Source organism: Cnephaeus nilssonii, assembly GCF_951640355.1.
Source record: "Cnephaeus nilssonii genome assembly, chromosome: 3".
Taxonomy (NCBI): domain Eukaryota; kingdom Metazoa; phylum Chordata; class Mammalia; order Chiroptera; family Vespertilionidae; genus Cnephaeus; species Cnephaeus nilssonii.
The window spans coordinates 51,805,284-51,933,815 of NC_137074.1; the positions used below are offsets into that span (position 1 = coordinate 51,805,284).

General features: G+C 41.0%; 3 protein-coding genes and 1 pseudogene across 4 annotated transcripts in view; 1 reads left to right on the forward strand and 3 right to left on the reverse strand.

The window, feature by feature from the left end:
• Nucleotides 1-9,226, reverse strand: part of LOC307096691 (large ribosomal subunit protein eL19-like) — a 12,043-nt pseudogene extending 2,817 nt beyond the window's left edge. The window contains exon 1 of the transcript in view: nt 9,180-9,226. The product of the transcript in view is annotated as a large ribosomal subunit protein eL19-like (transcript). The remainder of the gene's footprint in view (nt 1-9,179) is intronic.
• A 22,170-nt stretch (nt 9,227-31,396) lies between these two features.
• On the forward strand, nt 31,397-32,483 carry LOC307094364 (calmodulin-like). The gene has a single exon (XM_079763120.1). It carries the CDS (start codon nt 31,544-31,546, stop codon nt 31,883-31,885), a length of 342 nt encoding a protein of 113 aa, XP_079619246.1. The 5' UTR covers nt 31,397-31,543; the 3' UTR covers nt 31,886-32,483.
• A 5,320-nt stretch (nt 32,484-37,803) lies between these two features.
• PPP1R2 (protein phosphatase 1 regulatory inhibitor subunit 2) lies at nt 37,804-73,230 on the reverse strand. Its single transcript, XM_079766487.1, has 6 exons — nt 72,787-73,230; nt 54,783-54,890; nt 52,204-52,281; nt 51,580-51,674; nt 47,345-47,512; nt 37,804-43,938 (listed from the first exon to the last, which is right to left on the reverse strand). The coding sequence occupies exons 1-6, from the start codon at nt 72,909-72,911 to the stop codon at nt 43,892-43,894; spliced, it is 621 nt and encodes a 206-aa protein (XP_079622613.1). The 5' UTR covers nt 72,912-73,230; the 3' UTR covers nt 37,804-43,891.
• Nucleotides 73,231-94,843: 21,613 nt separating this feature from the next.
• On the reverse strand, nt 94,844-118,836 carry APOD (apolipoprotein D; the record flags this gene model as incomplete). Its single annotated transcript, XM_079763191.1, has 6 exons — nt 118,823-118,836; nt 110,401-110,576; nt 106,755-106,903; nt 101,821-101,942; nt 98,200-98,288; nt 94,844-95,079 (listed from the first exon to the last, which is right to left on the reverse strand). Exons 3-6 carry the CDS (start codon nt 106,875-106,877, stop codon nt 94,844-94,846), a joined length of 570 nt encoding a protein of 189 aa, XP_079619317.1. The 5' UTR covers nt 106,878-106,903; nt 110,401-110,576; nt 118,823-118,836.
• Between the last annotated feature and the right edge of the window lie 9,696 nt (nt 118,837-128,532).

Below are 128,532 nucleotides of genomic sequence, written 5' to 3' on the forward strand. Positions count from 1 at the left end.
TGTTTCAGGTTTGGGTGACTGGTGGGAGGTGGGAGGCGGTACCATTCAAATAGAGAAAACATTGATCTCTGTGTCTCAAAGTATGTCACTTTGGGAAGTCCTTAAATGTCCCTGCCCTAAACCAGAATGTTCTTGTCTCACCCAGAACATTCATGCGCAAGCTCAACCTTGAATGTTTCCTGCTGTCTCACTCCCACACATTCACTTCATATCTCCAAACCCCCAGGACTCTTTTTATCTTGTTGGTATCTGCCTGTCTTGCCTTCCTCCACCACTTCAACAGCACTCTTTACAATGCCTCCATACCTCTCCCTAGGTCCGTTCCCTGGCAATGTCAACCCGAATGTTCCCCACTCCTAGTCGCTGAGCAATACCAGAGACAGTTTATATCTGAAAGCAGTTGGAGTCACTGGAAAATTTTCAGCAGAGGAGTGTGATGTGATCTGATTTATATTTTAAAGGGAGCTGGATAGGCAAGAGGCTTTTGCGGCTGAGACTATGTATCACTGCATTCAGTGATACAAGACCTGGGTGCTACATACTTAGGCTTTTCAGCTGTCTTTGTATTAATTATCTGTGGCCAGATCTCTAGTGCACTAGAACAATAGCTATTTGCTACACAGTCTGTGCCCCTCCCCTCTCATGATTTGTAGCTAATTTTGACTCTTCACTAGGAAAATAGGAGTCAATAGGTAGGAACACTCTTCCTACCCCCACTCACATACTCATCTATATTCTCCCTTACCCACCCATCTCAGAGGAAAGTTCATTTCACCCTTGTTCTCTGGACCTCACCTTCCATTCTCTGAGAATGGCTCTATCAATTATCCACTCTGCATCCTCAACTTGTATCTCAACTGACCTTTTGGTTCTCTTTGAAGAAAAGAGAAAGAAATAACAGCAAAAAGTTTAAGAGAAACTATTTGAGTAAGGCAAAATAGGGGGAATGAGGTGGGTTTATGATAAGACTAGAGGCCTGGTGCATGAAATTGGTGAAAAGGGGGGGTTCCCTCAGCCCAGCCTGCACCCTCTTCAATCCAGGACCCCTTGGGTGTTGTCCGACTGCCGGGGATCGGGCCTACACTGGCAGTCAGACATCCCTCTCACAATCCTGGACCGCTGGCTCCTAATCGCTCACCTGCCTGCCTGCCTGGTAGCCCCCAACTGCCCTCCCTGCCAGCCTGGTTGCCCCCAACTGCCCCCCAGCCTAGTCGCCCCTCACTGCCCCCCCGGCCTAGTCGCCCCTCACTGCCTCCCCAGCCTAATTACCCCCAATTGCCACCCCTGCCGGTCTGGACGCCCCCAACTGCACCCCGGCCTAGTCGCCCCTCACTGCCCCCCCCGGCCTAGTCGCCCCTCACTGCCTCCCCAGCCTAATTGCCCCCAATTGCCACCCCTGCCGGCCTGGACGCCCCCAACTGCACCCCCCTGCCAGCCTGGTCACCCCTAACTGCCCCTCCTGCCAGCCTGAATGCCCCCAACTACCCCCCTGCTGGCCTGGTCACCCCCAACTATCCGCCCTGCTGGCCTGGTTGCCCCACGCAGCTTGCTGTTCAGTCGTTTGGTCGTCCCTCACTAACCCCCCCTGCAGACCTGGTCACCCCACGCAGGCTGCTTGTTCAGTTGTTTGGCCATCCCTCACTAACCCCCCTACTGGCCTGGTTGTAGGCATCCATCTTGTGAGGGTGTGATGATCAATTTGCATATTACCTCTTTATTATATAGGATAGAATGGTTTCACCCAGAACCAATGGTGGACTATCCATGTACCTTGAGGAGTCTTTAGAAACAGCGCCTGTGAAGCCTGGATGCTCTCTCGCCTATCCTTTCCACACCTCTGCTTTGTTCTTCTGCACACATGAAGCTCATTTCATCTCCCTCTCCAGGCTCAGCTCCCAAGAGTAACCAACCAACAGGAGGGAAAGGGTTTTCACTCTTGACCCAAATACTAAGTGTCTTGGGGGAAGCATTGGCCCAACTTGGATGATGTACTCCTGCAAAGCCAAGCAACTGTAGCCAAGGGGTCAGCCATCTACGAACACAGCTTCCAGAAGTCTGCTCTCATGACCATGTGGATGGGGGATCAGTTGGCAAGAAAGGAGAACTTATGAGTTGGATAAATTCCCCTTTGGCCATTGCTTTCTATCTCAGACTCTTCAGAGCATAGTCTCCATATTTCCCCTCTTACTCATTTCACTATCCACTGCATTCTATTCTTCCCTCCCTGCCCAGCCCATCTACTGTTTTCAATTAGGTCACTTTCCAATTGCCAAACCAAAGGACTCTTTTAAGTACTTGTTTTTCCTGACATCTCTTCAGCACTGGACACTGTTGGAAACTATTTTCACCTTGAAAACTCACAGACTCTCCTGCTTAAAATTCTTCAAAAGTTTAATATCACCTAAAGCTATGTTTTTTAAACTTTACTTAACCTTGGAACCCTTTGTTTAAAAGAAAAAAGTTTATCATCAATGCCCACCATCAAATGGACAAAATCGGAACTGGTGTGATTGAAACAGGGCGGGGAGACCAGTGCCTGGCCACCTGGCCCCACTCCCCATTACCAGATGACTCTCCAGTGGACTCCAAGGAATACTCACAGCTCCACTGAGTATAATTTGAAAACCACAGATCTGTAGGACAAACTACAAATTCTTTTATTTCATCATTGTCAACCTTTCCTACTTTCTTTGCTGCCAGTCTCTCTGCTCCAAATGGGTTCATCCACCCATGAAGGAATTCTCTCAGCTACTTCAGTGTGCTTCTTTCTCAGACCCTCCTCGGTACATGATATTTCCTCTGCCTGAATGGGCCTCCTCCCTTTGTGTGCCTGGTGAGCTCCCATTCATTCTTTAAAACTTGGCTTAAATGGAACCTCTTCCGGTACTTGCCTATCACAGTGACTTGATTTCTCCTCTGTGCTGTGGTTGTTCAGCCACCCTTTCTACGTAAGTCTATTAGAACAGAGCTCAGTTCAGTATTATAATTTGAGATTTTTATAGCCATATTCTCCTCAGACCTGGAGCTTTTGGGTGACCACATTATGTTCTATTCATCTTTGTAGCTCCAGAGCCTAGCACAGTGCCTGTCATTTTTACTAACGGTCTGATAAATGGTAAATAAATGGATTTTATTTTTTCCCCCAAAGTAATATTTTCCTTTTCAGATCCTCATGATTACTTGTGCACATATATCTATTTCCCTATCAGATTATGAGCTCAGACAATCTGTATACTAGGGTGGTTGTAACAATTAAATAAGATATACATAAAAGTGCCTAATAATGCCTGCCTCGTTGATAGTTTTCATCACGGCTGTATAACAGAATCCCATGTAGAATATTTGTGTGTTTTTTGGTTGGTTTGTTTTAATATAGGCTCGTGGGCCTTATCTACTAAGTCAGATTTCCATAGGTGAGGCCTGGGCAGAAGGCCCACAGATGATTCTGATGCCCAGCCTTTGTTATTGAAATTCAGTAACTGCTAACTAATGTTCATTTTATAACTCCAAGACCTGGCACAGAGACCAGCAATGTAGTAGGTGCTCACTAAATATAGGCTGAGTTGAAGTTGAAGTATATGATGTTTTCAACATTCAGATCATAACATTTTTTTTAATATCTAACAAGCCAAGGGTTTGGGGTAAAACAGTAGATGTAGGCTAAAGGGGCCCAGACCACAACTTGATTCTCAGTCCCTCATTATTGGGTCTGTACTTCAGTGAACCCTCTGCTCCTCTCCCTTTCTTCCACCCTCTTGCCACCTTCATGCCTTTAGTACATAGTAAGAAGACTTTCTCTGCCCAGCTGCAATCCCTTGAGATCCAAAACACCAAGGTTTCTAAACATTTGCTTCCTAAGTTCTTGATTTGGCTATGGTCTATGATGAGAACTTTCCTGGAGTCTCCCTTTCTCATAATTACCACATTTAATTGAACCTCAGGTCTTGTTGTTTCCCATGTAAAAGCTCTTGAGTTTGTGCCCACCTTAAAAATCTCAATGTCACTGCCTTGGTTCAGGCCTTCAGTACCTCGTCCCTGGATTATTGCAAATAACATCCTAACGGGGCTCCTTGCCTATTACAAGTTGAGTTGTGTCCCCCGCAAAATTATATGTTGAAGCCCTAACCCCCAATACCCCAGAATGTGACTATATTTGGAGATGGGGCCTGTAAGGAGATAATTAAGGTTAAATAAAATCATAAGGGTGAGGCTCTGATGTAATGTGACTGGTACCCTTATGAGAAGAGGAAGAGACACGAGGGATGCAAGGGCACACAGAGGCAAGGCCATGTGAAGACACAGATAGAAAGCAGACATCCTCAAGCCACGGAACCAGGCCTCAGGAGAAACCAAACCTGCCAACACCTTGATCCTTGATCCTGGGCTTTCAAGCCTCCAGAACCATGAGAAAATAAATTTATTTTTTAATATGTTTTTATTGAGTTTAGAGAGAGAGAGAGAGAGAGAGAGAAACATCAGTGAGAGAGAAACATCAATTGGCTGTGACCTACATGCCGCCTACTGGGGATAAAGCCCGAAACCCAGGCATGTGCCCTGACCAGGAATGGAATCTTCGACCTCCTGGTGCATGGGACAATACTTAAACAACTGAGCCACACTGGCCAGGCAAATTTCTGTTGTTTAAATCACCCAGCTTATGGCATTTTGTTACAGCAGTCCCAGTAAACTAAATACAGTCATAATGTCACCCTCTCCAAATCTCTGTACCACTAAAAATTATCTTTCTAAAAAGCTAATCTGGTCACATGACTCCCTGGCTCAAAATCCGGTGGTATCTTACATTGTTTTCTGGGCACAGCACACGGACATGCTCTGGCCTTTCTTAGCAGCACCATCTTTTATTCTTGCACCACCATTTCCAAAACTTCTGTTATACACATTATGTCAGTCGTGGTTTAAGTGTAACGAGCAACAGAAACCAACTCTGGCTAGTTTAAGAAGGAAAGGAATTCCTTACAATGCTGTTAGGTGTTTGTATTAGTCTGCTCAAGCTGCCATAACAAAATACTGCAAACAGTGTGGCTTAAACAACAGAGATTTATTTTCTCACAGTTGTGGAGACTGGAAGTCCAAGATCAAGGTGCCATCAAGGTTTGCGTCTGGCCAGAGCTCTCCCCTTGATTGCAGATGTTACCTTCTCTTTGTGTCCTCACATAGCCTTTCCTCTGCTCACCTGGAGAGAGGGAGAAACAGAGGAAGCTTTCTGGGGTTCCTTATTAGAACACAAAATTCTATCAGATCAGGGTCTCACTCTTATCACCTCATTTAACCTTAGTTACTTCCTGAGGTCCCATCTTTAAATACAGCCATACTGGGGATCAGGGCTTCAACATATACATTTTATGGGGACATAAACATTTAGTTCCTAACAGTGTTCCTAGAAGTTTTATTCATAATGGCCCAAAACAGGAAATAACCTACATGTCAATCGACAGGTAAAAAGACGAATACAGAAGATTCCCGACTACAATGCTTCAACCTAGGATTTTTGACCTTAAAATGGTGTGAAAATGGTATACATTCAATAGAAAATGTACTTCAAATTTTTGAATTTTGGTATTTTCCCAGGCTAGCACCACACTCTGCCTTGATGCTGGGCAGTGGCAGTGAGCCACAGCTCCCGGTCAGTCACATGACCACGTGGGTAAACAACCGATAGTCTACAGTGTACTGTGTTGCCAGTGTTTTTTTGGATATTGTGTGTGGTGGTTTTACATCCTGTCATGTCTTCAAAATGTCCATCTGTGTCTCCTGCTTTTGGTAAGAAGAAGAAGGAAACTACTCATGAGATGAAATTCAAGATAATTGCCCAACTGTAGGCTAATGTAAGTGTTCTGAGCATGGTTAAGGTCTGCTAGGCTAAACTATGTTGTTAAGTAGGTTAGTTTTGTATATTTTTTGGACTTTACATAAATGATATAATACTATATGTATTCTTCTATAACTTTTTTCTCTACTTTTTTATAGCTCAAAATCATGTTTGTGAAATTCACCCATATTAATGCCTATAGTTTTAGATCATTTATTTTCACTGCTATATAAAGATTCTTTAAAACGCTTTTTAATTTATTGATTTTAGAGAGAGGAAGAGAGAGAGAGAGAAGAAAAAATTGATTTGTTGTTTCATCCATCCATGCATTCACTGGCTACCTCTTGCATGTGCCCTGGCCGGGGATTGAACCAGCAACTTTGTCATATGGGGACGATGCTCTAACCAACTGAGCACTGAGCTACCTGGCCAAGGCTAAATATTCTTTATTTATTCTACTATGAACATATGAGTTGTTCACAGTTCTTTTTTTTTTTTTTTCAGAAACAATGATGCTATGAGCATTCCTGTGCATGTCTCCTTGTACGCATTTATAAGAGCATCTCCAGAGCCTAACTGGCATGGCTCAGCGGTTCAGTGTCGACCTAGGAACCAGGAGATCATGATTTGATTCCCAGTCAGGGCACACGCCCAGGTTGCAGGCTTGATCCCCAGTGTGGGCTATGCAGGAGGCAGCTGATCAATCACTCTCTCTAATCATTGATGTTTCTATCTCTCTCTCCCTCTCCCTTCTTCTTCTCCCTTTGAAATCAATAATAATATATTTTTTAAAAAACAAGAGCATCTCCAGAGCCTATACCCAGGAGTGGAATTACTGAGCCATGGGGTTTGCATATATTCAACTTTGTAAGATAGAGACAATTTGTTTGGCAGGTGTTAAACAACTTTGTATTTACTGCCTCCACCCTGTATGAACTTTTATTACTTCATATCCTCTCTAATACTTGGTGTTGTCAGATATTTTAATTCATGCTTATCTAATGGTATAAAAAGCATCTCATTGGATATATATGCACACACACATATATGTATATATCAACACTAATAAAAGAGAAAGATGCAAAGTGATCATACATCTGCGATGCCCACCAGCCAATCAGGAGTGAGTATGCAAATTAACCCAACAAAGATGGTGGCGGCCCCACCTCCCAGCCCCTCCAGGCCTGTGGGAGTCAGAGAAGTCGGGCACCAGCACCTGAGGCTGGCTGTGGCCAGGGAGACCAAGAAGCTGCCTGTCCCATGATCCCAGGCCAGAGCCAGCCGCAGAAGCCACCTGCCCCACGTCCACCTGCCCCACATTGTGGGGGAGACAGAGAAACCAGGCCCCAGCGCCTGAGGCTGGCTGCAACACGGGAGACAAAGAAGCCACCTGCCCTGTGATCCCAGGCTGCAGCCAGCTGGAGAAGCCACCTACACTGCATCTCAGGGAAGACGGAGAAACCACCCGCCTGTGGTCTCGGGTGCCAGCGCTTGCGGCTGTGGCCTAGGCGAAGCCACCTGCCCACCATCCCCTGCGGCTGCAGCTGGCCCAGGTGAAGCCGGCCCAGGTTCCGGGTGCCTATGGCTGACCAGAGGGAGGGAAGTCCAGATCCCGGGTGCCTGTGGCTGGGTGGAGGAGAGAATCCTGGGTCCCGGGTGCAGGGCCGAGGCAGAGGTGGTTAGGGGCAATCAAGCCAGCAGGGGAGTAGTTAGGGATGATCAGGCTGGCAGGCAGAGCAGTTAGGGGCAATCAGGCAGGCAGGAGAGCAGTTAGGAGCCAGAAGTTCTGGATTGTGAGAGGGATGTCCGACTGCTGGTTATCCCCCGAGGGGTCCTAGGTGGGAGAGGGTGCAGGCCGGGCTGAGGGACACCCCTCCCCCACGTGCATGAATTTTGTGCACCAGGCCACTAGTATATATATAATATCCCTGGTTATTAATGAGGTTTAACATCTTTTAATACACTTATTGGTTATTTATAGTGCCTCTTTTGTGAAATGTCTTCATGTCTTTTGTTCCATTTTTTTAATATTAAAAATCAACTTTTTTCCTTTTTATTGAATTTATTGGGGTGACATTGGTTAATAAAATTATATAGGGTGCGGATGTACAATTCTATAATACATCACCTGTATATTGTATTCTATGTTCACTACCCCAAATCAAATCTACTTCCATCACCATTTATCTCCCCTTTTTCCTCCTCTACCTCCCTCTTCCCCCTTCTTTTGCCCAGTGTTTATTAGAGTCATTTTTCTTTATATCTAGATATCATTTTTCAATTATATGTGTTACAAATATCTTCTCCTGGTTATGGATATTCTTCCTTTTTATGGCATCTTTTGATAAATAGAAGTAATTGACTTCAATGTAGTCAAATCTATCTTTTCCTTTATGATTTGTGCTTCTTGTGTCTGAAAGAATTCTTCCATACCCTGAGATTATAAAGACATTCTCTATAGAATCTTCTAAGTTTTGTTTCTCATGTGAATCTTTAGGCCCACATAGACTCAATTTTTGTGAATGGTAGGAAATAGCTACCTTCAAAGATATAGTATATTAGTGGCTAATTGTCTCATTGCCTCAGTGCTGTGCATTAAAAAGTCTACCCTAGGGGAGGGTGGAGACAAGGGAGATAGATCAACCAAAGGACTTGTGTGCTTGCATATGAGCCTAACCAGTGATCACGGACAACAGGGGGAGGGGGACATGCGTGTGGGGGGGTTTGGGAAGGGAATGGGGGGGGGGGTTGATGACAAATATGTGATACCTTAATCAATAAAGTAATTTAAAAAAAGTCTACCCTAGTAGATCACTTTTTATTTGTTTACACATCTATCTTCCCCTACTAGCCCACAAAGCATTTATTTTTTATATATATTATTTTTATTTATTTCAGAGAGGAAGGGAGAAAGAGGTAGGAACATCAACAATGAGAAAGAATCATTGATCGGCTGCCTCCTGCACGCCCCCATCCTGGGGACCAAGCCCACAGCCTGGGAATGTACCCTGACTGGAATTAGAACCATGACCTCCTGTTCATAGGTCAATGCTCAACCACTGAGGCAGACCGGCTGGGCCACAAATCATCTAAAAGCAATGATGGTGTCTTCTTATTTTTCTATGTATACTCAGGGCCTAACATAGTATCTTGCATTGTAAACATTGGCTACATATTGCTGGGTTTGTTTTTGTATTCTTAAATCCATAACAGTGTAGACCATCTGAACTAGAAAGAAACTGAAAACATTGTCTTGTCCAGCGCCTTTATTTTACAGTTAAGGAAATGGAGGCACTTATGAGATCACATGGGGATTTAGTGCCAGAGCTGGGGCTCAGCACACTATTACCTGTTTCTCCTAAAAGCCCAGACAACAAATCCAGCTCCACTTGCCATGGCCATCCAGCATCTGAACAAAACCACGGCCTGGTCAGTGAGTACAGAGAGCGGCACTGGTGTCTGCCACAACGGCAAAGGGTTAATGTGATTAATGCTGACAAATCAGAAGAAAATGGAGGAAAAGGCCAATATTGGTCATATTGAAAAGTGGAGGAAATACAGCCCTGGCCAGGTAGCTCAGTTGGTTAGAGCGTTGTCCCAATATGCCAAGATTGTGGGTTCAATCCCTGTTCAGGGCACACATAGGAATCAACCAAAGAATGCATAAATAAATGGAACAACAGATCTCTCTCTCTCTCTCTCTCTCTCTCTCTCTCTCTCTCTCTCTCTCCCCCATCATCTCCCTCTCTTTCTAAAACCAATAAATTTTCATTACCATTTATCCCCTCTATGCCCTCATTCACTTCCACATCTCTCCCCCCAAATCATCACACTGCTGAAAAAAAAATTTTTAAGTGAAAGAAATACAAATGGACCAAAACAATATTGAATTCAGAAATAAAACATGCAAGTTAGAAAGATATATCTTTCCCTTCTCTATCAGATGGTAAAGATGGGAAATAATACCTTAGAAAACAACCCATTAAAATGTAAACTTCCTGAGAACAGAGACTGTTTTGCTCACCACTATATCCCTATCATGTGGCACAAGGTCTGGCAGAAAGTTGGTGCCAATTAATATGTAATATTAAATAAAGGGCTAGCATGCCTGTGCGATATGGGCTTTCTTATTGCAGAGGGAGGCAGGCATATCCAGTCCTCCAGCCTTCCCTGGCCACACACAACACATGAGGAAATGCCTGCTGTTCATGGCTGAATATGTGCTGCAGTTCTGAAACTCTGGCCCGTGAGAAGATAAACTATCTTCAAAAAGAAAACAGGAAACATGTATAAGTAAAACATATTAAGTAAATATTGGTGAGACTGTGCAGATAGAGATTGTCATATACTGTTAAGAGCATTAAAACTTTTCTGAAGGACAATTGGGCAATATGTATCAAAATGTTAAATACGTGTATCTTTTAAATTTACCTTAAGAAAAGGATAGGACATATATACTTATGCATGTTTGCTACAATGTTGTTTCTAGAGACAAAGAGGATATATGTTAAATTTTTACCAATATGTTGGTTAAATTACAATATATCATTACAGTAGAATATCATGTAATATAAGTTTCTTAGGGGAAAAAAGGGAAAGAAAATAAGTTCAATGTTAGCAATAATTATTTGTTTGCTTTATTCCTTTACGTAGTCACTCTTTTTTAAAATAAACATATGTATATATATATTGTAATCAGAAAAATAATTTTACCCCTATTATTACAAGAAAAGTTTCAAATTCAAGAAAAGTTTCAGTTTGGGGAATTTCAAATTTTGTCTATTTATATCCTGCATATCTCATGAATTAAAAATATTAAATAATAAGACAGTTAAAATGATTTTTTTTAAATGAAAACCTTATGGGGAAGAGAGTAAAAAGTTATGCCAAGAATCTAGGCTTTTTTTTTTTTTTTTTACAAGATTAAAAAGAAAATACACTGTTATATTGTTCTAATTAACCGAGGAAAAACTTATACCAGTATGAAAAAGATAGACATTTTCCTGAGTTCCAAGAGGAATTTATACAAGCTTAATTTCTTTTCTTTTCTTTTTTTCCAAGCGCAATTTCTATTCTTATTACTATTAGCCAACTAATGTGCACTTCCATTCAAACCTCTCTTTAATGCTGAATCCATGGCTTTGAAAGTGCTTACACTTGAGGATGTGGTATTATCACAAGCACATTTTGGTACTTCCTTTTCGTGGCATCAAAACAGATACCTTATTTTCTTTGCTTTTATTACTTTTTTTTAAATTTGGTATTCCCCAATAAGAAAATGTAAGTTTAATCCAAACATTAGGGGAACTTAGTTTTGTTGCTATAGGTTAGAATTTAAATACTTTAAATGTTTGCACATGCAGTGAAGGGTAGGTTGATGCCAGGGGAGCGCCAGTCTTGGACTTGCGCGCTTCTCTCCTGAACTGCCAAAGGCCACCCACAACCTTCAGCGTGAACACACTCTTTTCTTCGAAATACCTCTATTTTCCCTTCAACTGCCTCTAGACTCTTGGCAGAAGTGCTAAGGAAGTAGAAGGCAGTAGAAATAAATTTGTCTTCTTCTTTCTTCCTGCGATAAAATTGATATTGATAGATAAAACCAAGCTATTGATTTCTGAGGCTGGAATTAAAAACATTTCGAGAAAAATGTGTCCCTTACTAGAAAAGCTAAGAAGCTGCCTACCCCAACTATATGCCAAAATGTTTTGTAGATGCCTCATTTCTTAATCTCTCTGCATGACAAGATGGCTTCTCGTTAAAAAGAGCGTGCGGGGAGTGGGAGTGGAGGGTGGGGAAGATGATGAATTCTAATTTATTAGTTTCTGTTCTACATCATGGTACAGATCTACATTACAATTTGAATTTTTTAAATTAAAAAAAAAGTATTTTTAAAAGAGGTTTTGGCCTGGCCAGTGTGGCTCAGTGGATTGGGTGTTGTCCCATGCCCAGAGAGGTCACTGATCTGATTCCTGGTCAGGGCACATACCCAGGTTGTGGGCTTGATCCCCAGTAGTGGGCATTTCTATCTCTCCCTTTCCCTTCCTCTGTCTCAAAAAAGAATCAATAAAAGCATTTTTTTTTTAAAAAAAGAGGTTTTATTTCATCAGAAGGAGGTATTCATTGTAATGTTGATATTATTAATAACCTTTTGCACCAAATGAATACTTGCTCAAAAGCTGCAAATCCAAAACTGCATATACAAAATACTCAGTGTATGTGCTATGGAGATGCAAGGGGAAGGATAATGTTGCAAGTTAGTAAAAATAGCCAGAACAAGGAATAAACTATTATAAAAGGGACAAAGTCCTGGAATACAAGGGATTAACCCCACACCCTCACCCAGGGGCCTCAGTGCCTAAAAGTATAATGCTGCTCAAAGCACTGTGCTTTCTACGTGATCGGTCACAAGACAGCTACATTTAAAGAGCAGATATTGTCCAACTCTCCTGGTCCCAGCCGCCGCTAATCTAGTTCCTCAGAGTTCTGACTCCCGGCTTTCTTATCTCTAGAAAATTTGTTAGAGCAAAGCTGGTAGGTGGGCTGGGGCCAGTGGCATGCAGCCGCTGACAAAAGGGGTGTGTGGCACCACTGGCATTGGTTACATTGCTACACACACATAATTAGCCAGAGTCCACCCTCCCCTCCACTCATGGAGCAGCTGACCGGCCAGGCAGCTCCTGGCAAAGAAGTTCTGCAGAGATGACCGTGGGGCATGTGCGGACCTCCAATATTCTGGTGCAGCACTTACAGTTCTCCTTAGCTGATTCCATAATTGGCAACCCAAAGGGGCCAGGGTGGGCAGAGGGACTGCACTGAGCTCTTGGCAGCTTGTGGATGTGACTCTCCAAGGCAGAGAGGTGGGTGGCACTATGGAGATAAACAGTTCACACCTCCCATCCTTCCTCCCACTCCGTAACTCGGAAACACAGGGCCCTGTGGGATCTGGCTCCAGCCTCCTGCAGCTGTTCGGCTATGGCTTGTGCTTTGCCAACTGCTTCCTTGGGGCTGTCCTTTAAGGAGTGGTTGGGGTTTGCCTTTAACTCACTGTGTCACAGCAAGACATTTGAACACACACCCAAACAGGGAGATTTCCTACCTCTACAGTCATAATTCTACAGAGCCAGAAGATTCAGGGAAGGACTCACCAGAATGACACGGCTAGCCTACAGAAAAAGAATTAGAACAGCCCTAATCGGTTTGGCTCAGTGGATAGAGCGTCGGCCTGCAGACTGCAGACTGAGGGGTCCCAGGTTCAATTCCGGTCAAGGGCATGTACCTTGGTTGGGGGCACATCCCCAGTAGGGGGCGTGCAGGAAGCAGCTGATTGATGTTTCTAACTCTCTATCCCTCTCCCTTCTTCTCTGTAAAAAAATCAATAAAATATATATATTTTTAAAAAGAATTAGAACAGGTCCCATGAACAGTGTCTTTCAAACTCACGAAACCATACTTGATCCATGGTCAGAAATGCACTTTATAAGCTACCCAGTGAGTGTGAGTGTAATATATACATATGTGAGGATAAATATATCTACATATGGCCCAGTCGGTGCAACTCAGCAGTTGAGCATCAACCCAGGAACCGAGAGGTCACCTCTTCTGATTCCTAGTCAGGGCACAATGTCTGGTTGCAGGCTTGATCCCCAGGAGGGGGCATGCAGGCGGCAGCCAATCGATGATGTTTTTCTTTCATCAATGTTCCCATATCTCTTTAAAAATCAATCAAAATATTTTAAGATATATATCCACATATGTAATTAAAACAGAAATGGCATGACATAGTACTACCTTTCCCAAATGTTATGCTCTACTTTCTATTATTGTTTTTTAAAAGCTGTTTTTGACCCACAAAATTGGTCTATGGTCAGATGAGCAAAAATTCCTTGTGTTATTTCATACCGAGTCATCCAGCTCACGTTACACTACATAGTAAACGTTTCTGAAAATAAGAGTAATCATCACTCTTAGTTCAAAGGAGGTTTCATATTTCATGTAAAGCCCGTTTCAGAACACAGTTCCTTTTCCTGCTCATTACTCTCCATCCATGCACACACAGCGGAAGCAAGGCTTCTGGATCATAACTCCATCATGTCAGCCCATTGCATAAAGCTCTTCAGTGGCCCCTGGTTGCCAGTCATGACAATAGCTAACACACCGTGTGCCAGGCTCCCCTCACTCATCCCTCACAGCACCTCTAAAGGGCTGGGTTATTTGCACACCTCTCTTACAAACATGATGAGCAGCCAGCTCAAAGACCCACTGCTAGTAAGAGGCAGGGCTAGGATGTGAACCTAAGCAGCTGTCTAGTTCTCTTGGTCACCGTGCCACAGTTAACAGTGGATCCAGCTGCTTAAACTAGTCTCCCAACCTCAGGATGATGCCTCCTATACTCCAGCCTGCTGGACTGTTGTATGACCTCACACATGGAGTTCCCATGTCTAAAATGAGTCCTGCACTTGGTTCCCTTCTACACAAGCTTCACGCCAGGTCTTCCCTCACTCCCCCACACTGTCTTAGATGTCCCCTCTGCATTCTCTCTTCCCCTCCTTCCCTCACTCCCCCTCATTCATCCATTCAATTCATTTGATAAATACTTACTGAATACTTACTCCATGCATGGAGACATAGCAGCAAAAGCATAGTTGCAAGTTAGCTCATATTTTCCAAAAAGGGGTGGGGAGATAATAAGTGATTAAATACTATGTCAGGTGGTGATACGTGTCAATGAGAAAAATAAAGTAGATGTGGCCTGCACAGGACCAAGGGGCATGTGCCTATTTTATATTGGGACACTAGGAAAGGGCTCATTAAGGAGGTGATATCTCAGCAGAGGTCAAAGGCAGCGAGAGGCAGCATGTAGATCTCTGGAGGTGGAACAGTCCTTAAAAGAGACAACAGCCAGCGCAAAGACCCTGAGTGGAGAGAGTGCTTGGAGGGTTCGAGGAACAGTAAGGAGGCCAGTGTGGCTGGAACAGAGGGAGCCAAGGGGAACCAGAAGGAAGTGAGGTCAGAGAGCCACCGTGGGACAGAGGCGTGGAGCTTCCTTGCAGGGCACTTGGTCTTTTCCCCTGTGTGAGGCGGGAGCCTCGGGAGGGTTCTGAGCCGAAGAGTAAACTAGTAGTTTTCTATTGCTGCTGTACTAATTACCACAGTTTAGTGTCTTAAAACAACACAAGTTTCTCCTCTTACAGTTCTGGAGGTCAGAAGTTAGAAACAGTCTCATTGGGATAAAAGCAAGGTATCTGCCGGGCTGCGTGGCTTCTGGAGGCTCTAAGGCTTGTGCTCTGGGGAGAATCAGAATTCTCCAGGGGAGATTCCGTTTCACCTTGTCTAGCTTCTAGAGGCCCTCCTTGTCCATCTTCAAAGCCAACCGTTTACATTTCTGTGGCCACAGTCAGGAAAGGGTACCCACGTTTAAGAGTTTGTGTAATTAGTTTGGGCCCACCTGAAAAATCCAGAAAAATCTCTGCATCTCAAGGGCTTTACCCACATATGCAAAGTCCCTTGGTCATGTAGCATATTCATAGATTGCAGAGATGAAGACGTAGACATTTGGGGGGCGGGTATATCTTGCCTACCACAAATGACATGATCTGACTTGAGTTTTACCAGGATTACCCCAGTGCTCTGTGGGGAATAACCTGTAGGAGACCAGGGTGAAAGCAGGGAGACCAGGGAGAGGCTGTCAGAGTAATCCAGGAGAGTCGATCAAGGCCTCGGCCAGGGTGCCAGCGGTACAGGAGGTGAGATGCAGTTGAATTCTGGATGTTTTGTGAGGGTAGAGCTGACATGATTTGCTGATGAACTGGATGTGGGGTGTGAGAGAAGAGGAGTCAAGAATAAGCCCAAGGTTGACACCCTCTGCCCTTAGAGTACTTGATGTATGTTGTGTCTCTTTAACTATCTCCCTAATAGGTTGAAAGCTGTGAAGGAGAAGGGCTCCAATCTGGCTTGTTCATTGCTGTATTCTCACATGAATGAGTGCATAGAACATAACAATACAGTTCTTAACTACTATTTACTGAGCCATTACTATGTGTCAGGCACTTTATATAATCCCACTTAATCATCAGAACGGCCTTGTGAGGTATGCACTATTATTATTCCCATTTACGAAATGAGGAGACAGGCTTGGAGAGATTAAATGACATATCAGTAGATAGAAGAGTGGAATTCAAATCCATATTAAATAAATGAATTAATTCATTAAAATTAAGCGAAGACTTGGGGTTAGCTAAATATTCTGACCACATATGAAAAGGGAGACGGAGAAAAGTACATAGGTTTATAAGTGCTTCAGTTTTAGCCATAGAAAAATGATGTCAAGAAACAGCAAAAGTTAGAGCCTTAAGAATTCTCATCGAGAGTCAATCTGTGGTTTGGTTGCTGTGATGAGTGATGCAGACAGTAATTGCAGAAATATTCTGTAACCACTCCGGAGGCAAAGAAGAGAAAAACAGATGACATCAGGCAGACCGTGGTGGTACAGTGTAAAATGCCCAGACCCGAGAGGGAGGAGAGCGGGATTTTAGTCTCTTGTTAGTTCCAACCACTGTTAGCCAATACATTTAAGGTATTTATTTCACCTTTCTGAGACCACCTTAACTATAAAAAAGATGTATTTCCTGCCTTATCTACCTTATAGATTCTTGGGAGAAACTAAATGTATTCAGTCAATGGACACCAGGCACAGGTCATGAACCTACAGACAACATCCTCACCCTCATGGAGTTTGCATTATAGTGGAAAGGGAGACTGACAAAAACAAGAACACATAAGTAGATAAGTTCAAGAGTAATAAATGCTGTGAAGAAAAATAAAACAAGACAGAGGTTATAGAGTGATCAGGGAGGAGGTAACATTGGATAGAGACTTAAATTAAAAAAAAAAAACAAGCTATAAAATAATCTGAAGAAAGGGCATCTAGATAGAGAGAACAGAACTTAAGTTCCAGAGGTCAGAATGAACCTGGGATTCATATCTGAGGAATAGCAAAAGTGAGTAAGGGGGAGATTGGTGGATGATGCTGGAGGTAGGCATTATTACTTTTAGTTATCAAGATGTACAACTAATTGAGTTCATTAATCTAACTTTTCTAATCTAGAATCTGCAATTTACTTTTTAAACAAAAGTTACATATAAAGAAAACCATTTTTAAATAAAAAATAAATATATACTTACTAGAGGCCCAGTGCATGAAATTCGTGCACAGTGTGGGGAGTGTCCCTTAGCCCAGCCTGTACCCTCTCTAATCTGGGACCCCTCAAGGGATGTCCAACTGCCTGTTTAGGCCTGACCCTACGGGCAGTCGGACATTCCTCTCACAATCCAGGATTGCTGGCTCCCAACTGCTCTCTTGCCTGCCTTCCTGATTGCCCCTAACCACTTCTGCCTGCCAGCCTGATCACCCCCTAACCACTCCGCCAGCCTGATTGATGCCTAACTGCTCCCCTGCCAGCCTGTTTGCCCCTAACTGCCCTCCCCTGCAGGCCTGGGTCCCACCCCAACTGCCCTCCCCTGCTGACCATTTTGTGGCAGCCATCTTGTGTCCACATGGGGGCAGCCATCTTTGACCACATGGGGCAGCCATCTTGTGTTGGAGTGATGGTCAATTTGCATATTACTCTTTTATTAGATAGGATCATACAGAAAGTATTGTAGAATTCAGACAACAAATGAAATTAGGCCCTCCCCCCCCCCCCAAGTTCTGAATGATTTAAAAGTGCTTAAATATAAAGGGTTTAAATAAGCAATGAAGGGCTTTATCTGTACATTGTTCCTTCCTTTAGCCAACCCTCCCTCATCCCTAGTGATTCTTCTTGGTCCATCTAGTCCTGGTGAGGAGTAAAATGAGATCCAGGTCTGCCCAGAGTCCTCCATCCACACTCTGTCATCTGCATCCCTGCCCCCCTCCAAAGTGTACACACATAAAACCCAGACTGGACCAAATCAGAGTCCTTGGAATTTCTGCCAAACTGTAGGGAAAGAATCCTCTCTCTCTCCCTCTCCCTCATCTCAAGCTTCTGAAAAACGCTGTGCAACAGGTACCAGCAGCTAACTCTACCATTAGGTAGAGAGAATGGAGGTCAACACAGAGAGAAGTAGAGTCAAAATGTGGAGACAGCCTGGCCAAGAATTCAGCCATAGCTAACATCAGATCTACCTCTGTTATAGGAGCCATAAATTCTATTTTGATTAAGAATTTGGTTTCTGTCACTTGCACCAAATGTGACACTCTTGATATACTTACTTTCTATGAAAGACACTCTGTTTTTCTAAGACATCTGTAATAGTCTGTGTCTATACAACATTCTTTATATAAGGCTTCAAGAATCTGACAAATTTTTAAAAATCAATACTGATGTGTACAATGAATAAAGATAAAAGTTAAAAATCTATTTTAAGGCACAGACTTTGTCAGTATTGTTGTTAGCCCATGTTTTCAAACCTACAGAGGACCTCATGCTAGTATTGAAGGCACCTTAGGAATGACCTAAGTCATGTCAAGCTTTCACTGTATTTGTTACTATTTAGGAAAAATGATTTCAATCCCAGTAAAACCTAATACATGTAGAACCATGGCCGTGCTATTTCTGCCATCTCTTTGTAACAGTAAAAAGGCATCATCTGTTTTCAATAGTGCAATGTGCACCCATATCCACAAATCTACCATAGTCCATGTTTTTATAACTTCTCCCTTACTTTTACAATATTTAGCAAAGCCTATTTTTTGCTGTTTGAATATAGGAAGGAAATTGGAGTAATGTGTAATTGAAGCAAACCAGGTTGAGAACAAAACTATTCTAAAACCCAGTTGCCAACCAGCTACTCAATCACCTACCTTACTTAATTTGTTCTTTTGGTATCGAATAGCAGCCAAAAACAAATTCTCTTCAAAATTGGATCAAGATGCATGTGGTATGGATTAAAAAATGCTATTAAATAAGTCTTTCCATATAAATAAATAGCTTAAAAGGAACAAGGCAGAAGAAAAATCCCTGGGGATTTATGAAAATTTGGCAGAGATATGTATCATTTAGGTTATGTAAGAAACTATCCCGATAATAAATAAACACAATGAAAAATTCCTTGGGTAAAGCACAGCATATTTTACCACCACTTGAAAAAGCATGTAAAAATATGTTTGTTTTTATTTTTAACCTTTCTAAATTCAGGCACCCACTGCCTTCAAGAAGCTATTTTTGGTGATAGTACAGTGTTCTGACACCTTTTCCCTGAGTAAAATTGACAAATCTGCTGAAATTAACATTTAAATCTCCATGGACCCACACGGCACTTAAAAATATAAAATATTGCCCTAGCTGGTTTGGCTCAGTGGATAGAGCGTCAGCCTATGGACTGAAGGGGCACAGGTTCGACTCCAGCCAAGGGCACATGCCTGGGTTGCAGGCCCAATCCCCAGTAGGGAGCATGCAGGGGCAGCTGATCAATGATTCCCTCTCATCATTGATGTTTCTATCTCTCTTTCCCTCTCCCTTCCTCTCTGAAATCAATAAAATATATATATTTCAATATATATATAAAATATCATTGTGTTTTTCTGCTAACCAGCATTTGGAAGCAGACAGCTGTTCAAGCCAAGCCTACTCGAATCCTGAGAGAGAGACCATGTCATCACTATTCCCTACCTCCGTTGGTTATTGCAAGGCCTTGCACAAGGTGGGTAAACTCAGCTCAATCTAAACTGAATAGATGTGTCTGTAGTAGCCCAAATCCATCTGGTGGAATCTGCATATCGATAATACCTTGACAATCCTGCTAGTTTGCTTGGTGTTCAAGATCTAGAGAAAAGAGGACGGAAGAGCAATGCAACTGTAATTTTTTTTTTACATCCAATAGAAAAACAGGTTCAAGGCATTAGAATCTAAGCAACCATTCTTCTTGACCCCTCCGCCTTTATCCAGCTGTAAATTGACTCTGGGCTCTGTCATTACAGATTGGTGTCACATGCTAGTGCTTCACTCGTCAATATATCTCAAGACTCAAGAATGATTAAACACCTATTGTGCACCTTTGTATGTGTTAGAAAATATAAGAAAGATGTCATCAGTCCAGAGGAAGAAAAGACAGGTACACAAATAATTATAACATGGAGCAGAACAAGATAAGGGAGAAATAAGCATGCTATATACTAGGGACTCAAAGGGAAATAACATATATAAAAAAGTTCAATGAAAGAGGTGGAACTTAACCTAAAAGACAGAAAAGATCATGATAGAGGGTTGATAAAGAAAAGGAAATCAAGAAAGCAAGAACTATGTTAGAGAAAAAAGAGCAGTCTAATCTTTAAAAATATATACTTTTTTATTGATTTCAGAAAGAAGGGAGAGTGAGAAGGAGATAGAAAAATCAATGATGAGAGAGAATCATTGATTAGCTGCCTCCTGCATGCCTTACACTGGGGTTGGAGCCTGCAACCTAGGCATGTGCCCTGACCAGGAATCGAACCATGACCTCCTAGTTCATAGGTTGACAGTCAACCGCTGAGCCATGCCAGCTGGGCAAGCAGTCTAACTTTAAACCCAGGGGACATATAGAGGTTAGAAATATGGCTGGAAGGTGGACCAGTACCATAATATAAAGGATCTAAAAGCAAACTGTTTAGATTTTATCCTGCAGGTGTAGGAGAGCCAGGGGCTTCTAAACCAGGAATATTGCCTTTTTAAAAAATATATGTTTTTATTGATTTTTAGAGACAGAGGAAGGGAGAGGAATAGAGAGATAGAAACATCGATGAGAGAGGAACATCATCAGTTGGCTGACTCCTGCATGCACCCCTATTGGGGATTGAGCCCGCAACCTGGCATGTGCCCTGACTTGGAATTGAACTAGCAATCTCTTAGTTCCTGGGTCAATGCTCAACCGCTGAGCCACAGTGGCTGGGCTAAACCAGGAATATTGTAATATATGATTACATTTAAGAGGAAATTAACATCTAGGAACAGATGGATGTGGCTTAGCAAGGGTATCAGAATCCTATATAATAAAAGGCTAATATGCAAATTGTCCCCTCGGGAGTTTGACCGCTCACTATGACATGTGCTGACCACCAGGGGGCGATGCGGAACAAAGGAACTGGTAGCTGGGGAAGTAAGGTCCCAGCCAGCAGCTGGAAGGTCCCAATCGGCCCTGATCGCCAGCATGAATTTCGTGCACCAGGCCTCTAGTAGTTATATGAAGGACAGATTTACAGAGAATCTGTAAAAAGGACAGATTTAAGTGACATTTTGAAGGTAATATTGGCAGCTTAGTAATTGATAAGATGTAAGGGTGAAGACAAAGAGGGCATTAAAATTGACTTTGCATGGTAACATGACAGGTAGACACTGCTTCACAACTTTTTTTTAGTAGAAGTTTATGTTTAGTTTTGTACACATTGAGTTTAAACAAAAGAATGTAAGCTTAAAATCTGCTTTTTCTCAGATATGCTTTTGAAAAAAATCTGCTTTGACTGTTGAGTTCCAAAATTAGCTCCAAGCTGTCTAGCTCTGTGCTCAAGTGTCTTGTTTTGGGGTATTGGAATATCCCCTTTCTCTAAGACCTGCCACTTTTACTGTCCAAAATTTCATATAACAAAAAATAGGGGGTGGTAATTGTAAATGTTTTTCTCAATAGCCTTTTTTTTTTTTGCCAATAGTAGATATTTTAATTTTAACTAAATTTTGGATGCAATAACTTTTGTTAATAAGATGTGTGAACAAAGAATCATAAAGTTTGGGGTTCTAACTTAATATTATATACTAAAGCTTCTGACCCTAAAAATAATTTTTCAGTTGTTGTGCCATCTGTTTAGAAACTAATTAATGGTTTAAAAATAGATGATCTTTTGAAGGCACACAACATGAAAAAAATGGAAAATATTAATAAATCTCATAAACCCACACTATCAAAAAACACTAAGTAAACCTGAACTGCATTATAATGTGCACTGATAAGGAGGGAGCTACTTTAAAAAACAGTAAAGCAAGGTTATTGATTAGGTACTTTCATAGGTCTCTTTTCAAAATGTTATTGCTGATGATTAATTTTTATTTTTATGTATTTTAAAAAATTTATCTTTATTGTTGAAAGTATTACAGATGTCCCCATTTCCCCCTCCCATTGACCCTTCCACCCTACTCCCACCCCCTCCGTAGGCCTTCACCACACTATTGTCAGTGTCCATGGGTTATGCATATCCTAGATAATAAAAGCATAATATGCTAAGTGTCCAACTGTTCATTCGACCATTTGTTTGACCATTCCACCAGTCGCTATGATGTGCACTGACCACCAGGGGGCAGACGCTCTAACCGGTAGGTTAACTTGCTGCTGGGGTCCAGCCGATCGAGACTGGGCAAGATGGGCTGGACATGCCCTGGAGCCCTCCTACAGTCCCTCCCCAGCTGGCCGGCTCCGATTGGCCCCGATCACTGCCAGGCTGAGGGATCCCTCTGGTGCATGAATTCGTGCACAAGGCCTCTACTATGCATGTAAGTTCTTTGGTTAATCTCCTCCTCCTCCATCCTTTTCTCTCTGAAATAGGGTAGTCTGTTGCATGCGTCAATGTTTCTGGATCTATTTTGTTCATTAGACTCCACCTATAAGTGAGATCATGTGAAATTTGTCTTTCTCTGACTGGCTTATTTCACTTAGTATAATACTCTCCAGGTCCCTCCATGTTCTCTCAAAGGGTAAGAGATCCTTCTTTTTTACAGCTGCATAGTATTCCATTGTGCAAATGTACTACAGCTTTTTTATCCATACATCTACTGATAGGCACTTGGGCTGTTTTCAGATCTTAGCTATCCTATCTAATAAAAGAGTAATATGCAAATTGACCATCACTCAAACAGACAAGATGGCTGCCCCCATGTGGACACAAGATGGCCGCCACAAGATGGCCAGCAGGGGAGGGCAGTTAGGAGGGACCAGGCCTGCAAGGGAGAGCAGTTGGGGGCGATTAAGCCTGCAGGGGAGAGCAGTTAGGGGTGACCAGGCCGGCAGAGGAGGGAAGTTGGGGGTGACCGGGCCTGCAGGGAAGGGCAGTTGCGGGGGACCCAGGCCTGCAGGGGAGAGCAGTTGGGGGGACCCAGGCCTGCAGGGGAGAGTAGTTGGGGGGGACCAGTCCTGCAGGGGAGGGCAGTTGGGGGGGGACCAGGCTGGCAGGGGAGGGCAGTTAGGTGTGACCAGGCCTTCAGGGGAGGGCAGTTAGGGGTGACCAGGCCTGCAGGGGAGGGCAGTTAGGGGCAATCAGGCTGGCAGGGGAGCAGTTAGGCATCAATCAGGCTGGCAGGGGAGTGGTTAGGGGGTGATCAGGCTGGCAGGCAGAAGTGGTTAGGGGCAATCAGGAAGGCAGGCAGGCAAACAGTTGGGAGCCAGCAGTCCTGGATTGTGAGAGGGATATCCAACTGCGGGCAGTTGGACATCCCTCGAGGGGTCTCAGATTGGAGAGGGTGCAGGCTTGGCTGAGGGACCCCACCCTACCCCCACCCCCGTGCACGAATTTCGTGCACCGGGCCTCTAGTTGTAAATAATGCTGCTATGAAAGTAGGTAGGGGTGCATATATTCTTTCTGATTGTGTTTCAGGCTTCTTAGGATATATTCCTAGAAGTGGTATCACAGGGTCAAATGTCAGTGCAATTTTCAATTTGTTGAGGCAACTCCACACTATTTTCCATAGTGGCTGCACCAGTCTGCATTCCCACCAGCAGTGTACTAGAGTTCCTTTTTTTCCACATCCTTGCCAGCACTTGCAGTTTGTTGATTTATTTATTTAAATATATTTTCATTGATTTTAGAGAGGAAGAGAGAGGGAGAGAGAGATAAAAACATCAAGGATGAGAATCATTGATTAGCTGCCTCCTGCACACCCTCCTGCAACCTGGGCATGTACCCTAATCAGTAATCGAACTGTGACCTCCTGGTTCATGGTTGACACTCAACCACTGAGCCACACTGGCAGGTTGTTTTAATTTGCATCTCTCTGATAATTAATGACATTGAGCATTTTTCATATGGCCCTTGGCCATTTGTGTGTTCTCTTTAGAGAGTGTCTATTCAAGTCCCCTGCCCATTTTTAAATTGAGTTGCCTTCCTTTTGTTGAGTTGTATGAGTACTTTATATATTTTGGAAATTAACCCCTTATCAGATGTATCATTGGCAAATTTGTCTCTCATACAGTGGGTTCCATTTTCATTTTGATGCTGGTTTCTTTTGCTGTGCAGAAGCTTTTCAGTTTGATGCAGTCTCATTGCTGATGATTAATTTCTAAACTTTATCTTGTAACATGTGCATTCATACCTATATAAAAAAGGTGAAATTCCACTTCCTAACTCCTAAATCAATACTAAAAAATTTGTAAAATGTAAACATACAAATATCTGCTGAACCTCATCTATTTTCCTATCTCCATCTTCCCTTTCACAACTAAACTGCTTTTCTTTAACATGTATTTTAAAAATTGATATTAGAGATAGTAAGGAAGAGGGGGGGGGGGGGACATGGATGTGAGGAGAAACATCAATCCGATGCCTCATGCACATCCCCTACTGGGGTTGGGTCTGCAACCGGGGCATGTGCCCTGACTGGGAATACAATCAGAGACCTTCTGGTGCATGGGATGATGCTCAACCAACTGAGCCACACCAGCCAGGGTATAACTAAACTTCTTAAACAAGCTGCCTATATATGCAGTATCTGTTTCCACACCTTCCACTCATTTCTCAGCCCCTGCAACATAGCTTCCACCTTCACAAGGCCAATGAAGTTAATTCTCAAGGTCATCATGAGACCCTAAATCTAATGCAGACTTTGTCATGTTAGCCCTTTGTTTGGGGGAATTAAATGAGTTAATTCACGTAATATACTTAATAGAGTATTTAAAATATTAAAGATATGTTCCAAACTCATCTTTAAAAAATATATATGCTGACCAATGTCACCCCAATACCTTTAAAAAATAAATCACACTTCTTCACTTTAATGTGAGGCTAATTCTATATTATGGAGAAACACTTTTTACTAGGAGGCCCAGACTCTTATAATTTTTGTTCTATTAAACTTGGAGTTGTATATAGACATATATATCTCCTCACTGGGGATCAAACCTGCAACCCCTCAACCTTTTGGTGTATGAGAAAAAACTTCAACCAGCTAAGCCAGGGCCAAAATCATATTTTATTGGTCTATCAGCACCCCTGACTATAAGTAAATCAAGCAAATGGATCTTTTCATCTTTTAAAATAAGTGAAAAGTAATTATATTTTTACTCACATTTACTACTAACTCAGAAAAATATCTAAAAGAAGAATTAGAGAGGTAATGCAAAGATTAAAAATGGCAGCGGAGTAGGTGGATGCTGCATGGATATGCTCCCAGGAACAAGCTGGAATTACAACTGAAATATTGAAAGGCTTCCTGAATAATCAAACAGATAATTCATAGGAGAGAACCCTGATACCCAAGGACCAAAAGTGGAGACCGCATAGAGACTGTAGGAGGGATGGAGGCATAAAAGGGCTGGCTGGGCACCCACAGACAGAAACTGAATTCCTGGAGAGATAGCTCACCTGTGGGGGGAAGGGGGATGCCCCTGAGAAATCTGGGATCTAATCCCCAAGCTGGGCTCCTCAGCAGAGAGCACCTAATCTGAGGAGGGTACCCACATAACATCTAGCTGTGAAAAGCAATGGGGTGCTGTCTGCCAGGGAGTGGCAGCTGAAAGTTCAGGCATCCTCTTGAAGGGCCAATGCACAAAAATTCCCTGTGGAGCCACCCACCTTGTGTTCTGGCAGAAGGAGGGTGAAGTGGGTTGAAGCTGTGAGAGCAGAACCCAGGACTGGGGACTCAGGGGATAGAGCTCAGAAGGCAGACTCCCCAAGTTTCCTGAGCTGAGTCATTCCCTCACACAGCAGAGGAGGACATCTTTCCCACATAGTCATTTGCCTTGCCTGAGGGGAAGACAGTTGACACACCCTATTGGAAAACACCTAGACCTGAGGTCACTTAAGAGATAAAAAGTAACAATTAGCCTCCAGGCAGAGGAAACTGCCCCACCCTGTTGAAAAAACTCTCGCCACACCTGAGGATGATTGCCTGGGGGCGCAATTCAAGTTGGAATCCTATTAGTCTATAGACAGAGGAAGTCTCTGGAGGCTTTGAGTCTTTGCCTGATCCAATTAGTCAGAAACAGCCTTTAACACTGTCCTGCACTAGAGATTAAGAGGTATAGAGGATCTACCTAAAACATAATCACAAACCCAAACAGACAACAAAAATGAGGAGACAAACAACCCCCAAAAAGAACTAGAGAATTCTTCAGAAGAAGAGATAAATGAAGCCGAGATAAGAAATATATCTGAAACAGAGTTCAGAGTAATGATGGTAAAAATGCTCAACAGCATGAAAAAAGATACAGTAACTATGAAAAAAGAACAGTCTGAGATAAAGAATGACATAACACAAATAAAGAACACATTGGAAGGAATATACAGCAGATTAGGCAAAGCTGAGGATTGCATCAGTGAATTAGAAGAAAGAGTTGAAAATACCACTCAATCAAAGAACCAAAAAGAAAAACAATTAAAAAACAGGAGGACAGCCTTAAGGGAGCTGTGGGGCAATGTGAAACGTAACAATATTAGAATAATAGGTGTGCCAGAAGAGGCAGAAAGGGAGAAAGGAATAGAATAGGTGTTTGAAGAAATAATGGCAGAAAACTTCCTTAACCTGGTAAAGGAAAAAGTCACACAAGTTCAGGAGGCACAGAGAACCCCAAACAATAAGAACCCAAACAGGCCCATGCCCAGATACATCACAATTAAAATGCCAAAAATTAAAGACAAAGAGAGAATCTTAAAGGCAGCAAGAGAAAAGAAAACTGTTACCTACAAAGGAGTTCCCATAAGGCTGACACCTGATTTCTCATGAGAAACTCTACAGGCCATAAGGGAATGGCATGAAGTACTCAAGGTAATGGAAAGCAAGGATCTGAGGCCAAGATTACTATATCCAGCAAGGCTATCATTCAAAATAGACAGTCAAATAAAGAGCTTCCTGGACAAAAAAAAAAAAAAAAAAAAAAAAAGCCTAAGGAGTTCATCACCACCAAGCCAGCATTACAAGAAATGCTAAAGGGTTTATTGTAAGGGATTGCTGAGAAGAAGAAACAGAGAGAGAAACCTAGCCATATAGAATTAAAATGGCTATAAATAAGTACATTTCAATAATAACCCTAATGGTAAATGGATTAAATGCTCCAATCAAAAGGCATAGGGTAGCTGAATGGATACAAAAACATGACCCAACTGTATGTTGTCTACAAGAGAACCCACCTCAAAACAAAAGAAACACACAGGATGTAAGTGAAGGGATGGGAAAAAATTTTCCATGCAAATGGAAAAGAAAAAAAATGCTGGAGTAGCAATACTCATATCCGACAAAATACTTTAAAATGAAGGCCATCACAAGAGACAACAAAGGTCACTACATAATACTAAAGGGATTGATCCAACAAGAGGATATAACCCTGGTAAACATATATGCACCTAATATAGGTGCACCTAAATATATAAAAAAAAAACTTCTAGAGGACTTTAATGGAGAGATTGACAATAATAAAGTCATAGTAGGGGACTTTAACACCCCTCTGACTTCACTGGACAGATCTTCCAGATAAAAACTTAACAAGGAAACAGAGACTCTATAGGACACACTGGATCAGGTGGATTTAATAGACATTTATAGACTATTTCACCCTAATGCAGCAGAATATACATTCTTCTCAAGTGCACATGGATCATTCGCAAAGATAGACCACAAGTTAGGACACAAAACAAGTCTCTACAAGTTCAATAAGATTGAAATCATATCAAGCATCTTCTCAGATCACAGTGGAATGAAGTTAGAAATCAACTACAGTAAAAACACTTCAAAATATTCAAACACATGGAGGCTAAATAGCATGTTATTAAACAATGAATGGGTTATCAATGAGATCAAGAAAGAAATAAAAAACTTCCTGGGAACAAATGAAAATGAACACACAACAACCCAAAATCTCTGGGACACAGCAAAGGCAGTCCAGAGAGGGAAGTTCATAGCACTACAGGCATACATCAAAAACAAACATACAAACAAACAAAAAACAAAACAAAACAAGAAAAATCAGCAATAAACTATTTAGCCCTACAACTTAAAGAACTAGAAAGAGAACAATAAGAAAATCCCAGAGTAAGTAGAAGGAAGGAAATAATAAAAATTAGAGCAGAAATAAGTAACATAGAGACTAAAAAACAATACAAAAAAAAATCAATGAAACCAAGAACTGGTTCTTTGAAAGGATAAACAAAATTGATAAACCATTAACCAGACTCATCAAGAAACAAAGAGAGAGGACCTAAATAAATAAAATCAGAAATGAAAATGGAGAAGTAACCATGGACACCACAGAAATACAAAGAATTGTAAGAAAATACTATGAACAACTACATGCCAACAAGCTGGACAATGTGGATGAAATAGATAAATTCCTAGAAAAATATAATCTCCCAAAACCGAATCAGGAAGAATAAAAAAACTGAATAGGCCAATAACTACCAATGAAATAGAAGCAATAAAAAAAAAAAAAAAAACTCCCACCAAACTAAAGTCCAGGTCTGGACGGCTTCACAGGGGAGTTTTTCCAAACATTCAAAGAAGACCTAACACCTATATTCCTCAAACTATTTCAGAAAATCCAAGAGGAAGGAACACTTCCAAACTTTTTTATGAAACCAGCATTATCCTAATTCCAAAAACAGTTAAAGACACTACAAAGAAAGAGAATTACAAGCCAATATCCCTGATGAACATAGATGCTAAAATCCTCAACAAAGTATTAGCAAATTGCATCAAGCAATATATTAAAAAGATCATATGCCATGATCAAGTGGGATTTATTCCAGGGATGAAAGGCTGGTACAACATTCGCAAATCAATAAATGTGATACATCACATAAATAAATTGAAAGATAAAATCACATGATCATTTCAATAGATGCAGAAAAAGCATTCGAAAAAATCCAACACCCATTTTTGATAAAAACTCTCAGCAAAGTTGGAATAGAGGGAGCATATCTCAACATGATAAAGGCCATATATGACAAACCTACAGCCAACATCATACTCAATGGGCAAAAACTAAAACCATTTCCCCTAAGAACAGGAACAAGACAGGGATGCCCACTTTCACCACTCCTGTTTGACATAGTATTAAAAGTGCTAGCCATAGCGATCAGACAAGAAGAAGAAATAAAAGGCATCCAAATTGGAAAAGAAGAAGTAAAACTGTCATTGTTTGCAGATGACATGATATTGTACATAGAAAACCCCAAAGACTCCATCAAAAAACTACTAGACTTAATAAATGAATTTGGCAATGTAGCAGGATACAAAATTAACACCTAGAAATCTATGGCTTTTTTATACACCAATAATGAACTCACAGAAAGAGAAACTAAACAAACAATTCCCTTTACCATTGCACCAAAAAAATTAAGATACCTAGGAATAAACTTAAGGAGGTAAAAGACCTATACTTGGAGAACTACAGGTCATTGAAAAAAAAGAGAGAGGAAGACATAAACAAATGGAAGAATATACCGTGTTCATGGACTGGTAGAGTCAACATCATTAAAATGTTCATACTACTTAAAGCAATCTATAGATTTAACGCAATCCCAATTAAGATACCAATGGAATATTTCACAGACCTAGAACAAACTCTCCAAAAATTCATCTGGAATAAAAAAAGACCCCGAATAGCTGCAGCAATCCTGAGAAAGAAGAACAAAGTTGGAAGGATCACAATACTAGATACCAAACTATATTACAAAGCCATTGTTCTCAAAACTGCCTGGTATTGGCACAAGAACAAACATATAGACCAATGGAACAGAACAGAGAACCCAGAAATTGACCCAAGTCATTATGTTCAATTAATATTTGACAAAGGAGGCAAGAGCATACAATGGAGTCAAGATAGTCTCTTCAATAAATGGTATTGGGAAAATTAGACAGACACATGCAAAAAAAAAAAAAATGAAACTAGATCACCAACTTACACCATATCCAAAAATAAACTCAAAATGGATAAAGGACTTAAATGTAAGATGGGAAACCATAAAAATCTTAGAAGAATCCATAGGCAGCAAAATATCAAACATATGTCATAGCAATATCTTTACCAATACAGCTCCTAGGGCAATGGAAACTAAAGAGAAAATAAACAAATGGGACTATATCAAAATAAAAAGCTTCTGCACAGCAAAAGAAACCATCAACAAAACAACAAGAAAGCCCACTGCATGGGAGAACATATTTTCCAACGTTATCTCCAATAAGGGTTTAATCTCCAAAATTTACAGGGAACTCATACAACTTAACAAAAGGAAGATAAACAATCCAATAAAAAATGGGTAAAGGACCAAATAGACACTTTTCGAGAGAAGACAGAAGGAAGGCCAAGAGACACATGAAAACATGCTCAAAGTCACTAATTATCCGAGAGATGCAAATCAAAACAACAGTGAGGTACATCTCACACCTGTAAGAATGGCTATCATCAACAAATGACAAGTGCTGGTGAGGATGCAGAGAAAAAGGAATCCTCGTGCACTGCTGGTGGGAATGCAGACTGGTGTAGCCACTGTGGAAAATAGAATGGCGTTTCCTTAAAAAATTAAAAATGGAACTTCCATTTGACCCAGTAATCCCACTTCTAGGAATATATCCCAAGAAACCAGAAACACCAATCAGAAAGACTATATGCACCCCTATGTTCATAGCAGCACAATTTACAATAGCTAATATTTGGAAACAGCCTAAGTACCCATTAGCAGATGAATGGATTAAAAAAACTGTGGTACATCTACACAATGGAATACTACGCTGCTGTAAAAAAAGAAAGAACTCTTTCCATATGCAGCAGCATGGATAGAACTGGAGATCATTATGCTAAGCAAAATAAGCCAGTCGGAGAAAGATAAATATCACATGATCTCACTCATTTGTAGAATATAATGAACAACATAAACTGATGAACAAAAATAGAGCCAGAGCGGGGGGGCGGGGGATGGGGAGAATATTTTAGAATATAATAGAAGTAATCCTGCCCTAACTGGTTTGGCTCAGTGGATAGAGTGTCAGCCTGCGGACTGAAGGGTCCCAGGTTCGATTCCGGTCAAGGGCATGTACCTTGGTTGCGGGCACATTCCCAGTAGGAGGTGTGCAGGAGGCAGCTGATCGATGTTTCTCTCTCATCTATGTTTCTAACTCTCTATCTCTTTCCCTACCTCTCTGTAAAAAATCAATAAAATATATTTTTTTAAAAAAAGAAAAAAGAAGTAATCCTGTTATTTGCAGAATATTTCCTACAACTTTTGTGATATCATACTATGTTAGTACAGTTTTGGTAATATTATACTTAAAATTCTTTTTTTCTTGAAATATTAATATTTATTGCATGTAATATTATATTTAAGATAGTTTTTCTTAGTCCGAGTGGAGCGAGCAAGCTGACTGGTTGTGTAGTTGCGTCTCGGAGACCGGTAGCACTTGCAGCACGGCTGACCAACTGACTGAAGAGCAGATTGCAGAATTCAAAGAAGCTTTTTCACTATTTGACAAGGATGGTGATGGAACTATAACAACAAAGGAATTGGGAACTGTAATGAGGTCTCTTGGGCAGAATTCCACAGAAGCAGAGTTACAGGACATGATAAATGAAGTGGATGCTGATGGTAATGGCACAATCGACTTCCCAGAATTTCTGACAATGATGGCAAGAAAAATGAAAGACACAGACAGTGAAGAAGAAATTCGAGAAGCATTCCATGTGTTTGCTAAGGATGGCAATGGCTATATTAGTGCAGCAGAGCTTCGCCATGTGATGACAAACCTTGGAGAGAAGTTAACAGATGAAGAGGTTGATGAAATGATCAGGGAAGTAGATATTGATGGTGATGATCAAGTAAACTATGAAGAGTTTGTACAAATGATGACAGCAAAGTGAAGGTATTGTACAGAATGTGTTAAATTTCTTGTACAAAATTATTTATTTGCTTTTTCTTTGTTTGTAACTTATCTATAAAGGGTTTCCCCTACTGTCAAAAAAAAATGTGCATATATAGTAATTAGGACTTCATTCCTCCATGTTTTCTTCCCTTATCTTACTGTTATTGTCCTGAAACCTTATTTTAGAAAATTGATCAAGTAACATGTTGCATGTGGCTTACTCTGGATATATCTAAGCCCTTCTGCACATCTAACCTTAGATGGAGTTGGTCAAATGAGAGAACATCTGGATATGCCTTTTTTAAAGTAGTTTTCTTTAGGAATTGTCAGCATGTTGTTGTTGAAGTGTGGAGTTGTAACTCTGCATGGACTATGGACAGTCAACAATATGCACTTAAAAGTTGCACTATTGCAAAACGGGTGTATTATCCAGGTACTCGTACACTATTTTTTTGTATTGCTGGTCCTGTAACAGAAACATTTTCTTTTATTGTTACTTGCTTTTTAAACTTTGTTTAGCCAGTTAAAGAAAATCTGCTTATGGCACAATTTGCCTCAAATCCATTCCAAGTTGTATATTTGTTTTCCAATAAAAAAAAATTTTACCCCTCCCCCCAAAAAAAGATAGTTTTTCTTGAATTATTGGTGTTTAATGCATGTGGCATTATATTTAAAACTAGAAGCCCGTTGCACGAAGTTTTGTGCAATAGACTTTCACCTGGCTGCCGGCACCAGTTTTCTGCCAGCAGCAGTTTTCCTCTGGCCACCTGCCGATCAGAGCGCCTCCCGCCAGCGCGATCGGCCACCCCAAGAGGAACTCCGATCGGGAGGCACTCCGATCGGCAGGTGGCCAGAGGAAAACTGGTGCTGGCAGAAAACTGGTGCCGGCAGCCACGCAATCGGCCACCCCGAGTTCCGCCACCAGCGTCTTTCGCCGGCCCCATGGGTCCTTCCGCAGCGTTGGCCATTTAGGCTGGCGGGAGGAGTGGGGGTCAGGGACTCGCGAGTCCCCGCCCCCCGCTCCTACTGCCAGCCAATCGGCCACCCTGAGTCCCGCCCCCCTGCGCCTCCAGCCGGCCCAATCATGGGCGTAGCGGAGTGATGCAATTTGCATATTACCTTTTTATTATGTAGGATAGTTTTTCTTGAGATATTAATGTTTATTGCATGCATTCATATTTAAGATATTTTTTCTTAAAATATTAGTTTATTGCATGTAACATTATTATATTTAAAATCATTTTTCTTGAAATAAAAAATAAATTAAAAAAAAGGTCATGCACATGAAGACCCAGAAGAGTCAGAAAAGGAGAAAGTCATGTGAAGCTGGAAGCAGAGATTGGAGTGATGTGTCTACAAGCCAAGGATTCACCTTGGAAACAACACCAGAAGCTGGGAGAGAGGAATGGGGACAGATTTTCCCTCTGGGCCTCCAAAAGGAGCCAACCCTGCGGACACCTGGATTTCAGAATTTTGGCCTCCTGAAGTGTGGGACAATAAATGTCTTGTTTTAAGCCAATAATAATAATAATAATAATAATAATAATAATGATGATAGAAGAAGAATTAGGTAAAGTATGTCCTTCCATTTTAATTCTTCATAAGAATCTCACCAACATGTGTAATTTTCCAGAATTTGGACAGAAGAAAAATCTAATTGTTCAAAGTATTCCAAGTCTGGTTCTCAAAATTTATAGAACTTTTCTGACTCTGTTCTAGTTTGGCCACAGAACCTGACAACTGATATCTTCTCAAAAGTGTAAAGAGCTTCCTAAAACAAGCAGGGCTGGGAGTAGTTCGAGGAGTGCTACATAACCACCCATTCACCCTGGCCTGAGCTTTTTGGTAATTACAGCCAGAAACAAAGACAGGAAGCTGGAAATGAAAACAAGCTTCTTGGCGTCAAGCAAAATAAGTCACAAAGCCCACATCCAGAGCTGGTAACCACCCTCAGATGTCTTACTTTTGAAAAAGACCAGCATATTAAGGACTAGGGAAAAACCCTTCAAGGGGATCTTGAGGGTACGGTTGTATTTCAGACAATACAATAATCAATGTTCAGAGCAAACTGGAGTCAATAAGATTATACCTAGGGTCCTTGGCTTGTGAATGTTAGAAAATGCACCTTCTTTAGCAAGATTTACTTCCAAAATGCTTAAAAGTCAGAGATTTGGTACTAGGGTTGTTTTGAGAATTTTACTTGGGTGAGATTTTCAGATAATCCTGAATAATGAGTTCTTAACTCTCTTCACACTAAAAAACCCCCTAAAACACAAAGCCAAGACAAGGTCACAGCTGTTCCATCCAAAGAGGGATTTATTGTGAAAAATAAGGACTCAGAGAAACTAGATTCTAGTCTTTCCTCTGCCAAAAATCAGTTGGGTAATCTTGACTTCTCTTTGCTTGGGGTGACTTCTTTGCAAAACAAGGACATTAGGCTACTTGATTTTTAAAATCCTTTCCAGTTCTAGTGTTCAAATGAATATTAAAGGGTAATAGGATGGAAAAGGTAAATCATATTATGCCAATTATCTTCTCTTTATTCATTCAACCACCATTTATAGAGGCTTTTATTGAGCTGGCCCATACAAAACTCTACAAGTACTGGAATAAGTAAAAGAACTCCTGCCTTCATGGAGTTTTCTATTTAGTGAGGAAGTCAGGCAACAGCCAAGCAAATAAAATAAGGAAACAAGAGTCTGAGAACAATAGGAAAGACATCTTTTTTAGGTAGGGTGGGCAGGGAATGGTACCTTTGGAGAAGTTATGACGGTACCTAAATAATGAGAAGAAAAACAACATGAAGAATTTATGAAGAGCATTTCAGGCAGAGAAACTTACTAGTGTCTAAGTACTTAACTGTGAATTTGAGAAACTGGAAAAAAAAGATTGTAATAATAAAGCAGGAGAGTAGTACAAGAAGATTTGAAGAGTAGGTGGGGGCCAGTACAGTTTTGCCATTCTAAGAATTTCTGGACTCATTCTTAAGCAGTATAGAAATCACTGACAGGCTTTAAGTAACACTTCTTGTTATAGAAAATGGACTTGAAGGGATACACTGGGAGTGGGGAAATCACTTAGGAGGCTGTGACAGGAGTACAGGCAAAGTATAATGGTGGCTTGAGTAGGACACTGCAGTAGTGATTGAAAAGGGAGATATTTAATATACCATGGAGGTAGAGTCAAAAAGGTTTACTACTGGACAGTTTCTGCATATTTGAAAGAATGAAAGCAATCAATGTTGAGAAATAGTATTGTACTAAGTTATTGATTTGGGGAGAATGTTTTGAGGGGGGATAGAAGAGTTTAGAATAGTTGGGGGGAAATAGAGTTGTTTTGGACATGATAATTGTTTTCTGGGAGACATCTTATGTAAGCAATGGGCATCCTGAACCCTCTATTCTACCGATCTTGTTTTGATTTTGGGCACAGTAATTACACACCTTTTTTCTAAGACCCACCTTTTATTTATCTTTTTATGCACACCGCCCAGCATATACCTGGGCATATAGTTGGTGCTTAATCAATGTTTAATTGTGTCCTAAAAAATAAACATCTTTTCCCCTCAACCTTACCCATGTGCCTTCATCTAGATCATAAAATTCCAGATTATTCTAGTCTAGGTCTACATACAAAAACTTAAAAGGGAATACCATTCTGGGTCCAATTCGCTGCACAATCTGGCCAATTGTGTATGTGTGTATTTTCCCTAAGGCTGCTTTTAAAGTTTCTAGATAGAATTCCACACTTTGTGATTTACCATGAAAAACTCAAGTCACTTAAACTTGGGGAAGTAAGGACCAATTTGCTTGTCAAAGTTATCACTGAACCAGAACACATTACCTGAGTTTCAAACTTGAGTGGGACTCCCATTAATTGTGGTCTTGACCAGACCCTCTCTCCAACCCCCCAAAAATGATTTAGGGATTATTAACATGACAGCAGCAGCTTAATTGGCAAAAATCCACAAATATGTTTCAACTTCTGAAAGCCAACATTTTGAATTAGGTTGTTTTTTTAAAAAAATATATATTTTATTGATTTTTTACAGAGAGGAAGAGAGAGGGATAGAGAGCTAGAAACATCGATGAGAGAGAAACATCGATCAGCTGCCTCCTGCACCCCCCACTGTGGATGTGCCCGCAATCAAGGTACATGCCCTTGACTGGAATCGAACCTGGGACCCTTCAGTCCACAGGCCAACGCTCTATCCACTGAGCCAAACTGGTTTCAGCGACTAGCTTGTTTTTTTAAAAAAATCATTTGAGATTTCTGATTTTTGTGGGGTCTACTTTGCCTACTAACAATTTTGTGGTAGATGACTAAAGAGATACTTTTTTTTTTTTTTTTTTTTTTTTAAGGGAAACTACATAAAAATCTGCTAAGTAACAAAGTCTTGCTAATAATTATCCCAGCCTTCCCTACCAGAAAGGCCCCAGAGAATGGCTGGAGTAAGTATATTGCTTACTTCTTCCTTGTTCTCCCAAAGCAGTACTATCTGCTCTATATGTACATGAAAGTTTGAAAATTTCTAAAGGCAGGGAGTTTTATGTTCACATCTCCCAATTAGCTTGGCATGGTGCCCTACAATAAAGAGCTTACTTATTTTTCACTTGGGCATCTCATTCATGGGGAGATGAAAATATATTGTCTGTTAAGTAATTGCTTATTTAAGAGATACTCAGATACTAGGGAGTGCAACTAAACAAGAGTATAACTCACCTTTCTTCTTCCTGTTTTGTTAGGTCTATTATTGGTAACAATTTTTTAAGTTGAACAATTTTATTAGACTAAAACATGCTGCAAAGCTGCTTATAATCTCCTTTGCCTAAAAGTGAGGTCAAATGATATTAAGATACAAAAGATCAGCCTGCTCACTCCTCTTCTATTTCCAGTCAACACTGTCATCAATCCAAAAAGAATTAAACAGAGAATAAAAATTTATAGGCCTTCTCTTCCAATTCCAGTAATTCCCAGCCTATATACAGTAAAAGGCTAATATGCAAATTGTCGCCTCATGAGTTCAACCCGGAGACCTGGGCTGACCACTTGGAGGTGGCCTGGAACATGGCAGGTGACTAGCGGTGGTGGCAGGGTGCTGAGGGAGTGACGGAATGAGGAGGCGGGGAGGCGGGGAACTGCGTGGTGGTGGCGTGGGAGGAGGCGGGGAACCCGATCGCCAGCCAGGCCTAGGGACCCTACCCATGCGTGAATTTCATGCACCAGGCCTCTAGTTGGTAATACAACTGAAATGCTTAACACTCACCTGGCAGACTTAACTGAAAAAAATTTCATGTTGGGCAGTTGAGATAAAATCATGACTAAATATTGGCCAATTCCACCCTCACTTAGCTATTCTTAGAATTACCTCCTCCAAATAATTTCTTAAATAAAAAACTAGGTGAGTCAAATCCACATTTAAAGTGTAGAAGCCAAACCCCACACCCTCAAAACACTTTGGCTGGGGTAGTAACTAAGGCTTGCAGCTGTGATCCTGACTAGGGAGACTTGCTATCTGCTCTTTTATTTTCCCAATGAGTAGCAGATGCGCTCTTGTCAGCCAGTTATGCAAGAGCTGATGGGGAGGACAAGGCATTTTAGAAAATTGCTTAAAGCAGCAATTCTTTGCACAATACAGGCATACCTCAGAGATATTGTGGATTTGGTTTCAGGCCACCGCAATAAATCGAGTCACAAAAATTCTTTGGTTTCCCAGTGCTGGCACAGGGTCTAGTCTTTAATTTGTAAAAAAAAAAAAAAAAAAAAAAAAAAAAAGCAATATCTGACAAAGTGCAATAAAACAAGGTATGCTTGTAGTCATAGCAATACTAAACCACAGCAGCTTATACTAACCATACTCTCATCTGTCCTGGATATGTATTTTACAGTTTCTTGAATAATTTACCAAAAACTAAGGTCTTATGCTTGGCAAATTAGGTACAATCCGTAAATATTGTGCAGTTATTTCTATCACATCTTCCCTATTTCAATGGTAAACTGTTCTTATTTTAGGAGCGTCAACTTTCATAAGATATTGGAGACCCTAGTCTACCTTCCTAATTCTTATTTGGGATTTTACTTGAGGGAAAAGGGGAAGTGGAGTGATTATGGTGAAATATGTTTTAAAATTGCTAGGTTAAACCAAGTTTTAAACACATACTTTATGCAGGATGTCTCAAGCCCTTTAATATGATGATGTGCATTATCATCAGTTTTCAAGGGGGTAGGATAATAAAGTTTATAGTATGTGCAAAGCTTATGTGCTCATGGAATCCTTTTCATGGAATATGCTGTGGACTGAAGGTTTCATGGAATTCAGCAGTGATGTTCTTTAAATCTAATAATAAAATAAAATGGTATAAATGGGATTGTTAAAGAATCTGAAGATTAAAGCAAAGTGCTATTTTTCCTTAGATTTTTATTTTGTTTACATTTCCCCCTTTAAATTGGTACACTAAACACATTGTAATAAAATACTGTGATGCCCTGGCTGGTGTTGCTCAGTTGGTTGAGCTTTCTCCCATGCACAGAAAGGTCACAGGTTAGATTCTGGTCCGGGCACATGCTCAGGTTGTGGGCTCAATCCTCAGTAAGGAGTGTACAGGAGGCAGCCAATCAATCTCTCTTCCCTCTCCCTTCCTCTCTCTAAATCAATAAAAACATTAAAAAAAATACAGTGATATGACATGCTTGTTTTTATAAGCTACCTTGGTATTGATGAAAAAAATCCTGTTCTGAGTTTAAAACATCCTGCTTAAAAACAAACTTGCAGAATGAGCAAAATTACATGCACTTAGACATCCATAACCATAGAATATTTGTGCTTTTGAGATTTTTCCTAAATGGCATAAAATCCTCAAATAATTTCCAAATTTTCCTACTAAAAAAACCTTCAAAAACCTAAAAAAATGTTACTACTAAAGCAAAGGATGTAAATCAATAATCCAAATAAAGTTTAATTTGTAAGGTGTAACTTCTAAAATGAATTTTCTATATTGAAAAATGCATGGATAGAGTATAAAATTTATAGTTAGATCTGAGATTAAACTCTGTAATTTAGCATGTATGAGACATACATTGAGACAGAAAAATTTGGCCAAGAGCATTTTCCTCATTTACAAAGTACTGGTAAGAATACTGCTTGCCCTGGCTGAGTAGCTCAGTTGGTTAGAACCGTGGTTGGCAAACTGCAGCTTGCGAGCCACATGCGGCCCTTTGGCCCCTTGAGTGTGGCTCTTCCACAAAATACCAAGGCCTGGGCGAGTCTATTTTGAAGAAGTGGCGTTAGAAGTTTAAGTTTAAAAAATTTGGCTCTCAAAAGAAATTTCAATAGTTGTACTGTTGATATTTGGCTCTGTTGACTAATGAGTTTGCCGAACACTGGGTTAGAACATTGTCCAATATGCTAAGGTTGCGAGTTTGATCCCCAGTCAGGGTATATCCAAAAAGAAACCAAAGAATCTTATCTAATAAAGAGGTAATATGCAAATTGACCATCACTCCAACACACAGGAAGGCTGCCCCCATGTGGTCAAAGATGGCCGTCCCCATATGGACACAAGATGGCCACCAAAAAATGACCAGCAGGGGAGAGCAGTTGTGGGCGACCAGGCCTGCAGGGGAGGGCAGTTGGGGGCGACCAGGCCTGCAGGGGAGGGCAGTTGGGGGCGACCAGGCCTGCAGGGGAGGGCAGTTAGGGGCAACCAGGCTGGCAGGAGAGGGCAGTTAGGGGCAATTGGGCCAGCAGGGGAGCAGTTAGGTGTCAATCAGGTTGGCAGGGGAGTGGTTAGGGGGTGATCAGGCTGGCAGGTAGAAGCAGTTAGGGGCAATCAAGCAGGCAGGCAGGCAGGCAAGCGAGCAGTTGGGAGCCAGCAGTCCTGGATTGTGAGAGAGCAGTTGGACATCCCTCAAGGAGTCCCAGATTGGAGAGGGTGCAGGCTGGGCTGAGGAACACACCCCTCCCCCCCATGCATGAATTTTGTGCACTGGGCCTCTAGTGCATATATAAGTAGAATAGCAATTAGATGTTTCTCTCCCAAATCAATCAATAAAAGTATTTTTATAAAAAGGAATAACTGCTTTACATGGTTGGTGTGATTATATTAGTGTCTTAGCAAAATGCGGGGCAAGAGCAAATAAAAGGCTCCCAATAAATTGTATCTTTTGTTAATATTTCTTTCACAACTAAACAAACTTCCCTACCACAATGTAGTCCAAAATCCTCTCCTGGTATCCAGAACACTTGGCCTATGGAACATGATCCTGAGATATGTTGGACAAAAAAAAATCCAGACAGGCAATTGTCAATCACTGTATTTTATTACAATACTAGGGGCCCAGTGTACGAATTTGTGTACCTTGAAAGGAACTGTGGGCTGCGAGGCTGCAGTGGGCAAAGGGGCAGGACTCAGCCTATCCTTCGTGCCCCCGCCTGGCCCCTCCCATTGTGGCCCCAGGTCCCCTGTCTGCCAGAAGCCCTCCTCCCGCCACTGCCACTCCCACATGCTGATGATGCCGGCCCTGCTTGCACCTGCTGATGGCGCAGTGCGAGCAGGGCCAGCGCCGTCAGTGGGTGTGAGCGGTGGCTACTGCCTCAATTGCCCTGCAGGAATAGGGGGAGGTGGAGAAGCCCTCAGGGGAAATCAGGACTGGCACCGGGCACCAGCAGTGGGTGTGAGTGGCAGCTCCGGCTCCAAGTGCGAGTGGAGCCGGCGTCAGCAGTGGGTGTGAGCGGTGGCTCCATCGCCAGCAGTGGGTGTGAGAGGCGGCTCCCGGCCCCAATCGCCTGTCAGGAGCAGGGGGAGGTGGAGAAGCCCTAAGGGGCGATCGGGGCTGGCAGCCACCGCTCGCACCCGCTGACATGAGCCATCAGGGCTGGTGCTGGTTGCAGGCAGTGGGTGTGAGTGGAGCCTGCACCAGCAGCAGGTGCAAGCGCTGGGCGGGACCATGGCGTGCAGGAGCAAATAATTTTCAGTAAATACCAGAGGCTTGCCCCGATGACAGCGACTGGTGACCCGCCTTGGTCTGGCGCCCCTGCTTACCTGCTCCACCATCCTGCCACGGCCAACGCCCACCATGTTCCACGAGCACCCCCAGGTGGTCAGCGCACGTCATAGTGACTGGCTGTTCGGCCTATTTGCATATTAGGGTTTTATATATATAGGTATTTAGTGTACCAATTTAAGAGGAAAAATGTAAACAAAATAAGTATAGGGAAAAATGGCACTTCTCCTTAATCTTCAATTTATTCTTACTTTAATAATCCATCTTATTAAATTTTCAAGAACATCATTGCTGAATTTCAGACTAAAAAATGAATGAGTAGAAATGATGACACCAAAAGAGTTAAGCTGAGGAAGTAATATTGATTAAAAAAAATGTAAAATCTACCTTGGCTAGAACTGAACATTGATAGGTAAGTTTCTCCAAAGGGAAAATCTAACTTGAATCATAAAGGTTCATTTTTTTATATAGTTCAATACCATGTTAATTAGAAACTCATGATTTGATAAAAAGTTTTACTTAGTTACATTCGACTTCTAAAATCCTACTGGGCATGCTATTTGCCATGTCTTACTTTTCTGAGATAACTATCTACATTTCTTTTTTTTTTTTTTTTTTAGTATTATTATTATTTTTTATTGATTTCAGAGAGGAAGGGAGGAGAGGGATAGAAGCATCAATAATGAGATAAAATCATTGATCGGCTGCCATCTGCACGCTCCTAGTGGGGATCAAGCCTGCAACCCAGGCATGTGCCCTTGACTCGAATCAAACCCGGGACCCTTCAGTCCACAGGCTGATGCTCTACCCACTGAGCCAAACCAGTAGGGCTCTACATTTCTTAAAAACGAGAAATAAGTTCGCCTGGGACTGAAGTTCAAGAAATAGTTTGGTGCTACTATTAGCTAACATGTTATAGTTAGAATACTATACCTGCAGTTCAGAAGTGCTTTGAGTGGATTCTATTTTAGAAATACATTCAAAATAACATTCTTGTAATAGCAAATAATTTTCCCACTTTAAAAAAAAATGTTTTTATTGATTTTTTAGAGAGGAAAGGAGAGGGAGAGAAACATTGATGTGAGAAACGTTGATCAGTTGCCTCCCGTAAGTACCCTGACCAGAGATCGAACCTGTAATCTTGGTATGTGCCTTGCTGGGAATCGAACCAGGTGACCTTTCAGATGACGTTCAACCAACTGACCACTGGCCAGGGCTCTCCCACTTTTTATTTATTTGACATATTGATATTTCCATAAACTTGTAAGTGGAAGATAAGCTGTTCAATAAAAGCCATTTCATATGTACAATATACAGAAATTATTTAAAAGTCTGTTCATATAAATGGATTCTTTGGGCACTAACAAAAAATTAAGATACAAATAATTGACTAAAAATGAAACTATCATTAAACCAAGAAACACAGGAACTGCACTTCATTATGGGGGGGGGGGGATCTCAATCTTACTGTGTTAGAAGAATAAAATACATTTGTCATAGTATACATTATCATATTCCCTTAAAGCAGAGAGTAAAGTTTTAAATTAAAAAGTGTTCATTAGGAACTATCTTCATATCATTAGTTACACACCATTCTCTCATCATGCAAACAAACCTCAGTTATTTCCTAAGGTCTATTTAAGTCAAATAATAAACTAGTAATAGCAAATTAATTAGCAGGCTGTAAATCAGAGTGGTGTAGAAATTCTGCAGTTGCATTGTATTTCCTGTCTATAGTACTGCTATTAAATCCATTTTCTCCACATATTAGAAGAAAAAAAAAATAGGCATTGATAGTCAAAATAAGATTTTCATTGTTGCAACAAATGATAGAATATGTGAGAGAAGGAAGAGTTCCTAATATTACGGCAATCTTTATGATCTATATATATAAAAGCCTAGGCAACCAGTCAACCAGTAGCTATAATGCGCACTGATCACCAGGGGGCAGATGCTCAACCCACAGGAAACATGGAACAGACTAATGAATCTCAGAGGAGAAGGGGCAGGGGGGAGGGCGAAAAAAGATTAACCAAATATCTTATATGCATACTAGAGGCCTGGTGTACAGATTCGTGCACTGCTGAGCCCTCTCCAATCTAAGACCCCTTGGGGGATGTTGGACTGCTGGTTTGGCCCAATCCCCGGAGGCCAGGCCAAGGGACCCCACTGGTGCACAAATCCGTGTACTGGGCCTCTAGTCCTTTATAAAGGTAAAGGATTATTGTGTGTATATATGTGGAAAGGAGTAGGAAACAAGGCAGGTGGTTAGGACAGTCATATAAAGGGAATGCTGAAACTATATTAAAATTATATTTGTTAAAAACACTGATCTGAAGTCTGCCAATCAAGTATACAAAAGAAGAGCAGACATTAGTGCAAGTTTAACCTGATAATTTATTTGTGAATAAAGCTAGTTTTCGTGAGGAAAAAGTTTAATTCTTTCCCTGAAAACATAAACAAACTCAAAAGGAATTTTAAAGGTAGTAGGCCAGAAAATGCAATAGTAATTCTTGTAATCTTTTTTATTTAAAGAGAAAAATCAAGTTGAAATGTGTTAAAATACTTTTCAGATTGAATATTTATCAGCCTATATAATCTGTTGTTCCAATTGGATTTTGACTTAAAAAATTTTATACGAGCTATCACATCTAGAAGTGAATAAAATAAATTAAATCCCCTCCCACTTCCCAAGATATTATTTAACCTCTAAAGCATATAGAGCTATGTAATATCTTATACAAATTAACCAGTGTTCTTAAAAAAGTAATGCAGTTTTGGACTGATGATATTATGCTCTATTTGTGGTGAAATACTAGGCACAATAATATATATATATATATCAATTAGGCATTTTCAAGTCTAATTAGTCTCTAAAGTTATTTAATTCTTGGCAACATTGGTATGCATTTTGGTACTTAAGTCATGAATTGTAGATAACAAGAGCAGTAAAGTATAGTAACAGGGGTTGTATCAACAATGAGTGTTGAACAAATCTCTTCTATGAACTCTGTGATTTGTTTTGCAGTTGGTCACCTGTAGTAGATCCTGCAAAGATAAAAGAAAAGCAATCAACATAATTTGTTTGTTGTATATTGTCAACCTGGGAACTCTCTGAGCTAAAGTTCCCTTCCACTGCCATTGATGATTAATAAATAAAAAGATCTAAAAAACAAATATAGTATATTTCATGTAGGTAAAATAGTCTGATATGAAAGAATCTGCATACCCCCTAAATATTCTAAAGAGCAGAACTGGAGTGTCGATTTGGTGACAAGACAAAAAGGTTTCAGACTGACATTTCTGTGAGTAAAGCACAGGTGGATAGCTGAGTTAATTATAACTCAAATACCCAAAGCTATAAAAAGATTGGCATTTATGGTATCAAAATTATAAAATATTTCTTCAGATTCTAAATATGCCACTTTTTAAAATAAAAACAATAATAAAACAGAAGTCAGGGGAGAGGGAGGAGAAGAATAACGCTAAAAAAGTAATGGGTTCTATAAAACCTGGAGATATTAAATGCTGATATTTTTTTTAAAACCCAAAAGGGTAGAGGATAAATAAGGAACTTTCTTTTCTGTTTTATTTTGTAGTCTTTTCTATCTTTGTGTACTTTATGAAGCTAGATAGAATATATTCCTATGTAAGTAGTACTTCATCTCCACTGAAGAAAAACAAAGCACTGAGCTAATACAAATTTTAATTACCTTTAAATGATAAAATATATTTATGTACTGTATGTGTGAAATCTAATTTCTTACAACTAGAAAGACAAAAAGAGCTACTTTTCAAAAGCTGTGGTTTAAAAAAAGAAATCCCTTTAACCTTTGGCACAGTGTTGCTGGTGCAAATCGCCAGAGGCAAAAAAGGTAAGTATTCACAGTGTTTGACCAGAGTCTTTAAGAATTGATATTGAAAGTCTGAGCAGAAACTGATGAAAACTCATAACCAAAGAAACATTCATTATTAATACATCAAAATAAATCACTAAGATATAGGTAAATGGGAAACAAAGGCCAATTAGGAGAAAGGCCAACTAAAAATGGGTAATAAATTTTAAAAAACATATAACAATTATTCAAAATAAAGTTTGATCAAATTAAATATAAGCTAAACAGATTATAGTGTATAAAATGGAAATGAAATGCTGAATAAAGTAAACTGTATCACCCTGGCTGGGTAGCTCAGTTGGTTAGAGCACCATCCTGATATGCCAAGGTTTCAGAGGTTTGATATCAGGTCAGGAATCAATCAGTGAATACATAAATGAGACAACAAATTGATGTTTTTTTTCTGTCTCTCTCCATTCCTCTCTTCCTCTAACATCAATAAATAAAAATTTAAAAATAAAACAGAAAACAAACTATATAAAAGGCTAAATAAAGCCTAATACGGAATATCAAAAATACTATAATAATATTTTTATTATGAGACAGTTATCAGATTCTATCACAGAATCACTTATATTTCACATATGCTCAGCAAAACAATATAATAATTTACTTTCCTAAGATTTAGCCATCCAAAGCACAACAAATAAAGTTACATCTCCACTGAAAAGCATCAGTTTGCAACTACAAAGAGTAGGTAAACAGGCACAACATCTGCATTAGTGGTGTAGAAGATGCACCTTCATGGAATACCAAAATAACAGCTTGTTAAAAATAAATAAAATCTAGAGTTGGTAGGCTGCAGGGGCATACTGTCTGAGACTTAAAAAAAAACAAAACAAGCCCTGGCCTCTGTTGCTCAGTGGTTAGATCGTCAGCCCGAGCACTGAAAGGTTGAGGGCATGTACCTGGGTTGTAGGTTCCATTCCCGGCCCCGGTTCAGAGCATGTGCAAGAGGCAACCAATCGAGAGACAAATGATGTTTCTCTCTTTCCCTCTGCCCCCTTCCACTCTCTCTACAAAAACCAATGGAAAAAATATCCTCAGGTGAGGATTTATAAAAAAACAATTAGCCAAATAACCTGTCAATCCAACAGTCAAAAGAATCAACACTGAAAACATATCATACAATTTGCACCCAAAGGGATATTAAAACAAATCTTCCATATTAAAAATGTTTCTTTTAAAAAGCTTAAACCTTAATTTAGATTATGAAATATCAAACAGGATCTAAAACATTAAAAACAAAATACAGCTTAATATGAAGACAAACATCATTGCTTAAAATCAAATAAACCAAAACACATAGCCATGTAATCTATACTAATAAGAGAAACATGCAAATTGACCATCACTCTGCTACGCCCACCAGCCAATCAGAACGAGTATGCAAATTAACCCAACTAAGATGGCGGCCGCCACAGAGCTGGAGTGAGCAGGAGACTTGGGTTGCCCCTGGCAATGGAGGAAGCCAAGCTTCCTGGCCGGCCCCGGCCTCCACTCAAGGCTACAAAGTTTCAATTATAGAAGATAAATAAATCCCAGATACCTGCTTCCAGCCAGCCCTGGCCTATGCTTGTGTCGCCGGGGTGTGTGGCCGGCCTGCAAACCACCACAGGCCCCCCCACACCCCAAGGGAACACCCACCTTGATCCGGGGCACCCTTCAGGGCAAACCAGCTGGCCCCCACCCGTGCACCAGGCTTCTATCCTATCCTATCTAATAAAAGAGTAATATGCAAATTGTCACTCCAACACACAAGATGGTTGCCCCCATGTAGACACAAGATGGCCACCACAAGATGGCCAGCAGGGGAGGGCAGTTGGGAGGGACCAGGCCTGCAAGGGAGGGTAGTTGTGGGTTATCAGGCCAGTAGGGGAAGGCAGTTGGGAGGGACCAGGCCTGCAAGGGAGGGCAGTTGGGGGCGATTAAGCCTGCAGGGGAGGGCAGTTGGGAGGGACCAGGCCAGCAGAGGAGGGAAGTTGGGGGCAACTGGGCCTGCAGGGGAGAGCAGTTAGTGGTGACCAGGCCTGCAGGGGAGAGCAGTTGGGGGGGAGGGGGACCAGACCAGCAGGGGAGAGCCGTTAGGGGCGATGAGGCTGGCAGGGGAGGGCAGTTAGGGGTGACCGGGTCAGCAGGGGAGGGCAGTTGGGGGCAAATGGGCTGGCAGAGGAGCAGTTAGGTATCAATCAGGCTGGCAGGGGAGTGGTTAGGGGGTGATCAGGAAGGCAGGCAGGTGAGCAGTTGGGAGCCAGCAGTCCTGGATTGTGAGAGGGGTCCCAGATTGGAGAGGGTGCAGGCTGGGCTGAGGGACACACCCCCCTGTGCACAAATTTCGTGTACTGGGCCTCTAGAATAAAATATGGTCTTAAATCAACTCAGGGCATAAAAACCTTATTATTTTGAGATTGGCCACATGTGTTTAAATTTTAGAAACTTTTGGCATAATTGAATGCCAGCAAAATATTCTGAGAATTTTCAAGTTCAAAGCAAAATAAAGTCTATTCTTAGGCACAAAGGATTACAAGAGTCTCAGGAATATTTCTTAAACATCTAACCTTGATTTGAGTCTTCCATATTCATACTTTCTCCAGTTGCACTCTCTAACATTTCTTCATCTTCATCATCTTCATGTAGGTCTTTTGAAATTAATTGCCTAGCTAATTTCATATTCAGTCCTTCATTGTAGTGAAGCTTCCTTTTCATTTCAAACTGTCGCTTTTTTTCTGTAAAATACAAAAAATAGGCTTAGAAGTCTTTAGCTCAAGGACTGGCAAACTTTACAGCCTATATCTGCTGTTACCGCTGGAACATAGTGACGCTCGTTTGTTTTTGTAATGCTTAAGGTTGCTTTTGTGCTCAAAGGCAGAGCTGAGTAGTTGCAATAGAACTATATGGCCTATAAAACTGGACATATTTACTTTCTAGTCTTTTCAGAAAAAGTTTGTCAACTTCTGCTTTAGATGGTTCAGGTATATCTTAATTGGAATACAGGAATAAAGCCATTTAGTAGCTCTATTTGTGAAGAAAATTTAAAGATATTGAAAAACTTTCCAGAAAGAGTTGAATAGGGAAAAAAAGCAAACTATAATACTGTGTGTGTGTGTGTGTGTGTGTGTGTATTGATAGTCTTGAGTAGAAACTGATGAGTATTATGTACAAGTATTATATACAAAGTCTGCATATATGTGCATGCATACACATGGAGAGAAAATAAGTAACAGTGGCTAATTCTGGGCCAAGAAACTATGGGATAATTTTAATATTTTTAAGTTTTTATTTTTATAATTAAGAAAAAAATTTCTTTAAGAAATTCTTTCATTAAGAAATTACTAGGATTTAAAACAATGCTGGCTAAAAATGCAACCTCATCCCCAGAGTAATTTTAAGAAAAACCTGTTATTATAGTTATTAAAGTGAAGTAATTATGGACTACTCTTTTATTTATATTCATCATAGTAACATTAAACAAGCAACAAATAAATGTAGCTGATCATATTTAATTAATAGACAGCATTTTAAAGATCAACTGTTTATGAAGAAATAATTCTAAGATTTTAAAATATCTTAGACCAGTAAATTAAAAAATAAAAAGGGGGTTGATATAAAATTGCCAACTATTTATTTTGTCAAACAAGAGAGCATTCAAACTTATTCACCATAGTTTTATTATGGTATTCATAAAAACATTTTAATGCCAAAAAGGCACCAAGAAATAGAAATCTCTCAGAATACGGCTATTCAAAGTACTTTCTCAATGTCCTCTAATTCCAAGTTTTTATCATTATGGATACTTATATTTTACAGGCATTTATAGTTCATATCACCACTCATTAATCATTTTCAGGGAAGTTCTGAGACCAACATCCATTTCAGCATTCCATAAAGATCTTGCCAAGTATCTTTCTTCTTCTCTGCTTACAGATTATTTTGTGACTTGTTTTACTCTTTCAGAGTACCATATTGTAAAGAGGAATGAAATTAAGAAAAAAAAAAAAAGGGCCATTAAAAAGACCAAGTTCTCATGACTAAATTTTTAGTTATGCCTTTAAGTATTCAGATGATGTAGTACAAGGCAATATAAAAAAAACATCCTAAATGCCTCTAATACTGTATAAATTTACTAAAAAGGTAACACTTTTTCTCATTACAAGTAACACAATTTCATGAGAGAAGCATAGTAAAATTCTGCCATGTACAGAGCAGGTTTACATAATTTAAAAATGATTATAAAGTATGAGTTACAATTTTATCCCCTATTCTTGATCATAGGTTCCTGATTTCTCTCTTTATATTTTCAATGTTTTTTATGATGTAATATACATACATTTTTGTGTATTTGTTCTATTATCTTCGTAATATTAACTAGTGTGGTTCCAAACTGTGCTTCATGACTATTTAGTGAGTCACAACTAGCATTTAAAGAAAAAAAGTAGAACAAAAAAACCCCTGAAATATCTCATACAGTAAAGCGGAATACTCTTGTGCACTTTTTATTTTTGTAATTTTATGTACACATGTATATTAAATGGGATTTCATTTAAAATGTTTAAAAAAAACATTAAACTGAATTGTACAGGGAAACTGAATTACTAGATCAAAAGATGTTTTGTTTTGTTTTTAGTTTTCATTTTTCATGCCTACCAATAGTAATATGAGTAACCTATTTCTCCACATGCACACCGAAAGAGATATTATCATTCTTTTTAATTCTTGTTGATCTGAAAGGAAAGAAAGGTACCATGACATTTTAAATTTGTAGTTCCTTATTCCTAGGAGTTGATATTATAGTATTGTTTGTGTGAATTATATTTATAGTCTAAGAAAATTATTTCTTTCTAATTTTAAGAGATAATAAACTTGGTTTTGCTTGTTACAGATATATTTTAGTTTTGGAATACTCAAAACTTATTACATAATTTAATAAATTTCTATTCACTTCATAGAAAGCTGCTAATACACAAATAGTCTTAGTCTTCTTTGAATATATTCATTTTATCTATATAATCCTTGTATGGCAGAGCAACATAATGCAGAGTACAAGGGCATTCAGGTTTCAGGTCCAGATGTAATAATAATGAACTAACCACATGAACAAACACGTTAATTATCCTTTTTATATTTTCTTTTACTATCCTACAAACTAATATAATGGAGAATATACCAATTATTTTAAGTTCTTAAAAGTTAATATTTACTGAGCACTTACAATATGCCAAGAAGCAGTGCTAAGTGCTTTAAACTCTATGTAATTTAATACCAATGGCTCTCAGTATTTCTAAAGCTCCCAATTTATAAATGAGGAAATGTAGACTCAAGAGAAATTAAGACAATTGACATACCTGGAGTACAAACTTAGGTCTGTCTGACTCCATAGCCAATATCTTATTTATGCTATCAGTTACAAGACATTTTTTTCTAAAAATTTCTGTCAACAAACAAGGCTTTTTAAGACATGTAATTTGTTTATAAGTAATAAACATCTATACATATATACACATCAGTAACTCTTCTAGTGGAAACTGAACATGTGAAATTGCCAACTATTCAATAGTTCCCCCTGCTGGCTTATTCCCAGAAGTACAATTTAAAGAAAAAATCCTTAATGAAAATTGTCAATACAGTATAGGTTAATAATAAATTCCCTGTTCTCAATAGATCATGTTTTTAGAGAATAATGAAGAAAATATATAGAATTTCTATCTGAAACCCTTTTAAGGGCTTTTTGGGGTATATGTTGGGAAAATATAAGTCAGGAAGTCACTGTGGGTACAAAAAATATAATACAACTTGAGATTATGCTATTCGTAAAATTTCTATTTTGTACTATTAGGCTCAGACCATCATAATTTCATGGAATAAGCTATATTCTAAGGATGTAAGGAGGGAATAGCAAATTATACCTTAGCAGCTGCCTATGACAAAGATTCTGAACTTCTTTTACAATATAGGTAGTCCCTACATTTCAAAGCTCCAAGTATACTGCTACTCTCTTTTCTTTTTCTGTGAGGGTATGTGGGTCTTTCTTGCATCTTTTTATTTTTTCTACACAGAGGCTTGTGTTTTTTTCCTTTTAAAAATAGTTTAAGTTATATAAACTATTTTTAATTCTTAAAAAGATTCTACATTCATATGGTTCAAAGGTATAAAAAGCAAGGTGAAATATCTTCCTTTTCTCCAAACCTCCATACATAACCGCTGTTACTGTAAAAACAGAAACAATGAGTAGATAGCAATGCCTTAACTGTATATGTGCTATATGGGCTACAAAGGCCTTTTCCATCCCCGTTGAGAGGTTATCTTTATCTTCTTTCCTATGACACTATTGTTCTTTGTATGATGGAACCTAATAAAAATCTTCTTACTATGCCTGACTATCTGGGATCATTAAATTTTTCTGCCTTGAAACAGAAAAAGCACAAACAACTGGCAAATTAGCTTTTATTTCTATCTACTTTAAAACCACCCAAACACTCAATGACTCTAAAAGCATTAATCTAATAAATATTTACTGAGCATCTACTCTATGCCAGGCACTAAAAAAATTACAAAGGAACACCAGTAATTACTTTAAAGATGGTAATATTTTCCCAAATTCTTGATATCAAGGTGGAAAAGACTGTCAATACAATAAACACACATAAGTAGAATTTGAATTTAAAAATGTCGCTCCCAATCTCCCTTATCCACTTTCCAAAAAAACACACAACCATTTTAAATCTTCCAAATAATGGGTTTATTTTAAGCAAAAATTATTAGCATAACGCTGAAAGAAGAACAGGAAATAAACTACCTTGTTCTTCAGGTGAGAGGTCACTGTCTTCATCTTCACTGCTTTCTTGTACATGAACCTGATACTTTGGCTCCGAACCTTCAGCAGCAGCTAATCTAAACAATCATTTGCAAAGAAATCAACACTCTGATATTTTTATATTAACTCAGTGACTTGTTCAACTTTTGAGTACCATTAAAACATCATTAACATAAGGTCATTAACATACTAGCTATAACTTGATGAGGAAAATAAAAAGCAAGAGAGTGAGCCTGGGTGTAGAAACCAAAATGCAACAAGAAGACTGGAGGATGAGAAATCAATGAACAGCAAAGAAATAGAGCTTTTGTTTAGAAATTCAGTTATTTTTGCCTTTCTCACATTCACTGTTAAAACTCAGGAGGCAGGATATTAAAAAAACAAACAAACCACAATCAGTGTATTAGGCTCTGGTACTCTAATCTTTCTGTCACTTGCATACCTTGATTTTAATCTAGAAACAAGACTATAAAAATAGTTATGAAAAATCCAGATATACTTAGCACATGCTTTTTATTTACACTTGTACAAGTAAAATGCCTTTAACTCTGCACAATTAAAAACAGCATAAGTGAAAATGCTTTATATATAGTCATCAGTACTTACTTCTTAGCTAACGTATCTGGGATCAGGGCTTCAGTGTTTTCTGAATCACTCAATGCATCTTCATCATCACCTATCATACTAGGACAACAAGCAGATTATAATTAATAACGGAACTATAATTTCTCAAGCAGAAAAACAAGGTAAATATAATCCAATAGACTTACTTAAAATATCAAAACATTTATAGCTCTGTTGTCATCTTTGAAGTTTAATTTTAGTTTCAATTCAATGCAAATATTTAAAAGTAAATGATTAAAAAACAACAACACTACTGCAACCATGAAGATAAATATTGAAAATTCAAACCATCTGAAAAAAAATACTTCGATTATTCCATCCAGTGGGGGTGGGGGAGACAAATAATGCAAAAACAAACAAACAAAACCACCTCACTGTCTGTTTTAGAATATGTAATGTTACATAACCTGAAGATGAGACAAAGGGATCTATGCAGACATAAGTTTAGGTAAAAATAACAAAATATTTATTGTCTTATTTTCCATACAAACACTATAAACCTACTTTTTTAAAATTCTTCACCCGAGGATATTTTTCCATTGCTTTTCAGAGAGTGTATATGGGGGGGGGGGGGGGGGAGAAAGAAACATTGATGTGAGACACATGTATTGGTTGCCTCCTGCATGTGCCCGAATGGGGCCAGGGATCGAACCCACAATCCTTTGAATTGTGGGCCAACACTCATCACTGAGTAACAATGGCCATGGCTATAAAAAGCATCTTAAAAACAAACAAACAAACAAACAAATAAAAACCTCTTCAAGAAAAATAAGAGCTAGTAAAACTGAGCACCACATCAAGAAAACATACATACAGATGTATGTATGCACATACATCTGTACATACACACAGCCTCAATCATTTAGGGACCAAATAACTTTCGAGACTCTCAGAGGAAGAATATGGATAAGGTAAAGAGAGAGAGAAAAAAGCTTATCTACCTGTGGAGAGTGGCTGCAGTGTTCAGACAGGATCAAGCCTCGGACTGACTTGTGGCAAAGCCACATACAAGTCCCAGCATGGAGGGCAAAGCCCTCCCAGCACAATTATAGCCAAAAGGCTATGGTTGTAAGCTTGACCTTATAGTCTGACCCTGAAGTCCTAGGTAGCTAAGGGATGTGGGGTGGGGAGTGCAGCAAGTGCTGCCTAAATAAAGCTTAATAGAGTTCAGAGAACGGCAACACAGGAAAGAAGCAGATTTGAAATTCGCAATAACACTGTAAACCTCTTGCCCTTGTTTTGCTTTGTGTGATCTGACTATAATTTAAATAAAGCTTTGGCTTACAGGCTGTGTCACTGTTTCCTCATCCAGGCACAGTGATCTACCTGGTCCCATCTATATTCTCTTGTGTGTATTCTTTAATCCTTCACCACCCCTCCTCAGGTTCACCACTGGCCGTGCTGGACACTGTTCATCTACCATTCTGATTTATTATATTTTAAATATAAAGCCTAAAAATAATGAGTACAGCTATTTTTGAATCATGTTAGATCTAAAGTCTTTAGGTATACAACATAGTGGTTAGACAATCATACTTTACAAAGTGTTTCCCCTGAAATTTCCAGTACCTACTTAGTACCATACATATTGAATATATTCCCTATACTGTACCTTTATATCCCCGTGAAAGAAGTGAAGGGATTAAGAGGTACAAATTGGTAGTTACAAAATAGTCTGCTACTTTTATTGAAAAGGAAGAAAGCCCTAACTTTGGCTTCTGGTACAATAAATGTTTTAAGATATGTTTTAAAGTATATCTGTAATTAGGAGAAAACAATATAAACTTTTCATAAATAATATGTCTATTTCTTCCCTCAAGTTTATTAGTATTAGTGTTTCAGTATCTGTACTTCCTATTTCCTTATTTCTTTCTACCCTTGCCAAAATCATCATGTTTATTCTTTTTACAGTTTTTGTTATCATCAAGTTATCTCAACTTCGCTTCTTCCAAAGATTTCATCCATTGATTTAAAACAGAATTTCTTAACTCTATTTTAACAATAACTTCTGGATTTATGAACTTACACTTCAATGACAAAATATTTCAGTCCTGAAAATCTTTATTTTTTCGACACAAGTTAAGGCATACTCTGCATTAGGTATTTCCACTTATTTAGAACGCCATCTTCTCAAAATGCTAATTGGCACATTATTTTTGTCTTTATACTAATCACTGCCACACACTATTATTTTAAAAATTTTGGAAGACTCAAAATTGCCAACAATAACAATGCACTTATCTAAACTACAATATTATGTAAGTAAAAAAGAAGGACATCAAACAGTAGTAATGACCACTTGTCTTTGAATGGGTTAAAAAATAGTTAACATTTGTGAAGTTATTTTCTGCAAAGAGACCTGAGTAAGCCCCTGATTTCTATTTTGGAAGCAAACAAGCCCATTTTAAAGTTACATATTAGTTATATTTTACAGTTGGGTTATTAATTAGTGCTCCAGTAACACATATAAAAACAAATTCAAATCAGCTGTTATCCAAAAGTTCATATCAAATGCAAAATGTAAACAAGTCAAAAAAGGAATGATGTCTACAAAACATTACCGGTGGTATGGCGTGCTTGGTTCATCTATTTTCATTAAACCATAGTCTTTGTCTGCTGGATGATATGTCGCCAGGATGTTCATTTCATCCCACTTCTGGGATTTTTTACTAAAATTAAAAGAAAAAAATTTTCCTCAAAACAATAAAAGATAAAAAATGTACACATCTAAAATTCACAAACACCTAAAAATGTTTTTATTGATTTTTAGAGAGAAAGGGAGAGGGATGGAGAGATAGAAACATCAATGAGAGAGAACAGTATCAGTCGGCTGCCTCCTGCACGTACCCCTATATTGGGGATCAAGTGCACAATCGGGGCACGTGCCCCGACCAGGCGACCTTTTGGTTCTTAGGTCGACACTCAACCGCTGAGCCATACCGACTGGGTGAAAATTCACAAACATCAGTTTCTAGTTGACTGCTAACTTCTATTTTTACAGCTACTTTATTAGAATAGAAACTGACTTAGGATAAAAACTGTATGTCATTAAAATAAAATCTTAAAGCAAAAATAAATAAATGAATGAATGAATAACTAAATAAATAACTAAATAAATAAATAAATAAATAAATAAAATCTTGGTAAATATTTTATAAAATACTTAGTGCCCACATATTAAAAACATATTATTAAGAATCTTCACCAGGCATTCAAAACACTATATGACATATTTAGTCTTCACCTGATCTAAAGAATTAAAGCAGTAAAAATTGAAATTTATACATTGTTTGATCTCAATAGTTAAGGATTTTTGTTACTATGTATTAGTAACACTGTTATTAAAAAAATCAAACAGGAATTTTTTTTGGCCTAATTTTTTCAGATATACATACCTATAAAAAGAATCAGGCTTGCTCTCCCTCTCAGGAGCACACCCACACGCTGCCCCCCTCCTTTCTTCCCCAGAAGAATGCATCTCCTAAACTCTAAGGGACCCCATGAGGCTTGCAACCAGGACAGCAATGGGCAGCTGCAGTTCATTCCAGGCAAACTCCCTGAATCTATTCTCCAGGCCCCTTATTCTCTGAATTCTTAGTGAACCAAAGCAGCCTACTTAGGCTCATTTCCCCAGCCTTTGTTTCATTGTCACCAGCTTTAATAAACGATCTCTAATATTCAACAACAAAAAAATCAGAACATTAAACGATAGGGAAAACTTCATTAAATTCATATACCACTAAATAAAGATTTAGTTTGCAAAAAAAATAAAACTACAACTCAATTTTTTAATCCAGAAAAATAAGGCTTTGCTCAGAAATGGAATACAGCAGTCCCCCCTTATCTCTGGGGGACACATTAGAATGCCTGAAATTGCAGATAATACTGAACCTTATATATACTATGTTTTCCCTGTATATACATACTTATAATAAAGTTTAATTTATACTAGTAAACTCGGCACAGTAAGAGATTAACAATAAAATAGCACAATTATAACAATATACTGTGATAAAAGTTATGTGAATGTGGTCTCTCTCAATATATTGTACTCATCACCTTTCTTATGATGATGTGAGATGACAATGCCTACGTAATGAGATGAACTGAGGTGAACGAACGTAGGCATTGTGATATAGCATTAGGCTACTAAAGGGTTGCTTCAACAAAAGCACTGTGATACCTGAACAGTTGATCTGATTACCAAATGGCTATTAAGTGACTATAGGCAGGTAGTGTACTAGTATACAATGTGAATACGCTGGACAAAGGGATGATTCACACTGAGGTTTCATCATGCTACTTAGAAAGGTGCACAATGAATTATTGAGCATTTTTTCAAGTCTCTTGGCCATTTATTTGTATGTCCTCTTTGGGCAAGTGTCTATTCAGGTCCTCTGCCCATTTTTAAATTAGATTGTCTTCCTTTTGTTAAGTTGTATGAGTGCTTTATATATTTTGGAAATTAACCCATCAGATGTATCATTGGCATATATGTTCTCCCAAACAGTGCGTTTCCCTTTTCATTGTGATGCTGGTTTCTTTAGCTGTGCAGAAGCTTTTTAGTATAATGTAGTCACATTTATTTATTTTTTCCTTTGTTTCTCTTGCCCTAGGTGACTTATTGGTGAAAATTCTGCTACAGATGTCTGAGGTTTTGCTGCCTATATTTTCTTCTAGGATTTATATGGTTTCACGACTTACATTTAAGTCTTTTATCCATTTTTAGTTTATTCTTATGTATGGTGTAAGTTGGTGGTCTAGCTTCATTATTTTTGCACATACCTGTCCAATTTTCCCAGCACCATTTATTGAAGAAACTCTCTTTACTCCCTTATATGCTCTTGCCTCATCTGTCAAATATTAATTGAGCATAATGGCTTGGGTCAATTTCTGGGTTCTCAGCTCTGTTCCATTGATCTATATGCCTATTCTTATACCAGTGCCAGGCTGTTTTGATTAACAATAAAACATGGCTTTGTAGTATAACCTGATATTTTGATACTTCCAACTTTGTTCTTTCTCAAGATATCTGCAGCTGTTCGGGGTCTTTTTTTGTTCCATATACATTTTTGGAGTATTTGTTCTAGATCTGTGAAATATGTCATTGGTATTTTAATAGGGATTGCAATGAATCTGTAGATTTAGATTGCTTTGGGTAGTATGGACATTTTAATGATGTTACCTCATTCCAATCCATGAACACGGTATATTCTTCCACTTATTTGTAGCTTCCTCTATCTCTTTTTTCAATGTCCAGTAGTTTTTCAAGTACAGGTCTTTTACCTCCCTGGTTAAATTAATTCCTACATTTGCTTATTTACTTATTTATTTGCAATAATAAAAGGGATTTTTTTTTTTTAGTTTCTCTTTCAGAGAGATTATTGGTGTATAAAAATGCCATTGATTTCTGGATATTAATTTTGTATCCTGCTACTTTGCCGAATGTGCTTATCAAGTCTAGTAGTTTTTTTGGTGGATTCTGTAGGGTTTTCCATGTGTAATATCATGTCATCTATGAATAATGAGTTTTACTTCCTCCTTGACAATTTTAATGCCTTTTATCTTTTCTTCTTGTCTGACTGCTGTAGCTGGAACTTACAGTACTATGTTGAATAAGAGTGATGAAAACAGACATCCCTGTCTTGTTCCTGTTCTTAAGGGAAACACTTTTAGTCTTTGCTCCTTGACTATGATGTTGGTTTCAATGTCACTAATCATCAGAAAAATGCAAATTAAAATGACAATGAGGTATCACCTCACACCTGACAGAATGACTACCATCAATAAATCAACAAACAACAAGTGCTGGTGAGACTGTGGAGAAAAAGGAACCCTCGTACACTGCTGGAGGGAATGCAGACTGGTGCAGTCACTATGGAAAACAGTGTGGAGTTTCCTTAAAAAATTAAAAAATGGAACTGTTATTTGATCCTGTGATCTCACTTCTGGGAATATATTCTAAGAAGCCTGAAACACCAATCAGAAAGAATGTATGCACCCCTATGTCCATAGCAGCACAATTTACAATAGCTAAGATCTGGAAACAGCCCAAGTGCCCATCAGCAGATGAATGGATAAAAAAGCTGTGGTACATTTACACAATGGAATACCATGCAGCTGTAAAAAAGAAGGACCTCTTACTCTTTCAGACAGCATGGAGGGACCTGGAAATTATTATGCTAAGTGAAATAAGCCAGTCAGAGAAAGACAAATATCACATGATCTCACTTATATGTGGAATCTAATGAATAACATAAGTTGATGAATAAAATAGAACTAGGGGCATGGAAACATGGAACAGACTGATGAATCTCAGAGGGAAGAGTGGTGGTGGTGGGATGGCAGGAAGAGATTAACCGAAGAACTTATGTGCATATATGCATTACCCATGGACACAGACAATAGGGTGGTGAAAGCCTGTGGTGAGGTGGGAACTTTGTGGAGGGGAGCAATGGGGGGAAAAAGGAAGGGGACATATGTAATACTCTCAACAATAAAGATAAAAAAAGAAATAAAAATAAAGTAAAATTCATGAATTGTTTATTTCTGGAATTCATTTAATATTCTTGTTTTCTTTTAAAATTTTATTTTTCAGTTGTGCTGTTTACATTCAAAATTATTTTGTATTAGTGTCAAGTAAACAGCATAGTTGTTAGACTTTACAAAGCATTTCCCCCAATATTTCTAGTACCCTCCTGGCACCATACAGAGGCATTACAATATTATTGACTATATCACTGATGCTGTACTTCACATTTCCATGACTATTTTGTAACTACCAATTTGTATTTCTTTAAAACTTTTTAAAATATATATTTTTATTGGTTTCAGAGAGGGAGGGATAGAAAGAAATATCAATGATAAGCATCATTGATCAGCTGTCTTCTGCACACTGACCTGCTCGATCTCCTACTGGGGATCGAGCCCACAACCAAGGCATGTGCCCTTGACCAGAATCAAACCCAGGGCCCTTCAGTCCACAGGCCGATGCTCTATCCACTGAGCTAGACTGGGTAGGGCCCAATTTGTATTTCTTAATCCCTTCAACTTTTTCAGCCAGTCCCCTAACCGCCTTACCCGCTGGCAACCATTAGTCTGCTCTCTGTATCTCAGTCTGTTTCTATTTTATTTGTTTATTTTGCTCTTTAGACTCCTCATGTAAGTGAAAGCATATGGTATTTGTCTTTTTCTAATGGACTTAATTCACTATGCATAATACCCTCTAGGTCCAAATATGCTGTTTCAAATGCTAAGGTTTCATTCTTTTTATGGTCAAGTAATATTCCATTGTATATATGTACCAATCTTGTTTATCCACTTGTCTATTGATGAGTGCTTGGGTTGCTTCCATATCTTAGCTATTGTAAATAACACTGCAATAAACATAGGAATGCATATATTCTCTCGAATATGTATTTTTGGTTCCTTTGGATATATTCCCAGAAATGTAATTGCTGAGTCTCAAGGCAGTTCCAATTTTTATTTTTATTTTTAAGGATCCTCCATACTGGTTTTTATAATGGATGTACCAATCTGCATTCCCACTAAAAGTGATCAAGGGGTCCCTTTTCACCACATCCTTGCCAGCACTTGTTTGCTGATTTACTGATGATAGCCATTATGATAGGTGTGAGGTGGTATGCCACTGTGGTTTATATTTGCATTTCTCTGATGATTAGTGATGCTGAGCATCTTTTCATATGTCTATTGACCATCTGTATGTCCTCTTTGGAGAAGTGTCTATTCAGGGCCTCTGCCCATATTTTAATTGGATTGGTTGTTTTTGGTATTGAGTTATATGAGTTTTTTGTTGTTAATTCTCACCGGAGGATATTTTTCCATTGATTTTTAGACAGAGTGGAAGGGATGGGGAGAGACAGAGACATCGATGTGAGAGAGACACAGCGATTGGTTGCCTCCCTCACATGCCCCAACCGGGCTGGGATTAACCCTTTGCACTCGCTTGCTTTTTTCTCAATTCCTGCTACTGATGCTAACCGTGTCAAGTCACACTCGACATCCGAGTGCAAAAGGTTAAGCCTGCAACCAAGGTATATTGACTGGAATCAAACCAGGGACCCTTCAGTTCATGGGCCAGCTAAGCCAAACCAGCTAGGGGGAGTTATAGGAGTTCTTTATAAATTTTGGATATTAACCCCTCATCAGATGTACCTTTGGCGAATATCTCCTACTCAGCAGACTGTCTTTTCATTTTGTTGAGTTTCCTTTGCTGTGCAAAAATTTTGATGCAGTCCCATTTGTTCATTTTTTTTCTTTTGTTTCCCTTGCCCAAGGATATATATCAGAAAAAATAGAGCTTTAAGAAATATCTGAGATTTTACTGCCTGTTTTCTTCTAGGAGTTGTATGGTTTCCATCTTATATTTAAGTCTTTGATCCATTTTGAGTTTATTTTTGCATATGGTATAAGGTGGTCTATTTTCTTTTGCATTTATTTGTCCAATTTCTCCAACACCATTTATTGAATAGACTGTCTTTACCCCACTGTATGTTCTTGTCTCTTTTGTCATATATTAATTGACCATATAGGCATGGGTTTACTTCTGGGCTCTCAATTCTGTTTCATTGATCTATGTATCTGTTTTTATGCCAATACCATGCTGTTTTGATTAATATAGCCTTGTATTTGGTATCAGCTGGCATGATACCTCCAACTTTGTTCTTTTTCCTAGGATTGCTGTGGCTATTCAAGGACTTTTGTGGTTCCAAATAAATGTTTAAATTATTTGTTATAGTTATGTGAAAAACATCATTGGTATTTTGATAGGAATTTCGTTTAATTTATAGATTTTTTTAAAGTAGTATGGACATTTTAATGATGTTAATTCTTCCTATTCAAGAGCACGGTATATGCTTCCATTTATTTGTATCTTCTTCAATGTCTTTTGTCAGTGTCTTATAATTTTCTGAGTACAGGTCTTTTACCACCTTGGTTCAATTTATTCCTGGATATTTTACTTTTTTTGATGCAATTATAAATGGGATTGCTTTCTTAGTTTCCCTTTCTGATACTTCATTATTGATATACTAGAGGATGGTGCACAAAACTCATGCATGGGTAGAGTCCCTAGGCCTGGCCGGCGATTAGGGCCAATCAGGGCCTTTCGGCTGCTGGCCAGGGCCTTCCTTCCCCAGCTGCTGGCTGCTGGCCAGGGCCTTCTTTTGTTCCGTGCCACCCCCTGGTGGTCAGTGCATGTCATAGCAAGCAATCGAACTCCTGGTTGAACTCCCGAGGGGACACTTTGCATATTAGCCTTTTATATATATATAGAAGGTAAAGATGCAATCAAATTCTTAATATTAATTTTGTATCTGTTATTTTACTGAATTCATTCATCAGTTTTAATAGCTTCCTGGTGGAATCTTTAGGGTTCTCTGTATACAGTATTCATGTCATCTGCAAATAATGACAGTTTTACTTCTTCCTTTCCAATTTGGATGCCTTTTATTTCTTCTTCTTGTCTTGAGTGCTGTGGCTAGGCCTTCCAATGCTGAATAAGAATGGTGTCTTGTTCCTGATCTTAAGGGAAATGCTTTTAGTTTTTCCCCATTGAGTACAATGTTAGCTGTGGGTTTGTCATATATGAATTTCATTATGTTGAACTGTGTTCCTTCTATTCCCACTTTGCTAAGAGTTTTATCATAAACTAGAGGCCCAGTGCATGAAATTCGTGCACCGGTAGGGTCCCTAGCGGCTGCTGGCCACCGGCTGGGGCCTCCCTCCCTTCCCCTGGCTGCCTGCCAGCACTGGGGCCTCCCTCCCTTTCCCCGGCCAGCCCGCCTCCTGGTCAAACTCCTGGAAGAACTCCGGTTGAGGGGACAATTTGCATACTATGCTTTTATATTATATAGGATGGACGCTAGATTTTGTCAAATTCTTTTTCTGAATCTAATGATATGATCATATGATTTTTGTCCTTCATTTTATTTATGGGGTGCATCACCTTATTTGATTTACAGGTATTATACCAACCTTGCATCCCAGGAATAAATCCCACTTGATCATGGTATATAATCTTTTTAATGTATTGCTGAATTCAGCTTGCTAATATTTTGTTGAGGATTTTTATATCCATGTTCATCAGGAATATTGGCCTATAATTTTCTTTTTCTGTAATTTCCTTATCTGGTTTTGGAATCAGGGTAATACTGACCTTGTAAAATGAGGTTGGGTGTCTTCCCGCCAGAATTTTTTTGGAATAGCATGAGAAGGATAAGTGTTAGTTTTTCTTTGAATGTTGGTAAAATTCACTTGTGAAACCATCCAGGACTTTTGCTTGTTGAAAGTTTTTTGATTATTGCTTCGAATTCATTGATTGTAATCAGTCTGTTTTAGTCTTAGAAGACTATATGTTTCTAGGAATTTACCCATTTCTCCCAAATTGTCAAATTTGTTAGCATATAGTTGTTTGCATCTATTTAATATTTGTGGACTGCAGGTAATTTAAACTATGGGAAGTGAAACCGTGGACAAGGAGGAACTACAAATAAGATAAATCTACTTAAGAGAACTAGAAATACTTTATAAGTACTTTATGAACACTTGTTAATATCCATTCAACAAAATATTTGCATAACTATTAAGATGTTCAATAATTAATGCCTTAATTACAAATCCTTATATACTCATTAAAACGGATATAAAGGTCTCTGCTGACATTTTGTCATATATACAGTTTATCACTTGGTTATATAATTTGAAAATACTACTACTTTAAAAAAATCAATGTAGATTTTACACAGATTCAAATCATACCTTCTGCATTTGGTCCACACTGTTGAAGTTTAAATGTAGACAATTTTAATTTTCCCAAATCTACTAATACCCTGATCCTGAAATGCTCTTGGAAAATTACATACTTAAATTTTAACATTATACTCACTTCACTATGCTCTGAGTCACCTTAAAAATTACATCGCAAGTAAGCCTGACTTTATGTTCTTTTGGTGCATTAATTCTAAGCACAGAAATAAAATTTCTTCTTTAAAGAGCTTTTATTCACTCAGCATAGAACTGAATTTTCAACTCATCAAATTTAAATGTTGTTAGTATTAAAAAAACACTTGATTGAACTAGACTGAATAAATACATCTTGCTTTATATTGATGTTTTTAGATGCCAAGTTTCAGACTGTCTTATCAGTAATAGTTGGTCTTGTGGCAGGAAAAAAAAAAAAAAAAAAACACCAAAAAATTTAACTGCGAGACAGATATTTAAGGTTCAAGTTCCAGTCACCTTTCACTAATCCTGTGATCAGGGGCAAGCCCAGAAAACATCCTCTCTTGGGCTATATTAACTCCACATGGAAATTATAATAAAATGGAGTTTTAATAGCAGCCTTTCTTACTATATATTGTTAAATCAACTGGAATATGCCCATGAAACCAAATTATAAAAGCACCTTATAAAATTATAAAAGCTCCTTATACAAATATATATTTGTATAAGGAGCTTTAATGATCTTAAAATCTAAAGTTTTGGATTAAAAATCCTGAACCATATCTCACTTAGCACCAGAGAATGGTTTGAGATAAGGCATTCTGAAAACATAATTAAGTTGTTTTTGTACAGAATGTCTTCTACCTTTGCCCTCCAAGGCTCAATATTTAAGATCTGCCACCGAATGAGGTTTCTAAAAGCAATCAGCTTTTTATTTGACTAAATCTACAATTTCAAACATTTTATTTTGCTAAACAGTTCCATTAACTACAGATTTCTGTAAATTTAAACAGCAAATGATTAGGTTTGCTCATGGTCATATTCTATAAAAGAAAACTTACAGTGGAAAGAGATACACTTCTCTAAAGACTTTATTTTTTAAAATATATTTTTATTGATTTCAGAGAGGAAGGGAGAGGGAGAGGGAGAGATAGAAACATCAATGATGAGAGAGAATCACTGATCGGCTGCCTCCTGCATGCCCCCTACTGGGGATTGAGCCCACAACCCGGGCCTGTGCCCTTGACCAAAATCGAACCCAGGACCCTTCAATCCACAGGCTGACGCTCTATCCACTGAGCCAAACCAGCTAGGGCTCTAAAGATTTTAGATAGAAATTATAAAGAAGTTTCTGATTAGAAGGATAATGAAAGAAAAGGATTCACATTTTAAGAAGATTAATTTTGTGAAGAAAGCAATTCAAAAGCAAAGAAAAGAAGGGAGACCCATGATCCAGTAACTAAATGTTCCCCCCTGATAAGACAGTATCTCTGAAAGAGTTAGAAGCAGAAAAGCACAGCTAAAAGTTGCATTAAACCTATGTAAATAGTCCCACTATGATTTCCTATTAAGGATATTATAAAAGAAAACTAGCACATCTCTAGGTAAAGTTCAAAAGCAGGCAAAACTAAAGTGTGTAGGGATATATAATTGATTACCATAAAAATCAGGATAATGGTTATGATAGCAGGGAGGAGAAAGGAGACTGGAAAGGGCAGGAGGCATTTCTGAGGTAATGGAAACATTCTTTTTTCTTGACAATGATGGTGGTTACAGAGACGTTTGTTTTATAACTTCTTAAGCTTGAAAATATACTTTTCTGTATGTGTATGAAATATTTAAAAAACAAACATACATTAAGGACCTTGTTGGTCTCAAAGTAAAACAGGTTATTTCCTAAATGATGCTAACAATATTGAATTAAAAATGACATTTTATTGTTATTACTGCTTAAGAGAGAAGAATGAAGATGGACCTTTAGAGTTTAAAAGGTATCTCTAATTATGGGGGGCGGGGGAACACCAAAATACCTTGTAAGCCTGTTTTGTGAGCCAATTATAGAAAAATAACTGTAGGACACAAGCAGAAATGCTTTCTTAAAATTAAGGATGAAATTTAAAAATTATAATCCCAGCACCTTAACCCATTAACAATTTTGATTTCTGCATACTTTCAACTGTGTATAATATATAATAAAAAATACATAAGCTTTCAGTATATATAAAACGATGCAACATTCATAAAATACATATATGTACTGATATAAAACCTATCAGTATATGTATTTTATCATAATAAACTGCTTGTATTTTCTTGTATTTACCTTTTTTTAAAAATCTTCACCTGAGGATATGTTTTTATTGATTTTAGCAAGAGAGGAAGGGGGGCCCTAACCGGTTTGGCTCAGTGGATAGAGCATCGGCCTGTGGACTGAAGGATCCCAGGTTCGATTCCAGTCAAGGGCATGTACCTTGGTTGCGGCCACATCCCCAGTAGGGGGTGTGCAAGAGGCAGCTGATCGATGTTTCCCTCTCACTGATGTTTTTAACTCTCTATCCCTCTCCCTTCCTCTCTGCAAAAAGATCAATAATATATTTAAAAAAAAAAAAAAGGAGAGGAAGGGGAAAGGGAGGGGGGAGAGGAGAGGAGGGGGAGGAGAGAGAAACATTGATCAGTTGCCTCTTGTACTCACCCCAATTGGGGATCCAACCTGCAATCTAGGTATTTTTTCAGTCTTTACCTTTTTAATAACTGCACTAATATTCAACAATAAACTCTTAACCTAATGTTAGATATCTAGATTAAATCCAAGGGTTCTGTATTTAAAATAAAACAGAAATGAACATTTTTGTGCATATTTTATTCCATAATGTTTTTAGGATAATTTGCCAGGACAGGCATATCTGGATTAAATTTTATCAAGAGCTTTATACTTTACGTCATGTTGCCATACAGCTTTTTAAAAAGAGAGGACTATTTGTAATGTTCCCAATAATTACTAAAACTTTGCCAGGATCAGATATTTGTGTATGTGTGTTTTCCACCTGAGCAGTATAAATCAATATTTAAAAGCTGTTTTGTGTTTCTTTGCTTATTACCTAATAAGTAATATGAAAAATATTTATTTTACTTTCTTGTATGAATTGCTTAAATCCTTTGCCTACCTATTGGAACCCTTTTATAAATTTTAAGAGATTTAATCCATATTATACACAACCCAAGGTATTTATATAAGCTATAAACCACATTATATGTAACCCAAATTTTTCTCAGTATGTTTGCCATTTAGTTTATGCTCCACTAGAAAGAGAATTAAAGTTTTATATATTCAAAGCTTCACTCTACTTCAACACAATTCTAAGAGAAAAAGAAATCTTTAGGATTATTCAGATCCAAAGGTGATAAAAGTATCTTGCAAACACAGGAATTTAAATAAAGGCATAAAACAATAGGCTCCAAACAATGGTAGGACTTCTTAGGTGGAAAGTAGTGAAATAGAAGAAACTGTTAGCAGAGTACATGGGATATGGAAATTAGCATCTCTAAAGTTTTGGCAGATTAATATTAGTTGTAGAGTTACAAAACCCAAGGAGTGACCTTGAGTTTAATCCCAACAGTATCAGGAACTGTTCCTGTAACCTTCTTTAGGTCTTTATCTCCACTTACAAAAAATAGGGGCACCACCACATGCACTGCAGATCTGTTTCGAGGGTAAAAGCACCTGATGGTTTCAGTTTCTTTCCTCACTCTGGCTGAGTAGTTTCCTGCAGCCTAAATCTGGTCCAGAAAAAGTCACCACTCTCACTTTCACTTTGATAGCTCATATGATGCCATCTCAAAAACTTACTCATACTTTCTTGTTGCTTGTGACTTGTTCCTTTGACAGTTTTAGCCACGCTTGGAGTGGGAAGCAGGATTTTGCTTCAAGGTGTTAAACTTTAATTGCACATTTCAAGAAATGGTTCTTTCTTTAAATGAAGATTCACCTTATGTAGGGTGACAAAGTACAAGTCTTTGAAGCCTGACACCATCACTGAGCTATTATTAAAGTAAGACTTAACAATAAAAGCAATTAGTAAATAAAACTCACTTTTGGAAAACTTTACTCAATGAGACTTTGACACATCCCTTTATAGACAGAAAAAGACAAAGTTAAAGCATGCTTATAATCCTGGCCAGTGCTGTTCAGTGGTTGAGCGTCAACCTATGAATCAGGAGCTCAAGGTTCGATTCCCAGTCAGGGCACATGTCTGGGTTGCAGGCTTGATCCCCAGAGTGGGGCATGCAGGAGGCAGATGATCAATGATTATCTCTCATAACTGATGTTTCTACCTTTCTCTCCCTTCCTCTCCAAAATCAATAAAAATATATTTTTTAAAAAGAAATTAATTCAAGCACATTTTTTTCAAACAGAATTTGCCTACATTACTAACCCAAGACTACTAAAGAATTTGAATTGAACACAGTGATTCTACTGAGATGTGGGAAAATTAGATTTTTATGTTTATTTACTAAAATAAGATTAACATTTGAAGTTGAGGTACTGGGTTAAATACTTTACATTTATTACCTCATTTAATAATTAAACTAGGCATGAATATAATGAATAACTCACTGGCAGTCACAGAACTAATAAGTAGCAGACAGAATCCAAACCCAGGAAATCTAGTCTCAAATTAATTACTAGCCTACACACTTCTCATAGGATAGCGTTAGTAATATTTAATATTAATATCATATTTTCAGCAATTCCAAATGCACATTCTTCTCATTTTAATATCTCCAAAAACAGAAAAATTTGGGTTACATATAATGTGGTTTATAGCTTATATAAATAGATAGCATCTTATAAATTGGCAGTACTTTTTTCTTTCTTGGTAGTACATAAAATCATGTTACAGCTTAGAATAAATGGTGTCTTGTTTTTGATGAAATGCACATACTTACTCACTAGATCTGTTACATTAGATCAATGATTTTTCAATCTTTTTCACCTCATGGCACACATTAATTACTAAAATTACAAAGACTTGTACTTTGTCACCCTGCAGCACACCAAAAAATATATATTTTTTGCCCGACAAAATAAAAAATGGTGTAATTTTGATTCATTCACACCAGATGGCTACTGTTTATGTTGGCTATTGTCATTTTTTTTAATTTGACAATCTAAGGGTAAAGAGGTCAGCGCCCCTGACTAGATATTGCATTATCTTAAAAATTGTTGTGGTACACTGCTTGAAAATCGTTGCATTAGATCTTAATGAGTTATGTACTATATTCAAGGTATCCTGAAAGAATGGGAATTCCACAATCACAGGAGGTAACAGTAGAGTTCTAACTATTTGAACAGTGTGTTGCAATGTACTGAGATTTACTTATTCCTAATTATGTGGATTTGCAGATTCTATCCAGTTTAATGGTACCTTGAAGAAATTAGTCACTGAAGATAATAGTACGAATGCAAAGTATAAAGAGAATATTAAGAAAATAACATCAGAGAAATTTTAAAAAAGATAATTTGACAAGAACTATATAAAAAAATTCTAAAGACCATTCAAAATATGGCATTATTTGAACCTTACTTTAAGTGTATATTTAGCTTTGAGATATTATCTAATGATAGTAGTACATGTGTATATATTATAAACAAACACTTGGAAGTGTATTTGAAATTTTTCCTACTAAAAAGATGCACAATCAAAAAATTTAGAGATCAATGGAGTAAGACAACTCAATTCTGGCCTTTAAAAAAAATCCCTTGCGCCATAACCGGTTTGGCTCAGTGGATAGAACGTCGGCCTGCGGACTCAAGGGTCCCGGGTTCGATTCCGGTCAAGGGCATGTACCTTGGTTGCGGGCACATCCCCAGTAGGGGGTGTACAGGAGGCAGCTGATTGATGTTTCTCTCTCATCGATGTTTCTACCTCTCTATCCCTCTCCCTTCCTCTCTGTAAAAAATCAATAAAATATATTAAAAAAAAAAAAGAGGATAAATCTCATTAAAAAAAAATCCCTTGTTAAGGTTTCTTTTTGCTAAATAAAATGTTATGTTAAATAACATCCTCTCACAACTGATGGTGGTGGTAGTGGGAGGGAAGTGGTGTGTGCAGAAAAAGGAAATTACCACTACATTTTACATGATAAAGGCACCAATAAAAAGTATGGTTGAGATTCTGTATTTGCAAATAAGGGTACTTGCTGAAATTCATCTGTAATCTATATATATAAAAGGCTAATATGCAAAGTGTCCCCTCTAGAGTTTGACCAAGGAGTTCAATCGCTCGCTATGACGTGCGCTGACCACCAGGGGGCAGCGCAAAATGAAGGAAGGCCCTGATCGCAGGCCAGGCTTAGGGACCCTACCCCTGAACGAATTTCATGCACCAGGCCTCTAGTTTCAAAATAAATATTCAGAGGCACTTTCTCAGTCTCTCTAAGATATGTGCAGAGCAGGGAAATACTTGAGTTGCCCAATGCACAGTCCCAGCTGAGGTAAAACAAGGAGATGCTTTTACATTGTTTCAGCTCTCATACTGTAAGTGTCCTTTGGGCAGTATATGTAGTTCCATGTTATTTGCTTTTTGCTAGTGACTTTGCTGTTTAAACTGGCTCCCAAGTGTAGTGCTGAAGTGCTACCTATTGTTCCCAAAAACAAGAAGGCTGTGATGTGCCTAAAGGAGAAAATATGTGTATTATATAAACTTCATTCAGGCATGAGTGACAGTGCTGTTGGCTGGGTGTTTAATGTTAACAAAACAATATATATTAAATAAGGTGTCTTTAATAGAAACAAAAATTTTTCAAAGGTATATAATGACTAGAGGCCCGATGCACAAAATTCGTGCAAGAGTAGGCCCTCGAAGCTCCAGCTGCCTCAGTCCTTGCAGCTCTCGCAGCCCCAGCTGCCTCGTGGCCCTGTCCCCCACCCACTAGTCATTCAGGAAGGTGGTTCCACCATCCAGTCTAATTAGCATATTAGCTCTTTATTATATAGGATTGGTTTATTAAAATGTGACCAGAGGCTTGCAGAAACCTAGCTTTGTATTTCACCTGGGAGCTATGATTCAATATACACTAACTTAGTGTTTGTGGTGACTTTATAGAACGTAACTACTGAAAATAACCAGAATTAACGTACATCCCTGGTCTTTTTTATATTAATATGAGATTCGTTTGCCTTATATTCTGTTCCAACATTTAAAGTTAGACCACTACATTACACTTATTAGTTTCTGAATTTTAAGTGCATTGTAATTGAGTTATTTATTTTCAGTCCTTTTATATGAGGGGGAATATTGGTTGTATTAAAATTACACATTACAAAAAGTTTGTTTCAAATGTGTTCAATTATACTTTTATTGTTTCAGCTCAAAGAGGCTCTCATAAAGTCACTAATATTGTTTGCATGAGCTGTGACATAAATACATAATAATGTATATTGTACAGCTGACCCTTGAACATTGCTGGGGTTGAGGTACCAACTCCCCCAAAACTTTACTACTAATATCTTGTAGTAAAGATATTAGTGACCAGAAGCCTTAATGATAACGTAAACAGTATTTTGTATGTTATATGTATTACATACTGTATTCTTAACTTAAGCTAGAGGAAAGAAAATGTTATTAAGAAAATCAAAACTGGGCCTATGCAGTTCAAACCCATGTTGTTCAAGGGTCACTGCATTACCAATATAATCAGTTTCTCTGCTTTACCGTCATGTGACACTGATTATTACTTGGAGCCAAACATCACGAACCTCAATGAATTAGGTAGCTCCTTTTAAAGACAAGCTTATAACCCTCTAACTAGAAAAGCAATCAAAGTCACCCATCTTGTAAAAAAGCCCCTTTTGAATGAAATCTCCCCTGATAGCAGCTCCTACAGAAGGAGTAGCCCTATGTAGGTGAGTCAGTCTAGTATAGTGAATTTCAAAGTAGAAAGATCTGGAGGTAACCCCAATTATAAGAGGCCAACCCATACATGAAGTGGGGCCATAGGATTTTATGGTAGATCAAAGTTGAGAATAAATGGAAGCTAAGAAAACAGAAGAAAATTATAAGCCAGTTGGTAGCCAAACAAAAAGTTCACACTGAAAGATATCTAAAAACATAAATGCCAGTGAGAACTGTATTCCTGCTGCATAAGAGCCTTCTATAGTTTGTTTTGACTTTTTTTAAAAAAACTATCTTGGTATTCCTGTTATAGCTATGTTCTGGTGAGATTATGCTTTTTGAATCCCACCACCTACAACCATCGACCACTACTCCTCATCCCCATTTGAAGTGGCTTATCCCAAACAGAGGTTGGAAAATTGTGTTAGAGAATATAAGAGTCAAGCATTCCAGAGTGGGGGTGGGGGAGTTGCTAGACAAACTAAGGTCCTTTCCAACCCCAAAGGTCATGATTCCAAGCTGTGATCCTACTATGTTTTCTTTAACACAAATCCACATAAATTTACCATCACCAAGTAGTAGCTCCTTTTACAGACCTAAAATGGTCCTTTAAAGGGGTGTGCCCTAGTTCCAATACTCTTAAGTTTTCCTGAACATCCTCATTTTAACTTTATGACTTGACAGATTTCAGTAAGTTTTCTTAAGCCTTATTTCCAAAACGTAGCATCTTCATATTTTTTAGTATTTTATATCAAGCCCTCTAGCACTACTAACCCAGTGGAATATTTTATAGTACATATACTGTATTGCAATTTTTTCTTCTTTTAAAAAATATTTTTATTGATTTCAGAGAGGAAGGGAGAGGGAAAGAGAGAAATATCAATGATAAGAGAATCATTGACTGACTGCCTCCTGCATGCCCCACACTGGGGATGGAGCCCATATGGGCCCTGACTAGGAATCCAAGATGCTCAACCACTGAGCCACCCTAACCAGGCTGCAATTTTTGTTTTGTTCATTGAGCATTGCTCCTTGGGTATCTTTCGCGGTACATAAACATCTCATTCTCTTTAAAAGGCTGGTATGTTGTTCCATTACACAAATGTACCATAATTATTAATGGAATTAATGGGTTGCTTCTAATTATTTATTATTACACACAATGCTATGGGTCAACATCTTTTTACACGTGTACCTGTGAGGATGCAACAGTAGCTGCATTATTACTGGGTTATTTTTAAATTGCTACTTTCTGAACTGTCTGAGTTTAGGTATGTCTTGAAAGAAGAACGAAGACTAGAAAGCACTCAAACTCTCCCTGCAGATGCAAATATATTTAGCAATAAGTAACTTTCCATTAACTATAAATAAAAGACATGGAAATTTTTCGTTCCTCTTAGGTGCAGACAAGGACCAACCAGGACGGGAGACTTCGAGCATAGAACGATGCCTTCGATAATGCTCACGTAAAATTTAGAAGGACACTTAAAAAAATGAAGAAATTGTTTTCGGAAACTAGAGTTCCCAGGCCAAGGGCTCCGACGCCAGGAAAAATACTTTAATTATTGAAGAATTTTAGAAACCTCGGATACGAGATTAAGAAATAATAAACGCTTAACAGGTGACGCTTTGAAACTTCAGTGCGATTCTTTAATGTTCCCAATATCCGCAAGTTCAAAGGTTATGATGTGTGCTTTAAAAATATTATATATGCGTATGTACTTAAAAAAAAAAAGATAAACACTCCATAGCTCCTGCCTTCTTTAGGCTCACCCCCTCTCCGGCCGGCCAGGAGGAGACCCGAGCGGCGCCCGAGCAGCATCCTCGCAGCCGCCCCGCCCGCCCGCGCTCGGGGCCGGGGCCGGGGCCGGGGCCGGGGCCGGATCGGTAACCGCCGGGCGCCGAGCGGCCGTCCCCGGAGACTCACCTCAGTTCTTCGTCGACACTCTTGCTGGGCTGCTGCTCGGCGGAGGCTACCACAGAGGAAGTCGTAGAGGTCTTGTTCTTCAGGATCCCCTTAATGGGCCGGTGCGAAGCCGTCGAGGCCGCCATTGCCCGCCCCTCCGGCGGTAGGCTCAGGGTCGCTGCTGGGCGTCGGGTCCAGGAAGGAAAGGGATAGGCGCGAGCCGAGACTCGCCGGGCAGCCGCCGAGCCCGCCCCGGGCTAAAGCGGCCGCACCTGCTGTCGCGGAGGCGGCCACCGGCGTCGTTCCCACGACACAACGACCCCGGCGCTTTGGCGTCCAGCCGACGCCGCGCGGGCTGGCGGTTCTACGCGCGCCCCTGGCCACCGACGCTGCACCGCGGCCCGCGGAGAGAAGCCGGCCTACCGCTCCAGCGCGGGAGCGACGCCGACGCCGAAGCCAAGCGGGCCCGCCCTCTCGCGATATCTAGGGGAGGCGGGGCGGGGCGGGGAGGCGGGGCGGGGCGGGGCGGGGCTAGAACAAAGCCAACCTGCTGGCCCCGCCCCCTCCCGGCCCTCTCCGTGGGCTGGCCGGTACCAGTGGCGCGGGAGCCCCGGAGCCGCTTCAGAGAACCTCCCGAGAGGTTCCCGGCTTGCCTCTGGGCAGAGCTGTACATCTCTCCAAGCACCCTCATCCCCACCACCTTATGAAGTCCACATTGTTATTTCTGTATCTTACAGGTGGGGAAACTGGAGCTCCAAGGTGACGTCATTCCTCAAAGATACTGGGTGACTTTCAGAGAAATAAGTCTCCTCTTTCCTAACACTGAACTCGCATAAAAAGTTTAACACTGTTGTAAAATCGTGGAATGTCAGCATTGAAATGATCCTTGGAGACCTATTGTGAAATCATAGAATACTGACTTTTATGAAATCATAGAACATCAGCATTGAAGTAGTCTAATTTGTTTTTAGAAATAAATTTTGGAGAAATTGAAGGACACAGAGGGGCAATGACCTGACCACCCTGTCACACAGCCCATCCATAGTGCGTGGCCACAGAACTTCGGCTTTGTGGTCTGATGTTTGCACATTTTACCGCATTCTCCTTCTGTGTTGGTAATTCCAAGGAAGGTATTACTGGCAAAAGTTCCTATAATTGTGGTTTATAATGTCTTCCCCCCAAAATCTAGGGAATTCACGTAAGGTAACTATGTGAATTAAGGTAAAATAGGCCAGAAGCCTTGGAAGCTATCTAGGTCTTTGTGAAAGTCTCAAAGAAGAAAAACAAAAAACAAAACCCTCATACACTCTCTCCAAGTTTTTCTGTGTCTGGGTGTAAATAAAAGATCCCAAGGAGGACTTTGATAAGAGAGAAGGAAAGCTCAAGGCTCTAGGGTAGGGGCGGGGAACTTTTTCCTGTCAAGGGCCATTTGGATATTTATAACATCATTCGTGGGCCATACAAAATTTCAACTTAAAAATTAGCCTGCTATATTTGGTCAAACGTTTAATCAACTCACCCCTAATGCCTTGTCAGGGCCAGACCAAATGATTTTGAGGGCCTTATATATAGCCCATGGGCCAGATGCTCCCCACCCCTGCTCTAGGGTGTGAGGATATGTGACATGTCCAAGTTGGGAGTGGTGTGGATGTCATGAGGGGAAGCGGTTCTATGGAAAATAGGGAAGGGCAGAATTTCAAAGCCCTGGGAACAATCTCAGAACTACGTTGTACCTACAATTAAGCACGGGCCAGCAGAGGGAGTGGTGTCCACTCTAGCCACCCAGCCTCTCTTCATGCAGTGTCAGTACTGGAAATGTATAGTTGGGAAAAGAGGAGGTCTCAGCCATTAAGCAAGTTGCTTCCTATTATGTGTTGAATTATGTGTCCCCCTAAAATTAAGCTATATTGAAGTCCTAACCCCCAATACCTCGGAATATAACCTTATTTGGAAACAGGGTCATTGCAAATCAAATTAGTTAATATGTCATACTGGAGTAGGGTAGGCCTCTAATCCAGTATGACTAGTGTTCCTATAAGATGGACATGCGGAGACAGATGAGGAGGACTCCATGTGATGACAGAGGTTCTCAGTGATGCATCTATAAGCTAAGGAACACCTGGGCTACCCAAGGCTGGGAGATGCGTGAAACTCCCTTTAGGACTCTCAGAAGGAACCAACTTTGTTGACACCTTGAGTTTGGACTGTGAGACATTAAATTTCTGTTGTTTAAAGCCACCCAGTTTGTTGTATTTTGTTATGACAGCCCTATACACCTCCTCCAGTCCCCAACTGCCTCATCACCAGGCTTTTTCTCCCCACTCTTTCCTGATCAGGCCTCTTCCTCATCCTTATGACAGTCCAGAGCAGACTAGTCCACCCAGACCCGGCTCCTCAGCAGACCCACCCGCTGTGAATTCACAAACTACCAGGTCTGGAAAGGACCTTGTCCATCCCACCAGGGAGCTATCCAGTCCCCTCTCCAACAACCGCAGCGGCCAGGAGCTCACCACCCTACAACACAGCTTGTTTTGTCTTTGGACAGCTCTGACTAAGAAAGCTTTTCCTCAGATTGAACCGACACCTGGTTCCCAGCAATGTCTGGCCACTGGTGCAAGGGGTGGGAGGAGAGAATGGGGATGGGGAGGGGCTATCTCTGTCTTACCCCACTGGCAGTGTTCTCACTCAAGTCTCCTGTTTCTAGGCCCCAAATCTCCTCTCCCTTAACTCAGTATCTGTGCCTGCAGGAGCAACCTTTAGTTCATCCGCCTTAGGACTCTGCTCCTCAGGAACGACTTCAGGGTTCATGAAAATAATTCTGTTTTTTGTTGCCTGGCCCCCAGCTTGTAGCTGAGTTTCTGGCCTCTGTAAAGGAATGAACGCCGAATGGAGATAATAGAGGAGGAAGTGAGCCGGCAGGATAGAAGAGCAACAGCTTTGCCAGTCAGCGCTGCTGTTTTCCTTAGGGATTTCCCCAAGCAGAGGCCTTCACAGCCACCCCATGGCACCTCCCCCTCTTGGCCTCACCTCTGTTTCTAGCCACAGCTTTCCCCACTGTTTCTCGTGGATCTGACATCACACTCTGACAGCCCTGCCCAGCCCCTGAGGCAGAGAGAGTGTTCTCAGGGAGGGGTTGGCAGGATGGTCCCCTCCCTTCCTGAGTCCTTTCTACCACAGGTTACCACACTTGCCTCTCTTGCCCTGTCAGCTGGAGCTCCAGTCAGCGGTGCTCATCCTGTTTTCAAGGGAATACATAAAACTTCCCTTCATGGTCTAAATTATTGGGCTGATTTGCATTGCTCCTGGGTGTCACCTCCCTGGACCGAACCTTGACTGGGCCCTTAATTCAGCACTGCCTTGCTATCAGACACTCTAATGAAAAGGACTGACACAGTATGATACCACGTGTTTTATTACAGTTAATAACACACTGGAATGGGAGCTCTCTGAAGCGTTTTGAAAAATGTCTCCCTCATTAAAAGTCAAACTTTTGCTTCTTGCATTATTTCTTCCACTCTGAACCCCACTCAAAGTGCATGCAGATGAAGAGGACTTTCTTAATGTTTTTTTAAAAAAATAAATATTAGTGTGACTGCAAGATTGTAAGTGCCTATACAGCTTGTCTTTATTTTATAGAATCATTGAACCACTGTATTCCTCAGTGTAACCCAAAGAAGATTGCCAAATGCTTCTAAACAGAGCTCTCCTTCCATGCCTCGGCTGAGATCTGCTCTTGTAGGAAGTCATCTCAACCACGCCCTGAACTTTGCTGTATTTGTGATATGTTTCCTGTGTGTCCAAGAGATGGATTGTGATCAGAACCTTCCATTCTGCTTTCAGTTTTCGGAAGTAGCTATTGAGCTCAAGGCAAATCATATATTTAAAAACACACTCACATTTAAGGCTTACCTGACAATTATTTCTGCTCTCTTTTTGAAGACTTCGTCAGTTGCCGGATTCAACACTATTTACAGGGAAGAGAAGAGGAGACACTTTTAATGTACCCCCTGAAGTGGCTGAGCCAGTTGGCTCTCTGCTCATTGGAACAGGCTACTGAGGTCAATGCTACATGATTTCTCACCGAGAAGAGAATTCCAAAGCTGGAAATAGCTTCTCTGGCTGGCTCCACCCTGCCAGCCTAAATCATCCACCAGGGTTCACGGAGCGGAGCCACGATAGTGCCCACCCCCCACCTCTGGAAAAATACCCACAGGTTGTGGCTTAATGACCACTGAGTCAGCAGCATCTCTTTCTTTGCCAAGAATAGCATGCTGTTTTTTCTTTTTCTTTTTGTTTTTCAATCAGGTAATCCCTCCATGAGACTAGGAAATGACAGATTTTATAGTACATGATAGAAGTTCACGGTAGCAGGGGCAAGATTATTTGAACAAAATACAGAAAGTATGAGAGAGAGAGAGAGAGAGAGAGAGAGAGAGAGAGGGAAGCAAGGTCAAAGATTAATCATTTTCTGTTTACAAAATGGCTATGATTTGCAACTGTGGCACTCTCCACCTTTCTCTTCTCCTCTAAGAGATCTACCGGAAGGATTCCTTGGCCTCGCCACAAAAGCCTCCAAGTTGCCAAATTCTTTCTGAGACTGCACACTTGTCGGGTATACAAAGATTTCACTAGTCCCGAAGTATTTCCTGACCTTTTAAAAACGAGTTAAATCAAGGGAAGCTAGAGAAGTACTTACTCTTTTCCAAAGCCTATCAGACAAAAAATGGAAAGAAAAAAGAGGCAGGACATGTAGTGTAAATAGCCTTGGAATGATAAATAGGAAATGTCCAATATTTTCTTGGCTAAGCTACAAATTTCTCTTGTGCCTGCTAGAAATCACTCTGTGTTTTTTTTTGTGACTGTAAATTTTCCATGTGTCAGCTGGTCTGGTGTGCAAATCTTGTGAGAAACAAGCAATGCCCTTTGTTGTAATTTTATTGTGTTAGTTTTGCCAGGTTCTAATGCACTTATTATTCTATGAACTCATAATAGGATAAGGAGTATAGACTGTGATTCAGAATACATGTGATGTAAAAGCCTATATAGTCATTGTTTACAATAGGAAGACTTTTGGCTTTAATTCTGTGTTTATGTCCCTTGCATTTATTCTAGTGTGAAATTTCTCAAATATGTAATAATATTATTATTGATCTAGACACCAAGCTCCTTTTTTTTTTTTTTTTTTTTTACTGTCTATTCATCTTCATACTGCTCTTATACTACAAAAAAAGTTGGCTACGTAATGGATCTCAATTTATTAAGTTCAATTCCACTTTGCCAGACACGGTGTTAGGCACAGGGCAAACTATTAGACCTTTCTCTCCTTTTGTCTTTTGCTCTAGGAACTCAGTCTTCAGTGACTGCTCATTGCATAGCATACATTCCAAACTCCTTGGGCCTTCACAATCTGGTGCCATCTGTTTTTGCAGGCTCCCTGTCTTTTCATATCCATTTCTTTTCTCCCTATGTTCTTCACACCAGTCAGACTACCCTTGTGAGGTGCTAGAGTATCCCGTATTCCTTCATGTTTTAATGCCTCTACCAATCTGTGTGAAATGCCACCCCCAGAATTACCCCAGATTAAAGGTCGCCTTCTTCCCTACTCCTCTCAGGCAGAGTCAGTCTTTGGCTGCACTGAGATCCTGAGAAGCTATTTGCATTCCTCTATCTCATCTATACTAATAAAAGGGTAATATGCTAATTAGACCAGATGTCTGCCGGACATCCTTCCAGACAAAGCCGCCGTGGCTGTGAGGGCTGAAGGCAGGCAGCCATGGCGGCGGCTGCGAGGGCCGAGGGCAGGCAGCCTCAAAGGCCAGCAGTGGCAGCAGCAGTGGGGTGATGGGGGCCTGCCTTCCCCTGATCAGCCTGGTTGCCTCCTGCAGAGGGAGGCCAGAGGCAGCAGCAGTGGCAGGGTGATGGCCCAGAGGCAGCACCTTCCCCTGATTGGCCCAGTCACCTCCTGCAGAGGGAGGCCAGACTGTGGCTTAGGCCTGCTCCCCGCTCCCATCAGTAGGACATCCCATGAAGGCTCCCAGACTGTGAGAGGGAGCAGGCCGGGCTGAAGGAAGCCTGGGTCCTGGGTGTGGGGGCTGAGGTAGAGGTGGTTAGGGGTGATCAGGCAGGCAGGCAAGCAGTTAGGGGCGATCAGGTAGGCAGGCAGGTGAGCAGTTAGGAGCCAGTGGTCCCAGATTGTGAGAGGGATGTCCGACTGCCGGTTTAGACATCCCCTGAGGGGTCCCAGATTGGAGAGGGTGAAGGCTGGGCTGAGGGACCCCTCCCCACCCGTGCAAGAATTTTGTGCACTGGGCCTCTAGTAGTATCATAATTCTCTAAGTGTCTATCTTCCACGACGGCCTCTTCGGGAGCAGGCACATTTCTTCTAACACCCCAACAGCATTACTTAATGAATGCAGTGTCTGTCCACGAGAAGCCCTTGGTAAGTGTTGGTTGAATTAGTGAATAAATGAATGAGCTGCTCTAAAATTTCCTCCCCAAATAATGGTGCCCTTAAAAAGGCATTAAAGGAGGAGGTCATTCTTTCAACAGTCAGTTAAAAATCTTCATTGAGGGCTTTGTATGTGCCAGGCCCTTGTCTAGGTCCCAACTATTGCTTGCTTTCATAAATTGAACTATAGCATTTTCTTTTCTTTCTTTTAATTTTAAGTTCAGAACACTTACTAAACAATGATTCATTGTTGTTAGATAGAAAGACACACACACACACACACACACACACACACACACCTAGTTTTAATTCGGTCTCTCCAAGCTTTGGTTCTGTTCTCGGTGAGAGCACTGTTGCTGTTTTCATGAAGTATCGCTTATATTTGTGTCAGTCAGGTGTTCTTATTACGGGTGCCGGTGCTCTAGATAGGATTTCAGACCTTCTGTGTTCTCCTGTGGCTAAGGCAGTTGTAGGGGGTCAAAATTCCTTAGTAGGAGCCACAAAGCTCTCGCAAGAGCCATTGGTGTCTAGTTGCTCCTCCCCCGTGGACTGGAAGCCCGGAGAAAGCAAGGTAAGGGAGGCTGCAGAGAAAAGCTCCTGCTTGGGAAACTAGCAGCAGCGGCCAAGTAGGTCAGTGGAATATGCAAACGTTCTAATCTGTGAAACATAAAGTAGGAAATGCTGAAGGATTCCCATAATCTTTTAAATATATATATATATATATATATATATATATATATATATCCTACCAAGAACATTCTAGAGCACAAAAGAATTTGCTTCTAACTATTTCTCATGTATGGGGTTTTCTAGGCAGCATCTTAAACTGAATTGAATTAAAAATAAAGCCAAAGTGAAAACACTAGCTTTTTCCCTAGAATTTTTTTTTTTTTAAAACTATGGCCCCAATAGTGTTGCATTGTAGGTTACTGACTATGTTCTTCTAATTACCTGTCACTAATGGTTACCTACTTGGAAACCCAACTCTGTCCAAGATAAGCCCTTAGGTGACATTAATTTCATCTGAATTTTATGAAGTTCCACCCTACCCCTAATATTCTGACATTCTTAAATACACTGCTCAGCTGCGCTTGTCAAAGGCAATTGCATTTGCCACATTTCAGATCGGAGACCAGAAGCATGTTTGATCTGTGCTAGGACTGACTCAGTGCAGGATTGTGGAGTTTTATGGGTGACCATAGCTGAAACTCACCTTGATTTTTACTACAGCCCTCCAAATAGGAAACAATGAATTAAGGGATACATTCCCTCAGACTTTTATAGGGCCAAAGAGAACACATAAAAAATGTTAACTGCTCTTGTTACATGCTTCCTCTCTTTTCATAGAGGGACATAGAAATAAAGAACATTTATAGAGAGTGGACAGGAATTAAATCTTCTGGTTAATCAAGCTAGCATACATATTAAACGTGGTAGTACATTTCTTGAAGGATTAGAATAGAATAAAACTACATCAATCCTAAAATAACTCTAAGCAGAATTTAGCACAAATGTGTTTTGTTCCACAAGCACCGAACTTTATTTTTAATCTTTCCAGGCCCTGGGACCTGACCAAGCCCTTCCCTCCTGGGGCAGCTGCTTTCAGGAACCCACAAGGCAAGTGGAGCTTTGCTCCCAGCTCAGCCAGCTCTCAGAGAGCTCCAATGGCTTGGTGGACAAGCCCTTTCACACCCAAGGCCAGTCCCACTCACCGGGCCTCCCGTCCCTGTCACCATCAATCTTCCTGGACGTCCAGCCTCCTTATCCAATGTCATCTTCAGGCATCTCAGTGTTCTTCTCTCAGCCCCATCAGCTGGACACTCCAGTCACCATCCTCACAAACGGCTTATACTCTGAGCATAATCAGAATATTTGATAACCAAAGCAGTGTGGGCTGGTTTCAACAAAGCAAAAAGGAAAATAGCCATGGTGGAAGTGTAGGTTCATGTAATTCACAGAGGACTCTGATGTACCAAGTGTTAGCCCTTTAGTTTCTGGGATAACTGGGGGGACCTAGGGGTGGTTAAGTGATGGGGAACACTCTGGAGGCTCAGACAGGTGTCTGCTTACCAAATGGTATTGTTGTGCTAGTACAGGCCTGCTGAGTATCAGTCCATCTGAGACCCCAGATGACTTCCCAAAATGTTGCCTGCTTTTCACATGAACAGAATTCTGGTTTTTCTCTCCCATGTGGCTCTTACCAATCATGGCTGACAGTTCACCCTGGTGTCTTAGAGCACAGAGCTGGGAGGGGTAGTGCTTTCTCTTTGATTCTCAAGGCTGCTTCCTTCATCACCAGTCCCTCTGTCCTGACCCAGACTCACCAAGGTAAAAACTCCTTCTTGAGGCTCATGTCAGCTACTATGTATTCCTGGCTGCCCATTCCAGTCGCTGTCATCTCACAATCCTGCCAATTTCTACATTTTGTCAAGAACTTTGGCTCACTTTTTCCTCATTTGATAAATATTTATTAAGTATTCGCTGTGCCAAACAACGATGTGCAAGACATAATTATTGTCCTTAAAGACAAGCTCACAGATTAATGAAGAAATATAAAACAAAAAATTACCAGACTAGATGGTAAATGTCTACATGCACATACAGTATTTGTAAACTTGGAAACATGAATACAGGGAAATGGTTGGTGTATTAGTTTCCTGTGGCCTCTGTAAGAAAATACCACCAATTGAATGGCTTACAACAACAGAAATTTATTATCTTGCCCTGGCTGGTGTTGTCAAGTGGTTAGAACATCTGCCCATACATCGAAGGGCTGCAGGTTCGATTCCCAGCCCTCGTCGGGGTGTGTGTGGAAGGCAACCAATCAATGTGTCTCTCCCACATTGATGTTTCTCTCTCTCTCTCTTTCCTCTGCCCTCCCTCCCTTCTGCTCTCTCTAAAAAGCAATGGGAAAATATCCTTCAGTGAGGATTAACAAAAAAACAAAAAATAAAATAAAATTCTTCTTCAGTTCTGGGGCTAGAAGTCTGAAATCAAGGTGTCAGCAGGACCATGCTCCCTCTGAGACTTTGGCTAGACTCCTTCCTTCCTCTACCCCCCCTTGTGGTTTCCCCACCACCTTCCATATCCAGTTGGTCCCTAAGTCCACCTGATTGTGCCTCCTACAAATTTCCCAAATCTGCCTTATCTTTTGCATTCAGGCTGTCATCATCAACCGTTAATTCAATATTGACCTCATGGGTCCTCTCACTTTGATGCTCACCCATCCTCTCTCAATCCTTCTCTGCTGCCAGAGTCATTGTTGAATATTATCAGCTCCACCCAATGGGAAGGTTGTTGGGCAGGTGGTAAGGGGATTCCTACTATGCAAAGAATGAGGTTGTGCCTGGCCGGTGTGGCTCAGTGATTGAGCGTCAACCTATGAACCAGGAGGTCACGGTTCGATTCCTGGTCAGGGCACATGCGCAGGTTGTAGGCTTGATTCCCAGTGTGGGACATGCAGGAGGCAGCCGATCAATGATTCTCTCTCATTATTGGTGTTTCTACCTCTCTTTCCCTCTCTCTTCCTCTCTCTGAAATCAATAAAATTATATTTAAAAAAAGAACGAGGTTTCCTGAGCCTCACCAACCCCTTCTACGTCAGACCCTGGAATCACCTGCTGTAACCTGAAGGCAGAGCATTTGTTTCCCAGAAGACTCTATCCTCTGATCTGCTTTTCAGGCAAGTTTTTTCACCATGAATTGTTGGCTTTCTGATTTTTATTTTTTAAATGCAGGTTAAATTACTTCTGAGATTTAAATCCTTCAACCACTCCCCTTCACCTTCAAAGTAACAGCTGAACTCCTTGTCATGGTTTACAAGGCTGTAGGAGAGAATCTGACCAGGACTGCCTATCCAGCTTCATATTCACGGCTCCTCCTCAGACCCTGGACCCCAGAGGCTCCTGAATTATTTGAGTTCTCTTGCATGACAGTCGTTCTTCTGCTTGGAGTGCTGCCTCCTCACCCTTCTATTTCTGGTAACTCCAGTTTGTTCTCCCAAAAACAGCTCAGGATTTGCTTCTGAACAAAACCTTCCCTGACTCTCCAGGTAACCTTCCTCTGTGTTCCCATAATGCCACATTCTAATGTAGATGAGAGCATCCCAATCCTATGTGATCTTCGAATCCTACATTATTATGGTTGATTTTCTTGTCTATCTTTCCCTCTAGACTGTGAGCAATACAAGCAGGCTCGAGGTCAATTTTCTGAAAAGCAATGTACCTAAAACACTGCCCTCTTGGTATTTGTAGGGGTACCCTGTGCTTTTTTATTTTTTAACCTAATTTTTGGCATTTTTATTTTGTGTGGGTGTTCTTTTTTTTGATGGAATAGCTGGATTTTCACAGACATTAGATGTGAACTGTAAGGCACCTCCCTTCAAAGAGGTCGAGTTTGCTGCTGCTCATGATGGAGGCTGAGCAGCCAAGCCTGAATGAGGTGCCACTGGAGACATCAGAGAGGCAGTGGAAAAATTTCTTTTCTTTTGTTAAATCTTCACCGGATGATATTTTCCCATTGCTTTTTAGAGAGAATGGAAGGGAGAGTGGGGGGAGATAGAGAGATAGAGATAGAGAGAAACATTGATGTGAGAGACACATCGATTGGTTGCCTCCAACACATGCCCCAACCAGGCTGGGGATCACACCTGCAACCGAGGTATGTCCCCTTGACAGGGAATTGAACCCATGACCCTTCGGTCTATGGACAATGCTCTAACCACTGAGAAAACCAGCTTGGGCTCTTTTAAAAAAAATATTTTTATTGATTTCAGAGAGAGGAAGGGAGAGGGAGAAAGAGATAGAAACATCAATGAGAGAAAAACATCCATCAGCTGTCTCCTGCATGCCCCCTACCAGGGGATACTAGCCCAACCTGGGCATGTGCCCTGATCCAGAATCCAATTGGTGACTTCCTGGTGCATGGGACGACGCTCATCCAAATGAGCCACACCAGCTGGGTGGCAGTGGAATCATTTCTGTGGATGAGATGTTGAGATTATTTGGAGACTCTGAAGACTATTGTCTGTGGGTGGATCCCAATTGTAAATGCTTGAAATAACTTGCTTTCAGTCACTCATAATATTTGGTACAAATTTGTATCTATAATTTGTGGTATTTAAATTAACATTTTAGAATCTGATATATAATTTAGTGATTTTCAGATCTTGATTAATAGTAAACAAAAGGAAAATAACAGCCACAAGGGAAGTAACAATACCATTTATATAATGTTTCAAATCTATGATGAGCTAATTAGAAATATGAAGTCTGAGGTACTTTTGGCCAAATTATTTAAAAAAAATCTTTAAAATGCCCAAAAGACAGGAATAAAGAATAGAACAGCTTTAAAAAAGAAGTCCTCAAAATGGGATTGACTTTTGAGCCAGGCTCCACACCTAATTATGTGTTCACTTCACTCTTCTCTACTATAAGTGGGGAAACAAAAATGAATAAGACAGGGTTTCTGCTCTTAAGGTCCTTGCCATCTATCTAATGGGAGAGACAGGCTGGCCAACCAACAGCTAAGAGTCAAGGAGATAATTTAAAGTTGACCATTGGATTTGTCTTTGTAGGCAGTAATTCTAAGAATAAGAATAGCTGCCTTCCTGCCAGAGCTAATATGTGAGCTGTTGGTGTTCTTAGGCATAATTCAAATAATGAATCAACCCAACCCTGAGAACAGGTAACTGAAAACATTGCATTGATTACCAGTCTTTGTTCCTCAGACAGAAAACTACCATACTATTTCTTTCTTTCTTTTCTTTTTTTTTTTATAAATATATTTTATTGATTTTTTTACAGAGAGGAAGAGAGAGGGATAGAGAGTTAGAAACATCGATGAGAGAGAAACATCGATCAGCTGCCTCCTGCACACCCCCTACTGGGAATGTGCCCGCAACCAAGGTACATGCCCTTGACCGGAATCGAACCTGGGACCTTTCAGTCCGCAGGCTGACTCTCTATCCACTGAGCCAAACCGGTTTCGGCCTTTCTTTCTTTTTTTAATTGAGAGAGAGAGAGAGAGAGAGAGAGAGAGAGAGAATTTGTTCTTCCACTTATTTATGCATTCATTGATTGCTTCTTGTATGTGCCCTGACCAGGGATTGAACCCATAACATTGGCATATTGGGACATGCTCCAACCAACTGAGCTACCCAGCCAGGGTGCTATTTCTTCACTGTATTGAATTTGGTAACTCCAAGTGGTGTTTTCTGGGATGTTCTGTCAATTCTGTTTTTAGAAAGTTGCTTTACTACCTGAATAGTTTCCTTTTATTAGTCTGAAATAGTAATTATTCTTTATTTTTATTGCTTTGTGATTTTTTCAGTTTCATGTTTAATATTAAGGGAACCATCATTCTGTATTGAAAATTGTCTCTTAGGAAGCCACCAATTAATTGCTCCTTGTGATTTTAAAGGGAGATGCCTTTCTTTAAGATGGCAGTGGAGGTTAGTTTAGACATAAATAATGGCAGTTAATGATGAGGTTAGTTTGAGAGCTAAGAGTCTCTAAGATAGGCTATTCATCACTGATCTTCATAGAGTATCACATTACTGTGGTAATTCTTTCACTGCTTCGGGTTCAATCCCCAGTCAGGGCACTTACTTATGAGAAGATATGGCACCTCAATGCTTTTATTTGTTAGAACTAAAAAAAAAAATGTCCTTTCAATGATAGACACTGATATTTGGCTAATTATAATTCAAATCAGTTTTCAGAGCTGGTGACATTTTCAAGGCGAAAGAAGTAAGAAAGGATGAATGAATGAGCTGGGGTATACTTTCCATAACATACAAAGAGAAAGTGAGAACTGGACACAGATAAAACATTCAGACTTATTAAGAAATTAGGAAAGTTTCTCAATCAATGTATTAAGTGCATGCACTCAGTATTTGCCTCTCAAATGACTAGGAGGCAGATAGTCTCATGGGAGAAGGGGAAGTGGGTACTAGAAGCTCCTGTTCTTCAGGCCTGTGCTGTCCTCGTCCAGATGGCCTTAGATGCTGGGAAGTTCTCATTTAGTCAGTCAACCCCTTGCTTCCTGGTAGAGTTGCCCCTTAATCATATGAAACAATATCCCTAATGCTAAAAATAACCAGCGTCTGAGTCCAAGACTTCATGTTGACCATCTCGTGTACCTGGTAGCCCTGGGGAGTAGGATGTCCTCTCACTCATCTTTAATAACATAGACTATCATAGCGTAACATAGGGAAAGCTGCCTCCTTAATAATTATTCCTGGAATATAACCGCCCATGTAGTGATTATTAATTGCCAAATGGAACACTGACTTTGTAGCACAGTTTTTGGTCTCATGGAGACAAAACCACTTTTCTTGTAGGAGGTTATTTTGTTGTTTTATTTGTGGGGGAAAGGAACAAAATGTGATAAAAATCTCCAAAACATCCTATGAGTAAATTACTTTTTTTGATAGAAATTACGGTCCAAGTTCAAGTCATAACTATAAGTAGTCATAGTTTTGTTCAAGTCATTTCATTTTGTTGGACTTCAATTTCTCCAGTTGGAAAATGAATATGCATCTGAAGGGGATGATATTTCAGAGGTAAATGTGGGAATATAGTGGAAAGAGCAAATTGGGCAACAATCTTAGCTGAATATGTTGAGACACATAAATATAGGATGTGGGGAAGCACAGGACTTGGTTGGAATGTCTATAAGAAGGATTCTCCAAAAGGTTGGGGACCTCTGAGGGGGCCTTGCCTAAGACAGCAGCCCCAACCTTGACTTTTCCAAACAAGTCCCATCCCCCAGGGTGTTTTGCTAGAATCTCTGTTTAGTCTTTAAATACCTGACTTTGTAGAAGCATATACTTTCTCAAGAATACTTACCCTGCTGATTGTATCTAGAGGTTAATTTTAGTTCAAGCTGTTGTGACAATAAAAGTCTAAGGAGGCAGGCGAACAGGACTGCTTTTTACTTCTAAAGTAAAACAGTCCCTGAGCCCTCTCTTTCACAGAAAAGTGTGTCAGAGCAATCTGTTCATCCGTTGCTCAGGGTCTGCCGGTCAGCCCCGGAAATAGGATATTTACATTTATTTGGGTTTTGTTTTCACTTCCGTGACTGATTCTGGATCCTGGGGCATTTATTCAGCCTCTGCATTCACCTGTTTATTGTTCATTCATTCATTTATTCAGTAAAATTTTATTGAGTGTCTAATATAGGTCAAGCACTATCCTAAGCTCTCAGGATATAAGAATGTACAAAAAACAGAGTAGGGTTTCTGACTTCACAGAGCCTACTTTCTAGTGGGAGAGATGGATAATAAATGCACAAGCAAATAAGTACACCAGGTTATTGCAGATTGTGAAAACTGGTGAAAAGAAATAAAAAGGGTGATGGGATGGAAGGTTACTGGGACAATCACTTTCAGGTAGATATCTGTAGAGATGCTATTTAAGCTAAGACTTCACAAATGAAATACCAACAACCTTAGTTTCTAAGTCTGCCAAGGTAGAGAGGTTATTCATATTAGTAATTCCTGGGTGCAAAAATGGCCCATCTAGACTTTTCCCTATGCACAGTGCACTTTGTTGACAAAATGCCCTTAGGCAGAATGCCACATAAGTCAGCCTCAGCTTTGTAGATTTCCTTAGCATTCTCCAGTAGGGTTGGTCCTGGCTATTCCAACCACTCCCTCATCTGAAGGGTGCAGGGAGTCCTCTGACTTTGTGGTGAATGTCCTGGCCTTCTAAGACCTGCTTGGACCAGGCTGCAGAGAAGGAACAAACATGTGCTTAGTCACAGCTGAACTGACAAAGGAGTGGCCACCTGCTTCCTCTGGCTCATTCCAGCCAGGGAGCTTCTGAGCCCATTGGTTACCTCCTGGGAACCAAGCTGACTCACAGAGTACTGGCAGCTCATTTGACCTGGGAGTGGTTGAGATACAAGGCTTGGATTAAAAGCAGGTAGAGCTGGTGGCTGCCTATATAATAAGTCTGGAATTATTTTTTCCTGACTTGTCCTCAATGCTTGAAATTCTACTGCTTTAAGTTAGCATACAATCCATTCAGTTTTCTAAAGTTTTTTGTTTGTTTGTTTGTTTTTAGCCTTCAGGTTTCATTAATTTTTGGAGGAGGTGCCACTCTTTAAACATTATAATTTAACATCATAAACGGGACTCACATACATTTCTAAAAATGGCAAGAGTCAGGTTTTAGGTGTCATACTCTGAATCTCATCTTATCCAGGTTGCTCCGCATCTAAAATGACAAATTCGTACAGCCTGCCCTTGAGCATGACTCCTAGTCTTCTGATTTTCCCGCTGCAGTATTTCCATTACATTGCTCTGCAGCCTCCTGAAGACCTCTCTTCCCATGAGAAGTTCACAGTCTGTGTATGATGTAAGACACATGCACATGTAACTGTAACTCAAGGTAGAGGGTTACGAGTCTATGTCCACTGTCTCACACCATTCAGCTGAAAAATGCCCTCCCCGCTAAGGATACCAGGGCCTAGTCCTTGAAACTTGTAAATAGTAAATTTAGAAAAAGAGTCTTTGCAGATGTAATTAAGTTAAGGGTCTTGAGATTGGGAGATTATCATGAATTATCCAGAGGGGCCCTAAATGCCATCACAAGTGCCCATATAAGGGAGAGGCAGAGGGAGATTTCACACACATGCGTGAATACACACACACACACACACACACACACACACATTTTGTAATGATAGAGCAGAAAGATATTTGAAGTTTGGAGTGATGTGGCCATAAACCAAGGAATACTGGCAGCCACCAGAAGCTAGAAGAGGTAAGGAACAGATCTCCCCTACAGCTTCCAGAGGGAAGACCATGCCGCCCACACCTTCATTCTAACCCGGTGATATTGATTTTGGACCTTTCTCCTCCAGAACTGTGAGAGCAAATTTCTGTTGTTTTAAGCCACCAAGTTTGTGGTAAATTTGTTACAGTAGCCACAGGAAACTAATATAATTACTAAATCAATGGAAGCCACCTGTGTTCCCTACCCACTTGCAACACCCTCTCTCTACCCCCTGGTGGTAACCAGCACCTTGACTCTGGTGTTTATTATTTTTCTGAACTTTATTATACTTCTGTTAAATATATATTATTCTGAAATATGTCATTTATATATTGTATCCTCCTGCATATTGCCTTTTTCTTTCTGTATATTTTTATCTATAAATATATGTATTTTATAAATTATATATGTTGCTACATATAGCTCTAGTTCATTTTCACTGTTGCATAGTATTCCAAGGTGTGTGTGTGTGTATATACCACAATTTTAAAATCAAATTTTCAGTTGATAGACATTTAGGTTGTTTCTAGTTTCTTGGTCTTTCAAACAGAGATGTAATAAACATTTTTTTTGCACATATCTCCTTGTGCTCATGTGCAAGAATGTTTCTAGGATATTTACCAAAAATAGAATTACTAGATCAAAGGTGTGTCATCTTCATCTCTGCCAGTTTGTCAAATTGCTCTGCCAAAGTACTGATGTACATTTGGTGGGTTGGATTTTGACAGCTGGAGATTTCAAAAAGAGGAATGATGTGTACCCAAGTTGTAGAGATGGGAGACACAAGGAGTGGTAAGTAGTCAGTTCTCTTTGACAACACAAGGGTTCTCAGTTGAGGCATGAAAGCAAACCTGGATTTTTTGGGGGGGAATTTTTGCAATCTTTGCTTTCTTTTGCCCACTCTCTCCACATACGAGGATGTCTTCCCAAGGAACGGATACGTTCTCCCAGGAAATTGTGGCATGTTTTGGTTGGGAACCAGTAGACTGGTGTCTGAGAAGAAACAGAGAGAGAAGAGGCCGGAGAGCTTGGCTGGGAGGACCACTGAGAGGGCTGGGATGTCAGGCAGGAGAGCACCTGTCAGTCAGGGGACACCGAAAATGTCCGAGCAGAAGCTGAGCACCTATCTTTCTGCAGGAATCCAGAGCATCGTCAGGGCTTCAATCTCTTAGGTTAAGGGATTGGGAATAAAGGTTTACGTATTTGACCAGGTGTGTCGAGCTGGGGCCTCTGACAGCACTTGTCTCAAGTTTCCTTCTAACCTAGCTCATTGAGGAGTCACTTTATAATTCAGTGAGCTACTGCTCCCCTGGGTCTCTGGATCATTGAGATTGCTGAAGAGTTGGCTAAGGTTGGCATTTCTATATTTTAATTAAATTACCCACCTAGGAAAATTCAGGAGAGTTAAATATAATACATCTAGTGCACTAATAGAATATAACATGTTATATTGGTAAAATGTGTGTATTCTGTGGAAAAACATATACATCCAACTAATGTACAGTATGGAAAAAAGACATAAATATTGATTAAAAAACAGAGTACAGTGTGTGTGTATGCGTGCGTGTGTACCTTGATAAAGATTAGAAAAAGGCACAAAACATGAAAAGACTTGTTTTTTTAAGTTTATGGCTTATAAAGGAACAGGTACTCCCTCCTTCTTAGCAAAAATTGTACTTTATTAATCACATACAACACTATAGAACTATAAATGTTAGAGAAACCTCATCTATTTTGGCTCTTTCAACTACGACGCGCAGGTGAGGGGACATCCTGGGAGGGGAAGAGGCCTGCTGGAGTTGGCGGCTACCTAGTCCCGGGCTGGAAAAGTGCTAAACCCCATCTGCCACAGTTCCTCTCCAACAGTTCAGGTTACCTTGTTTTGCTGGAAAACATTTGATAACTAGTGTTATTGAGTCTATTTCAATTTCATATTTGGTATTTAGTCAAAATAATGATTTTAATATTAAAGTTGACCATATTTAACACATTTTAAAAGACATTTTAATAGTTTTTCATAATTATCAAGGTGAGTGGTCTTTTTTGGAAATCTTTTATAAAGTAACATAATGTTTAGACAAGTATGAAAATAAAAACTTTCTAAATTACTTGGTATCTCCCTTCATGTCTTCTAGAAGTGTACAGAGGAACTTTCTGGTAGTAAAGATTGCTTTAATAACATGTCCTATATTCATAAACCAAGCCATCCTCTTAGATGTGTTAGGAGAGTGGTGGGATGGGAGAATAGTCCAGAAAGGTCTCAAAGTCTGAGATAATTGTTGGAAGAAAATGCCTATTTGGGGTGACTTAACACTAGACTTACCAGAGAAATCAGGTTGAACTAGAAGGAAGTTTTAGTGTCTAAAGTTTTGGAACTACACTATAAACACCAATAGCCAAAAATAAACAAATAAATAAAAAATTTAAAAATCACCTTGTAATTCTACTACTAACACACTCATTGCTTTCTTTTTTTTTTTTGTTTCTGTTAACTGTCAGTCCTTGATTTTATGCCATCATTTCATGTAACTTTAAATACAACATAGTTAAAATCCTGCATACTTTTTTTTAACTCAACATTATATTGTGAACAGTTTTGCCTTAGAGCTATTTCGGTTGCAAGGAACATTAACTTAGTTGAGTTAAATTACCTGAGAAAAAAAGTGTGTGTGTGTGTGTGTGTGTGTGTGTGTGTGTGTGTATGCGCGCGCGCGCGCGCCTAATCTTAGAGAAATTCAAGGACAGGAGCCTAATTGGTGAAGCTCCCCAGGAATTGGAGCAGGAACCCAGAAAGCCATCAGTTACTGAAGCTGCGCTTTCAGGGGCCTTTCATGGGGTCCCTTATTATCTTTGCATTTCTGTTCTGTACTCTCATAATAGCGGATGTGCATTGTCAATAATGGCCATCCCAGACTACATGACTACCGTTCCACAGTTTTCAGTCATCTCTCTCTAGATCACTTAAAGTCAAATCCTGATTTGATTTACCTAATTTATCTTTTCCATTCAGTTAGGCCACAAAAAAAAAAAAAAAAAAAAAAATCAGAGGTTTCTCTTTATCCCATGGATTGGCTGTCACTAGCTCAGGTCGACATACTTTGGTCCACTCGGGCGTGGAAGGTGGAGCACATGCTCTAGATTCTAGCTCTGCAGACAGCAAGGGATATGCAGGAACAACCCTCCCTCCCCCTAACAGTGAGTGTGGGTGGGTAGGCATGGCTCTGATATGGTTGTGTAGTCTTTAATGAATGTCCAACATTACATCAAATGACTGTTCCATAATTAATGATCCCACTAGAGGCCCGATGCACAAAATTTGTGCAAGGGGCTCAGCCCTCACAGCCCCAGCTGTTTTTGCTGTTTGGTCTAATTAGCATATTAGTTCTTTATTATATAGGATTCCTCTGCTCTTTTAGTTTGACTCCTTTCAATTAGGGGGCTACAAGTAAAACTATGCTGAACATTTGTGCTTTACATAGTCCTTTTTGTCCAGATTATATAAAATAATTTTTAAATTACACAGAGATTGCATCCTCTGAGCACCTTCAAGATATAAAGCATAACTTTGCTTTTTTGTTGTTTGTTTGTAAAGTGTATTTGCTAGAGATTTATACATAGATAGCTATGGGGAAAATAATAGGATGTGATACCTTGGATTTGCTCCAAAACACTCTAAAAAATTGGGGGGAGGGTAGGTGATAGCTGAAGCAACGTTGGTGAAACGTTGATGACTGTTGGAGCTGAAGATGGGCACAGGGGATTTATTATATACTACTAGAGGCCCAGTGCATGAATTCATGCATGGGTGGGGTCCCTCAGCCTGGCTGGTGATCAAAGCCTATCAGGGGGCCGGCATGCTGGGAAGAGGGACCACAGGAGGTTGGCTGATTGAGGGGAGGGGATGTGGGAGGTTGGCTGTGGGAGCTCACTGACCACCAGGGGTCAGCTCCTGCATTGAGCGTCTGCCCCCTGGTGGTCAGTGCACATCATAGTGACTGGTTGATTGGTCGTTCCAGTCGTTCAGTCGTAAAGGTCACTTAGGCTTTTATATATATAGATTGTCTTTATTTTGCTGTTTACTTCCCACTTGCCTTCTCTTCATCTCCCTTTTGGATTTTTTATTGTTTTGTCCATGTTTCTTCTAGACACTTGCTTCCCCCATGCCGCCCTCTGGATTCCCATTTTTTTCCCCCTCGGATTCAGTCATCCCTAATACCTATTTAACAGTTTCCTTTTCCTTAAAAAAACCCAAACAAACAAAAACTTTCAAGTCCATCCTCTATCCACCCATTCAATAATTCATTTAAATAAAAAATTTGAGCATATGTATAGGGCAAGACACTGGAACAGGTACAAAATATAGTCACGCTCATTGTTTTAGATGTTACCAGACAGCTATTAAGAGGAGTGCAATCACAACTTACTTTGGATCATGGGATAAGAGATAGATAAGCAGCTTAACACTCTTGGGAAGAACTATATTTTAGAAGAGGAGCCACGTGCCCTCCGGTGGAGTGGGCAGTATGATGAAGCACAGGGCACAGCAGCAGGCACAACTGGGAAGAGAGGGCTTCTCCTTCAGTTCCTACCTCCTCTGTACTGTCTGTTTGCCCAGTGGTTCAGCCTTTAAGAATTTCAAACTAAAAGCTACAATTTGAGATCATATTTAGTTAGCAAAATGAAAATTGTACATATTAAGATCCTTGGAATTTTTGTAACCTTCAATATAAAGCATTAAAGTGTCTCAAGCGCTCAAGGAAATTAATATTTTATATTCAGGCTGAAAAGGCAAAAATCAAATCATGTGGTTTCATTTTCCATTCATTTCCCTACACAGGAGTAGATTATAAATGTTATGTGAGTTAAATGAAATTGCAGGGTAATAACTCTAGGGTCTTTCTGCTTTCGAAAGTCACAATATAAAAAAACGTCAAGGAGGTTCCTGACTCCCTGAAGCTGGAACCCCTGGAGGCGTGCCTGTACAACCTTGTGGGTGCGTGTGTCTTGCAGGGCTGGAGACTCTTGGAGTTCCCATGGCTCCTCCACATGCCTCTCATGCCGCTTTGCATTTTTCAACTTGGGTTATAATTTCATTTTAACTTGCCAGTCTCCCTCGCTGGCCTGTGAACCTCTGTGGGAGGACAGGGATGCTGTGCTTTTAATGCCTGGAATGCAGTTGGGCCTCCGTAAATATCAGCTGAATGAAAGACACACCCCCAAACTAATTTTTTTTTTAAACTCCCCATGAGTTCTCTCTGATAGATTCTCTACTTCCTTGCACAGACCCAAGATGGTCCCATTCTTCAGCCTGACTCTGAAGACCTCCTGATAAGAAAGTAAATGCTCCAAGGAAACTGCCTGTCAGAGACTCCAAAACCCTAAGTGATTTTCCCAAAGGAGCGCCTGATGCAGAAGGGGGCACCTGGATCCGGGTCACCCATAATATGTCTTTGCCATCAGCTTTCCTTTTCCAGAGACAGGATTGTTACCTTTAAACTTAAGCTGTTCAGTACTTAGGTGTTTTTTTTCAACATAACTGATTAAGAATTTCCAAACATAAATTTATAATTAAAATCCACAATAATTGTTCAAATCAGAATTTACTGTGAGCACAGAAGGTCAGCAAAAAAGTTTATTGTTAGGCATGCAAGGTAACAGGTAGTGTACGGCTAAGCGTTTGGGCCAACTTTCCTTGAGTTCCTCTCCGCTGGCTCCTGCTGACAAATTTCCTTCTGTATTTGCAATGGTTCGCCATGGTGGGTTGGCTTATTGTTGTGAGAGGTGGGAGGGGGTGGGGAAAAAACAAAGCAAAGGAAGGAACATGGGGTGAATGCAGCCTCCTGCCTCATTACAGGAACTCGGGGCAGTTCCCCTGATCTGTGATGGTCATTTTCTCGATGTCAATGTTATTAGAGGTCAGGATATCTTTCAGATGGGTCACTGTTTCTGGAGGGAGATAAGGGTTTCTTCCCAAGATCCAAACATGATCTACATGAAACAGCCAGACGATTGTGGTACAGGAGTACACGAGGGCGTAGTTCTCGTAGTCGGTGGCCAGGACCCAGTACGGAGCGGAAGGCATCACTGAGAACCAGAGGAGGGCAGTATTAGGAGGGACCAGAGCAAGAGAAACCTTCATCTTCAGGACCTGGAAGCCAGATTCTGGGGTCTTGGTTCTTCCAGATCAGTGGTTCTTAATTCTGGCTTCATGTGGAAGTTATATGGGAGCTTTGACCAATACTAGACCCATCTCCACCCCTCCCTGGATTCTGACATGGAGGTGGTTGGTTCTTTAAAAAACTCCCCTGTGATTCTAATATGCAGTCAGAGTTCAGAGCTAGCATTCCTGATCCTCCCTGGAAGGACCAGGTAGCAGGTTGGTCTCTAGAAGCCCATAGTAAGTTGGGGGTTTGGCTGGACCCCCTAGATTAGCACTAGTGCATACAGAGGCACTACTGAGCTAAGCAGACTCAAGAATGTAAGGTCAGGAGCCGCAGGCTTTCTGAGCCTGTACCACCCAGTTTCCTCTAGAACTTGACCAAGGGAGGAGGTAGTGGCTAACCTTGGTTTGTTTCTCTTCCCGCTTGTCCTTTGAAAAATCCTCCCATTCTTAAGAATATAGTAAATCAGGTGGCAACAAGTTATAAGCTCTTCTTTACAAAGGGTCTATGAAGATTCATTGATTGATAGCTACGTAGCATTGAAAGCCCAAAATTAAAGGGGTCATTAAGGGGAGAGATAGGGTATTTGCCCTCTCCATCTGAAACCAGAAATTTCCTCCATGAATTTGACCTCCATGGCCAAGCTTCAAACCAAGGAAAACTCATAGCATAGCTTGTTAAAGTTAAGTGGGAGATGGACCCACATGGGAGATAGATGTGTGTTGACCCCATAAGAACAAAAGACTTGAACACATATGCAGTCCTGGGTGGTTTTCTGGGTTTTAAGCATCCTACCCACTCCAATAAAAAATAATCTCACTGTTTGCCAAGTCAAACCAGAGCTAAGCTGCTGGACAAAGGAGGCAGCATGAGTGTGGTTAGAGCTTGGCTGGGGGTGAAGGACCCAGCTGATGATCAGGACCACACAAGAGGACTAGTTCAGATGACCACCCACCAACATCCCTCCTACCTCTGACTTTCTACCTGCTTATAAATATAAAAACAGAAGAACACGTGGAGGATGTCTGGACAGAAGCCTGGACAAGGCTGCAGGAGCTAAACTGAGTGTTGTTTCTGACTTACATTTCTAACACTGTTGGTGCCACCTGCCTGGCTCACTCATGAGAGCATATATTTACCATATATCTGCTACTGAGAAGTGTCAACTGCTCTGTGGGTTCCCAGCTGGACTGAGAGCTCTTCAGCCCTGAGTGATACGTCAGCAGCAGCAGCATGCCCCACTGCACACACCCAGGTATGCATATCCTGTCTTCCTCCCACAGGGTCTAGCGCTCATGCATAAATTTACCCAGATATTTTCCATTTAGTAAAGAAAACTTCCATGTCTCTTTACTAGAAAACTTTGACTGTCAAAGTTTTAGGACAGGACCTTCAAGTTATCTAACATGGCCTTGGAGACCCTCCCTAGTCTCGTCTTCTACTTCATGGACCCTTCAGGCCTTTTCTCATGCCATTCTCTCCGCTTGGAACATTCTTTCCCATAATCTCCCATACACTCTGCAAAACCCAGTGTAAACATCTGATCCCTTCAACAATAAATCTCTTCCTCCTCTGCTTCCCCAGCCAACAACTCTTGCCTCTTTTAGTTCCTGTTTGGCTTCTTTAAGAAGGTTGTGCCCATAATATTTGACCTTCCCTCCCAGCCCCAGCCCTCAGTTGAGAGCTTGGAGACCTAGGTTTTAGTCCGAACTCTGCCTCTAATTAGTCCAATGACTGTGCCAATATCACCTAGCTTTTTTTTCCTTTTTAAATCTTTATTGTTGAAAGTATTACATGGGTCCCCTCCCCCCCCAACTGACCCCTTCTAGCCTGCCTCCTGTCATCTAGCTTTTCTTTATTTCACCTTCTTTGTAGAAACCACAAGAGAAACTGGCCTGTACAAAGCCCTTTACAACATATAGAGCATGTGTGATCTAGTTTATCTACACCAGTGATGGGCAACCTTTTGAGCTTGGTGTGTCAAACTTCGCCAAAAAACTGAGCATAACTCGGGTAGTGTGTCATTTTGAGGACAAAACATTATTTCGCAAATGTTTCATCCTCAGGAGCAGCAAATGTTTCATCCTCGGCATGCGGCCGCCTCAGCGGCCGCGTGTCATCAGAAATGGCTACGCGTGTCAGTGCAGACACGCATGTCATAGGTTCGCCATCACTGATCTACACAACACTAGGTGTAGATGTGAAGTTAGTTGCCTACAGTCATATGTGTGGGAGGAACTGTTTTCTCCTCCTCCCAGCATTCCTATCTTGGTCTATAGAATAAGAACTTCTTCTCTGCCCCACTCTAGGCCCTTCATCAATGGGGAAATGGGGGAGGAGGGCAGCTGGTCACTTCTGTGTCTGCCCCACAGGTGGGGAGAGGCGCTCCCAAGCACTTTTGGCCTTAGAAAGTCTCACAGTTCTGAGCTGAATTAACCTAATTAATTCAGCAACAAAACTCATATATGGTGCTTTCTCTGTTGCCTATGTTCAATCCTCAGTTAGTGCAGAACTCGGAGGGCAAATGCCTGCGATTAAATATTTCTCAGGGACCCCAACAATGTGGCTGGAAAGTAGCAGACAGAATCAGGACTCAGACTTACCTTTACTCTTATCAGTTTCTTGTCTCTAAGCTTTTGTACATGTTAGTTGTTCTGCTAATAACTACTAATTTTTCAGGCTTCCGTTTCCTCTAGGAAACAAGACTGGATTGGGTCTCCTACTGCTCAAGCTCTGTGTGGGCCACTCTGTGTCTCCTCTATTGAAACACTCACTACAGCTTTATAGTAAACTGCCTGGATACTTGTCACTATTCACACGGGGATGTAGGCTCCTCGGGGACGAGGGCCAGCTCTGTCTTCCTCATCATTGCATCTCCAGCAACTTGCCCAGTACCTGGCATGGAGTAGGTGCTCAATAAATAATTATGCATTGAACCATTATTGACACTCAGATGGGACACAACCGTATCCAGCCCAGGGCTCTAGCCCCCAGTGTGCTTATCTCCTGCCCCTGAAACCTCCTGAGAGAAGTGGATACTTACACCAGAAGAACTTTACTCCCAGCTTGGCGGGCTCAGTAGAGTTGCTCTGGGAGGCTTCCCCTGCGATTTGATTCACAGTTCCATCAGATCTGCAATGAGTTAAAAAAAATAAAAATAACCTGAACTCATGAAAGCCAAAAATCAATGAAAGGCCACTTTCATTACACTTAAGAAGCACAGTGGCCAACATTGCAATTTCTGGATCGAGAGGATCTCAAAGGTAGGTTAGACTCCAGTTCTATCCTTTCCTCTTCAGTTTGCAACCGTCTCTGAGACCAAGCAGAGGAAGACAGCCTTGGGGAAGTGAAAAGCAGCAATGGCAATGCTCCAGGATTAGACACTATGTTAGGCCCTTGTACTTCAACACTGGTTTTTGGACTGTATGTAGTGGCCTGCAAGGCTCCAGAAAGAGGAAGTAAAAAAAATAAATAAATAAATAAAGGAAAAACAAACACAACAACCCAGTACACTGAGAATTCACTTTTTTTTTTTAAAAGAAAGTGAATCACTTTTTTTAAAATAGAAGTGGCCAAAACATGAAGTATGGAGATCTGCAAGACCCTCTTTGGCCTTAGTGCTCACCTTTCCCATAAAAGGGTTCATACACATGAACTCTGAGGCCCCTTTCAGTTCAGCAAGCTTCTGACTGAGTGTGGGAGATTTCAATGTACGCCTGGTAAAGCAGGCAATGAGCAAACACCTTATTTCAGTGATTCTCAGGTGCATCCAGATCTTAGAGACATTAAATATGAAGAAATATGCACCTTACAATTAATGCCACCCTACACTTATAATTGGCAGTGTCATCTCTTTCTTAGTGGTATATAAAATGGTATATATATAAAAGTGGTGGTCTTAGGGTGTGAAATACTTTCACTCTTTTCAAGGGAGGTGGCCTCATTTTTGGGTCAATTCCCAGTGACCTCATGGACCACGGGGAGAGCAGAAAGGCCTGGGGATGGAGGCAGCACAGAGGGTGGGTGCTCAGACATCAGGGTGCTCTTCCTAGGAAGCCGGGAGAGGAGCTGCCTGTGAATCAGTCCTCCGGGGGCAAACTAAAATTAGAGCAATAGTATGTGTCAGAAAGCCAGTAGGCTTTGGTTAGTGGTGATGAATATCCTAGAAACCAGCCAACAAGCACCAGGTAAGGGCGGGTAGGAATGTACTGTGGTGATCCTGGATGCATTGTCTGCTTATCTTTAAATAGGGCCGCAGACAGAGCCCTGCTCTCTCACCTGGAACTCAGCCATTGGGAAGATGGTCCATTTCTATCTGCATACAGTTGCTTAGCAACAAACTAGTCTCTTCCCATCAGGCTTTTCCCCTTTTCACTGTCATTTGCATTGTGCTCCAGAACATTTTTTAAAACACCCCTCTCTGATCATAAACTCATAACTTGTTGATGGGAAAAATGCATGAATTTTTCAAAAGTAGCAGCAGATTAACAATAATAGGAAATATTTATTAAAAGATTATTATACACCAAACACTGGTCTAAGTGTTTTACATGTGTTGCCTCACTCTTAGTCACAAAGCCCTCTGGGGGGAGGTACCATGATTACTGCCATTTTACCCAGGTGGAGAGGGAGGCTGAGTGGATTATTACCACTAATCTAAGATCTTGTCATTAGTAAGTGGCTGAACCAGCATTTGAAACGGGGCAGCCTTCTTCAAAAGCCTGAGCCCTTCAGCTCCCAACCCTGTGCCAGCTGCTTTGTCCCTCAAATTCTCTGACAATGTCTAGTGTTTAGCTCAGACTCTCTGCTCCACTCACTGCACTCCACTCACTCCTGGAAGGAGAAAAAAGACCATTTTCCTGAACTAGCAAACCTTTCTTCATGTCCCCTTGTACCTTAACCAGGTATGACCTGAGAGGCAAGGAGACCTAACACTCAGGATCCTGCCTCACTCCGAAGGAGAAGGGGGGAGATCACATAGGTGCTGGGATTTGTGTCATTGTCTGACTCTTGGTCATAGAATGGGACAAAATATTTGAAATAAAGTCATTGCAATGTTAGGGCCTACAGAATTCCTGTGAGCTCTTCTGGGTGTCTACAACTCAGTTCCTGTAACCCTTCCTGGGCTCTGAATGAGCTGAATTTTTCTCTAGAGACCCGCAAGGTCCTTACTTTGTTTCTTTGGTTTATGCAGGTCAGGGAATCAACCCATTGTTGGAAGCTGAGTGGATAATAGGATGGCCTCAGAAGGTCCCTTTGAGCCTGAGTAACTTCCAGGCTGGGCTGTAGTTGTTTTCTTGAAGTTGAACACAATTCTCAGAGCCCATAGGGGACTGGAAGGACAACCCTATAGTCTCAGTCTTTTTTTTTTTTTTTTCTGTCTCCAGTTCTCTTCCGGTGTCACTTCTCCCTGGGTTGGAATCTCAGCTTCATCACTTATAAGCTGTGGGCTCCTTTGGCAAATTACTTTACTACACTGTACCTCAGTTTCCTTACCTATAAAAATGGGGCTAATAATAGCACTACCTCAGGTTTGTTATGGGATTAAATCAATATACTGGGTAGGGCAAAAGTAGGTTTACAGCTGTGACTATGTGAAACACAGTTTATTCTTGAATTATTTATTAATTATTGTATTATTTTCCATATGAACAACAGTAAACCTACTTTTGCCCCACCCTGTACCTACACACTCACATAGCTATATACAAATGTATATATACAGTACACTAGAGGCCCGATGCACGAAATTCGTGCGAGAGTAGGCAATCCCAGCCATGGCGGCTGCCTGGATCCCTCCCTCACAGCCGCAGCGGCTGCCTTGATCTCGTGGCTGCAGCCCCGGCTTCGTCCTGGAAGGACGACCGGTCTAATTAGCATATTATGCTTTTATTATTATAGATATACACACAGAATAATGCCTTGCATATAGGAAAGGTTTAATAACTGTTAGTTACTATTTTTATTGTTGCTGTTATCTTTGTTAATGGAGGGTGGGTAGGAGTTTTTCTGAGGCTTTTGAAAGCTTATGGTTGCTTTTCAAAATGTGAATTTTGGGATCAAACATTAATCTGGGAAAAGCCTTTAGTAACAGAAAGGTACACTTCTATAGGATATCCTGTTCACATAACCTAGTATGTGGCTCCATATGTATTTGATCCTTGCTTAATAAGAAAAGGCGTTTTCTAATAGCTGAAGCTGTTGGGAGGTGGGATAAACTGTCATGGCTGGTGATGCGCTCCCAGTTCCTGGAAGCTGCAAGCAACGCTGGATGCCTCTGGGAGAAGCTGTATGGGAAGGGCTTCTCTCTTGGTTTGGAGATCAGACAAGATGGTCCCTGATGTCCTTTGCTACCCGAGTATCTATTTTGCGGTGAGAACAGGAACTCTGAATTTGGGTTACCATTGAGTGCCCAGTACCTCTCGCAGGATCCAGTGCGCAATAGGTGGTCAGCAAGTGGGCAGGGAAATGAGTGACTTTTAGTCCCCACCGTCCTGCCTGCCAAAAGCTTTCCTCTTAGGGCCTGTTGTGAGCAGGCAGTCTAGACCCAGCAATGACTGAACCCTCCCTGAACTAGCCTGCAAGGGCACCCAGTCACTCCAGGACAGCTCTCTGCAGGGCTGGCTCCAGGATGTGCAATGCCTTTGAAACCACAGCCACTCACCTCAGCTCCTGGTTTATCACTTTGATGTTTCCGTTTTCCATTAGTGAGTAGTTGGCTTGGATGCAGCTTCCCTTCTCAAAGCTCACTGGGATCTTCTCAATTTCATACCATCTTCCAAGATACTGCAGAGACAACAATAAGTAGAGCAAAACCCTGTGACTCTCTGGGGACCTGCAAACTCTCCTCTATTGTTGTCTTTCAGAGCAGAGCCCTTTCCTGGGGAAACCAGGCAAAATGGGCTGCATTGTTCCCACTAGCAACTGAGCAAGATAATGATTCAAAGGAGAAGTGATTCGGATGTGTAGGCATTGATTGAATGCCACATTATTCCTAAAGTGCTCTTTATTTAGATTCGCTCTCAGTGTTCCCTTCAGACAAAATCTATGTGAAATTCAAATCTCTGTCAAAGTAAGGGATTAGATGATGTAAGGTGCCATCTCAAATGTTTTATGGTTCTTCATGGCATCTTTGAATTGTGTACAAACTTCGATGTGTTCACTGTGGGATTCCAGAGGTGACTGAGTTCTCCTCATGTGACCCCACACAGGGAGTGGGTCTCAGAGGCTTTTGGCAGATGACCAGAACTTAGAAGACCTGTATCATTCTTCCACTGGGGCTTGCTCTCAGTTCATAACTTCGGTGTACCGAGTCAACTTTAAAGGAAGTGTGCCACTGTGCGCTTCCATACATTGCCTGGCATAGAGACTGAACCAATTTACAACCTTCATGGAGGGTAATTTGGCAATATCTAGCACAACTAAATATACATATACTGTTTGGCGCAGAAATTCCACTTCTGGAAATGTAGTGAAAGAAATGGTGTATGCACAAGATTATTTGTTGCAGTACAATTAGTAATAATAAAAGACAGGAAACAGTCTCAGTGAGCATTAGTAGGGGGCCAAGTTAGTAAATAATGACACATTTATACAGTGGAATGTTATACATACTCCTTTACTCCTTTAAAAGGGTAATGTGTAATTATCTCTAAGGTACCTTTAATAAAAAGAGTCAGGTGGAAATAGTGTATATATTAAGCTACAGTTTGTGTAAAAAAACACAAATTTACTTCCTTTTAGGTCTGTAGGTCAGAAGTCTGACACGGGTCTCACTGGGCTAAAGCCAAGATGTGGGCAAGGCTATGCTCCTTTCCAGAGGCTATAGAGGAGAATCTTATTTTCTTGATTTTTCCAGGTTCTAGGGTCTCAATTTCTCTTGCTACATAGGAGAATGCAATGTCTAAAAAGAATCCTGGAAAGGAAGAAGTATGACTCTCTATTTGCAGATGACATAATTTTTGTACACAGAAAATCATAATGTACACACACACACACACAAAGTATTAGAACTAATAAATGAATTCATCAAGATTAAAGGATACAAGATCAATATACAGAAATCAAATCTCTTTCTACACTTACAATGAGTAATCTGCAGGTGAAATTAAGAAAATTCCATTTATAATAACATCAAAAAATAAATACTTAGAAATAAATTTAACCAGAAAAACATAAAACTTGTACTCTGAAAACTACACTGTTGAAAGAAATTAAAGAAGACCTAAGTAAATGGAAAGATACCTTAAGTTCATGAGTTGGAAGACAAAATTTTTAAGATGGCAATTGATATACATTGATATACAGATTTAATGTAATCTCTATTAAAACTACAGAAATTGACAAGCTGATCCTAAAATTCATATGGAAATGTAAAGGACCCAAAATAGCCAAAAGACAAAGTTGGAAGACTCATACATTCTGATTTCAAAACTTAACCACAAAGCTACAGTTATCAAGACTGTATCATACTGGCATAAGGATAACCATATAGATCAATAGAACAGAATTGAGAGTCCAAAAATAAACTCTTACATACATGGTCAATTGATTTTCAGCAAGAATGCTGAGACTATTCAATGAGAAAAGAATAGTCTTCTCAACAAATAGGGACAACTGAATATCTACATGTGAAAGAATAAGTTGGGACCCTGTGTCATACTATATCCAAAATTTAACTTAAAATGGATCACAGACTTAGATTTAAAAATCTTTTAGGAGAAAATATAGTAGTAAATCTTTATAACCTAGGATTAGACAATGGCTTTTTTGTTGTTGTTATTAATCTTCACACGGATATTTTTTATATTGATTTTTAGAGAGGGTGGAAGGAAGGAAGGGAGGGAGAGAGACACATCGATTGGTTGCCAACTGCATGCGCCCTGACGGGGGCCGGGGATCAAACCTGCAACCCAGGTATGTGCCCTTGACCAGGAATCAAACCTATGACCCTCTGGTCTGTGGGTTTACACTCTAAACATTTAGCAACACCGGCCAGGGTGGCAATTGCTTTCCAGATATGACACCAAAAATAGAAGCAACAAAAGAAAAAAATAGATAAATTAGAAGTCATTAATATAAAAACTTACATGTGTCAATAAAGTGACAATCCATGGAATGGGAGAAGAAACTTGCAAATCATATACCTGATAGGAATTTGTATCTAAAATAAATAAAGAACTCTTACATCTCAATAATTAAAAGATACATAACCCAACTGAAAATGGGCAATAGACTTCAACAGAGACATCTCCAATAAACACATGAAAAGATGCTCAACATCATTAGCTATTAAGGGAATGCAAATCAAAACCACTATGAGATACCACTTCATATACACTAAAAATGGCTATAATCAGAAATATGACAATAAAAAATATGGGCAAAGATATGGAAAAATGAGAATTATACACTCCTGGTGGGAATATAAAATGCTGCGGGTCTTTTGGAAAATAGCCTGGCAGTGTCCAAAAGGTTAAACGTGGAGTTACCATATGACCCAGCAATTCTATTCCTAGATATTCATCCAGGGAAACTGAGAATGTGTGTCCATGAAACCAAACAAGCAAACAAAAAGCCCTGGACACGAATGCTCATAGCAGCATTATTCCTGATAGTTAAAAAGTGTAAACAACCCAAATGATGAACAGATGACTAAAATGTGGCATGACCCACACAGTAGAATATTATTCGGCAATGAAAAGAGACGAAGTACTGATTTATACTACAACATGGATGAACCTTGAACACATTGTGCTGGTAGAAGATGTCAGTCACAAAAGACCTATTGTATGACTCCATCTCTATGAAATGTCCAGAATAGGCAGATCCATACAGAGAGAAAGTAGGTTATTGATTGCCTAGGGCAGAGAAGGTTGGGGGGAAGTGGGGAGTAACTGATAATGGGTATGGAGTTTCTTTTTGAGATGCTAAAAATGTTCTAAAATTGATTGCTGTGATAGTTTCATAACTGAATATACTTAAAACCACTGAAAGTGAAACCACTTTAAATAGGTAAATTATATAGCTTATGGATTATATCTCAGTAAAACTCCTTGCTTTATTTCTCAAAGGACTTTTGTAAATACAGATCAATTATAATTTCCAACGTATCTTGGGACTTTTATCCCCAAACTGAAATGTAACTTAAATTCCCTGGATTTTTTCTGTAAAGCCTCCTATACCTGAATAAAGGAATCAGCTTTAATAATTAATGCAGTAAGTCAATGTCAACTTTGGTGTACTGTATTTCTCCTACCTACCTTCCTGTTTGAACTCTATTGATGGTGCCCCTTCTCCCTAACCCCTTCAGGCTTTGAGCTAAATTCCCTCATTCTCTACCTTAATCCATACTCTGTGAGGTCCCAATACCCATTCACACTGAGCTGTGAGTGACTGATAACAACTTCAATGTTATTCATAACAAGTGAGTTGTTTCTTTTTTTTTTTAAATATATTTTTATTGATTTCAGAAAGGAAGGGAGAGGGAGAGAGTGATAGAAGCATCAATGATGAAAATCATTGATTGGCTGCCTCCTGCATGCCCCCTACTGGGGATTGAGCCCGTAACCCGAGCATGTGCCCTTGACCAGAATCAAACCCAGGATCCTTCAGTCCACAAGCCGACACACTATCCACTGAGGACATGAATTGCTTCTTAAAAGAGAGATCCAAATTTCTACTAAGGAGAATATGTCTTAATGGGGAGATTCTAGCCTTGAGTTAGCAACAATGAGAGCCTCTAAATCATGCCATCCAAAAGCTGCCTCTTTCTGCTGCTCCATCCCTCTGGCCACACAGGTATTCAGTAAGGCTGGGCCTAATTTGAGGAAGGAAAGCCATACATGGGCGAGCTGGTTATATTGATCTCTCTTTAGTGCAGGTTACAAGACAGCCCCTTGGGGAGTTCTGTCCTCTCCTAGGCCCTGTTTGAGTAACCTGTGGGTGTTTTGCAGGGAAGCCGAGAGTTTTGAATCCCAGTCTGCACTCACTAGCTGTGTGACTGGGTAGGTTATAAACGCTTCAACATTCAGCTTCCTCATCGGTAGAATGGGGACAATGTACTGCAGCAACTGCTGTTGATGCCTGGTCCCGTGTCCTCTCAGTCCACCTTTGTTTTGGGTTTACTCCAGCCACAGACAATTCCCACACACACTGCCCCTCTGTCCCCTTCTCTGCCAGACAGTAGCAAAATTACTGTTATGAAGTAGCAACAAAAATAATTTTATGGTTGGGGGTCACCACAACATGAGGAACTGTATTAAAGGGTCGTGGCATTAGAAAGGTTGAGAACCACTGCCTTAGAGGAGCCTCAGCAGGATTGAACCTCGTTGTTCACAGAGTAGCCTGCTCCTGAATGCAGCCTTTATTGCGTTCCTGCCTTCTCTGTCTCACTTTCCTACGTGGTCACTGGTGCTTCCTGATATTGGCTTACAAAAACTCCCTGCTCCCGGTTCTTGTCTCAGGATCACAAATAAGGTAAGTAGGTCTCCCCAGGCTTGCTGTGGCCATCAAAGCAGAACAATGTAACTGAGCTTTGTAGGGTGCTCATTCAAACAGGAGACAGAAAACAAGTGGGAGGTTAGCCTTTTACCACACCTTATTCACGTCAAAATTCTCCTGCACAGGAGGAGTTGGGCACTTCCCGAGATGGAATGCTTGTCCCTCTGCCGCACCGAAGAGGCCAGCCAGTGCCGAAAGCAGCAGCAGGGCAGTCACCATCTTGGGGCTGTTGGCTGAGATGGAACCTGGAATTGGAGGAAGCAAAGCAGCGGGAGTTTTCTGAGCAATCTCTGGAGAAAGATTTCTGGGCTGGCCGGTCCCTCTGTGGGCAATCCTCCCACTCAGCCCGGTATTCCCCGGTTTTCCCCCGGGGCCACCTGAACTGTCAGCACTGCTGTGAGGTCTTACCCTCCCTCCCCTACCACCGCCCCCCCCCCCCCAGCCTCTCTCTAGAGCCTTTGCACCTACATAGAGCACACTTTGCCTGATATTAGTGTTTGTTGTATTTGTGTTACAACCACTTCCCCTCATCGAATTAGGCGTTTTTCAAGGGTGGACACTGTGTCTGATTCTCCTTGGACTCCCCCACAGAACCATGTAGTGTCAGGCACGGTATATATTTGAGTGAACAGAAATGATGTGGGGGCAGGAGACAGCAAAGGGAGAGACTGAAGCTGTCAAGTGAACCATGAGAGAGAAAAGAATGAGAACAAAGCACTATAACATTTAGTATCTCATGAAATTCATAAGAGAAATGCCTTCCTGCCCTCACCCCTCACCCCTGCCCCAATCTTGCTGAGCTGTTTATCCACCCAGGAGTAGGGCTGGAAACCTTGATAGGGAGCAGCAGGGCCCCGGGTTTGAATTCTGGCTTTGCCACCTACTAAGTATAACTGTGTCCCGTTTATGCTTCTGTTTCTTGGTCTATTAAGTAGGAACAGTAATCATTCACCTCATGAAGTTTTATGAGAATTAAAATGAAATAATAGAGAGAGCATTTAGAGCAGCGTCTGATACAGAGAAAATGCTCAGTAAATGCTAGTTACTATTACTATGAAAAGCAAAACAAATGATTGTTTCTGATTTTTTTTCTTTTCTTCTTTTTACATTCTGTTGGGGATATTTTTCATAGACGTGCAATTAACTTGAGGATTAGTAGCTGGCATGCAACTTTGCAACAAGTATTTCTGCCCAAAGCACCCTTCTGGCAGCAGAAGCTGCTTTGAGGAGGGGCAGCCGGAGGAGAAGGGGGTGGGGGTGGGGGGTGGGGTGGAGGTGGGGGTGTGGGTGGGTGGGGCACTGCAGGGCTGCTGGCAGGGTCTGCTCCCAGGCTGCTCCCTGCTTTTCTCACTGACTTGCTGTCAGTCTGTTCTCTTCCCTGTGACTCCCTGCCTGTAGCTGCACAAGAGCTATTTCCAGCTCTTTGCCTTTCTCCTTGTGATGAGGAGGACTGAATCCACGCAAGCAAAATGTTCTCAGATCTGAGCATTTAAAAGGATGTGTCATACTAGGAATAATTATCACCACTTTATAATGAGTCTCTAAACCTTCAAATAACTTTAATGATCAATAGCTTTTCTTCTGGAAGTTTCCTGGCTGGTTTTCAAAAGAAAAATTACATAACGAGTACACGCTGCCAGTGGCGGTGGGGGGAGGGGTAGTCGCTGAGAGCCCTCCCCTTGAGCAAGTCTGCAGGGGTGGGGGGGACCACCTTCCTTAGTCTCTGAAGCCCCATTTCCCATCAGCCCCTACCACCATGTAACTTTTTCAGGGATGATGGATTTGCGGAAACCCAGCCTAAACCTACAAAAATGTGCATCCATTTCCAAGAGGCTCTTAGAACCCCTGGAGCTCTATCTACTGTTGGCCTCCAGTAGGTGCCACACTCAGTGCCTTGCCCAGGAGAGCTAACTTCCAAGGAGGGCCACACATTACACACATTCCAGAGGGTTCCAAACACTGGACCGGACCTTAGAGGCCATTTATCCAACCCCCACCCCCACCCCCAAGGGTACAGATGGGGAGCTGAGGCCCAGAGGGCAGAGAGCTGGGATTCGCACCCCATCTCCAGCGGTCGGTTCTGCAGAGGCTCTGAGCCAGGCTTCCTTCTGCACACCACCTCCGCAGCCTGATGAGTCTCACCTCACCACGTGACAGTTACACCAAAAGTCAGTTCCACATTTTGCTCTGACAACTCTCTTATTACAAAATGTTCTACTGTGGGCTGAAACATGTTTTTTAGCTCTGTAGGAGGATTTCAGAGCAAGGCTAATTCCCCTTGATTGCATCTCTCCCAAAGATACCTCTTTATTGCAGGAATTTTATTCCTATAGTCAAAACTTTTTTTGTGAGAGAAAGGGTTCATAAAATCCATGATTTTTCACTGCCCCTTCCATTCTAATTCTAACACTTACTGAGCACCTACTGAGGATAAATCACATCATTAACATGTACCTAGGAACTTGGGTATATATATAATACATTTTTGCATCTTCTAATTAATACCAATGGGAAGATTGTCCTAATGAGAAAAGATTAAATGCTTTTTTAATCACTGTACTATATATATATATATATCTTATTGACTTTCTACAGAGAGGAAGAGAGAGGGATAGACAGTTAGAAACATCGATGAGAGAGAAACATCGATCAGCTGCCTCCTGCACACCTCCCACTGGGGATGTGCCCGCAACCCAGGTACATGCCCCTGACCGGAATCGAACCTGGGACCTTTCAGTCCGCAGGCTGACGCTCTATCCACTGAGCCAAACCGGCTAGGGCTAAATGCTTTTTTAAATGAATGTAATTTAAATAAGATTTTAATTGAATAGTAAATAGTTTAAGAATAATTCTAAGGGGCATCCACTGGGCCAGCACTGACTCTGAGAACCACTGCTCACATTCATTGAGCTTCCCACCCAGATGCACTGGCCTCGGGCATTTACATGTGCCAGGCACTGCATCTCCAAACCATCCTGCCTGGAAGGATCCAACGCTGACCTTCTCTTTGTGCTCAGCGAGTTCAATTTGCCCAGCTTACGTCCTGGTCAGCTGTGGAGCCAGAGCTTCTGCCAGATCTCCTAAGACTGCACTCCTAACACCTGCGTGTTAGCGTGGACCTGGTCTCTGAAGAACATTAAGGACTAGATTTTTAGATTTCACGTGGTAACATACAATACATTTCCACAAGCAAATGAGTCTTGAAAACTCATTTAGCTATTGAATTTAACAAGAAAACATATCTTCTGAAGAACACATTTTTGTGCCATATTGTTAAACACATTTTCTATCCACACAATTCCAGTCCGCTTTTCAGTATTTTACTGTAATGAGCATTTGGATAACAACTGCCCGAGAATTCATCTAGTATAGTATTGGTGTATGGAAAGTTCTCTCAATTGTCTCAATTAGTACAGAGAGGGTACATATTGCAAGTAGAAGATTTTGAGGTGAGTCAACATTGAGTTGGCACCCCAGCTCTGGCATTTGTTGGCAGTCTTATCTTGGGCCTGTTGCTTCAGATAGCTGAACCTCAGTTTGTTTGAGGAAAAATTAAAGCTACTGGCACAAGCCCTCGATCGTGTTAGTTAAGTGGCCCTCTTAGAGCAGCGGGCAGCATGTAAGTCTCATAATCATGTTAGTTATGAACTTTTAGCTGAAAAGGGGCAATAAAAAAATTCAAGACTCTCTCCATTTTAAGCATTATTCATCCTAAAAAAATATTTAAAACTACAGTACATACCTTTTTATCAAGATGAAGGCAGTTTCCAGATGCAAAATGACCGACTTTGAGATGCCTTGTTTAGGTGACTGGCTTCTCCCAGGTTATTTTATAAGCTTCATCAGGTCATTGACGTTTAATTTTAATGCATGCCACACCCCCCTGCAGTTCAGGAGGGCTGGACTAAAAGCTTAGCTCTGTATAAAACACAAAGATGGAATGTTTTGACCATCTCCCTCCCCCAATTTCCTTCACAGCTGCTCCCTGAAGAAGAAACAATGAGATATTGTTTGTGTGTGTGTGAGAGAAAGACAAAGTCTATTTCATTCAAAATATTCTGTTTTTTTGCTATGTGGATTTTCTAATTTAATTTTCTTAGTCAGACTGCACTTTAAAGTTCCAGTAAGGATGAGTTACGATGTTTTCAAACATCTGGTGTTTATTTTTCATTTTTGTGTAAATGAAAAATCAACAATCCCATTTCCTGAAATGGAGCAGGGGTTCTACCCCATGTGGTCCCTGGCCTGGAATGTGGCTCAGGCAACAGAGTGAAGTTTAGGAATTGGAGTTGACTTTCTGTGTGATCCTGGGTAAGCCACTTACTTCTCTGATTCTCAGTCTCCCCACTGTGAAGTAGAGACTGCCATTCCTGTCTCCATCAGAGCTGGGGGTGTAGGCTAGATACTAGTTCTGCAACCGTTAGGGCTAAAAGCTGAGAATGCCAAAGCTGTCTTCTGCAGCTCCTCTCTGTACCTTTAATGACCCTCCCAGTCACTGCTTGGGCTGGGGGTGGGGTGGGGGTGGGGTTTAAGTAAGGGTACTTCTGGTTGGGCTTTATCTATCTCTGTGGAATGAGCAGCTTAGACTCATGAATTGGATTCTATGCCTTTGTGATAGGCAGGGGTATTTTTTAGTGGCATATAGATAAGACAGTACCTTTGTAGGATACTTAGATCCTAAATAAAATTCATTCTCAAATTTGTTAGTAATAGAGAAAAATTTATATAATTAAGCCTTATAAACATTACAACAACAGCCCAGCTGGCGTGGCTCAGTGGTTGAGTGTCGACCTATGAACTAGGCGATCACGGTTCAATTCCCGGTCAAGGCACATGCCTGGGTTGCAAGCTCCATCCCCCGTGGGGGGGCGTGCAGGAGGCAGATGATCAATATTTCTCTCTCATCATTGATGTTTCTTCTCTCTCTCCCTCTCATTTCCTCTCTGAGATCAATAAAAATATATGTTAAAAACAAAACAGGCAGAAGGAACCAAGAAGGTGGCATAGGTAAATGCCTGTATTTGCTGCCTCCCACAACCACATCAAAATTACAACTAAAATACAGAACAACTATCATCCAGAACCACAGGAAAGCTGGCTGAGTGGAAGTACTACAAATAGAGAAGTAAAGAAGAAAGCGAATTGAGACTGGTAGGAGGTGTGGAGGCGCAGAACAGGCTGGTCTGGCACCTGGGCGTGCCGCTCGCCTCTGCGGAGGCCATCTAAAGGAGCCAGGAGTCCAAGCCCCACACAAGTCCCCCAGCCCCGGGTCCCCGAGCTGGGGAAAGAAGTCCCTACGGGCCTGTAAGAACTACGGGCTGTAAAAACCAGTGCAGCCCTAACTGGTTTGGCTCAGTGGATAGATCGTCGGCCTCGGACTGAAAGGTCCCAGGTTCGATTCCAGTCAAGGGCATGTACCTTGGTTGCGGGCACATACCCAGTGGGGAATGTGCAGGAGGCAGCTGATTGATGTTTCTCTCTCATCAATGTTTCTAACTCTCTATCCCTCTCCCTTCCTCTCTGTAAAAAATCAATAAAATATATTTTAAAAAAAGGAAAAACAGTGCGGATTGGGGCTGAGTGACACACAGGCTTCTGGAGACCCAGCTGCTCCTCTTAAAAGGCCGGAACCATGAACTGAACTTACAAACTCCCACTTCCTCTGAGCTCAGTGCCCAGCAAGACTCTGGGGATGGGGGTGGGGGGGTCCTAGACACATACAGGGAGAAACTGGACTGTCTGGCATGGGGGCAGGAATGCAGGGGAGGCTTTCTTCCAGATGGAGGTGCTCACAGCAGTCATTGCTCCCATGCTGGGACCTCCCTGGCAGCCATTTTTGTTTGCTCAGCCCTGGAGATTCCCTGAGACCCAGCCCCACCCAATTCACAACCCCACCCAAGCTGTGTGCAGCGGCTTTTGCATATGAATGGCCTGTCATTTCTCAGCCTAAAACCTGTCAAACAAGCTGCAGCTGGGTCAGGGAGCCCTAAAGTTATCAATAAAAGGCCCAAGGTTGGCAGCAGCACCAGCCTGCCTTGCTTCACAGCTGGGCCTCATCTGGGTACATCCAAACCTGATACAAAGAGGAGGAATCTGCAGATCTCTCTGAAGCTCCTGTTGGATGGCCCCAGGCAGTGGCTGACTTTGCACCTCCCTGGAGACCTAAGAGCCAGTGTACCCAGTGGTCAATGTGAGACCATACCAGATTACAACTCTTCACATCCATAAGAGACACACTCAAGAGACAGACTCAGTAAGCACCAAAGCCCCACTGAAGCAAGTCCTGCTCCTAAGGGTGTCTCCTGCACAGCAGCTCTCCCACTGTAGTCACAGCTGGTCCTCACAGCCAGTTGGCCTGGAAGTCAATTCCTCCCAGTGACACCAACAGCAATCAAGGCTCAACTACAACAAGACTGTGCACACAGCCCACAAAGGGGTGCACCAAGAGTGTTCACCTCAGGTGATTGGGAAGGCCGAGCCACTGGGCCCTATAGGACTCCTACTACACAAGGTCATTCTATCAACTCAAGGAGACTTAGCAGTTACCCAATACATAGAAACAAACACAGGGAAACAGCCAAAATATGGAGACAAAGAAACATGTCACAAATGAAAGAAATGGAAGAAAGCAAACTCCTGGATATAGAGTTCAAAACCACAGTTATAGGTTACTCAATAATATTCTAGAAACCTCTGAGGAACTTAGTGAGACCTTCAAGGATCTTAGTGAGAATGCCAAAAAAATGGAAAAGGACCAGTCAAAAATTAAGCATACACTGACTGAATTAAAGAATAATATACAGGAATTCAAGAGTAGACTAGAGGATCCCAAGAATCAAGTCAATGATTTAAAATATGAGGAAGCAAAAAATACCCAATCAGAAGAGCATAAAGGAAAAAGAATCCAAAAATATGAAAATAGTGTAAGAAGCCTCTGGGACAACTTGAAGCATACCAACATCCGAATTATGGGGGTGCCAGAAGAAGAGAGAGAGAGCAAGATATTGAAAACCTATTTGAAGAAATAATGATAGAAAACTTCCCCTACCTGGTGAAAGAAATAGACTTATAAATCCAGGAAGCACAGAGAACTCCAAACAAGAGGAATCCAAAGAGGACCACACCAAGACACATCATAATTAAAATGCCAAGAGCAAAAGACAAAGAGAATCTTAAAAACAGCAAGAGAAAAACAGTTAGTTACCCATACAACTGTCAGCTGATTTCTCAACAGAAACTATGCAAGCCAGAAGGGACTGGCAAGAAATATTCAAAGTGATGAATAGCAAGAACCTACAACCAAGATTACTCTACCCAGCAAAGCTATCATTTAGAATTGAAGGCCAGAGAAAGAGCTTCACAGACAAGAAAAAGCTAACGGAGTTCATCACCACCAAACCAGTATTATATGAAACTAGAGGCCTGGTGCACGAAATTCGTGCACGGAGGGGGGATTCCCTCAACTCAGCCTGCACCCTCTCCAATTGGGGACCCCTTGCAGGATGTCCAACTGCATTTTAGGCCTGATCCAAGGGATCAAGCCTAAAACGGCAGTCAGATATCCCTCTCACAATCTGGGACCAGTGGCTCCTAACTGCTCACCTGCCTGCCTGCTTGATTGCCCCTAACTGCTTCTGCCTGCCAGCCTGATCACCCCTAACTTCCCTCTCCTGCAGGCCTGATGTCACCCCCACCTTCCCACCTCTGCTGGCCAATTTGGTTCTGATTGGTCGGTTCTTATGCCAGTGTCAAAAGCTTCACCTCCTAGGCAGCCATTGGCTCCCCACAGCACCCAGATTTGGTTCTCATTGTTTTGTTCCTATGCCAGTCAGCATCAAAAGCTCTGCCTCCTAGACAGCCATTGGCTCCCCACAGCACCCAGATTTGGTTCTCATTGTTCGGTTCCTATGCCAGTCAGCTTCAAAAGTTCTGCCTCCTAGACAGCCATTGGCTCCCCACAGCACCCAGATTTGGTTCTCATTGGTCGGTTTCAATGCCAATCAGTGTCAAAAGCTCCACCTCCTAGGCAGCCATTGGCTCCCCGTAGCACCCACCTTTGGTTCTGATTGGTCAGTTCCTATGCTAGTCAGTGTCAGAAGCTCCACCTCCTAGGCAGCCATTGGTTCCCCACAGCACCCACCTTTGGTTCTGATTGGTTGGTTCCTATGCCAGTCAGCATCTCCAGGCCTATCTCTGGGCCTGATCAAAGAGGTGGGGTTTAACAGCAGCCCCCCCACGGAGGCTGGGAGAGAAAGAAAAGCCTGGCTGCTGGCGAAGATCAGAAAGAAAGAGGGAGAGAGAGAGAGAGGTAAGTACATTGATCAACAGCTTCCACTGAGGCTGCAGATCAGACCCTGACTCACTTTCTGGGGCTCAGCCACCTGAGCAGTCAGTGTTGGGTCGCCAGGCTGCAGCTGGGCAACCCAGCACTGCCTTCCGGATGGTCTGCCTTTGGTCAGAGGCTAGGCCCCTTCCCAAGCCCCAGACTTTTAGGCTTGGGAAGTGCCTTCCCCCTCCCCCCACACCCCACCCCTCCAATCGCAGGCTTGGCCCCTCCGATGGCCGGCTGGGAGTGACCCAGGTATGTATGCAAATTAACCTCCATCTTTGTTGGGTTAATTTGCATTCTCACTCCGATTGGCTGTGGGCATAGCGGAGGTATGGTCAATTTACATGTTTCTCTATTATTAGGTAAGATGCTGAAGGGTATTCTTTAAGAAAGGAAGAAGAAAAAAAAAGGTAAAGGTAAAAAATTATGAATAACAAAGTGACAACAAACACATATCTATCAACCAGTTAATTTAAAAATCAAGTGAATAAAAAATCTGATGAACAGAGTTAACTGGTGAATGGGGCATGGAAATGGAACAGACTGAAGATTCTCAGAGGGAAGGGGATGTGGGGGGGGGGGTGCAGGAAGAGATTAGACAAAGATCTTATATGCATGTATGCAGTACCTATGGACACAGACAATAGGGTGGCAAGAGCCTGGGGTGGGGTGGGAACCAGGTGAAGGGGAGCTATGGGGGAAAAAAGAGGGACATCTGTAATAATCTCAACAATAAAGATTTTAAAAAATAAAAACTAAACAAAAACACAAGAGCAACAAGAGTGAATTCATAACATACTAAACTTTGAGAGCTCTTTTTGGGGATATTTACCTTTTCAGGAAAAGAAGGGATTCTTATTCTTGTTCAGGGCACTGACTCCAGTTGTCCTTCCTATAATGCTTTCCCCTCAGAACTCTGAATGCCTCCCTCCACCAATATTCCTGCTCAAATGTCACTTTTTATTTACTTATTTTATTTTTAAAAATATTTTTTTTATTGATTTCAGAGAGGAAGGGAGAGAGATGGTAATATCAATGATGAGAGAGAATCATTGATCGGCTTCCTCCTGCAAGGACCCTACTGGGGGTCAAGCCTGCAACCCAGGCATGTGCCCTGACCTGGAATTGAACCAGTGACCTCCTGGTTCATAGGTCGACACTCAACCATTGAGCAACACCAGCTGGGTTCAAATGTCACTTTTTAAAAAGGCCTTCCAGACGTTTCAAAAATGGTACTCTTGTCACTATCACTTAACTTGCTTCGTTATATGCTTACTAGTGGCCCCGTGTACAGATTCATGCACACTGAAAGGAAATTAATTAGAAGGTGGCTGGCATGGTGGGACTGGGCAAGATGGGCTGGACATGCCCTGGAGCCAACCTCCTGTAGTCCCTCCCCGGCCAGCTGCACCTGTGGCAGCACCTTGGCTCTAAGGGCATCTGCGGTCACTGCAGCTCGGCAGTAAACCAGATTCAGGGCTGACAGTGCCACAGCAACAACATAACCCAAGGCCGAAGGTGGAATTGTGCTGCCTCGCAAGGAATCGGCTCCCTCCTCTCTGGTTCCGGGGTGTGTCACCTGAGAACCACCACTGTCAAGTCACTGCACCTCGGCAGCTCCTGCATTGAGAATCTGCCCCCTGGTGGTCAGTGTGTGCCATACCTACCTGCTGGTGGGTTGGTCAGATGGTCACTTAGCCATATATATATATATATATATATATATATATATATATATATATATATATGTACACACACACACACACACACACACACACACACACACACACACTAGAGGCCCGGTGCATGAAATTCGTGCACAGGTAGGGTCCCTAGGCCTGGCCAGCAATCAGGGCTGATCTGTGGGGTGACCAGTGGGGCAATTGGCGACCAGCCTACCTTGGCTGGCCTGGGACCTGTGATCTGGGGGCTGCTCTTCCATTGAGAGTCTGCCCCCTGGTGGTCAGTGTGTATCATAGCAACTGGTCATTCTGCCATTCAGTCAATTTGCATATTAGGCTTTTATTATATAGGATTATACTTTACCTAAAAGTATATCCTTTATTTATGTCTTTTCTTGTTTATTGTGTTTTCCCCACTAGAATATAAGCTCTGTGAGTGCAGAGAATTTGTCTCATTGATTTACTGCTGTACCCCCACATAAGTGCCCAATAATACTTGTAAAATAAATGGAAGGGACCTGCTTATTCAAAGAATTTACTGAGAATTCTAATATATGCAAAAGGAACTAGAGGTAATATTGAAGAGTCTTCTACTTGAATTGTTTTCCTGAGAAAGAACTAGCCTGTAAGTTTCTGTGTCTTTTTTTATTTTATTTTTTTCAGAGAGAAAGGGAGAGGGAGAGAGAGATAGAAACATCAATGATGAGAGAGAATCATTGATCAGCTGCCTTCTGCACACCCCCTTTTGAGGATTAAACCTGCAATCCAGGCATGTGCCCCTGACCAGAATTGAACCCGGGACCCTTCAGGCCGATGCTCTACCTACCGAGCCAAACTGGCTAGGGCTCTGTGTCTTTTTTTATATATATCAGCATCACATTTGTCACCAAGAAATACTCTTGTTCATGTCATAAAAAAGAGTATTTCCCTCTATTCTAAACAGTCGCCGTTTTTCACAAAGCAATGTTGTTGGTTTCCAAATGTGTAAGTTGGAGATCAATATATTTATATATTTATTCCTCAGCATTGAATCAATAACTGTGGAGCTCAAAGTACTATTCTAAGAAGTCCCAGCATGAGAAAAATCACATTATCTTTTTGTGTCTCAGTTTATTTTTTCCTGCAAATATTCATAAATGATATAATTTAGGGAAATTCTCTCTCTATATATTTCTGTGATGTAGAGCCATGCACAAGTTTGTAGGCACCATAAACCAATTCAGACCTGTGTTCTAAACCAGTCTTTATTTTATTTAAAACCCACCACCCAAAGTCAAATTTTTTTATTTTTTAAATTCCAAAATAATACACATTTGTTGTAAACAATTAAGATAGTAGGACTCAGAAAAATGTAGGACTCAGAAATTCACACCTCAGAGAATTCACTCTTTAAGAGTCAGCTCCAAAGTTCCCCTCTCTGGAATGTCTTCCTGAATTCTCCCCCGCTCCGGCAGCCTTCCTCACTCTGCTCTGTGTTTCCACAGCCCATGCTACTTTGTTCTCAGGCCCATCACACTGAGGCCTCTGTCTCCTTCTGGAGGCTGTCAGATCCTTCAGAGTAGATTTGTCTTGTTATCCCTGGTAAATTGTCTAAGTGTTTACCAAATGTGACCGGATGATTACATGAATATAGAATGTTTAATTCTCTCTACATGCACGATTTATTATATACTTCATGATTTTTTCACTTTTTCTTTCCTCTCCTTCTTGCCCCCTTATGGCCATTTTCTTTATCACTAGGAGCTGGAACCAGGTGAGAACTGAATGGCACCAAGCATCTGATGAACCAGAAGAAAGCAATCAAACTGATAAAAACTGCAACTTGATATGGCTCAGGGGAAAGAATTCTGAACTGGAAGGCAGGAGGCCTGGGTTCTAGTCCTAGCTCTGTTGCTAACTCATTCATCCATCCATCCATCCATTCAACAACACATGTCAAGCACTGCCATGTTCAGGCACTACCAGGGTAAGTCCTGCAGATGTAGTGGTGAAGAAGAAAGACAATGCCTTAGCTCTTGTGGGGCTTACCTTCCAGGGGAGAGTCAGATACAGAGACAGGAAAATATACACGAGAGCATAGGGTGACAGGCTAGGGAGTGACTGGGTGGCTACTTTAGTTGGGTGGTTAGCAAGGGGCCTATTTGAGTACTTACATCTAGGCTGAGATGTGGATGATAAGAAGAAACCAGTCACACAAGGATCATGGCGAACAGCATTCTAGGAACAAGTGACAGTTCTGAGACTTTATTTGAATTGTTTTCTTGGGAAACTATCTGAGAGAGAGAAACACTTAGAACCCCATCTAGGAAATTCTTAGAACCCTTTCCTGGGAAATTCTTAGAACCCTACCAAGGGTTCCAAGATGGGAGCAGACTTTGTGTTTCAGGGAACAGAAAGACGGGTGTGGCTGGAGTGGAGAGGGCAAAGAGGAAAATGATTCAAAATGAGTTTAGATGTAGGCAGGAGCCATATTATACCTTGCTTTGGGGAATTTGGATTTTAAGTACAATGGGAAGCTATGGGAGGGTTTTAAGCAAGAGCATGAGAAGATCATTTAGGCTGCCACGTCAAGAATGAATTGTAAAGTGATTACAGAGGGATCAGCTGAAAAGCTATTGTAGTCATTCAGGTAATGATGGCTTGGACTAGAAGAACTGTACTGAAAATGAAAAGAAGAAGATGGATTTGAAATATGCTTTGCAGATAAAGTGAACAAGACATGCTGATGGATTGAATATGGAAAATGAGAAAGGAGGGGGATTAAGACTGACTCCTAGATTTATAGGTTGAACAACTGGGTGGATGGTCATGCCAATGACTAACACTGGGAAGACTGAGGAAAGAAAAAGTTTGGGAGTAAAACTCAAGAAGTTTTTCACGGATGAATTATGCCTGAGTTGTCTATTAGACATCCAAGTAGAAACATTAAAAAGGTAGTTGGATATTCAAGTCAAGTTTGGGGGGAAAGTCAGGGCTAGAGGCAGAGATTTGGGAATCATAAGCACATAGATGGTCTCAAAGTCATGGGACTGGATGGAGTTACTGAGAGAAAGCATACAGTTATAGAACGAAAGTATGCTCAGGACAGATCCCTGGTACCCTCTAACCTATAGAGGTCGAGTAAAGGAGAAGGAGTCAATAAAGGAAACAGAACGAACAGAGGACAGTGAGCTATCACAGAGCCAAGGGAAGAAAATGTTTCAAGAAGGAGGAAATCATCAACCTTTGCTGAGAGGTCAAAGAAGATAAAAATAAAGAAGTGACCGCTGGATTTAATAATACGGAGGTCATTGGTGACCTTGACAAGAGCAGTCACTATGGAGTAGAGGGGATAGAAGCCAAATTTGAGTTGGTTGGTGGAAGGAGTGGAGGTATCAACTCTCTTTAATAATGAAGGAAAGGAGAGAAATGGTTAATAGCTGAAAGTAGACATGGAGGTTAAGAGAGATACTAAGAGCATGCACATGAGGATGATCTGGCCCAGAAGAAATATTAACCATGTAGGAGAGGTGGGTGGAGACTACAAGAGCAACCCTAAGTAGGAGACTATGATGGGATCCAGAGCACATTCAGAGAGGCTAGCTTTTGAGAGGAGCAAGAGTTCTGTGTCCATAGAAACAAGAGGGAAGGCAGAGGGTAGGCCACCAGATGCAGACAGATATATGAATTTGGTGGTGAGAAGATGCAGGATTTTCTCTTTGTGTGACTGTGGTCAAGTCACGTATCTTGCTGAGATATGTTGGACAAACAAAACAGGTCGGCTCTGATCATGGTGACTTCCCTGAACACAGTCATTCCTCTAATTATATCTGCCCTAACATCTGCTTTATTCAGGAAGGGACATCGAGGGGAAGGTGCAGGGTCCAACCTAGAACAAATTATAACTCCTAACTATTGAAACACGACACATCAGGTTCTGTATAGGTGCTTTCCATATATTAGTTCTAATTGTCACCATACCCTGCAAGGTAGGGATTAGTACTTTTAATCTCTTATTAGAGATTAAAAACCTGAGGTGGAAAGAGGTGGTCAAGCAACTTCTCTAAAGTGCTGAACTGAGAATTTAAACCCTGAGGTGTGAGTCCAAACTCACACTTTTAACCATCATATTGCCCCAACATAGGAAAGAGTGAAAGGGTTCAGCTAGGACAGTGGCCAGGGGTTAATGCCTTCAGGTTAAATATCTATCAACCTTCTCAGCAGGGAAAGATGACACTGCTCATTCATTCCTTCCTTGAAAAAGGCCACCTGAAAGTCATTTCGTTTACCATCTAATGTTATCATCGGTCAAATTCCAGGAGCTGAGACATCTGCTGCCACTTAGTAGTGCATTAGATGAATCCTCAGTCAAGTTATTGTGGCCTTGGGATTTTCCAGATGTTTGCTGGGAAACAATCTTCTTCTGGTTTTGCAATTCTATATAATAAAGAGCTAATATGCAAATGGTTGTCACGCCTTTGAGCCGGGGCCGGGGACCTGAGGCCGGGCTGGAGGACCTGCGGCTGTGCCCCCTGCCCAGTGGGGCTTGATGGGGGATCTGAGGCTGCACCTCCCACCCGGTGCTGGGCCGGGGGACCTGAGGCTTTGCCACCCGCCCTGCAGGGCTTGACAGGGGTGGGGCTGGCTGGGGCTGGGTCTTGCCCAATTCTGAGTGCATGCGGGTGGGCGGGGACTTGACTCTGAGTCCTGGGACAAGCCCCAGACTCCAACAGGAGGGGAAATTTTCATATACATTTCACTAATTTTCTTTCATCTCTGACACTTCTATTATAGAGAAAGGGCAAATAGCAATATTAAAATATTTCCATTAATTCATTTGCTTTTATTGTTCACGAATTTTGTGCACTGGGCCACTAGTCCTGTATAAGGTAAGTCCTTACCTTACTTCCTGAGGTAAGTTCTTATGAATATATATAGGGCAGCAGTGCCTTGTCCATACCTTCCAACATGGACAAAATTCAGGATTTAAAAAAATATATTTTTTTATTGATTTCAGAGAGAAGGGGAGAGGGAGAGAGAAACAGAAACATCAATGATGAAAGAGAATCATTGATCGGCTGCCTCATGAATGCCCCACACCCTCAACCCGGGCATGTGCCCTGACCGGCAATCAAACTGTGACCTCCTGATTCATAGGTCAATGCTCAACCCTGAGCCATGCCAGCTAGGCAGAATTCAGTATTTTTCCATGCATAAGCAGTAGGAGTTATTTTGTTTTTCTTAATTTTCTAAAATTAAAAAAAAAATTGGTGGAGAGAGTCCAGGTCCAGAAATAGGACAATGAGGCTCTTGCCTTTGTTCTCTTACTTCTAGCTGATTGAACTCATAGAGTTTCCCAAGCTTTCAATGGGGAGTTCAGCCATCAGGTGTTTATAATATAGAATCCATGGAATTTCATGGGAAGTTGATAGAATTATATTACAGTATAACTGAACTCCTACGTGAGTCTGTGTCTTTCATTTTATGCCTTTATGGATATTTTTGTCAACCTGCTAAAGGGGTCCGTAGCACAAAAAGGCTAAGAACCTACCAGAGGTTCCTGCTTAATCTGACAAAATTCCATTAATGTATCATCTTGGAACTAACCTTTTAAGCAAAGTCCAATTGAGTGTGGAGGAGTGAAGGGCAGTTTCCCAATGCTGGTCATTAGAGAGGTCAGTACATAAAAGGTGATGGAGCATCATATATGGGTTGGGCCCAGGCCAATAAACGGTGAGATGCAGACTCTTAGATACTGTCATCGTCTGGGTATTGGGGCTTCTGATGTGCATTTGGGAACCACCCTTGAGAGACAGGAGCAGCCTGCAGACTGAGATGTTGTGGGGGTCATGTGCTGTCTCCAGGGACAAGAGAAAGTGGCAGCAGGAGGAGAACCTCGACCTGGCCCATCCTTCTACTTCCTGTGTTATTTCCACTCCTATAACACAGCTTCTGATAATAAAGTATAATGTCAAATAAATCCTGGTTATAAGAGTTATCACTGACTGATCAGCCAGCTGTCAGATACTGGACACTTGTTATGCTAGGTACCTTGCATATATTCTCCTTTAAGCCAAGAGCAACCACATCAGGTAGATGTGATTATAGCTATTTCATGGAGAAGAGAACAGGTTCACAGCAGTTAAGTATTGTGCCCAACATGGTGCAGTGAGTGGCTGAACTGGGATTCACACCCATCTCCACATTTGCCTTCTCGTGGATGAGAGCGATTGGTCAGTCGCTTGGTCCAAGGTAGTCCTTTCCCTTTCAGACTGGGACATGATTTCTATGTTTTCATCCAAGTCTCTAGGAAAATGGCCAAGTTTGATTTATTGGTTTATTATTTACTTTGTCAAAGGCACTTGTATTGTGTCTGGAGTTTTGTGTTTGACCTGGAAGACTTCTCTTAAGTTTTCTAAAATTAGTATTTACAAGTAGGTTCTCATTGGAGCTATGAGGAGAATATTATTGGACTGTAGGACCACAGTACACTCCATTAAGAATGGCAAGTGATTTTTCATGAGCTACTACTCCTGGTAGGGGCAAGTGGGTGGGCAGAGGAGTGGGTACGGGGGACAGGAGGTGACTGAGACCCACATACTTCATTGATTTAGGATTTGGGTGGGGGCTGTATGGTAGAACTGTTACAGACTCAAGAATAGGTCAGTGCATCCCTTGATCTTGCACACTTTGCATAGACTCTAAGAGCCAGTGTTTCAGAATATTGGTAGAGTGAGCTATTGGAGTACTCTTTGTGCTTTTCTTTTCCAAAGATTTTGTGTTGGTGACTCTTCCTTAGACCAGGGGCCCTTAACTCTTGTTACATATTGTAGAGAGCGCCTGGGAAGGCACATGGGCATTCTTCCTTAATAATTGTCAGCTGAATCCAAGGCGACAGGCAAAGCCCCATCTTGGATACACATTTTACCAAAATGGCAGATGTGTTCTCAGCATTGACTCTTATCTTTGCCCAGGTGTCAGGGAGTGGGTTTTGATATGTAAATCCAGTCAAGCACCAGGAATGAATAGGACTCGGGCCTATTCAAGAATGCAAATAATCTCCTTTGCCTTGACTTTTGGTGAAATGTCCTGGTATTTGGGGGGGTATAAAATAAACACACTGCATCGGCTATGGGTCACTGTCTCTCCATCAGAAGAAGGCAGCGGTCCACCCGGTCCCAGATTTTTCCTTCTATCTCTGTGTTTTGTCTCTTTCTTTTATTTCTCAATCCCCAGCCCCTCTACTCGAAGAACCGGATCATCTCTTTTTCCGTGCTGGACTTGGAAAAGAGAGACCCCGCCATAACATATACTTGGGGTGCTTTTAAGAGTTATTCTTGGGCCCTACCTCCAATGATTCTGACTTCATGGGTCTGTGTGAAGGCCTGGGCATCAGTAATTGTTAAAAGCTCTGCCAATGGTTTCAATGTGCAGCTAGGGTGAGAACCACTGAGCCACGGTCTTACTTGCCTTTGGACATCCCATTTGCTGCTCCTTTACCTGAAGGCCCTGCTGCCCTCTTCACCCAGCCAACTCTGTCTTGTCCTCCAGGAAGTCTTCTCTGAAACACTGCCTGGGGTCTGTGACCCTCCTCTGTGCTCCTGGGGCTGCTTGCAGCAACTCACTCTCTCTAACACATCACACAACATCCCAGTCTTTGGTTCATCTGTCTTTCCTACAAGGTTGTGGAAAGGAATATGGCCTTACTTTTTTTTCTTTTAAGCCCCAACTTCCAGCACAGTGCATGGCACAAGGTAGGAGTTTAGTAAGTGTTTGTTGACTAAATGAGTGTGTGAATATATTTCTGGGGAAAGAATCAGGAAAGTGGCCATACTTGTATCTGATCCTTCTGTGTTTGCTGAGGGCCCTGAAGACATTACAGGAGAGCTCAGTATGAGTGTTTTTGGGGAGGTCTGAGGTTGAATGAGAACCTGACATTTGGAAATGCATGTGTTCAGTTTTTAAAAAAGTCTTCCACATGCTGTCATGACGGATACCACCACACAGCAAGTTTTGAAATCTCAGGACTGCAGCCCCAGCTACCACTGTGCAGCCATCACCCGGCCCAGAGCATCTACTCAGCTTGAGTCAGCTGCCTCTTTGTCTCTCACAGAGATGTTGGTTCTGTCTCAAAGGAACAAAGAAAACATTCTGACTGTGAGAGAATGGCTTTCAGAGTTTTCCTGATGTAGCCCTGGAGAGAAGACACTTCTACTTTTATTTCTATCTGTTCAGTGGAAACCAGCAGAGGTAGGGGTATGCGCATGGCCTTCAATCATGAGATTCAGATACAGACATCAGTGGCAGAGCTTCCTTAGAATAGGCACTCTGAGGTGTCTAGGTAGGATAGCCATACCTTCAATGAAAATGGAGAGGGACAAGGAGGAGGACAAAGCTGCTTTATTAAGAATCTACCCAGTGGCACTCAAATACTATTCCAGGAACTCCGTGTGTTGGTTAATTCATCTACTCCTTATAGCAATCCTGTGAACTAGAAATTGTCTCCATATTATTTTCACCTTTGAGTCACTATTCTTTGACAACTAAATACTTTCAGTCTCCAAATTCTCTCCATCCAACCTTTCCTACATTTCTATTTCATTTCTTCTCTCTCCCCATTGGCAATATTTTAGGTCAAGCCACTATCTAATTTGCAATGAGAAAGTTCAAGTGTCAATAAGCTCACACCACTTGTCACAACCGTAGTGAGAGTTGCATTTGGACCTGGGTCTTGGATTAAAGGAACTCTCTGTTGAGATAATGATTCTGAAACTTACTAAAGTTCCCTAGTTTCTGACTAATCCCCTTAGATTTCCTTTTGCTTTCTTTTTCCCCAGGCTTAAATCTTTGACTTGGTCTTCTAAGTCAATCATTTATTAATTTAACAAATGTTTACTGGGCACTTCCTAAGGACTAGACATTTTGCTAGACACTAGGAAGATTCGACATATAAGATAAAATCCTTGCCCCAGCCAGTTTGGCTCAGGGGATAAGAGTGTCGGCCCGCTGACTGGAGCGTTCTGGGTTTGACTCTGGTCAAGGGCACATACCTCGGTTGCAGGCTCGATCCCCCACCCTGATTGGGACATGTGCAGGAGGCAACCAATCAATGTGTCTCTTTCACATCATCGATGTTTCTCTCTGTCTCTCCCCCTCCCTTCCACTCTCTCTAAAAGAAAAATCAATGGAAAAATATCCTCGGGGGAAGATTAACAAAAAAATAAAATAAAATAAAATAAAATAAAATAAAATAAAATAATCCTTGGAGTTTGCCATGCTAGGTCTTTTCCCCGCTGAGTAGTTGTTTTGGTTACTTGCCTTCAGCCTCCCTCACCTAGAGCAGGCCTTTACAACAAAAGCTGGATGTGGCCACTAACCAGGCAAACTCCTGAAGATTCAGGAGTTCTGCATCCTGTCATGAATGGTCCAGGGCAACTCTATTCTGCCCGTCCAGAGGCTGCAAGTGGTCTCTTATCTTCCCCATCCCCAAGCCACTTCCACTCCAGAGAAGGACAAAGGTTAGGACCCTCAGGACCCCAAAGTATCCAAAGTTATCACTCTGGAACTTTGAGACCACAAGGGGGGGACTCTGGTCTCCAGAGCAAAATGTCTATTGACCGGAGGTGGGCCAGGAATGTTTTTATCTTTGGTGTCATGAACTCTCAAGTAAACATGACTTATATACATTTGCCCTTAATGATTACATGTCTGGTTTCCTGGTACATTCTGTATATTTAAACTGAGCTGCTTTGACGTAGTTAAAATAACAAACATTTAAGAAAACAAACTTTTCAAGAAAAAATATGTGAAAGAAAGATTTGGCTCATCAAATCTGGTTCAAATAGGGACATTTTAACCATGAATAGAAGGTCTTTGATTTTATTATAAAGGCCTAAGAGGGGCTCATCTGAAGAAAGACTCCTGGACCTGAAGGAGGTTTCTACTTTATAACCCTAAGGGATGAACACACATTTGCCTTTTTTTTTTTCCCCCCCCCCTCTACAGTTTGCCCTGAGATTATCTTCATGTTGTTATAGTAACTATTTCAGTTTGAGAATTCCACTTCCTGGAGATTTACCCTAACTCACTCAAGAGAACCCAATCAATGCCCTAAAGCAGTGGTCGGCAAACTGCGGCTCTCGAGCCACATGCGGCTCTTTGGCCCCTTTTGTGTGTGGCTCTTCCACAAAATACCATGGCCTGGGCGAGTCTATTTTGAAGAAGTGGCGTTAGAAGAAGTTTAAGTTTAAAAAATTTGGCTCTCAAAAGAAATTTCAATCGTTGTACTGTTGATATTTGGCTCTGTTGACAAATGAGTTTGTCGACCACTGGCCTAAAGATTAGGCATCAACCTAACACACTCCTTGTCCCTATTCTTCTAGTAACCAGGAAGCAGGGTTGTGGAATTTTCCAGAGGCTTGCGCTTCCATTTGAGGGGAAGTGACTGGATTTCCCAGGACTCTCTCACTTCAGAAGGGTCATCTGAAAAGATGTCCATGGCCTACTTAGAGATAATCACAAATTCCGTTGTGGTAATGTGCTTGGGCAGGGCTGGCTTCAACTGAGGCCCTGAGGGAATGTGGTTAAAGCTGGGGAGAAGGAACAGTTTAAAAAAACAACAACCAAAAAACCCAAACAGCCAAAAAACGAACAATGGTACAAAGGAGGCACTGTCCCAGTGAGCAGATGAGTGGTGGGGTCGGCACAACACAAGTCACTGTACCAGGCTTCCCACGGCATCCGTGTTGGGTTGGGAGGAAGGCCATTTCTGGTCCAGGGCCAGCATGGGCTGAGGAAATGGTCCAGGGGCTGAGTGGTTACATTAGGACATCCTGTGGAGCAGAGGGATACCCACAGGACTTCATACTTGAAAATCAGATAAGTAGAGAGTACTCCCCAGTTCTACTACCAGAGTGGTGCAGCATAGACTGCCAAGTAGATTAATTCAAGTGGCATAGTGAACATTCCGGCTTAAAATACATAGTTTAAGTCCTAATCAGATTAACTCACCAGATAACTGCCAAATCTTTAGGCCTCACCAGGATCTGTGGACACAGGCATGGGCTTAAACATCAGGTGGTGCCTACACTCCTGCAGCTGCTTCTAACATATGTGATCTCAGATGCACCCAGACAGTTGGTTATTCTGTATGCCCTTTAAGGCCCCTTCCTTTCCTGAGCATCTGTGATTTTACGGAGGCCAGAAGCTAAACAGTGTCAGGAATGAGTCATGCTGCGAATGGCCACTAGGTAGATAGTGGAGGGAAGGAAGGTTTCATGTGACTGAACATATCCACTGTGTTCCTAGACCCTACTCAGACCCCCCGAGACTCTTGGGAATGAGAGAGTTTGTAGTCTCCTCTCAATGATGTTATGGCCAACAAAGGCTTATCCTATTTTGACTTAGTTTAATTTTGGTAACTTGACAGCCTGTTATTGTTTATACCCAGGGATTGAGTCTCAAAAGAGCATAGGTCTGTGAATAAAAACATACAAGGGTTTCAGGCCCAGCTTTGTCATCAACTTGCAGCTGAAGTAGCAAGGTAGTTCCTCTTCCCAGATCAAAGTTTCATCCTCTTTCTTGCCACTTTAACCCTTTGCACTCGCTTGCTTTTTTCTCGATTCCCTTATTCTAATGCTAACCGTGTCGAGTCAGAGTCACACTCGACATCCGAGTGCAAAAGGTTAAAATTCCATGACTGTGATTTGGTACCTAGTATGGGAAGCAGACAGGACCCCAGGTAGGTCAGGGGAGTCAGAAAAGGAAGTTAGGGGAGGGTCATATTAGCTTGGGAGCCATTTAAACCCTTGAATTGTTACATAACTCTGTACATATCTTATGTTCATCCTCACCTAAGGGACACCCTTCTTTCCAGTGATTTTTA

Excerpts from the sequence above, each read along its gene's own strand:
- LOC307094364 (XM_079763120.1), top strand. The coding sequence starts at position 31,544 with ATGAGGTCTCTTGGGCAGAATTCCACAGAAGCAGAGTTACAGGACATG.
- PPP1R2 (XM_079766487.1), bottom strand. The coding sequence starts at position 72,911 with ATGGCGGCCTCGACGGCTTCGCACCGGCCCATTAAGGGGATCCTGAAG. Across the intron at positions 47,513-51,579 it reads CCTCTCACCTGAAGAACAAG|AAAAAAAGCGACAGTTTGAA; the intron begins GTAGTTTATTTC and ends TGTATTTTACAG. Across the intron at positions 43,939-47,344 it reads TATGGAAGACTCAAATCAAG|GATCTACTACAGGTGACCAA; the intron begins GTTAGATGTTTA and ends TTATCTTTGCAG.